This window comes from Geotrypetes seraphini, chromosome 11 (genome assembly GCF_902459505.1).
Source record: "Geotrypetes seraphini chromosome 11, aGeoSer1.1, whole genome shotgun sequence".
Lineage (NCBI taxonomy): Eukaryota > Metazoa > Chordata > Amphibia > Gymnophiona > Dermophiidae > Geotrypetes > Geotrypetes seraphini.
In genome coordinates, this window is record NC_047094.1 from 109882245 (window position 1) to 110014640 (window position 132396).

General features: G+C 42.7%; 1 protein-coding gene across 3 annotated transcripts; it reads right to left on the reverse strand.

Annotated features, from left to right (window-relative positions):
• Positions 1–5838: 5838 nt before the first annotated feature.
• Positions 5839–119131, reverse strand: SLC9A8 (solute carrier family 9 member A8). Of its 3 annotated transcripts, none has more exons than XM_033963310.1 (16): positions 119056–119131; positions 118429–118607; positions 114477–114557; positions 101110–101168; positions 98406–98489; positions 90506–90607; positions 86959–86993; positions 73366–73509; positions 66706–66844; positions 57408–57513; positions 28117–28233; positions 26759–26841; positions 20715–20826; positions 17599–17819; positions 14096–14242; positions 5839–8869 (listed from the first exon to the last, which is right to left on the reverse strand). In XM_033963310.1, the coding sequence occupies exons 1-16, from the start codon at positions 119070–119072 to the stop codon at positions 8762–8764; spliced, it is 1734 nt and encodes a 577-aa protein (XP_033819201.1). In that variant the 5' UTR covers positions 119073–119131; the 3' UTR covers positions 5839–8761. The 3 variants fall into 3 exon arrangements, with proteins under 3 accessions (XP_033819201.1, XP_033819202.1, XP_033819203.1); XM_033963311.1 differs by lacking the exon at positions 119056–119131 and adding an exon at positions 118709–118912; XM_033963312.1 differs by lacking the exons at positions 118429–118607; positions 119056–119131 and adding an exon at positions 116751–116792.
• Between the last annotated feature and the right edge of the window lie 13265 nt (positions 119132–132396).

A 132396-nucleotide genomic window follows, 5' to 3' on the forward strand; every position in this document is an offset into this window, starting at 1 on the left:
TATTTTTATTGGAGCAATAGAGGGTTTGGTGACTTGCCCAAGGTCACAAGGAGCCACAATGGGAATTGAACCCAGTTTTCCAGGTTTTCAGCCTACTGCTCTAACAATTAGCCTACTCCTCAGTAGGTTTGTTTAGGGTTAAGATGAAGAGGCAGTTTAGAAACATAGAAATAGACAGCAGATAAGGGCCACGGCCCATCTAGTCTGCCCACCCCAATGACCCTCTCCTACCTTTCTCTGTGAATAGATCCAACGTGTCTATCCCATTTGGCCTTAAAATCAGGCACGCTGCTGGCCTCAGTTTTTGCAAGTAATACACTTTAAGGGTGTGTTGGAAGTAGGGGGATCGAAAGATTGGATTCTTATCTTTGCTAATCTTCTTTCTTGTAAACCCACGCTCTATTCCTGGACAAGTTGGTTATGCATCCCATGTCACGAGACTGCTTGTAGGAAGCCTCATTTACATAATTTTTCAGACCTTCCCCTCTTACCTCACGACTGCCCTCAGGATTCCAGTTCGTGCAAAAGCAGGCAGTGACACCTGAAGAAGACATAGTCAAATGGCAGGGGTACAGGAACACTCCCTGACAAATAAGTCTAATTTGTTCATAACATGAAATTATATAACTATCAAAAACAACTGAAACATGTTTGCAAATAGTATAAACCTATAAAGAACTGTGCTATAAGGAGAGTCAGCTTGCACTAACAGGGGTGGTAGTGGTAGGGGGGGAGGCTACAGCTAGGGACCCCCAAGGCAAAGTGCATAACATGTTCGGATGGTACTCTCTTAGAAAGGCTGTCAAGAAACCATCCGTCCATCTTACCAATACTTAAGGCAGACAATCGGTGAATCAGCAACTCCCAGGGTGGGTTCCAGGAATAGACAGTGGATTTACAAGAAAGGAGATTAACAAAGGTAAGAACCTAATCTTTCATTCCTGTACAATCCCGCTCTATATCTACACAAGTGGGATGTTAACAGAGCAGTCCCATAGAGTCAAGGTGGGACTGATTTATTTATTTATTTTATTGATTCAATTTTCTATACCGTTCTCCTAGGAGATCTCAGAATGGTTTACATGAGTTTATTCAGGTACTCAAGCATTTTTTCCTGTCTGTCCCGGTGGGCTCACCATCTATCTAGTGTACCTGGGGCAATGGGGGGATTAAGTCACAAGGTACAGCGTGGGTTTGAACCCACAACCCCACTGCGCCACACTCCCATGAGCTGGCTGCCAAAACGGAAGAACCAATAGCAGCATCCTGCTTGGCTGCCACATTGATCCTGTAAAACTTTGAAAAAGTATGCAGAGGACCAGGTAGCGGCTCTGCAAATTCTTCCAAGGCGACTGCCAATGACTCTGCCCAAGAGGAAGAAGTGCCTCTCGTGGAATGATCCCTCACAGAAATAAAGAGCTTATTTCCTGCTGCAATGTAAGCAGATGAAATAGCCTTACAGATCCATCTCAAAATGGTGGTTTTCAAAGCCGGCCTGCCCCTATGGGCAGGACCCACCAGTATGAACAGGTTGTTGTAAACCCAAAACTAGTTTGTGACCTCCAAGTACTGCAACAAAAGTCTGCGCACATCCAGCGACAAAAACACTCAGTCCTGCTCTCTCAAACCAGAGGGAATAAAAGTAGGAAATCAGACCTCCTGGTTGATGTGGAAACTAGAGATCACCTTCAGAAGAACAGTGCACAGAAACACACTGGAATCTGTAATCCTAAGAAAAGGATCCCAGCAGGATAAAGCCCTTAAGCTCCCACTGTCTCACTTGTAGGAAAGCAACTGGAGTCCTGAGGGCAGTCCTGAGATTAAATGGAAAAGATCTGAAAAAATTATGCAAATGAGGCTTCCTACAAGTAGTCTTGTGACATGGGATGCATAACTAACGTGACCATTTATTTTTTCTCACAAAACAGGACCTGACCCTCCCCCGGATCCCATAATGCCCCCCCCCCCCCGCCCCTGGAACCCGTTAAATATAGTGCAAAATATAGACAGCAGATATAAATTCTCAAAACTGACACATTTTGATCACTAAATTGAAAATAAAATCATTTTTCCTAACTTTGTCATGAGTCTCTGGTTGCACTTCCTTCTGACTGTGCATCCTTTCTTTCTCTCTCCCTGCCCCCCACCCTCTGTCTTTCATTCTCTCTCCCAGCACTGCACTAACATCATCTTTGTGCACAAGCCTCCCCCCTCCCCCGATGTCAATTCTGACATCAGAGAGGAAGTTCTGAATTGACATGGGGGGGGGGGAGAAACTTGTGCAGTCGCTGCACGAAGATGATGTTAGTGTGGCGGTGGCTTGGACAAATAGGCGGCAGTGGCCCATTTTTAGCTTGCCTGTTTTGCTCCTTCTGAAAATGGGACATTTCAGCGTCCCGAAGCTGTACGTTGGGACAACGGGACAGGTGAGCTAAAAACGGGAGGTACGGTCACCTTATGCATAACCCACTTATCCAGAAATAGAGCAGGATCGGGAGCTGAAATGCCACACAATAGAGAGGACATTTAGTAACCTTTGAATTGTTACTGATAACCAAAACACCAGTCAGCCACTCCCTGGGGTTTGATGTGTGTGTGTGTGTATCAAGCAGGCTGGGTGGGTTTAGTGTACCTTGGCATCTGCTCTCTTGTTATACTACTCTATTTCCTTAGTAACATAGTATATGTTGGTACACAAAAACTGAAATGATCCTTCCCATCTGGCCATTAATGGGATTAAGAGTTTTAAGTCTGTTCCTTAAATTTACCTTCCCTCCGTGTCTTGTTTATGGTTGTAACAAGCTCTTCTGGATTCTCCTTGCTGCCCTTAAGGATCAGATTTATAAAATTTAGGTAAAGAAACTGGAAGAACAATGAGCTATTCACAGCCGTGAACAAAGTAATCCTTGTTACTAATATAAGTCATAATCCTCATGTTTTGTCAATGTAGCTGGTTAGAGATCTGTCACATTGAGCTCACGAGAGTGTGCTATGTTCTAAGGATCCCCGTCACATCCTCAGGTCTTGTGCCACAGGACCGGGAGGAGGAGATAGAAAGAAAAATGAAACTGGATTGCCGTTGATGCCAAAATGTTTCTGTTTCTTCATTCGGAGTGAATTCAGGTCCCACTTTGAATTTTTTTTTTCTCCCTCAGCAACTCCAACAGTTAAAGTAAGATTTTTCAGTTTGGATCAAACAGAAACCAGTGACCAGGCTATTGGTGGGTGATTTCTTTTTACAATTCATATTATTTTATTTTTCGATACAAACTGAAGATACCAACAGACCATGTACTATTGGTGTCTTTTGCCTTGCCATCATCAAACTTTCATCAATCACATCACATTATATCAAATAAGATTCTGTCCATTGGAAAGATTTGTGGTAGACAAGTTAGTGCAACCTTAAGACCATCACTGGCTATTAACAGAGCAATTTTGAAGTATCTGTGGCTAGTTTATCAGTTTCCCATTGAAAATTACTGAATATGAATAACGGGCAATGAACTTTAATGTAACAAAAGAAACAACATGAAATTAGAGATCATGTGTATATTTCAGCAGAATTTAGAACAGTAGAGCTTAAGATCATTTGTATTTTAATTTCAATCACTATTCGGCCAAATACAAATAATATATTCAGGGCCAAATCAAATACAAAATACAGTAAAACCTTGGATTGCAAGTGTTTTGCAAAACATTTTATTAAATTGTAACTTGATTTCTAAACAAGCAAAGTCTTGCAATATAAGTACATACAGTATTTTGTATTAAAGTTTTTTGGGTTGTGGAACTAATCGTTTGAGTTTCCATTATTTCTTATGGGAAAATTTGTCGTCCATCCACAGTAACCATTATCTCTTTCTCTTTCTGAGCAATCCCACGTGCCTATCCCAGGCCCTCTTGAATTCAGACACAGTCTCTGTCTCCACCACCTCTTCCGGGAGACTGTTCCACGTATCTACCACCCTTTCTGTAAAAAAGTATTTCCTCAGATTACTCCGGAGCTTATCACCTCTTAACGTCATCTTATGCCCTCTCATTGCAGAGTTTCCTTTCAAATGAAAGAGACTCGACTCAGGCACATTTATATTACGTAGGTATTTAAATGTCACTGTCATATCTCCTCTCTCCTGCCTTGTATGTATTTTTCTATGTAAGTTTGTAACCCACCCTGGGTAAGGGCGGGATATAAATAAAATTTAAAAAAGAAAACCATAAGAATTGCCATCAAGCCCAGCATCCTGTTTCCAACAGTGGCTAACCCAGGTCCCAAGTGCCTAGCTAGATCCCAAGTAGTAAAAACAGATTTTATGCTGCTTATCCTAGGAATAAGCCATGGATTTCTTCAAGCCATCTCAAAAATGACCTATGGATTTCTCTTTTAGGAAATTAACCAAACCTTTTTTAAACCCTGCTAATCTAATTGATTTTCACCACATTATCCGGCAACAAATTCCAAAGTTTAATTGCATATTGTGTGAAGAAATATTTTCTCCAGTTTGTTTTAAATCTACTACCTTAGTAGCTTCATCGCATGCCCCCTAGTTCTAGTATTTTTGGAAAGAGTAAACAAGTGATTCACATCTACCTTTTCCACTCCACTCAGTACTTTATAGATCATAAAAATCAGTGTGCTTAAAATTAAGCAATTCTTCATATACTGATTGTATTTATATGAAAAATAAGAAAGGTTTTCTAAAGGTATTTGCCTGGCTGAAAGTCATTCCCCTTTGCCCACCTAAAGTACATATGGGTTTCTCCAGTGTGTGCACTCTTATCAAGTTTAATAGGATGCATTATTGCAGAGGGGAGGGGGGGGGAAGATGAAATTTAGATCAAGGGAGGTAACAACATGAAAAGACTCATCTTTTCAATCATACATGCATAGTTTCACCTTCCATTAGTTGTATGTACAAACATCAGGTGCAAAATAAATGCATTTGTAACACACACACAATTTTCACACATGTATTAAAGTGCATCGCCATCTTGCAATTAGATGGGCTATTCAAAATGACCCCTCCCCATATTCTCAGTTGGTACTTCTTGCACATTTATTTCCATGCCTGTGATTTTGTAGAAATACCAGCAGAGGGCAGCAGATAGACATATAATAAAGTTAGCTCCCATGAACCAACCTCCCCTACATAACTAATGATAGTATTCTGTATTAGTGTGTTCACTATTTCACAAAAGCTCAACACTCGTTTACCAAATACAATTAAGTATTACTTGAAATATTACAATAGCATCTAATGGACAAAATGATACAGAGTACTGATAAAAATAGTAGACATTAAGACAGCTTCTTACAAGCTGTCAAATATGTAAATCCACAGCCCAAGGACCTAAACCTTTGCACCTATGAAAAAAGGGTCATTGAAAACTGGCAACGTGAATACTTTCTGGCAATTCAAGCTGCTAAATTTTACAAAGCCGTGAAGCAAGAGATAGAGGCAAGAGGTGGGATTCCAGTGTTTGTAAACACACACATGAGGCCATTCAAAAAGTATCAGACCTTAATTTTTCTTGCATAAACAAATAAAGCTAGGGAGGTGTGGTTTGGTGCACGTATGTAGGTGACCCTAATGTGCATGCTTGAATTTTTTCCCGCCTACAGAAGTTGTCAGTCGTTGGCAGACCGCCAATGAGTGAGGAAGTGTAAGTGAGCGCCGTCAGATTGACAAAATGACAGAAAAAGTTGAACAATGGTAATGCATTAAATTTTGTGTAAAGTTTGGCAATTCCCAAGTGGAAACAATCTGCAAGATTCAACAGGCCTTCGGGGACAAAACAATGGGCACCACACAGATAAAGGAGTGGTACAATCACTTCAGAGATGGCCACACATCAGTGGAGAGTGAAGCACATTCTTTTAGGCCCTCAACATCCAGAAATGACCAAGTGAGGACCCTGGTGATGCAGGATTGTCGAATCATGATCAGAGAACTTGCAGACGAGGCAAGCGTCAGCTTTGGATCCGTTCATTACATTTTGACTGAGGCTTTGGGCTTCAGGAGAATTTCAGCAATGTTTGTGCCAAAGCTGCTAACAATCGAGCAAAAGCAACTCCGTTTGGAGATCGCACAGGACATGCTGGAGACTGTGAACAGTGATCCCAACTTCCTCAGCACAGCGGGTACGACCCAGAAACCATGTTGATGTCATCACAATGGAAGCATTCAATATCCACGAGGCCAAAAAAAGGCAGGTCTGCAGCAATGCCAAAGTCATGCTGACCATCTTCTTTGCTGACTGTCTTCTTTTGCTCCAATGGCGTGGTTCATCACGAGTAAGCACCACATGGCACAACCATCACCAAAGGGTACTACCAAGAGGTTCTGCGTCGCCTTTGTAATACTGTGAGACGCAAATGATCGGACCTGTGGGCAGCGGGCAATTGGCAGCTCCATCACAATAAAGCACCTGGCCATTCTTCACATTTGATACGGAGTTTCCTGGCCAAACACAACACACCTGTGATTCCTCAGGCTCCCTACTCTCCTGACATGGCTCCGTGTGACTTTTGTCTTTTCCCCAAGCTGAAAATGCACCCTCCCTCCACCCCATCCAATAACTTCAAAATTGCAATAGCAAATGCAAGGTCCGTAAACAACAAAGACATTATTTTAAATGATCTCCTTGCAGACAATAACTGGGACATCCTTCCTAATTACCGAAACCTGGCTTAAAGATAATGACGAAACTACCTTGGGTATGCTTTGCCCACCAGGGTACCAAGCAATAGCTTGCTCACGAACTAACACTAGAGATGGAGGTGTAGCCGCCATCTTTAAATCCAGCCTCAATCCAAGACTGATCGACACCATCACACTAGATGAACTAGAGTGCCTTATCCTCTCAGTGGGTCACAACAGAGACCTCACCTTCGCTTTGATATACAGAGCACCGCAATCTCCAATGTCCATCTTAGATGACCCGCTATCCGTCCTTAGCAAGCTGGTCTTCACATACAACCAGGTCATACTTGGAGATTTTACACTTTGCAAACTACCCAAAAAAGACTGGATCCCCAGCAGACTTCATCATTTCATTATCAGACCTAGGCTTCCAGCAAATGGTCCCCTCGCCCTCAAACAAAATAAAATAAATAAATGTATTTTAGAGACAGATTATATGTATTATTCCGCTATCTTCAATGTATCCCCCCCTTTTTTGTATTACATTTGTTATTGGGGAACTGATAGTTTTCCTTCTTTGGTTTTGCTTAATTTATTTAAGAGAGATAAAACTGTCTGGAGCACTAGATTATCAAGCTGGGAAAGGAATGGTAATCTCACCTGTCCAGGTGTCCATCTAGTGCACCGAGATGATGTAGTTCCAACAAGCAGGGTTAAAGGAGAGAATAGGTAAATGAGGCAGCCTGGTTTTTAGTTCAGCTCTGGAAACAGATGCCTATCCCCCCCGAAAAGCTGATTTGGATGTTGCCAGGGTTGGCCGAGTTGTGCTCCCCATGAAAACTAAGGCTGTCATGGAAGAGCAGAAGGGGGCTTTGATGTTCTATTACACCACAAAAATAAAGAGATGGGAACAGAGCCCCCTAATAAGCAACAGATCAAAACCAAATCAGGGTCAAGTATACATGGGAGGAAAAAGGATCTCAGAAACCTGCCTCAGAAACTGACACAAAGGTAAACTTAGTCTGAAACTTATCAGTTCCAGATTTCAATCATTGATCCTAGAAGAAACCGCTCACTTATTTCAAAACACCTAAATTTCTGTGTCATACTCAAACACCACCTATTAAAAGTGTATAAATTTTAAACCATTTCACCTATTAAAACATTTGTAGTGTGAACATACTAACATTATTACTGACTGTATTCGCACGAGTTTGATTCTCTCAGGTACAACAGGGGTCAGGAGGATGGTGTGGCATAACTCCTCAGAAACAGCCATAAAAAGATGTTAAAAAAATTCAGTCTTCTGCAGACAGACATGCCTCTACATCTGACAGCAGAGAGGTCTTTCTTTGGCACATGGAGCAGTGACAGGGCAAGAAAAGATGATGCCACAGTTAGAGCAGTATAAGTTTGGACACTTGGGCAGATCGAGAGGGCCAAAGAGTCTTCATCCCTTATGCTCTTTTTTTCTGTAAAGCGTGTGTGAGGGGAAGGAGTTGCAGAAAAGCATAATCAATAAACAAAAAATGGTCATCCCATTTCCTTCAACGCCACAAGAAATGGATGAGCGATTCCTAGTGATCTGAAACGCTTCTGTTAATAAGGACAATTTCTGATGTTCACTACCAAAATCAAAGCTTTGAAAAACTACACCTAAACTGCTCTACAGTATTCTGAATCTGGCGTCTATTTCTAGCACAGTCAGAGGTGAAACAGAGAGATACCACTACAATTTATCAGGCCGACTGGGTTTCCATTTCACTTACTGATATAATTAATTTGCGGTCCCAAGAGCTGATCTTCACTTACTAACTTGCTAAAACAAAGAGAATTTTACCACCATTATCTTCTGATAACAGCTTCCAGTTATTTTGGAATCATAAAGACTGCAAGAGCCAGGAGGTAATCTGCTTGAAATTCAAAGAGCAGCTCTTTCTAAAAATAGTGCAAATCGTGGTCATTTCTTTACAGAATGCAGCCAACTAACCACACCACACAAGCTAGCCCAAAGCTGGAAGCTAGCACAACCTATGTGCTTCGGTCCTGTAAAGGGTTCAGTCCTCTTCAGATTCCCCAAAAGTGCTTTGTAAGAATGTCAGAATTGCTTTGTCCCATTAGAGCAGCTCCTGCTCGTCGTCTTCAGATCCAGACGGTCCCTGCCGCACCTCTTCGTACCACTTGTTTGTGAGGCTTTTCATCTGAATTCGACCATGGTGAAGGTCCTGAAGCAAAGGGAAAAAAGAAACAATGACATTTCAAGGTTGATTGCTGTCCTCTGCACACACAACCACTGCAGGCACATATATGCAACATACCTGTTAAGAGTTCACATACAAGACAATTTGTATAGCATTCACATTTTGATCATCCACATGTTCTGTACACCAATCTTATAAACAAGACAGCAGAAATGCAAATACACACCGATATAGGATCCCATATACACACACTTAATATTCCTGGCCCTCTCCTTCAGGGATAAGGTTTATTTATTAATTCAATTTTCTATACCGTTCTCCCAGGAGAGCTCAGAACAGTTTACATGAGATTATTCAGGTACTCAAGTATTTTTCCCTGTCTGTCCCGGTGGGCTCAAAATCCATTTAATGTACCTGGGGCAATGGGGGGGGGAGATTAAGTGACTTGCCCAAGGTCACAAGGAGCAGCGTGGGTTTGAACTCACAACCCCAGGGTGCTGAGGCATAGCTTTAACCACTGCGCCCATCTCCCTTTTAAAAGAAGGGTAGAGGTGCATTCCCGAGGTCTCCTTCCTTTGCTACTCCTTATCTCCCCCCCATGTTCTGAATTTCTTAGCTCAAATGTTAAGCAAAAAGCAATTAAAACAATTTAAAATCAGTCCAAACTACTATCTAGCAAAACCCTAATGAAAGAGTAGCTATTTAATATTCAACACAAAAACATTTTTCTGAATATACATAATGCACAGAACAAACATAAAAGTGGCTAAAAATAAATGCACACAGTCAGTTCTTTAGAACCTTGGGGACATCATAAACCATCTGTAAATCATTGATGTAGCACTTATCTCAAAATGCTGTCTACTGTTGCATAGCTCAATCATAAGAACATAAGAATAGCCTTACTGGGTCAGACCAATGGTCCGTCAAGCCCAGTAGCCCGTTCCCATGATGGCCAATCCAGGTCACTAGTGCCTGGCCAACACCCAAAGAGTAGCAACATTCCAGCATCTCAAAGAATAGCAAGATTCCGGAACCCCAATGAGAGCAACATTTCCAAGCTAAGATTGTGATGTCATAATGTCACATTCCACAGCGCTTCAGCGCCAACCTCATCAGTGATGTAACAATGGCTTAATTGTCCTATACTTGGTTCACGTAAGAACATAAGAATAGCCATACTGGGTCAGACCAATGGTCCCATCAAGCCTGGTAGCCCGTTCCCACAGTGGCCAATCCAAGTCACTAGTATTTGGACAAAACCCAAGGAGTAGCAATATTCCATGCCATTGATCCAGGGCAAGCAGTGGCTTCTCCCATGTCTCTCTCAATAACAGACTATGGACTTTCCCTCAAGGAACTTGACCAAATCTTTCTTCAAACCAGCTACGCTATCTGCTCTTACCACAACCTCTGGGCTAAGATGCGTCTAGTTCGACAGGAAACGGTGGCAATCTTCTAGTGTCTGTCTAGTTCTTTTTTTGGCGTCCGTCTGTCAGCATTTTTCTAGTGCTTTCTACTGAACAGGGCAGTAGCTCTATAAAGAAAATCATTGGGCGATAATAATTTAGCGCATGCTGCATTCCTTTATTTACCACAAATAAGACTGCTGCACATAATGCAGAAAAAGACATCCATCTGGCTGGCTTGGGCCAGATATGTGATCATCTGCTCTTATCATGCTGCCCATCAACGTAAACCAGAATGAAACCTGAGAAAAGTCTCCACTACGTAACGTTTAGGGAAACAAAACTTTAAACCACAGCTCTTCCTGCTGGGAATGAGAACAGTGTTACTGTTGTAGCACTTTCATTTATTTAGACACAAAAGCTTCAGAACACATTGTTTTGTTTGAGTTTCCAGGCTGTCTGTCTCAACACACCCAGACCCATATAAATAGCCAACATATTAGAGAATGACATGGTGACAAAATTCATCACCGTTCCCGTCCCCACGGATAACTGCGGGAAACCATCTTCATGTCATTCTTTAAGGAGAGAGGGAAGAATCAGAGTATGAATGGCCACAACCACTGACCCACAAGCTTTGCTTTGAAGAATGCTGGTGTAGAAGGACTGAGGTTGAAATAGACACTACAGAATGACAGTCTCTGGTATCCAGAGCAGATATTGTGATGTCATAATGCCTCATTCCACCAGTGCCTAAGAGCCAACCTCATCAGTGATGTCACAATCGCTTCATTATCCTATACTTGGCTCCCATAAGAATCAGAGTATGAATGGCCACAACCACTGACCCACAAGCTTTGCTTTGAAGAATGCTGGTGTAGAAGGACTGAGGTTGAAATAGACACTAGAAAATGACATGGGATTATTTCCCATGGTTATCCGCGGGGACGGGAACGGTGATGAATTTTGTCACCGTGTCATTCTCTACAATATATCTCAAACCCATAAAAAGGTCAGAAACAAGACATCAAATCGGCACAAAGACATATCTTTTCTACGTCATATTAGAGAACCAATAATTTGTTTTTTTAAAATTTAAAATTTACTATCCTGCCTTTAATTGTGATAGTAGAGCAAGGCAATACGCAATCTACAACTTAAATACTAGACAGGAACTATAAATGGTGATAGAATAGAACCAGCCGTACTAAGCACACACACATACCAACAACATAAACAGACAAAAGGAGGAAAGGGGAACTGAAACAAGGATTCCTGAAATCACAGCCGTCAGTTTCCATCTCATTAGTGTGTTCACTGCAATTCTGGAATTCTTCAGGGAAGACTCACTACGAATGGCTAAAGGTAAAGAATCAAAATATATTCAGAAAATCCCACTGTGCCAGAGGTTATCAAGACAATTTCTTAAAATTAACGGAGAAATGACCTCAGTTCTTTCCAGGGATAGTTGTCACCTGGAAAAACTCTATGTTAGCTATACAGCTACATAGGAAAAAGCATCCTTGGTCTACAAAAGATCCGTATAGCATTTAATTGTTCATAACTTTTATCTGTGCTTTATATAACAGATTTCTTTAGCAAATGATAAGAAACAAACACTTATCTTTAAATGTATTCTATCCTCTGGACGTGGTACAAATCTTAGCAGTTCACAATTTTCTTCTCCCGGTGTTGCTGTAACAATATCGCACCTATAGAATTCCCGACAGGCCCTGTTTCGCGTTTACTGCTGCATCAGGGGAAATTATTGAAAAAAAATGAGCTACCGCTTCAATGATCCTTTTTCCAGAATTCTTCGTCCAGAGGATAGAACACATGTAAAGATAAGTGTTTGTTTCTTATCATTTGCTAAAGAAATCTGTTATATAAAGCACGGATAAAAGTTATGAACAATTAAATACTAAACAAAGCTTTTGTAGACCAAGGATGTTTTTTCCTATGTAGCTGAACAGCTAACAGAGTTTTTCCAGGTGACAACTATCCCTGGAAAGAATTGAGGTCATTTCTCCGTTAATGGTAAGAAATTGTCTTGATAACCTCTGGCACAGTGGGTTTTTCTGAATATATTTTGTGTGGTTATGTGATTTTTGGATATTCAACTTGGATTTATTTATTTTTGTAAAGGTTATGAGTTCCATAATGCTGGAGTTGTGAAAAACAAAGCACTGCGTCGTGTGGATTCCAGATGAGCATATCAGGTAAGGATAAAATCTGCCAGGGATCATTTATGGACTGGAATGTATGAAATAGTGAAACAAGGAAGATATTTGGGTAAATCTTTATTCTCAGTTTATCCTCTTTCCTCACAATTGTTGTAGAAAAAAAAATCATATTTCAAATAGGAATCATCATAACATTACATTCTGACAAAGGCAATAAAGGAGCAGATATCGAATCTGTGGCAGTAGCCGCTCACAGCCGTGGACTGAACTAACCCTGAACCGGCTCCTGATACTGAATATTCATGTATGTGCACTGAGCCAGAAATTCCCTGGGCACTGGCCCATATTCAGACTTGTGCCTGACTAACTTGGCTCAAAGTTAGGACCCACTTTTTCCTGTCCTAACTTTATATGCTTATTTAGCCAATTATTGAACAGAGTATTACTGTCAGTTGGCTAAATTGTGGCTCCACCCAAACTCTGCCCCTAACCTAACCAGTTAGGGAATGGCTGGTTGACGGAGATGTTCATTGGTTAAGTGCCAATGAATATTGCATGCCGGGTCACTCAGTGGAGTTTAACTGGGTAGGAGCTTCTCATGCACAGTTAAACCTCTTCGAATATTGGGCCTAACACATAAAAAAATGCATTCTCTTTATTGTAAGAAAACTAACTTCCAAAACTACTTTGTGATCTCATCAGCTGTGCAACACATCAATCGATTAATTACAACAGCTTGAAAGAATGGTTTTTGCTTGCACTGTTAAGTCGAAGAAAAAATAAAGATGGTGGATTCTACTAAAAGCATCCAAGTCTACTCTTACAAGGACATTTCTTCTGCATCTGGAAAGGAAAAGAAGAGCGCTAAAAATTAGTAAATATCAAAGAATATTTAAGTAGATGAGTGTAAAGAACTCTCTCTTTTATTTATGCCAATTGGAAAGCATATATTTCCTTATTCCCAGAAGCATCAGTGATTTTCAAACAGTGTGAACATGTCCAGTTTACTGTAACAACACACCTGTTATGGAAAAAGAGTTATTTCCTGTTAGAATGATCCCAGATCTACTAGCTCCATAAAGGATAGAAATAAAATTGTGTTCTCTCCATTTTTAGGTTATTCTTCCTTGCCACAGGTTGCTCATCTCTTCAAACGACTTGAATAAAGTCAGACCAGCTCTTAGATTTAATTCTTAGCCCAGAATAAGATGGCTCATTTGTGTTAATTCTTCCCATTGTATGTGAAGAAAATAGTCTTCCCCCATCCAAACCTCAAAGATACCGATTTCCTAAGGACTCCCACATCACCATCCTGCTACCAAGCCACTTTTAATCCTTTCAACTTCAACATAATTGTATCCAGGAGTGTTCTGAGCCAGATTCGTGTACTGTGCGACATACCTCCTAGAGCCCCCAGCCCACCTACTTTGCACGGCCATTGCAGGGGACACAATGGAAGGAAAGCAATTTTTGCATCCTCAGTTCCCTTGCACCCTGTTCTTAGGATGGCCTGATTTTATTTTTGTTCCATTCCAAATCACATATTGCCCAACAAAATGATGATACAAACATACAACTGTGAATTAGCAAGTTCATTCTTTTTGGTTCTATTTTTCCCCTTGTTGCTGAAAATAAAGACTTATAGAAACATATAGTACCTCTTGAGTTAGTCTTCGAGTGAAAAAAGGGTTCAAATACTTGGCATCGAACCACAAAAAGCCTTTGAGATCCTGCCACTTAATGTAATGGGCTTCATACTCTTCCTCGGTGAGTTCGGACAAGTGCTCTGATTCAATAGTATTACCCTAAAAATAACAGAGAGAGGCATGTATGTTGATGTTTATATGTGAATACAAAGTGCTATAGAATCAATATTAATATTAATTTATGTTTAAGACCCAGTCTGAACAGGTTAAGGCAGTTTAAAAAATTAGTACGTATGTGTAAGCTTGAAAACTTTTGGATGCCCTCGGAGCTTTCTCGTATTCACACTGTGGCTCTTTACATGAAAAAGGTTGGAAACCACCGGTTTAAGGGTAATTTATAAAATCATTTTCATGTGCATGTAACATGACAAACACAGAGGATCCATATATAGCAGGATGGAATCAAAGCAAAACATAAATGTGTCTTCCATAATTCAAAAAAAGGCACAGATAGGGGTAACCTGCCCAGATGAAGTATATAATTCCAGACACATTACTGGACAGACTACTAGACGGATCAGACTGGTCTTTATCTGTTATCAACTGGTACAAAAGCAGGCTCCATATATGACATGATGATACATACTTCGCTAGTAGGCAGAGCATAGGTGGAGTTTGCAAGTATGATTGTTAAGTTATAAAATATGGCAATAATGTAGGCACAGACATTTAACATCTGTTAAAAAAGGTAGCTGCAACTTCTTCCACTTCCGCTGGTAATCTAGAAGGATACATAGTTGCCTAAGTGTCTTTATAAAATAGTCCTTAAGTGGGTGTCTCCTTGCCCTATTACACTAGACACCATATAATAAAATGACCCTCTTTGGGCTAGATTCAGTGCTAAGTGCTATTCTACTGTATAACGGGCAATCAAAGAGGAGCCAATTTCGGCATTCACTTTTGGGCACCAGGACATATGCCTGTTGAAACCAGGTATAATTCCCAGCACTCAATTCGGGCACACATCCCTGGTATTCTGCACTTCTTCGAAGGAATTAACAAATGGATGAAGGGGCCCCCATAGACATTGTATACTTGGATTTCCAAAAAGCCTTTGATAAGGTATCCCATGAACACCTACTATGGAAACTGAAGAACCATGGGGTGGAAGGAGATGTACACAGATGGATCAAAAATTGATTGGCAGATAGGAAGCAAAGGGTAGGAGTGAAGGGACACTACTCAGACTGGAGATGGGTCACGAGTGGTGTTCTGCAGGGGTCGGTACTGAGAGGAAGAGAGAAAATACGGTGAACTCTGGTATGAAGGAAAAATACACTCATTAAGTCCTTGTATGATACAGGTGAAGCACAGTAAGTCCTTTGGAGAATACTAAAGGTGAAGAAACCAGACATCAAAATGAGAAAAATCCCCTTTCTCTCCTTCTGCTCTAGCAATTCAATATATTAAGAAAATAAAAGACATTTCTGACTACATTTGCCAGATGTCACATACTGGTTGGGGAATAACCTACTGAGCTAAGCGAAACTTATGAAGAGGAACAAACAAGCAATGCTTAACTCTTTTGCATGGCAGCAGGGCCTCACACCTGTTATGATGAACAAATCTCATGATCAAGAATAGAATTCTCGAGAATTACATTTAGTAAGACGTGTCTTGTGATAAAAGGGCGGAGGGATGAGGCTCGGAAGTTGCTGATATGGTAGATTAAAGGGACACTTGCGGGAAAAGGTTAGGCCTTACAGTAAACTGGACATACGTATAGCGTGACACAAATGTATAAACCAATAAATGAATTTACAGATGTAATGACATGCAAGAAAATAACCAATAAAGATGTATCATGTGATTTAGACCAACGTGGTGCTGACCACTTAGAAATGTATAAAAACAGGCATTTAAGAGGAAGTAAACAGAACAGACATCAGAGGATCCTCAGGCCTGAAGATCACATTCTGTTACTCTATATGCTGAATGATTTATTCTTGTAAACTGTTACTGATTTGCTAATAAATATCCTTATTGATTGATACCAGTATTTAGAGTGTGAGGTCTCTATCTCAGTGTAGGTTCCGACAGCGGCCTATTTCAGTACTCGGACCACTGTTGTTCAATGTATTTATCAATGACCTAGAAACAGGGACAAAGTGCAAGGTTATAAAATTTGCAGATGACACAAAACTTTTTAGTGGGGTTAGGACTAAAGACGACTGTGAAGATTTACAAAGGGACCTGAACAAACTGGGAGAATGGGCGAATAAATGGCAGATGAACTTTAATGTAGAGAAATGTTAAAGTCTTGCATGTAGGAAACAGAAACTCGATGTACAGCTATACGATGGGAGGGCTGGTAATGGGTGAAAGTAGCCTAGAGAAGGACTTAGGGGTACTGGTTGATAAAACGATGAAGCCGTTGGCACAGTGCACAGTGGCCTCAAAGAAGGCGAACAGAATGCTAGGTATTATCAAGAAAGGTATTACAACCAGAACGAAGGATGTTATCCTGCCGTTATATCAGGCGATGGTGCGCCCGCATCTGGAGTACTGCATCCAATACTGGTCGCCGTACCTCAAGAAGGATATGGTGATACTCGAGAGGGTTCAGAAAAGAGCGACATGACTGATAAAGGGTATGGAAAACCTTTCATATGCTGAAAGATTAGAGAAACTGGGGCTCTTTTCCCTAAAAAAGCGGAGACTTAGAGGGGATATGATAGAGACTTACAAGATCATGAAGGGCATAGAGAAAGTGGAGAGGGACAGATTCTTCAAACTTTCAAAAACTTCAAGAACAAGAGGACATTCAGAAAAATTGAGAGGGGACAGATTCAGAACCAATGCTAGGAAGTTCTTCTTCACCCAAAGGGTGGTGGACACCTGGAATACACTTCCAGAGGGAGTGATAGAACAGAGTACGCTATTGGGTTTCAAGAAGGGATTAGAGATTTTCTGAAGGAAAAGGTGATTGAAGGGTATAGATAGAGAAATACTATACAGATCCTGGACATGATGGGCCGCCGCGTGAGCGGACTGCTGGGCACGATGGACCTCTGGTCTGACCCAGCAGAGGCATTGCTTATGTTCTTATTCCTGTATTCCATAGATATCAGTTTGGAATATTTCTTAGTCTAAATTCATATTCAGGCATATACCTTCTTCATGCCAGGCCTATTTGGAATCAACCGCTCCCTTTCCCTGGAATTTTCTTTCTCCGGCTTTGCATACAGAGCAATCTTTTATGAAATTTTGTTTGGCCCTCAAGACTCCTTTTTCTGAGAAAGTCTATGGTACTTGGACAGCTAACTAGAAAGCAAAGGACAGATTATCTTGTTCTACAATCATTTTTTTTTGTATTTTCTATCCTGCTTAAGAATTTGGCATTGCTTTCTTCATTTTTAAATATTGTTTTGTGTGTTATGTAAACCGTTCTGTTATTGTTCGACAGAAGTGTGGTATGGCAAGTTTAATAAACCATAAAACAAAATGAAACAAACCATTTTTTCTGTTTTGCTCAAATTAACATCTTTCTTGTTTCTCCTTCGCGCTTTTGAATCTTCGATGTCGATCAGTCTAATGAGTGGCATTGTCCCTCCTCCCAACAGCAAAATTGTGAACAAAACAATAATTATAGTTGTCGTCCCGATAAGCTGCCGTTTTTCTATTGGCTCCAAACCCAAATGAAGACTGAGAGCATATGGAATGGCCCCTCGTAAACCTATCCAAAGAGGCAAATGAAGAATACAATTAAATACTCTTCACAACTTTCTCTCTTCATAAAGGTGGTTAGCAAATCCAAATAAATAGTCAACACATTCATTATTCATTTCAAATTGCTTATTTTTTCTTAACCCAACATGTCAGTTTCAGTCAGATTCTGCTCAACTTACTCCATCATTCCTGCCATCCAAATGTCACTATAAAAGTTTTTGCCAAAAATTACAGATGCTCATAGCAAGATATGAAATTGTACATCTGTGAAAATATAATAAACTAGTCTTTAAGCCCGTTACATTATCAGGTGCTAGAATAGATGTGTGTATGTCTTTCTTTCTCTCTCTCTCATTGGCTGCTTTCTGTCTGTCTGTCTTTCTCTTCCTTTCTTTCTTTCTGTCTCTCTCTTTCCTCAGCTGTCCACCCCCCCTTGCCTGCTCCCCCTGTCCAGCAGTAGCCTTTCTCCCTTTCTTTTACCTTCCCCGTGTCCAGCAGCACCCCTTCCCTGCTCCCCCTTGTCCAGCAGTAGGCTTTCTCCCTTCCTTTTACCCCCCTCCACACCTGTCCAGCAGCATCTCTTCCCTGCTCCCCCTCCACTTCCCTGAGCATTTGAGAATGTTTACCAGCATGGGACATCTCACGACACCCTCCAGCCAATCCTCTAGGCATCAACTATCAGCAGTGAAACCGCCACCGCCACTCAAATGCCTGCAGTGCCAACAGCCGTCGCAAGCCACCGCACACGCCTCAAGCTGTCATGCGCCATAAATAGAATACGGTCATGGAAGGACACAGCACGCTGTCATGGATCACAAAACCCTAAGTGCGCATGCGTGCTTAGGGTTTTATTAGAGAGGATTTTCAGGAAAAAAGAGACATGAGAAACAGAGCTCTCTCCAGAGGCAATGAGGTCAGTATCTGAAAGTGAGGCTTCAGCTGTCCAAGTCAAATGCACCGACTGGTTAACTTCAGCTGTCCAGATCAAATGCACCGACTGGCTGATTTCAGCTGTCCAGGTCAAATGCACCGAGTGGCTAACTTCAGCTGTCCAGCTCAAATGCACCAAGTGGCTAACTTCAGTTGTCCAGGTCAAATGCATCGAGTGGCTAACTTCAGCTGTCCAGGTCAAATGCACCAAGTGGCTAACTTCAGCTGTCCAGGTCAAATGCACCAAGTGGCTAACTTCAGCTGTCCAGGTCAAATGCACCGGAGTGGCTAATTTCAGGACACTAAATTTCACCAGGTACCTATAACTAGCCAGTCAAATTTCTAAGAGAGCTGGCGAGAGAGGGTTGGGCAGGTGCTAGCCATCCAACTTGGCTGACCAAGTCCCATTTCCCTTTCTCTGAAGCTAGTCAGGCTGAGAGGCCCAAAGCCTTCATAGGATGCTGCTGGCTGCTTTAGGAGCCCCCTTTCTCCTAGCCAAAAGCAAACTGCAAATTGGTTTCTAGCAAAGTTGTGGTTCCACTATCCAATCCACCTTGCGCCTATTTGTGTTCTTGGGTCATGCGTTTGCTATACAGTGTTCCCCTGGTTGTTCGCGGTCGGCGGTTTGCGGTCCCGGTCATTCGCGGTATTTTCGGACTGCGAACCGCCGACAAGAAGAGGGCAGCGGGAGAGGCAGGAGAGAGCAGCCGGAGCGCTGCGAGTGCAGGAAATCACTCACGGTTCGTTCCAACCGCCTCTTCCTGCACGAAGTTGGGCCTTATCCAATCAGGAGCTGCTTTGACACGCAGCTCCTGATTGGATAATGCCCGACTTCGTGCAGGTAGAGGTGGTCGGAGAGAACTGCGAGTGATTTCCTGCACTCGCAGCGCTTCAGCTGCTCTCCTGCTGCCCTCTTAAGGCTCCCCCATGAAAAACCATATTCGCGGTTTTTCGAGATTTGCGGGGGTTCCTAGAACGGAACCCCCGCGAATCTCGGGGGGAGCTCTGTACTGCCTTTCTGTGGTTCTGCTACAATCCTCTCTCACAAACAGTTAAAAAGAAGCCCAAACAAGGTGGTGCTCTCCCCTTCTGCTCCCCGCCAAAAAGAGATGAGGATTTCAGTGGCGTAGCGAAGATGAGAGGCACCCGGGGTAGTGGCATCCCTCCACCGCCCTCATCTCTGCCCACCCCTATGCTCCTCCCCCGACTGCCCCGCACGCCACCCCCCTTCCTTTCCCCTTACCTCTGGTTGAAGTTGTTGCTCGCGGTGGTCAACATGCTCCTCGCAATCCAATCGACTCTCCCTCTGAAGTCACTTCCTATGCACGGTGCCCAGAAGTGACGTCAGCGGGAGCACCGACAGGGTCGTGAAGAGCATGTTGACCGCCGCGAGCAACAACTTCAACTAGAGTTATGGGGGAAAGGAAGGGGGGGCGTGCTTGTGTAGGGGAGGAATGGGAAGAGGCGGGGAGGGGGATAGAGAGGAGGAGGGGTGCCAGTGCCCCCACTAACATGGCACCCGGGGTGGACTGCCCCCCTTGTCCCACCCCCTTACGACGCCACTGCATGATTTTATTCTTCTGTCCCCGACTCCCTGCCAGTCCCTATAGAAGCCACTTAACCTTCCTCTGCCAAAATGCAACTTAGATGTCGCACACGAAACTTAAAAGTATCTGTAAGATAAAAAAAAAGTAATACAATTGAACAGGATAAAAATGGCCAATATGCGCTAAACCAACCCCCCCCCCCCCCCACACACACACACACACACCCCGTAGCTCTGCTTTTTGTAAATGATTCATCTGTTTTAACAAAACAGCTGGGGTAGCAGATTCAGCAAAGATCCCCCCAAAACAGGACCTCACATATTTCCCCCCTCCCCGCACCAAAGATTCTACAAAAAAAGAGACCTGACCAACATATTGTGATATTACATTTAAATTATAGTCCGCTATATTTCTATTATATTTACCACTGAACCACATGATGAACATCATTTTAGGAGTGATCTTATGATCCCGAAAGAAATTCAGGAGGAAGGAAAGTGGAAAAATATTCACCGCTCGGCCCAACAGAACAAGCACCTGTGAATGGAAACAAGTTCGCTAAATTAGCAAAATGAGGAGTTTAATCAATGCTTATTTTACTGTACTTCACCCTATTTCTGCTTAGTGGCTAGTGTGGCTAGATAAACTGGATGGGCCATTGGGTCTTTATCTGCCATCATGTTTTTCTTTTTCTAATTCTACTGTGATCTATTTATTTTACGGACTTATATCCTGCCTAAAACCCAATTGGTCTACTAAATAAACATACAATGTAATAACAGGACACAAATCTTGAAAATCAATGTGTCAACTTTCTGAGCATGGCAGCCAATGAAGAGATGTTAAATGATGTGAAATAAAAAGTCAATACAGCCAGTCAACAAACCAGTAGCATAGCTAGACAACCAATTTTGATCAGATCTCAGCCTAAAGGGGCAGGGCGGGCCCGCCCTGGAAGACTGCAACTGCACAAACATGCCATCCAGTCCTACCTGACCACCACCTCTGGAGCTGGGGTTGCAGGAGGCGGAGACTCATTCTTCCTTGGAGGCGGTGCACTGGGCTGTACGTGCAGTGCCGCTATGAGCGGGACCAGCACAGCAGACTGCCCCTGTTGCCATGCATGTTCACGCCATGAGAGAGACAGGGCGGACCAGAGCCAAAATTAGGCGGGCAAGGCCTGCCCATAGCTATGCCTCTGCAACCAACATGGGGCAGATTACGAAGGGTCCCACAAGATGCTGTATCACAAAATATAGTACAGTGCTCATATTCCACAATTTCCATCCCTGTGGTTCAATAGACATAGATTAAGAAAATAAAATTCAAAGTTATATTCTTCTTTGGGCCTTTTCTGGTGCCACTGTGTCTTTTTTGGGATCGAGAGGCCAGGGCTGAGCACAGTGCTTAAGGTGGGGTCGCGCCACTGAGCGATGCAGGGACATGGTGGCTCTGACGGAATCTAAGTCATGCAATAGAATTTTGAACGGATTGAAGGGGAGAGAGATGGTTGAGTGGAAGTCCTGAGAGAAGCAAGTTGCAGTAATCTAAGTGAGAGGTGATGAGAGTGTGGATAAGGGTTTTGGTAGTGTGGTAAGGGCTTTTGTAGTGTGTTCAGAAAGACAAGGTCAAATTTTGGTAATATTATAGAGGAAGAAGTGAGAGGCTTTAGTGGATTGGTGGATCTGAGAGGAGAAGGAGAAAGAGGAGTCAAAGATGACCCTTTGGTTGCGAGCTGACAAAACAGGGAAGAGGAGGGGCCTTAGGCGCCAGAGCCAACCGGAGTCTTAGACCTCCTTCCCAGCGCATTCTGCATCTGGCCTAAGACTCCGATTGGCCAGATACCTAAAGTCACTCCAATGGGCGTGGCCTTAGGGATCTGGCCAGGGGATATTGCCTGCCAGGGATTGTTTCGGAGTTTGTGGCAGGCGGGATTGGGCATCCCTCCTGCCACGGACAGTATGGGGGGGGGTGGTTTCGAGGGTGGTGGCGGGAGGGAGTGGACATCCTTCCTGCTGGCCAACTTGCTCCCTGCTGCAGCTGCTCAGTTGATCACGGCAGGGAGATTTCCTTGCCGCGATCAGTTCAGTAGCCGCATCTATTTGAAATGTAGGCCAGCATTTTAATGACCTACATTTCAGGTGCCTATTGCAGGCCTAGGGAAATGCCTAGGGCCACTTAAGCTCTTCTAAGGCCACATCTAGGCAAAACCAGGCCAAGCTTTGGGTGAGCTTAAGCTTCCCTAAGCGCCTCTCTGCACCTGCGACAAGACACCTACAGTGTAGGCAGCCTACTTCAGGTTTGTTTATTTTTTTTAGAAAACATCCTTCCTAATTGGCTATTTAGACATCGGTAGGACACCTACCACTACCTACAATCGGGACGCCGTTTATAGAATTTGGTCCATACTGTATATGCGGGAATTCTACAAATGGCACTCATAAATAGAATAGGGCTTAAGCCAATTCTCTGGGCACCAGATTTATGCTTGCTGAAACCCGGTGTAAATCCTGGCCCCCAAGTTGGGTGTGCTGACCTTTATTCTATAACGCTGTGCACAACTTTTTGGAATACTCCCGACCCGCCCATGCGTCCCCTTTTGGGTTGCACGCTACGGGATTTAGGTGCCCAGTGTTACAGAATAATGCGCAGCCAGATGCAAATTAACATTAGCATCCAACTATTGATGGTTAGCTGCTTGCTAAATGAGCGTACCCAAATGTAGGTACCATATATAGAATCCGGGGGAGACCTGCATATCAAATAGAAGCCAAGCTGATCCCTTGTTAATATTATTCTGCTATAAAATCAGCTCCCATCTATCCAAACCCCTTTATCTGCACTTAACCTGGAATAGAAGAACTCTTCCTCAAATTTCAGATTCATAAATAAACCAAACATGACTATATAAAGCTAACTCTAAAGCCAAAATCGAAGCCTAAACAGAGATGTGTATCAAGAACTCTACGAACCATTAGAAGAGATGGGAGACATTCAAAGCAAGCTCTCTATTTCCGTAGGGACAGTTAATGGCTATGTATCATGACTAACTCAGCTTGCTAACTCTTGGTTATCATTTTAAATCCAGAAAAGGCTGGCTGCAATCCAAAACCCCTCTATATAAAAGGCTTTGGTGGTCTTAGTGAAATGAGCTCGCTTCAGTTGAGTTTCCCAGTGTACCCCAGGAAAACCTCTTGCACTGTATTTTAAGGACGTGTGCAGGCAAAACAAAACTAATAGGTTCATTTTCACATTCATTTTAATAATAATTTTTCTGCACGTGCTATTTCAGAATATACTAATTTACTTACTGTGCACTAATTTGTTGGTTAGTGGGTATTAAATCAACGCAAACATTAAAAATTTTAAGGCATGTTAATGAACTGAATGCTCCCTAACAAATGCACATCCCCTACGAGATAGTAATTGGCCCCCTGGTGGCAATCAGAATGGAATAACGAAAGGTATGGAAGCAAAGTTCTTTCTCTGAAAAGGAGGCTTTTATAGCATACAGTACATCAAAAGTATGGGTAGGAAGTTTGTTCTGCTCTGAAGATTAAAAAAAAAAAAAAAAGAGTACTACTGACCAGCAGTTCTTCACAGTCATTCAATTTGAAAGAGGATGATGAATGGTGACATTACAGCTTCATAATACTCATTTCCCATCCATGAAATCGAACTCTGACAGCAAGATTTCTGGAAATGTGGTCTCCTGTAACCACTTCTATTATGTCCTCAAGGGATTTTGCACTCATTTATTTTCTTATCTCATATGTCTGCCATGTTTCTTTTTGTTGATAGTTGGTTTTATGTTGAACTTAGAAAGCAATCAAGTTTGTTGAACTTAGAAAAAGAAGTCCTACAGCACTTAGGGCTAGATTCACTAAGCAAACCGATTGGTTTACGACCTGATTTCCCTCTGATCCAATTCACTAACTTCTGTCCTGATCATTCACTGCTCCGATCCGATCCTCCCATGCAAATTAGTTAAAAAAAAACCCATGCAAGGGCTCAGATACCTCAGGCTCCTCCCCTGTGGGAGGGGCCTGAGGCGCTTGAGCCAATCAGGGTCTTAGGCCCCACCCCATGTATCACATGATGCACTGGGGTGGGGCCTAACGCTCGCATTCGCACGGAGGAGCCCTACAGAGCAGGAGGGACTGAGCATCCCTCCTGCTCCCAACGTTTTGAGTTACAGGGAAGGGAGAGGGAAGCTGGGGTCCAGGGTCAGTGGCAGGAGGGAGTGGGCATCCCTCCTGCCGGGTTTTTTTTCAGAGGGGGGAGGTATTTGCTGGCAGGAGGGAGTCGGCATCCCTCTTGCCGTTTTTTTGGGGGGTTTGGTGGGGAAGTCAGGCCATGGCAGGAGGAAGTGGACATCCCTCCTGCATTTTTCTTCGGGGGGTTTGGGGGTGCATTTGTTAGGGAAGGGGCTTTTTTTTTTTTTTTTTTAAATAAGTGGCCATGCAAAATATCTGGCCCATTAAAAAAAAAGAAAAAGAGCCGTTGACAGCAGTGACTGGAAGCTGCTTCTCCTGTCATTGCTGTAAGGGCTGCCCTGACTCAAATTGCTCACTGAGCGATTGAGTTGGGGAGTTTGCATGCAAATGATTTTATTCTATCGCTGTTTCAAAATTGGCCAGTAATTGGCCAACAGCGATTGAATCGCTACTTTTAGTGAATCTGGACCTTAGTGGCAATTAAACCACAGATACGATCTGCCTGTGAATAACTGGTACATGAAATCCATTTTACCATAAAGCTATACCTACTACTGGTTTAAGAAACTCCCTTTTAACATACACTGAAAGAACAGTATCAACAAAGATAAGCTCAAATTTATGTTTCTCTGTAAAGAATCCCTTCAAATGATAACCTCCTGTCTTTCCCACTGTATTTTTGTATAGCCGGGCAGTCCATGATCCAACCATTTTTCCACTTACCACATTTGCCTTTTGTTCTGGAAGATGTCTTTCAACTTCAAAATGTACACACTGCTTTATTTGGTGAGATCAATTTACTTTGGTGGCATGAGAAAGGAGAGTGGAAAGAAAACCAAATCTACCATAGGGAGGAACGCAACACCGTGCTTTCAAGGTACATCAGGTGTGATGTGAATGACAATTGCTAATATAAACCAGGATTCCCGATGATGAACTAGGGAAGGGAGTGGGGAGTTAGCAAGCCGTCTTAGGGCCTTAAGTCAAATTATTTGCCTCTTAATATGACATAAAGGGCTCTAATGCAGCTTGCTTTCTCTACTGCAGTGATGTTTAAGTCGCAGTAATGAGATGCAACACATGCACACCAGATGCATTATGGGCTTAAAACGGCAATAAAATGGCTGGGGTTATTTTACCATGCTGAGAGCATCAGTCCTCACAGCTGCAGCTTGATGCTCCCAGTCTGGATCCTAAAGGGTTGAGGATACTGTATTACTGATAACATTCTATAACAAACCCTTTGTGCCACTGGAAGCCAGTGCAGCTGTTTCAGCACAAGGGTCATATGCTCTCTACGTGAGATTCCCAAGATCTGCCTCACAATTGAATTCATCAGTTGCTGCAATGCCTTACATTTAATCTTAGTTAGCTCCAAGTAAAGCATATTACAGTAATCTAGACGTCAAAATCAATGCCTGTGCCACCGAGCGAAAATCGTATGGAAGAAGCTGTGAAGTCTCCGCAGCTGTGAATATCCACTCTGGACAACCCTGAGGACCTGTCTTCCCATTGAGAGAGTAAAGTCTAAACAGACACCTAAGATCGCCATCTCCCTTCTAACCTGCAAATTCATTCCTTGAACCTGGATTTAAGTTGGAAGTTCCTCCACATTAACCTCACTCACTATCATTACTTCTGATTTCCCAACATTCAGCTGCAACCCATGATCATCCATCCAATCATTTACCGTTTTCATATACTTATTCAAATCTTTCTCAACTTCCAAAATTCCACTCTCAATGGGGGGGAAACCCCAAGATATCATCTTAGTGAAATTACCAAGAGCTGACCTGGTGGTTTCAGATCAGCTGCCTAACAAGGGTAACATTCAGTCTTACCAGGAGTGGAGAATCACAGTTTTAGTCACTGGAGGTGAAAAGATATAACATTCTTAGAGAATGTCCTATATGAAGTCGGGACATCAAATTTATTGGTGTAGCTTGCTGTTTTGTTTCACTGATTAAGGGCTCCTTTTACTAGGGTGCGCTAGCGTTTTTAGCGCACGCTAGCCAAAAAATGAACACCTGCTTAAAAGGAGGTGGTAGCGGCTAGTGCACGTGGCAATTTAGCGCACGCTACTCCGCGCGTTAAGGCCCTAAACGCACCTTTGTAAAAGGAGCCCTAAGTCATGATAATTTATCAAAACTAGTAAAAAAAAAAAAGTCATACCAAACTCAGTTTAGTGAAACAAAAGGGAATATTGTAATCAGAAATAAAAGAATGCTTTAAATAGTTAAGAAAATACTCACAATGCACCAGATGACGAAAGAAATCTCAAATTTGTGAGGGAAGCTGAAAATCGATAGGCCAAGAAAAGCAAACACACAGGTCTCTGTGGAGATAAAGAAACCAAACAATATAATAAATGGCCTCTCTTTTGTTGTCCTTGTACCATATGCTGAGAAATGTAAAACATTTGAATCCTATAATAATTGCTGTTCCAATGGCAGATAGTATAATTCAGCTGAAATACAGCCAAATGGTTTGGTGCTATTGCAGGACATGTAGGAAATTCAGATATGATTCAGGAATTCAACTTCTGCTCTTACAGTTGGTGGTGGAGAGGGGAGAAGGGAAGAGGAGGAAAGTCACTTTTAGACAGTGACACCTACTATAGGTTTCAGCGCATTTACCATGGTTTTGTAAAAGGAACCCTAGAAGAGTAACCTGTAAAATTCCATTTTCCACATCCTATCGTCCCCAAATTTGAAATAAATAATTCCAACCCTTCCTGTATATTTCAGAGATTACTAATGAACATGCCCATAAATGGATTTGCTACATTTGTTGTGAATGATTTCCTTTTTAAAATAAATTCCCGAGGTCAATTAGAACATGTGCGTTCAGTTCTGGTCTCCTTATCTCAAAACAGATATAGCGGCACCAGGAAAGATTCAAAGAAGAGTGACCAAGATGATAAAGGGGATGGAACTCCTCTCATATGAGAAAATACGAAAGGGCTCTTCAGCTTGGAAAAGAGACGGCTGAGGGGAGACATGATTGGAGTTTACAAAATCCCGAGCAGTGTAGAACAGGTACAAGTGGTTCAATTTTTTACTGCATCAAGATTTACAAAGATTAGGGGGACACTCAAAGTTACAGAGTAATATTTTTAAAACCAAACGGAGGAAATATTTTTTCACTCAGAAAATAGTTAAGCTCTGGAACGCATTGCCAGAGGATATGGTAAGAGCGGTTAATGTAGCTGGTTTAAAAAAAAAAGGTTTGGACAAGTTCCTGGAGGAAAAGTTCAAAGTCTGCTGTTGAGACAAACATGGGACGGTAGCATAGAATGCTGATAATTTTGGAGTTTTTGCCATGTACTTGTGACTTAGATTGGCCTCCACGAAGATGGGATACTTGGCTAGATGGTCCATTGATCTGACCCAGTAAGACTATTCTTATGCCCTATACAAGATGTTTCCCTCACATTAATGTTCTTCTACTGGGTGCATGACTACCAAAATGGTTTTGGGATCCATCTTATCTCATTTTAGCACTCTACAGCATTTTTTGTACATTTTTTTTTTATTTTTAAAGCTTTAAAATGCATCTCACAAAATTCAAACTTTTGCGGATCTTAATAAAGATATTTTCAAATACATACCACACATAAAAGCAACAGTCCTCAATGTTTGTTGCATTAGGATCTGCGTAACTGGGGAGAGGTTATGATGTGTGTAGTGAGACATCACAATGCCTGAAAACAGGATTGCCATAATACCTATAGATTCAAGACAAGTCAAACTCAATCAATTACATGCAAAAAAACTAACAAAAAAAATCAGTCAATAAATGTCAAACACAAATACAGTAAAACCTTGGATTGCAAGTAACTTGGTATGCAAATGTTTTGCAAGACAAGCAAAACATTTTATTAAATTTTAACTTGATATACAAGCAAGGTCTTGCAATACAAGTACATACAGTATACACACATCACAACTGAGCCGATGGTTCTCTCTCTCTCTCTCTCTCTCTCTGATGCCGTAGGAGTGTAGTGACTGTTCTAAACAAGCAAGGTCTTGCAATACGAGTACATACAGTATTTTGTATTAATGTTTTGGGGTTGTGGAGTTTCCATTATTTCTTATGGGGAAATTCGCTTTGATATACGAGTGTTTTGGATTGCAAGCATGTTTTTGGAACAAATTATGCGCGCAAATCAAAGTTTTACTGTATTGTCAAAGCAAAAACAATGCCTTGAATAAAAAACAAAGTAAACAAGAAAACTATTTACTGAGAAATAACCTGCCATTCAAGTTATATGAGTGTAAAATGTAGTCAAAGCCAAATTCAAAGCTGCCCAACCCTGTCCTTACAAACCCCCGTTTGGATTTCAAGATTTCTACAAGGAACATACTGTGCATGAGACATCTGCATACACTGAAAACCCTGCAAATGAATTTCTCTCAAGAATTTTCCTCCATAAATTCAACAGCATTGTTTTCTTAAATACTAGAAAGTTGGCTTAAAGAGATTAAAAACTGGAGGAATATTTGGCACATGTTTAAATGATGGTTAAGGTACTACAATGCAGTCCTAAGTATTAAGATTGCAATCTTCATGCTTGTGTATTTATGTTTCTATGGAGTTTGATATTTAGCTTGCGTATTTGAGGATGTTTTATGTAAAGTTATCTAGATGTATTGGCTTATGTAAGTGACTTTTTTTTTAATGCTACTACCATATTTCCCCGAAAATAAGACAGTGTCTTATATTCATTTAGGGCCCAAAAAAGCATTAGGTCTTATTTTCAGGTAGGGCTTATTTTTTTCATGTACGTGATCTCCCCTTCACCCCAATTCTTCCTCTTTCCTTTCTCTTCCCCACAGGTGCAACATCTTTCCTCCCCTCTCACCCATCCTCTTGTTAAGTATCTTTCTATCCCCCCCCCTCCCATCACTTGTGCAGCAGAACCGTTGCAGCTTCCATCCCTCCCTTCCTCCCATCCCCCGATGTAGCTTCTTTCTATCTCCCTTACCCCGACCCATCTCTCCCTCCGACTGTGAGACAGAAAAGAAATGTAGCTTATAATAAACTGGCAGCAAGCTAGACAGGCTCCTTTTCGGCCTAAGCCTTTCCTCTGCCGTGTTGCTGATGACATCATCAGCGACGCAGCAGAGGAATGGCCCAAGCCGCGAAGGAGCTTGTCTAGCTTGCTGCCGGTTTGTTAAGCTACATTTTTTTCTGTCTCGCGGTCGGAAGGAGAGATGGGTCGGCGGGATGGGGGGAGCGGCAGGAGGGGGGAGCACTGCTGCCGGTGACTAGGGCTTATTTTCAGGGAAACATGGTATTACATTTAATGAGATTTGCTTGTTCTTGCTTTTTTTATACTTATTGTTTATTGAAAGTTTCTATACCTCTACTAATGAATGTATAGTCAATTTAGAGTGGTTTACATTAGCTTCAATTAGTTTCAGTAGTGGTGTTACTGTCTCCGGGAAACAGTTTATGAGCTTCTATAATGATGTTACAATACCTAAGCTTCAGTAATGGTGTTACAATACATGAGTAAATGATGTTACTATAGATGAGCTATGATTTAAGGGCTTTCACAATGGGGTTACAATACATTATCTTCACCCTATGTGTGTGTCTTTTAGATTACATTACATTAGAGATTTCTATTCTGCCATTGCCTTGCAGTTCAAGGCGGATTACAAAAGAATTACAAAAAACGTATTGCAAGAAGAAGATATCTGGTAATTTCTAGAGGAGATAAAGAGTAGATGAGGTTGCTTTGGGGAATCGGGAAGGTATTGGGAAGTGGGAAGGAGCTAGCGGTATTAAGTCGTTTGCAGGAATTTCTTGAAAAGTAGCGTCTTTATTTCTTTTCTGAATGTTTTGTAGTCTGGGGTCATAATCAGTAGATTGGAGATTTGGTTGTCGAGTTTTGATACATTTAAACCAAATAAAATGTATTTTAGATTATTATCTATACCCTATATCTACTTTTCCTACATATTTATACCACAATATATTCATTTTATGTATATACATTATACTTCTCTTGTCTGTGTTTTAATTATCATATATTTAGCATTTTTGAGTTTATCTGTTTTTTTGTTCTGTCGTGTTCCAGGTGGGGTTTTGACCATTATTTACTCCTCATTGCTATCTCCCCCCCCCTAATATTTATTTGTTAAAGTGGTCTGGTATCCTTTTTTAATTTTTAATTCCTGCGGAAGGGAGTTCCACCACATTGGAACCATCACTGAGAACATTCTTGTCCTGACACTTTTGTATTTGATGTCTCTGTAGGAGAGTATATCCTGGCTCAATCGCGCAGGATGAGTGTTGGAGTATGGTTGTGTAGTCTGGTTGCAAGGTATTGCGGTTCTGAAAGATGAATGATTTTGTGTGTCAGCAGCATGATTTTGAATTTAACTCTGCTTTCAATCGGGAGTTAATGTAACTCAGTAGTGGGGTGGCACTCGTCTGCTTTGATTTACCCAATAGAAATCTTGCTGCTGCGTTTTGTACTATTTGAATTAGAGAATGACATGGGGAAAAAAATCTGTCCACGTTACTGCCCCGTCCCCGGACCACCATCCCCTTCACCTCCCTGACCCTGCCATCCCCTTCACCGCCCCGTCTCCGCCCAGCCATCCCCTTCACTGCCCCGTCCCCGCAGCATCCATACAAGCACAAATTAAGCCATGATGTGTCAGGCTCACACGGGAAACACAGTGACATAGCAAAAGAATTGCATTTCTTAATAAAATATATACAAAAAAAAAAAAAAAAGCACAAAAAGAACGAACATGTTACCAGACACAGGTCCCAATTGGAATACTACACGGTGTCTAAGCTGAAAATCGTGCATTTTGATGACTCTTCTCAGGCCAAATTGGGGAGAGTTTCTGTTCCCCTACCAGGAAGTCTCTACTTTTCAGCTCTCCGGAAAAGGGGATCTCCTCGTGTGTGGCCTTAGCATCTAGAACAGCACCCCCCCCCCCCCCACGGAGCCCACAAACTCAGATCCTGCCTCACTTCCACAGCACGAGCAGTTTCCTGCCTCGTCCTCCGTCCTCCAGCGCTACGAGCGTGCCAGATGGTGGGGTTTCCGGGGATGAACGCGGGTACTTGACTCAGGGCGGCTTCTTCACGGCCGCTTTGTAGCAGTGTTGCCCCTCCCTGAAGTACAGAGCGGCGGAAGACCCGGCGACGAGGGAGACAAGCAACATAACCACATCCGCACCTCCGCACATTTGCCCAATCCCCTTAACTGCGGGGATAAGGCCATTCACCGCTCCATGGGGCGGTGAATGGCCTTGTCCCTGTAGCCACGTTGAACACAGTTTTTCCCCCACCGTTTTGGAGGGTTACCCACAGGCTAGCTGCGGGTAACAGCCACCGTGTCATTCTCTAATTTGAATCTGCCTTATCGCAGTAGTCAAAGATTGAGAGTACCAGGGATATCATAACATTGGACATCACTTGATGGGTTAGGTAAGGTTAGATAAGATTAGCTATTATGTCCTTGATGGGTTAGGTAAGGTGCCTGTCTCATTAAATCACACTAGTCATCATAACCTCTCCTATACAGTGACATTTAAGCAGATAGTGTTGCGGAATATTAGCGCCAACTTCCCTGGCACTAACCAGCATATAATACTGTCCTAACTATGCCCAGTATGCTATCTGGATGCAGCAATAAATATCAGCTGTAACTGGATAACTTCCAGACACTGACAAACAACCAAGCATTCAGTGTTAGGAGCAGGGCAAGTGTTGGCACCAGATACCTGGACCTAATTCAACCTGTAGTGGTCATTGATTACTAAAATGCTGGTGGTTGCATGCTGGAATTTCTTTTACCTCACTGTGAGCAACTCGGAAAACAACAAGAGATTAAGGGGTCTTTTTTTTTTTTCTCCTTTATTTATCATTTTAATACATCCCATTTACAAAGATGTTAGAGGAAATGCAAAAATATAAACTCACTTAGTTAAATAAACTAAGGAACAAAAATTAACAATGAAAACAATCATCTAATACAGTCCACAATCTGAGGAGAAGAGACAAAATAAATAAAGCCCCTCGGGAAAGGGGACATATACCAAAGAAAATAAAAAATTAGGGAATAGAGCAGTATTGAGATATTATCCTATCCATTAATTAATATCACATTAATAACCTGTTTCACTCGGACTGTGTAGAGATTCCTGGACATTTTATTACACTGCAGTATTTATTTTTTAGCACTGGGGGCATTTTGGGGGGAGAAGAGTGTGCATGGCTATGCTAATCAGTTAGCACATGGGCATTTCCATGTACTTATTAGTATAGGATTATCACGTGAGTCATTACCACCTACAAAATAGGTAGCAATAAAGTCTCACGTGCTAATGGCCATGCACTAATGGGGAAATTAGCACATGGCCATTATGGGGGGGGGAAATCTGCTTTTTGCCAGCAGCACTGAAAGCGGCCTCAGTGTGCTGGAAAGACCTGCGTTGGGGTTACCACAGGCCAATTTTAGCACTGCTTGGAAAAAGGGCTCCTAAGTGAAGTAGCTTAGCCATAACAGGGGTTCTCCAAGGATAACAGGCCCCTCAGGTGGAATAATGATTTCACGCACTTGTGAGAGTTGCTATCCTGCTTGTCCTTGAAGAACTAAATAAAAACCTTAAACCCCTATACACTAGAGTTTATACAGAGGATGTGTAAGCATAATGGACTTCACTTCCAGTAAAGGCTGCTGCTGTAGGATGTACTAATAGAACTGAAAAAAGAACTTGCAGATCTGTTGTTAGTAATTAGTAATTTATCTTTAAAATCCAGCTTCGTACCAGAAGACTGAAAGGTGGCCAATTTTTTCAGAGGTGATCCAGGAAATTATAGACCAATGAGTCTGATGTTGGTGCTGGGCAAAATGCTAAAGAACAAAACAACAGAGCATATACAGTACATAAGCATGGATTAATGAGATAAAGCCAACATGGATTTAGTCAAGTGAAATCTTGCCTCACCAATTTACTACATTTCTTCAAAGGGGTGAATAAACAAGGATAAAAGGCGAGTTGGTTGATATTGTGTATCTTGATTTCCAAAAGGCATTTGACAAAACTATCTCATGATAAGACTTCTGAGGAAATCAGAAAGTTTTGGGGTGGGAGGTAATGTCCTATTACGGATTAAAGAAACACAAAGAGTGGAGTCTCAACAGTACTTCAACCAGGGAAGTCAAGAGAGCAGAGAGTCATTGATTGGTGGAAGAAAGTCTTTATTGATACAAATCAAACTGACCCAACACGGTCTGTGTTTTGGCTCCACAGAGCCTGCATCAGGGATCCTGTCATCAACAAAATATATTAGTAGGATTACATGGTCAATATTCTCAATACAGAAGGGTAAATATTGGTGCTCCCCAGGGGTCTATGCTGGGACCACTGCTTTTTAACATATTTATCATTCATTAGTGATGGTAATAACTAGAGAAATAATTAAATTTGCTGATGACACAAAGTTGTTAAATCGCAAGAAGACTGAGACTGGGCATCAAAATGGCAGATTACATTTAGGGCTCCTTTTACAAAGCCATGCTAGGGCCTTAACGCGCGCTAGCCGCTACCGCCTCCTTTTGAGCAGGTGGTAGATTTTCAGCTAGCGTGCGCTAATCCGGTGCATGCGCTAAAACCCCTAGCGCGGCTTAGTAAAAGGAGCCCTTAATGTGAGCAAGTGCAAAGAGATGCATGTGGGGAAAAAGAGCCCAAATTATAGTTACATGCATGGTTCCACATCAGGCGTTACCACCCAGGAAAGGGATCTAGGCGTCATTAAGGATACACGGAAACCCTCAGTTCAATGTGTGGCGACAGCTAAGAAAACAAATAGAATGTTAGCAGTTACCAGAAAAGGAATGGAAAACAAAGATGAGAATGTTATGCCTTTGTATCACTCCATGGTGAAGCCACACCTGAAATACTGTGTACAGTTCTGCTCACTGCATCTCCAAAAAGATATAGCTGACAGAAAATGTACAGAGAAGAGGGCAAAGAAGATGCTAAAAGGGATGAGATGACTTCCCTATGAGGAGAGCGGTTAGGGCTCTTCAGCCTGGAGAAGAGATGGATGGGACCGCAGCACAGGAAACAGCGCCTACGCAGCGCAGAGATCGCTGACGTCGCGATCCTGCTGCGGCTGCTTCATAGGTGGTGCGGGGAGGCCAGGGGGGCGAGCGGTCCTTCGGGGTGGGTCGGGGCATCAGGCCTTCAGGGTGGGGCGGGCGGGCAGGCAGGCAGGCAGGCTTTCAAGGGTGAGGGGGGGACAGGCAGGCAGGCAGGCCTTCAAGGGGGGACAGGCCTTCAAGGGGGGGGGACAGGCCTTCGGGGGGGTGTGCAGACCTTCAAGGGGTGCAGGCCTTCAAGGGGAAGGGACAGGCCTTCAAGGGGGGGGCAGGCAGGCCTTCAAGGGGGGGGACAGGCCTACAAGGGGGGGACAGGCCTTCGGGGGAGGTGCAGGCCTTCGGGGGGGGTGCAGGCCTTTGGGGGGGTGCAGGCCTTCAAGGGGGGGGACAGGCCTTCAAGGGGGGAGAAAGGCAGGCAGGCCTACAAGGGGGGACAGGCCTACAAGGGGGTGGGACAGGCCTACAAGGGGGTGGGACAGGCCTTCAAGGGGGGGGACAGGCCTTCAAGGGGGGGTGCAGGCCTTCAAGGGGGGGTGCAGGCCTTCAAGGGGGGGTGCAGGCCTTCGGGGGGTGCAGACCTTCAAGGGGGGGGACAGGCCTTCGGGGGAGGTGTAAGCCTTCGGGGGGGGTGCAGGCCTTCGGGGGGATGCAGACCTTCAAGGGGGTGCAGGCCTTCAAGGGGGGGACAGGCCTTCAAGGGGGGACAGACCTACAAGGGGGAGGACAAGCTACAAGGGGGTGGGACAGGCCTTCAAGGGGGGGACAGGCCTTCGGGGGGGTGCAGGCCTTCGGGGGGGTGCAGATCTTCAAGGGGGGGGAAAGGCCTTCGGGGGGGGGGGGCAGGCCTTCGGGGGGTGCAGACCTTCAAGGGGGTGTAGGCCTTCAAGGGGGGGTGCAGGCCTTCAAGGCGGGGGACAGGCCTTCAAGGGGGGGAAAGGCAGGCAGGCCTACAAGGGGGGGACATGCCAACAAGGGGGTGGGACAGGCCTTCAAGGGAGGGGACAGGCCTTCGGGGGGGGCAGGCCTTCGGGGGGGTGCAGACCTTCAAGGGGGTGCAGGCCTTCAAGGGGGGGACAGGCCTTCGGGGGGGTGCAAGCCTTCGGGGGGGTGCAGGCCTTTGGGGGGATGCAGACCTTCAAGGGGGTGCAGGCCTTCAAGGGGGGACAGGCCTACAAGGGGGAGGACAAGCTACAAGGGGGTGAGACAGGCCTTCAAGGGGGGGACAGGCCTTCGGGGGGGGATAGGCCTTCGGGGGGGTGCAGACCTTCAAGGGGGGGGGACAGGCCTTCGGGGGGTGCAGGCCTTCGGGGGGGTGCAGACCTTCAAAGGTGCAGGCCTTCAAGAGGGGGACAGGCCTTCAAGGGGGGGACAGGCAGGCAGGCCTTCAAGGGGGGACAGGCCTTCAAGGGGGGGGGACAAGCTACAAGGGGGTGGGACAGGCCTTCAAGGGGGGACAGGCCTTCGGGGGGGGGGTACAGGCCTTCGGGGGGGGTGCAGACCTTCAAGGGGGTGCAGGCCTTCAAGGGGGGGGGGACAGGCTTTCAAGGGGGGGGACAGGCCTTCAAGGGGGGGGACAGGCCTACAAGGGGGTGGGACAGGCCTTCAAGGGGGGGACAGGCAGACCTTTAAGGGGGGACAGGCCTTTGGGGGGGACCCTGGTTTAGAAGTACACGGAGGGAAGGGGATGTTCAAAGAGACGTGCATATGCCAAACTTTGGGGGGGGAAGAAATAATGGGTCTGAAAATAGAGGAGAGGGAGAGAGATGATGGACCATGGGATTTAGGGAGGGAAGGAACAGAAAGGGAGAGAAATTGGACACAAGGGATGGTGTGGAGGAGGGATAGAGATACTGGATAGGAGGGTAATTAGGAAAAGAAAGGGAGAGATGGTGGACTCTGGAGTGGTGGGGAAGGAGGGAGAGATGCCGGATGAAAGGGTAGTTAAGAAAAGGTGGATCTGTGGAGGGAGATGAAAAAAAGGAAAGATACCAGACTTCCTGGGAAGGGAAGGGAAATGGAAAGGGAGGACAGAGTTGGCAGATGGATGGTTAGCATGCAGAAAGAAGGAGACCCTGGCAAGCAAGTTATCAGAAGAAAACCAGAGCCTTGGACCAACAAGATTTGAAATATAACCAGACAACAAAAGGTAGAAAAATTAATTTTATTTTCTGTTTTGTGATTATAATATGTCAGATTTGAAATGTGTATTCTGCCAGAGCTGGTGTTGGACTGCAAACGTGAGCTAGGATTTAACAGAGAGAGGAAAAGTCTTTTTTGTTTATTTTATTTACACCACAGCGCCAGTGTGGTTAGAAGAAGCCAAAGGGGGTGAAAAAGCTATAAAACCCACCAGGAGTTTTGAAAAAAATCACCCAACTGGGCAGGAAAATCGAATTGAAAAACCAATTCAATAGGCTGAATCGAATCGAAATTTTTTTTCCTGAATCTGGCAGCATTAGTTTGCGCTACTTCTTAGACTTTAGGACCTGGGATTGGGGAGAGATGGCATCCTCAGTACTTTATAATGCAAGTGAAACGAGGATTTGGTCAGACTTTTGAAGGGTCTGCAGAAAAAAAATATTGTATAGGCCGGGGACATGAGACAGCAAGAAATGGGAACTTTTCTTCCTTCTATTTTTGTGAATGGAAAGGCTGAGGATGTCAGAGAGTTCAGTTAAAATATGTGCTTTATAAGAAAATATAATAATGTGTTTTATAAAGTTTATAGCATAGCTGGCCTACCCAGTGAGGTGTTCCTAGTGGTGATGGTGGCAGCGTGTCAATGTGTTGAGAGGAAGAGGTGGTCTGGGAAATTCTGCTGAGCAAACTCCGGGCCCATTTCCACCCCCCAGTTAGTCCACTCCACTCAACTGGTTCACACACTGAGTGGGTCTTTGGGTGTTGTTTTGGGATCTCTTCCAGTGGTTTATCAATATCTCCTTCTGGTACAAGGAAGGAAACTTTGTTATCCTTAGCACTGACCTACAGAATATGTTTGTAACAGCGCTGCTTGTGTGGCATTAGGCTATGTAGTGATCGAAAGAAAAAAACAGACCTTTGCACATTTTTGCACTATATGGTGGGTGTATGAGGAGATTCACATTTCCTGCACAGCTAAGTCCATGTGAGGTTACCTTGTGCTGTATTTGACATCTAGCAAGGTCTCTGTTTGAAAGGAAAGATCTAAACTTAAAAATGAAGTGGCCAGAAGTTATGGTAAAAGCAGATAGTGTAGCTGGTTTTAAGAAAGATTTGGACAAATTCCTGGAGGAAAAGTCCATAATCTGTTATTAAGACATGGGAGAAGAGTCTGCTTGCCCTGGATCGGTAGCATGGAATGTTGCTACTCTTTGGGTTTTGACCAGGTATTAGTGTCCTGGATTGGCTACCATGAGAATGGGCTACTGGGCATGATGGACCATTGGTCTGACCCAGTTAGGCTATTCTTATGTTATGTTCTCATCTGTAGGGGCCTTTGTTTTCACTTCTTATTTTAATGTATTTTTTTTCTGGGAACTTATCAGTGTTTTTTATAATGGGAACAAAAATGGAAGAGAATTAATGTGTGTGGGATGAGGGGGTAACTAATTTCTTCAGCTAAATAATTCAATCCACTTCAAACAGACATAGGAGAACTCACGCACCATTCACACACCCTCCAACCAAAAACGTCATAAGAAAAAAAACTGTTCGACAACTTCCTAGCCATTCGAGCTGCAACACTCGACCCCCAACTCTACAACCAATTGACATCGACCACAGACTGCAAAACCTTCAAAAAGAAATAAAAACCCTTCTATTCAAAAAACACATAAAACCGAACTAACACAATCAGAACTGTCCCAAGCATCACCTGCAACTACTCCATATGTATTTCTGATGTCATGACAATTCAGACATAATTTATGTTATGTTATGTTTGGAATATAAGAAAATTTTCACTGCCTGTTTCTATTCTGACCATTTATTCCGTTTCATGGTCATTACAAAAAATATTTTTTTACATGGGGGGTGTCAAAAAATGATGGGCCCCGGGTGCCACATACCCTAGGTACGCCACTGGATAGAGGTCTATAAAATACTGAGTGGAGGTGGAATGGGTAGATGTGAATCACTTATTTACATTTTCCAACAACACTAGGACTAAGGGGCAAGCAATGAAACTATTAAAGTAGTAGATTTAAAATAGACTAGAGAAAATATCTCTTTTTTCTCAATCTGTAAATAAGCTCTGGCATTTGTTGCCAGAGAACGTGGTGAAAGTAGTTAGCTTAACAGGGTTTTAAAAAGGTTTGGATAATTTCATAAAAGTCCATAAGCCATTATTAAGATGGACTTGGAGACATCCACTGCTTATTCCTAGGATAAGCAGTATAAAAATCTGTTTTGTTCTTTGGGATCTTGACAGGTACTTGTGACCTGGGGAGGCCACAGTTGGAAAAAGGACCTTCAGCTTGTCCTAGAATGGCAACCCTTATGTTCTTACGAGAACCAGAAATGTGATAGTTGAAAACAAGCTTCAAAAACAGGAGCACAATTTGAATTATTAATCCTTTTGCATCACTTTTGGAAACTGCACAGAACACCGAGGAAGTCAGTGAACAAAAACCAAAGGATTAATGGAAAACTGATGATCTCACATATGCAGTCGGCATTCACTGTACTCACTGCATCAGCAAATCTATCCTTGAAGTACAGAGCTATACATAACCCAAAGGAAAAAATGCAATTAAATTATGTCAACTCTTTCAAATAAATATTAAATGTGACTGTCTCTGAGAAAAGATGACTTAATGTTTTAAGAAAGGAAAAAATGAGGTTTTAATGAATTTTGTTAGAGTAAACACTTCGTTATACAACTGTCTAAACTCCACCATCCTTTTATGTGAGAAAATAAAAAACAAAGTTACAGAAATTCAAACATTTACCCCCCCCCCTCCTTTTACGAAGCCGCGTTAGGCTTTTTTTTAATCTCTGGCTGCGGCAAAATTAGCTGACACATATAGAATTCCTATAAGTGTCTGAGCCGGTGATAAAAAAAAGCCTAACGAGGCTTTGTAAAAGTGGGGGGGGGGGGGAAGATAACTTTTTTTAATTGCTTATGGACCCACATCATGAAAAGTCAGCCAGTATCCATATTTTGAATCCGAGACTTTAGTCACCTTTTTCCAGAGATGGTCACAAATAATACAGAGAAAGGATTAAGCCCAAGTTCGCACCCATAAACCAGAATCTTCCAACACCTCTTTCTAGAGAGACTTGGCAGAAGGGCTGCGAGGTAAAATAACATTATTCGCCGATGACACCAAACTAAGTAATGTAGTGGGCAAAAGCACAAGACATAAATTCAATGTCCGACAACATGATGCACGACCTACTCCAACTGGAGCGCTGGTCTAGGTCCTGGCAACTCAGCTTCAATGCCAAAAAATGCAAAGTCATGCACCTGGGCAGCCAAAATCCATGCAAGACTTACACCCTTAATGGCGAGATCCTAACAAGAACTGAAGCAGAACGAGACTTAGGGGTGATCGTCAGTGAGAACATGAAGACTGCTAATCAAGTGGAGCAAGCTTCATCCAAGGCAAGGCAAATCATAGGTTGCATACGCAGGAATTTCGTCAGCTGTAAGCCTGAAGTCATTATGCTATTGTATAGATCCATGGTGAGGCCACACCTGGAATACTGTGTGCAATTCTGGAGGCCGCATTACCGTAATGATGTGCTGAGACTGAAGTCGGTCCAGAGAATGGCCACCCGGAGTCTCGGGACTCAAGGATCTCCCGTACGAGGAACGTTGCAGCTGTACTCACTCGAGAAATGCAGAGAGAGGGGTGACATGATCGAGACATGGGCCGCATCGAGGTGGAAGAAGATATCTTCTTTTTCAAGGGTCCCGCGGCAACAAGGAGGCATCCGTGGAAAATCAGGGGTAGGAAACTGCACGGGGACACCAGGAAATTCTTTTTCACTGAAAAGGTGGTTGATCGCTGGAATAGTCTTCCACTTCAGGTTATTGAGGCCAGCAGCGTGCCTGATTTTAAGGCCAAATGGGATAGACACGTGGGATCTATTCACAGAGAAAGGTAGGGGAGGGTCATTGGGGTGGGCAGATTAGATGGGCCGTGCCCTTATCTGCCGTCTATTTCTATGTTTACCTTTCTGGAAAAAATATAAAACCAAGATACGACCAAACTGCCCAGATCAGTTTCTCTCACCCCAGCCCTTAAGACAGACCCAGCTAGTCAGGTTTTCAGGATATCCATGAAAGATATTTGCATAACAAAGAGGCAGTTTTTGCAAACTCATCTCTAGAATATTCACTGTACAGGAAGGGGGGAGGGGACGAGGGCCTGGGTGCCGGCATCCCTCCTCTCCCCCCCCGCCTCTTCCCATTTCTCTCCTCCACATGCACCCCATACCTCTAGCTGAAGTTGTTGTTCACAGTGGTCAACAGCATGCTTCTCGCAATCCCATCGGCTCTCCCATTGACATCACTTCCGGGTGACACGCATAGGAAGTGATGTCAGAGGGTGAGGCAACGGGGTCGTGAGGAGCATGTTGTTGACCACCATGAGTAACAACTTCAACTAGAGGTAGGCGGGATCGGGGAAGAAGCGGGGGAGTGGAGACGAGGGCAGGGGAGGGGCGCCACTCACCCTCACTAGGCCACTGTGTGGATATCCTGAAAATCGACTGGCTAGTTGTGCCCCGAGGATTGGGTTGAGAAGCACTGGCTTGACGGAGGACCATAAGTAAATCAAGTAATAAATATGGAGGTTGAGTTCATCAAATTAAGCATTAGGCATCCTTTTAGATGCCCGACAGATCATCCAGGTAGGACAACCAAAATTGCGTATTACCCATTAACTTCTTGCAGATGCAATTAAAGGGGGAAGTTATCAATGTGGGCTACTATTAAGACAGATTATTTTACTACTGAGCCCACAGGAGACAAATACTTCTATGTAATATGTAAACCCCTTGGTTGTATCAGAATGGCTGTATATCAATGGATTGCCATTATCCTTACAAGGCTAATAACTCATCTAAACAGTAGCTCAAATTCATAACTACCTCCCTAATTTGCTGAAAACAATGTGTTGGATACAGGTCTACAGCTATCTGTATGTATTGAACCTCGGGTAGTAGTGGTTTTCTGCCAGATCACCGACCTGAAACAGTTTTTAAACTCGCTTCCTTTTGATGTAGAGCAGGGGTGTCAAAGTCCCTCCTCGAGGGCCGCAATCCAGTCGGGTTTTCAGGATTTCCCCAATGAATATGCATGAGATCTTTTTGCATGCACTGCTTTCACTGTATGCTAATACCGGTAGATCTTATGTATATTCATTGGGGAAATCCTGAAATCCCAACTGGATTGCAGCCCTCAAGGAGGGACTTTGACACCCCTGATGTGGAATGTGAAATTGTGACCTCGTACTTTCCCTTTAACAAGAACTAAAAAAAGTACCCCTGACCTAAAGCAGGCTTCTTTAATACAGGACTGGAATAGTCCTATTTATTCTGATCTAGCTGATACCCTTTCACTGATTGCTCAAGGTTAAGTGCAGACATAATAGGCATTTACCTTCAAAGAGGCATTAATAAATAGGTGAAATCCAGTTCACTAGCTCATTCTTTTAGCTTTTAATTATGCACAGTGGGAAGGAGGCAGGAAAGCAGACTGCTGCTTTCAGTGGCTGCCAGGATTCTTCTGATGACTTCCTCAACAGAGGTCACCGGATGGAAACTAGTCATTAACATCTTAGGCGGGGAAGATAGAAATGATTTGGTCAGAAATTCACTGGAGAATCTATCATCTTCCTAATCTGTGAGATTCTCACAAGAAAATGTTCAACAATCAACTCTCAAATGTGTGTGCAAGGCTGCGCATAAGGACACAGAGAGGTTTGGGATTTTGGAAGCTATTTATGCAATACATAGATTGCTCAGAATAGCATTTAACCTCTATTTGTTCTATTAAATCCTCAATTTTCAACTAATTCCTAGGTCTCCTTTTTGTTTTGCTCTGACATTTTATGATAATGGTTAACCCTCAAATCATTTAGAAGCCCTTTTACCAGCCTGCGGTAAGCAGTAACGAGTGCTTACTGCAGCATAAAATAATGTCCCGTGTTACTTTCAACATGTGTGCGCTACTGGCGTGCTAAAAAATTTACTGTATTTTTTTCTCCAAGGGGGCATGTCTGGCAGCTCTGCTAATCAGTGCAGTTACATTACCGGCAAGCTAACTGATTAGAACTGATTGGCCTTTACGCTTACAAAAAGGTAGAAGTAAAGGCCCATGCGCTAATTTTTATTAAATGCTGTATGCTAACAGCAACATTAGCGCATGGCCATTAAATTGTATAATGGAAAATCGGCTATTTTCTGGCTGTAGAAAAAGTGTCCTTAGCGTGCGGGAAAGACCCATATATGGGCATACTAAGGGCACCTTTTGCAGCAGCTTAGCTAAAGGACTCCTTAGCCAATAACGAGACTCTGGATGGCATCTGCTTTTGTAAATGTGTTTTTAGGCCCTTTAGTATTACTATTTCTTTTATATGTCAGTATTTATGATCTGATTTCTCCCCCAACACAAATTTTCAGCAGTATTTCTTCTACCCTATTGTTACTAGTTTTCTTTCTTTTGGGGGGGGGGGAGAGGCAGGGGTTTGGTACATTTTGTTGTTCTAAGCAGGTTCCCTTTTTATATGTTGGTGTTGTCTAATTGCTTTGCTGTGATTACCAGTACTATATAGCAGTGTTTTTCAACCGCTGTTCCGCGGCACACTAGTGTGCCGCAAGATGTTGCCTGGTGTGCCGTACGGTCAGGGCCGCCATCAGGGCAGTACCACCAGTCTAGGGAGAGGAGCGGTCCGCCCCACGTGGACAGGAGATTGCTGGACGGGGGACCCGCGGAGTTCAATACATCTCGAGCCGCGAGGCTTGTCTTCTGTTCCTGCCTGCCCTGCAGCTAACATATAGCCGATCGCAAGCGTTCCCCGATGTCAGCGCTGACGTCGGAGGGAGGGCTTAAGCAAAGCCTGCCCTCCGACGTCAGCGCTGACGTCGGAGAATACTTCCGTTCGGCTATTTATGCGCGGCAGGGCAGGCAGGAAGCAGAAGACAAGCCTCGCGGCTTGAGCTTCGTTTTGCTGAGAAAGTTGCAAAGATGGGCTGGGAGGCAAACACGGAACACAAAAGGGGGGAGGGAGTGCGTTTTGGACACAAGGCATGAACTTGGGAGAGAGGAAGGGAGGGAAAGAGATGCTGAGGTGGGGGAGGGAATGCGTTTTTGGACACAGAAGAAATGGACTTGGGAGAGAGGAAGGGAGGGAAACATAGTAACATAGTAGATGACGGCAGATAAAGACCCGAATGGTCCATCCAGTCTGCCCAACCTGATTCAATTTAAATTTTTTTTTTTTTCTTCTTCTTAGCTATTTCTGGGCAAGAATCCAAAGCTTTACCCGGTACTATGCTGGGGTTCCAACTGCCGAAATCTCTGTTAAGACTTACTCCAGCCCATCTACACCCTCCCAGTCATTTAAGCCCTCCCCTGCCCATCCTCCACCAAACGGCCATACACAGACACAGACCGTGCAAGTCTGCCCAGTAACTGGCCTAGTTCAATATTTAATATTATTTTCTGATTCTAAATCTTCTGTGTTCATCCCACGCTTCTTTGAACTCAGTCACAGTTTTACTCTCCACCACCTCTCTCGGGAGCGCATTCCAGGCATCCACCACCCTCTCCGTAAAGTAGAATTTCCTAACATTGCCCCTGAATCTACCACCCCTCAACCTCAAATTATGTCCTCTGGTTTTACCATTTTCCTTTCTCTGGAAAAGATTTTGTTCTACGTTAATACCCTTTAAGTATTTGAACGTCTGAATCATATCTCCCCTGTCTCTCCTTTCCTCTCTAGGGTATACATATTCAGGGCTTCCAGTCTCTCCTCATACGTCTTCTGGGGCAAGCCTCCTATCATTTTCATCGCCCTCCTCTGGACCGCCTCAAGAAAGAGATGCTGAAGTGGGGGAGGGAATGCGTTTTTGGACACAGAAGAAATGGACTTGGGAGAGAGGAAGGGAGGGAAAGAGATGCTGAGGTGGGGGAGGGAATGAGTGTTTGGACACAGAAGGCATGGACTTTGGAGAGAGGAAGGGAGGGAAAGAGATGATTGTGTACACGGGGAATAGAAGAAAGGAGAATTTTTGGTCATAGGGAGGGAGTGAGGTACAGATAGTGGCATACCAGGGTGGGGGGGGGGCGGTCTGCCCCACCCCGGGTTTACGTCCCAAGGGGGTGCACACCTGGCCACCCTCCAGTGTTGTCCCTAGGCCGGCAAACTGCGGCTCTTTAGCCACTTGAGTGCCACCGCCGCCAACGGTGTTGTTGGCGGTGGCAGCATTTTAAAATACTTTCTTTGTGTTTATTTGATTCCTATTCAAGAGAATTACTTTATATATAGTCAATATAGGCACAGAGTTAAATTTTTTAACATTTTCTAATGGTGGTGTGCCTCGTGATTTTTTTTATGAAACAAGTGTGCCTTTGTCCAAAAAAGGTTGAAAAATACTGCTATACAGCACTATGATGTTTTATTTATAATAGCAAGGTAAATAATTTTTTTAGTCAAACTGAATAGATAAATCTTAAATTTCATAGGCATAAAGGTAAATTTCTTTAAATAGGGCCATTAATGGGTATATCATCACTTATAAGACCTATCCAGAAAATAAGCCCTAGGATGATTTTTAAAGGTGCTCCTAATATAAGCCCTAGTTAAGATTGACCCCGAAGCCCCTCTGGAATGTCCCCGACAACACGTTGATGGTGGCAGGATCCACTAAGTGTTGCCTTTCACACAGAGTAAAAAGACTTTTTACCATACGATCCAGATCAATGGTTTTTAGAGATTTTATTTATGGGTACTATAAATTAAAAGTTTAGCCATTAAAAATAAAGATAAAGATAAAATAGGAAATGGTAGATGGTGGTTGGTACAAATGATTACAAAGACATACAAGACGGGGACTTGAAATGATATATACTGTATTTGTTGGGACCATAAGATGCACTTTTTCCACCACCAAAAAGGGGGTGGAAATAAGGGTGTGTCTTATGGAGCGAATACCCCACCCCAGTGGCCTTATCTCAATTCCACTGCCCTCCCTCACTGGACGTGGCTGCCTCCTCTTCTCTAGCAGCAGAGCGGTGCATGGGGCTGCCTGCCTGGTTGGCTGACGTGGCTACTTCCTCTTCTCTAGCGGCAGGAGCAGTGTGTGGGGCTGCCTGCCTGGTCCTGTGCTGCTTCCCGCAAGAACTGAGTTCTCGTGGAAGGTGGCGTGGGACAGGGCAGGCAGCCTCGCGCACCACTCCAGTGAAGGAGGGCAGTGGAATTGAGATAAGGTAACCGGGGCCGGGGCCTGCCAAATTAAAAATAGGTATGGGGGAATTAGGTACGGGGGGACACACGGGGCCTGCTGAATTAAAAATAGATACGGGGGGAGGGGGTGAGGCTGGGGCCTACCTGCCTGTGGGGGGGGGAGGCCTGCCTGCCTGCCCTGTCCTCACCTGCCTGCCTGCCAACCACTAGGCCTGTCTACCAGTCAGTAAGCCTGCCTGCCCTGTGCCCTGTCCCTACCAGCCTGCCAGCCACTAGACCACCAGAGAGGGGACAGGGTACAGAGCCTGGCAAGGAGTGTGGGGTTGGGTGCAGAGCTTGGCAGGGAGAATTTGGTTCAGAATGGGGGGGTTTCTTATTTTCCTCCTCTAAATCTAGGGTGCGTCTTATGGTCAGGTGCATCTTATGGTCCAAAAAATATGGTATATCATAAGAGGTTCTGAAGATTGACGTCTGTATAGTTATGATGTGCCTGCCACCGGTTTAATTACTCAAAAGGGGAAATAACAGGAGCACTAGTAAAACAAGTAGTAGAAATTGGTGTCAGAGCCTCTGAATTATTTTAACTGGCAACTGAATTATTCAAAAGCTTTGCTGCTGGTACTATTCTTTATGCTTATTAAAAACATTGTGTAACAAGTGGTTAGCTGCTGGCAATAAACAGCCATTACTAATTGTGAATTACTCTTTTAGTCTATCAACTTTCTTCCACATCTTGCAGTGTGCCAAAATGTTCAAAAGCCAACAGAGCACCGTGGATTTCAAGGTGTACTTCCACACTCCCACCCCACCCGATAGTTTTATTCACCTAATTTTATTTTTTGTTGTTTACTGAACTTGGGCTAGATTCACTAATGGCACGGATCCGATCCGATCCGTGCCCAGGGCGCTGATTCACGAATGCAAATGAGGGCAATCAGAATCATGCCCCCAACCGCCTGCCCAGATCGTTGTATAGCGATCCCAATGCATGCGCGGACCATCTGTAGATGGTCTGCACATGCGCTGGCCCTCCGTGCCCAGCAGAGCTAAATTTTACTTCTTAAAACTTTTTTTACTTTTTCGCTAGCCCGTGGTTTTAACTTGTTTTAAACCCACGGGTTAAAACCATGGGCTCGCACTGCGGGGAAGGCGATCGGAGCAGAGTGCTGGAAAGTCAGGGGGAGGGAGCAGAAGATCGGGGAAGATAGAGCTGGAAAGTTGGGAGCTGAGTGTAGGAGATCGGGGCAGACAGAGCTGGAAAGTCAGGGGCTGAGAGCAGGAGATGGGGACAGAGAGCAGAGCAGTTGTAAAGGACCAGAGTGACTGCTCCTCAGCAGTCGCTTATTTTTGGATCAGTCAGCCCAGTAGGTATCCCTCATTTTGTTTAGTAAATTGCTGCCTGCCTGCATTTGAATGCTGTTCCCCCTCATTTGCATGCGCGGATCAGAGGATGATCAGGACAGAGGTTAGTGGATCAGGTCAGAGGGAAATTGGGTTGCAAAGGGGTCACAAACCGATCAGTACACAATCGGTTTGCTTAGTGAATCTAGCCCTATGTAGGTCAACATGCCAGCAGCTACTTTGTTATCTGAAAAGGAAATTGTTGGTTACGATTTAACCCATTCAACAATCTTTAGCATTATAGGACCCACTTTATGGAATTTGTAACCCTTTGATATTAGAATAAAACATTAATAATCGGAATTCCGTTCAGTCTTTTCCTTTTCTCTTGGTATGGGGGCTCTGTCTGATGGATGGACAACATATTCTCAATAGAAAAATAATTATTTTATTTTCTTTCACTGCTTTTAACAAAATGGAGCTTCTTCTTTCAAAATTTTTTTTGTTGTAACTTAAACTTTGATTTGTATTGTAAACTGCTTGGATGGCTAAGGCCCTTGGGCGGTATATGAAATTTTAATAAAAATTTGAAGCACAAAGCTGATGCGACACTATTACACAGGACAAGACAGTCTGGAGCTTCAGCAGTTCTCAATTGGCTACACATTACTTATTCTCCCTTTGTGTCTTCCCAAGCCATAATTCATGGTAAGCCAGTTGCACAACACTTCTCTATTAACACAGAGATGTCCTCCTGCACAAGTAATGGATTCAAACAGTACTCTGATGCAATTTAAATTGGTTAATTGTTTAAAAAAAATGTGCTGCAAGTCTGGACTTATTTTACAGATGTCATGCACTCAATTCACCCTCTAAACCTAGGGAGTGTGGGTGTGGGAAAGAAAGAACAAAGGTAAATCAATAATGCACCATTTGCCACTGAGAGAAAGGCCCTGAGGCGCAAGAAGGACAACTTCTGTGCACACAATAATATTCTGGATTTCCCCAGTTCTGTTCAGAATGAATCTGGAATGACAATCCATTATTTATTTATTCAATTTTCTATACCGTTCTCCCAGGGGAGCTCAGAACAGTTTACACTTCCCCCTCCGTATTCGCAGAGGTTTGGGGCAGAGCCGGCCCGCGAATATTAAAAAACTGCGAATAATATTCAGGCCAATTCTGCCCCTAAACCCTGCTTCTCCTGGCTATTTTAAACCCTGAAAGCCCCCCCCCCCACTTAAGCCTTACCTAGTAGTCTAGCGGGTTTTCGGGGCTGGAGCGATCTTCCTATACTCCTGCCCCGTGCAGATCACTCACAGGAAATGGCTGCCTTGAGCTCCCGTAGGCTCTCGAGCCATTTCCTGTGAGCCAGCTGCACGGGGCAAGAGCGTAGGAAGATCACTCCTGCCCAAAAAACCCACCAGACCACCAGGTAAGGCTTAAGGAGGGGTTTACAGGACTTAAAATAGCCTGAAAAATGAAAATGTATTTTTTGATTTAAAACCGCGAATAAGTGAATCCATAGAGACGAAATTCACGAATACAGAAAGGGAAGTGTAGATGAATTTATTCAGGTACTCGAGCATTTTTTTCTCTGTCTGTCCCAATGGGCTCCCAATTTATCTTATGTACCTGGGGCAATGGGGGATTAAGTGACTTGCTCAGGGTCACAAGGAGCAGCATGGGTTTGAACCACCAACCTTAGGGTGCTGAGGCTGTAGCTTTAACCACTGCACCACACTGCTTTCATGAACCTGTCAAGATTAAATATAGTTAAGAATGAATATAATGGAGATATTTGTGGATCATTTTACTACAATTTCATTTTCTTTTTTTTTTGTATGAAGCTTATAAAGCTGATATTTCTGTTGAAATAATGTACTTTTTAGTTCAGTTATTTTGGGTTTTAAGTAGTAACATAGAAACATAGAATATGATGGCAGAAAAGGGCCATCGGCCCAACACGTCTGCCCACTCAAAGAACCCTCCCCCCCTAAGCACTTCCTCGAAGTGAACCCACATGTTTATCCCATTTTTTTCTTAAAAATCGAGCACGTTGCTGGCCTCAACTACCTGAAGTGGAAGATCATTCCAACGATCAACCTGATGTCACCGTGGAATCTCCCACCCTTGATTTTTAACGGATGCCCTCTCGTTGCCTTAGGTCCGTAAGGAAAAAGATATCTTCTTCCACATCAATAAGGCCAGTAACATATTTGAACGTCTCTATCATGTCTCCCCTCTTTCTGCGTTCCTCGAGAGAGTATAGCTGCAACTTACCTAGACGGTCTTCATATGGGAGATCCTTGCATCCTGTGACCATCCTAGTGGCCATTCACTGAACCGACTCCATTCTCAGCACATCCTTTTGATAATGTGGCCTCCAAAATTGAACACAATATTCCAGATGAGGTCTCACCATTGAACTGTACAGTGGCATTACAACTTCAGGCTTTCGGCTGACAAAACTTCTTCGGATGCAACCCAGCATTTGTCTAGCTTTGGATGAAGCTTTCTCCACCCGATTGGCAATTTTCATATCTTCACTAATGATTACTCCTAGGTCCCGTTCTGCCACATTTCTTGTTAAGGTCTCACCATTCAGGGTGTACGTTCTGCATGGGTTTCCACTGCCAAGGTGCATGATCTTACACTTTTTGGCATTAAAACTCAGTTGCCAAGTTGTGGACCATTGTTCCAGTAAAAGTAGGTCCTGCGTCATAGTGTCGGGCACGGTGCCCTTGCCCACTACATTGCACAGTTTAGCGTCATTGGCAAATAATGCAATTTTACCTCGAAGTCCCTTAGGCAGGTCCCGTACAAAGATATTAACTAGGACTGGACCCAAGACCGAGCCTTGCGGCACTCTGCTGATCACTTCCGACGTTTTGGAGGGAGTACCATTTACCACCACCCTTTGAAGTCTGCTACTGAGCCAGTCTTTAACCCATGCAGTCAATGTTTCTCCTAGTCCCAACGAACTCATCTTGTCCAGTAACCTACGGTGTGGGACACTATCAAAAGCCTTACTGAAGTCCAAATACACAACATCCAGGGACTCTCCCATATCTAGCTTTTTTGTTACCCAGTCAAAGAAGCTGATCAGATTGGACTGGCAGGACCTTCCCTTTGTAAAACCATGCTGGTGGGGATCCCTCAGTCTCTCATTGTTCAGGATCGTATCTAATTTGTGTTTAATCAACTTTTCCATAAGCTTACACACTATTGATGTGAGACTTACTGATCTGTAATTTGCGGTCTCCAACCTGCATCCTTTTTTGTGGAGAGGAATGACGTTAGCTGTTTTCCAGTCCAATGGGACAGTTATATCTGAAAGCTAAAGTGTTTCAGGCTAATAGAAATGAAAGTGAGCACTGAATTACAGTGTGTATTATGTATAATTTTCTTATTAAGCAACAAGACCATTCTGGGATTCCCAGATCTTGTAATCCACATCAACAAAGAATATATAAAGGGATAAATACCAGAAAATCATGTTGCTAAAGATGCATCTCTCAGCTATAAATAAAAGACCTCGAGGATGCAAGCTGAAATCTACTGATGCCCAGTGAGATCTCCGACAGTCCCATAATCTGCTTGGCTAACCACAATGTGTGTAATGATAATAATCACAGCTGTTCTTCCTCCTGTCATGCATTCCAGGCAAGAGATATGTACTGACAGGCTACACTTTCTTCGGACATCTGCCAATCAGCTGCAAAAGGCGATTATTACTGGAAAATGCTAATCATTGTGGAAGCAGCATCTACAACCCTTGACAGGGAATGCTAGCTGTCCTGCTTCATCAACACCTGTCAACCAGCTGTGGAATACACTTGTACCAGGCTTCAAAGGGAACCAAACTCCATGCATCTTGGCTACAACAGTTAGTGCAAGAGAAAGGGAAATCAATGTATGTTGGAGATGTGGCAAGGGTCAGGGATCTTTCTTTCACATTTGTTGGGAATGCACTGACACACAACTCTTTTGCTTATATGTTATTACTACTTTAACCACCTCAAGTTTGTCTTCTGGGCACTCATAACGTGAGCAGCTTTTTCCGGCAAACTAAATTGATTTGTATGAGCTTGGCAACTGCTAAATGTCTTATTGCGCAGAATTGGAAACGTGCAGTAGTACCAACAGGTGGAGAATGGAATCTTAACTTATGCAACCATCTTGCTGCTAAGCATTATGGACATTATGAACAACAAGAATGGACTTAGCATAAAATCTTTACTTTTCTTTGAACTTTTCTGAGGGTTGTTGATGGGGGGAGGGGTGGAGGAATGGTGGATGCACTGAGGCCCGGATTCTGCAAAGTGCGTCCTAATTGTAGGCAGCTGTAAGAACATAAGAAGTGCCATCCCCGGAACAGACCCTAGGTCCATCAAGTCCGGCGATCCGCACACGCGGAGGCCCCGCCAGGTGTACCCTGGCATAGTTTTAGTCCTCATATCACTCTGAGTTTCTCATAAGGAGAAGTGCATCTAGATTACCCTTACCCATGTCACTTTATGCCACTCATAAGGAGATGTACATCTAACTTATCCTTAAATCCTAGAACGATGGATTCCGCAATTACCTCTTCAGGGAGAGCATTCCAGGTGTCCACCACTCGTTTCGTGAAGCAGAACTTCCTAATATTTGTTCTGAACTTGTCCCCCCTTAGCTTCAGTCCATGTCCTCTTGTCCATGTCACATTGGACATTGTAAATAATGTTTTTTCCTGCTCTATTTTGTCGATTCCTTTCAGTATTTTGAAAGTCTCGATCATATCCCCTCGCAGTCTCCTCTTCTCAAGGGAGAACAATCCCAGCCTCTTAAGTCGTTCCTCATATTCCAAGTTCTCCATGCCCTTTATTAGCTTTGTTGCTCGTCTCTGCACCCTCTCGAGCATTTTTATATCCTTCTTTAGGTATGGAGACTAGAGAATGACACGGGGAAAATAACTGTCCCCGTCACCGCCCCATCCCTGGCTCACCGTCCCCTTCACCGCCCCGTCACCGCCATCCCCTTCACCGCCCCGTCACAGTCACTGCCATCCCATTCACCGCCCCGTCACCGTCCCCGCAGCATCCATATAAGCCTCAGTACTGAGAAACACCATGAAGACAGAAGAGAGTCCTGCCACTACTACTACTGCACTGAGAATCTGTTTCAGTGCCTCTGCCTTGTAGTAAAAACAGAACATAAAATAAATCAATTGACTTGTCCTCCCTTGCAATGACGTGTCCCCCATGTTCACCTATAGCTCGAATCAGGTCAATTGTGCACACTAAAAATGCCCACCTGAGCACATAATCATGCAGATGCTGCAGTACAATGAGCAACAGGAGGATCTGGAACGTTAGTGCAGGTAGGCAGTGATACAAAAACAGCAGCGTTCCGCCATCTCCCTCCCTCCATCTCACCTTAGATGTAGAGTATGCTGGCTTTCTTTTTCGCCCAGCCGCACGCACGGCTGCTCATTTGTTCAATATTCTCCTCTGATGCAACCGGAAACAGGAAGTTGCAGGAGAGAAGATTGATCAACTTGAGCAGCTGCGCGTGCACGGCTTTTTGAACGCGTGCGGCTGGGCGAAAAAGAAAGCCATCATACTCTACATCAGTGTTTTTCAACCTTTTTACACCCATGGACCGGCAGAAATAAAAGAATTATTTTGTGGACCGGCAAACTACTAGGACTAAAATTTAAAAACCCCGTTTCCGCCCCATCTCCGCAAGCTCGGTCACCTCAGTAACTATAGAAAAATAGACAAATATAGTGCAAAATATAGACAGCAGATATAAATTCTCAAAACTGACATGTTTTGATCACTAAATTGAAAATAAAATAATTTTTCCTACCTTTGCTGTCTGGTGATCGATTTCATGAGTCTCTGGTTGTGTTTCCTTCTGACTGTGTATCTTTTCTTTCATTTCTTTCTTTCTGCTCTCAGGTCCAAGAATTGTCCCTTTCTATTCCCTCCCTCTTTCCTTCCTATGTCCTTAGTGCCCCCGGTGCCTCCTTACCATGTCTTTAGTGCCCCCAGTGCCTCCTTCCCATATCCTTAGTGCTCCTTCCTGTCTTTAGTGCTCCCAGTGCCTCCTTCCCATGTCTTTAGTGCCCCCAGTGCCTCCTTCCCATGTCCTTAGTGCCCCTTCCTGTCTTTAGTGCCCCCAGTGCCTCCTTCCCATGTCTTTAGTGCCCCCACTGCCTCGTTCCCATATCCTTAGTGCCCCTTCCTGTCTTTAGTGCCCCCAGTGCCTCCTTCCCATGTCTTTAGTGCCCCCAGTGCCTCCTTCCCATGTCTTTAGTGCCCCCAGTGCCTCCTTCCCATATCCTTAGTGCCCCTTCCTGTCTTTAGTGCCTCCAGTGCATCCTTCCCATGTCTTTAGTGCCCCGTGCCTCCTTCCTATGTCCCTCTCACTGCCTTCCATACTTTGTCCCACCCCCACCCCTGAAGCCTGCCTGCCTGCCTGTCTACCTCTCTCCCTCCCTCCCTAGCCATAGCCAGCCTGCTGCCTCCCTGCCGCTCAAAAAAAAAGCCTCCCTCCTTCCTTTCCCCTGCTCTTACCGCCATGCTGCAGCTGCTAAAGCCGACAGGAAGTCTTTCCGACGTCAATTCTGACGTCGGAGAGGACGTTCTGGGCCAGCCAGGCAGCGATTGGCTGGCCCAGAACGTCCTCTCCGATGTCAGAATTGACGTCGTAAAGACTTCCTGTCGGCTTTAGCAACTGCAGCAGGGCGGTAAGAGCAGGGGAAAAGGAGGGAGGCTTTTTTTTTTTTTTTTTTGCGCCTGTCCCTTAATCTTGCCGGCCCTGCACAGACAGGCAGAAATTTCCTGCAACTGGCGGTTGAAGAACAGTGCTCTACATCTAAGGTGAGGTGGAGGGAGGGAGATGACGGAACGCTGCGATCGGGCGGGTGGGGACCGCGCGATCCTTGATTGTCTCACTGCGGAGACAAGTCCATTCGCCGCTCCACGGGGCGGTGAATGTACTTGTCCCCGTCCCTGCAGAGGCCACTATTTTTTCTTCCCCGTTTCGGCGGGTTACCTGCGGCTACTCGCGGGTAACAACCACAGTGTCATTCTCTAATGGAGACCAATGTTGGACTCAGTATTCCAAGTGTGGTCTGACCATCGCCCTATAAAGCGGCATTATTACTTTCTCCGATCTACTCGTGATTCCCTTCTTTATCATGCCTAGCATTTTATTTGCGTTCTTTGCTGCCGCCGCGCATTGCACCAATGGCTTCAGAGTCCTATCGATTAATACGCCAAGGTCCTTTTCCTGTTCGGGTTTTCCCAGAGTTGCACCTGACATACTATATTTGTGTTCCTTATTTTTTCTGTCTAAGTGCATCACTTTGCATTTTTCCACATTAAACTTCATTTGCCATTTATCTGCCCAATTCTCCAATCGGCAAGTCACTCTGGAGTTCCTCACTGTCCTTCTGCGATTTGATGGCCTGGCATAGCTTCGTGTCATCTGCAAACTTGATGTTCCATCCTCTAGGTCGTTGATGAAAATATTAAATAAGATGGGCCCTGGGGCACACCGCTAGTCACATTCTCCAAGTCTGAGAACTTCCCATTTATGCCCACTCTCTGCCTTCTGTTCTCCAGCCATTTGCTTATCCATCTTAGTATATCACCTTCTATTCCATGGCCTCCTACAGCTGTCCTACAGCTGTCTAATCAGCCAATTGTTAAACACAAGTAATTTATATAATATTTATATTACACTGGTTATATTGGTTACATTGAAAATGACTAAATGATGTATGGGACAATTCTCATTTAGACTTACGTCTGGTGCTGGTCACCTATGAGTTATTGCCCAAGCCCATAATCCCTCGCTTATTTTCGAAGGGCCCATTATTTAAAATATTTTTTTCTAGTTTATACATTCCCCCCAAGGGACGAAGAGTGTTAGCCAACTTCTATTCGGATTTGTTTGGACAGTATTGGCAACAATAATCCGAAGGGTTTTGTTTTTTGAGCTGATTTTGGTAAATACCTATGCGGCATAAATACGCAGGTGATTTCTTTCAATTGAAAGGAAACTCCAGAGTGAGAGGGCATGGGATGAAGTTAAGAAGCAACTACAAAGGAAGAAGCATGGGGAAACTCCCCAGAAAACATAAGCACGGTCTGTCTGTTCTGCAAGAGATAACATGACTTACAGATAGGTCCCTATGTGCACTAAGCACTATTCCGTAATAAACATAATAAACAGCCAACATAGCAACACAGAGAACAGTTAGAAACAATTTAGAACTAACTTGCTGTGTTCACCCACTGGAAACTTGCCATTGGAGCCATCGGCATAAGAGCAAAATTCCCCCACAGGGGACATCTATGAGCTGGAAGATACTTCAGATTATAAGGAGAAAAAAAAAATATGAGGCAGAAAAAGGCAGGTGATTCATAAAAACTGCGTATACTGAGAGAGCAGGTCATATAGAATCCTCCAGGGACTACCAGAAAGATTATCAAAGGTGGGAACCTAATCTTCCATTCTGGCATGTCCCTTCTAGATTCTATACACAAGGTGATGTACCAAAACAATGGAAACATGATGGCAGATAAAGGCCAAATGGCCCATCTAGTCTGCCCATCCACATTGTCTAGGGAGGGATAGAAGAGCCTACCCTTAACACCGAGGACCCAAAAAAACTGGCATCAAAAACTGCAAAAATAAACAATTTACAAAGATAAAAAATAGCATTTTGGGGAGGTGGGAGACCTGAACCTTACCCTCAGAAACCCTCAAAAAAGCAATTTACAGACTATCCCTCAAGCTCCCATAGGAAATAATGGAGGTGTACTCACATTCACTTAAGTACCTTGCCTGTCAGCTCTTTTTGCTGGAAGAAAAGTATTTTCTGCCTCAGAAATGCTCCAAAAGGACCCAGCTTCAAGATCTTCGGACTGTCAGGTGAAACCCGACCAAAACCTCTGCCCCCTCCATATGACCGGAGGTGGAATGGCAGCCTGTGCCCTGTGACCCTGAGGGCTATTACTCAGGATGCACTTAGCCTGCGCTTAAACCTCAGACAAGGTCAGAAGGCACGCTAGCTCCCAGGGGAATGGATCCCGAGCTCGAACAAGGTGGCACACAGCAAGCTGGCTCCACAGATCCACTGAAGTTTCTCTATAAAGCAATAATCCGGCTCCGCAGACTTCCTTTCCTCTTGCAGATGACCACCGCAAAGGGGCCTCATGGCATCCAAGCCACCGAAAATGAATAAGAAAAAGATGTAGAGCAGATCGCTTGCAGACATTGAAACTACAGGGGGCTCTGTCTCTCTCAGTAGTAGGAGGAGCACGGAGAAAAGTGTGGATTTCTGCAAGTCCTGGATTGCGGGAATGGAATGGATACCTTGCGTATAAAATTTTGTTGATTGTTATATGTTGTTGGCGTTGGTAGTATTTATGTGAGTTAATATTCTTTGTACTAATTATATGACATGATCTGTAAGCTGTTCCTCTGTTTGCTAACAATCATTTAAAAAAAATCTTTCAATCATTTGGATATAATGACAGCTGCATTTATGATTTGTGAGGAAATACTGAAGGAACATTCACCAACCCTTGCCAACAAAATAGATCCAGAAAAACCTAACAAATGCAATGACAGCTTTACCCTTAAATCCAGCATTTCCAATAAGGAAGCAAAACATAGGATCTGTATAGCATCACTTGTATCATATCATAGAATACTAGTGCAAAGCAGCCTTGGCACGCAAATATCTAGGCATAACCACTTACGTCATGTCAGTGGCAGGCATAAATTGTCACACTTAAGAGTGCGTGTTGCTTAGGCAACTCATAGCATCCTACAAGCTGCATGTATTGTGAACGCAAATGCTCCACCCACAGGTATGACCTACTTCCTGTTGCATGCTAATTACCATGTGCACCATATTTACAAACAGCACTTAGCACTTATGCATGTACTTGCCAATTGAGGGCACCAATCCTATGCATAGGTGATTGAGAGATAAACACTGAAATACATTTTCTACCTTACCTGACAATGAGATACCTTCGGAAAGTCCGTAAGGAAGATAAGCAAAGATAATCATCATGCCAAATTCCAAGGAGGGCGTTTTCCTTAAATCAATATGCTTCAATACATACAGATCAGTTGTTAAGGACAAAATTAGAAAATATGTAACTAGATCTTTATTTAGAAGAGTAAAAACTGTGAGGGGAAAGGGAATGAGATTTGAGATACCACGGTTTATGTATTATCTACAGGCACTTATTGTACTACCTTTGTTGAACTGTTTTTAAAATACTACTTATTTTAAATCTTTACTAACAGACTTTTCTGTATTTTAACTTATCAATACAATACAAAAGAGAAAAGCTACAGTTTAACAAATATTTTTAATTTGCAGAGTATAATTTTATAACAGGGTGCCTGTACTAAATGGTTACTAGGAAAGCTTCCACACAAAGTTTCACTTGCAGTGGAGTGAGGCAGGAGTAGCTTTGTGCATATGTGTGCTGATAAGAATAAGTACCTCTTATTCCAAGTGACAAATATCCGTTGTGATATACTTCCCCCTCCATATTTGCAAATTCCGTATCTACGGATTCGCTTATTCACGGTTTTAAACAAAAAAAATCACTTTCATTTTTCGGGCTATTTTAAGCCCTGTAAGCCCCCCCTTAAGCCTTACCTAGTGGTCTGCTTTTCAAAGCAGAAGTGGCTTGAGAGACTACAGGAGCACAAGGCAGCCATTTCCTGTGAGCGATCTGCATGGGGAAGGAGCGTAGGAAGATTGCTCCTGCCTGAAAACCCTCTAGACCACCAGATAAGGCTTAAGGGGGGGCTTTCAGGGCTTAAAATAGCCAGGGAAACGGGGGATAGGGGCAGAACCGGCCTGAATATTATTTGCGGCTTTTTCATATTCACGGGCCGGCTCTGCCCCAAACCCCCCCGAATACGGAGGGGGAAGTGTATATGATTCAACCACTCTTAATAGCTATAAATTTCATAACTTTACTGAAGCTTCGGACCTCAGAAATACCACTCATCGCTTAAATGTTTATCCTAGCGATAAGCTTGATGTGTTGTCTCCTCACTGGCCCACTTTTTTATCCTAATTGGATTTCAATATTTAAAGTGCAAAAGTTTCAAAGTGCTTAAAAAGAGCCTTAAAGTGCTACTAGTCAAATGCTTTTACATATGTACTAAAGGTTTATGACTTATCTCAGTATTTATGATCGGGAAAACTCGGATCCGACATGTTTCACGTATTCAACGCTTTATCAAGGATCGTTTACCCTAGAGAAGTAAAAAACATATTAGATTAAATATTGAAATCTATAAATATTGAAATCCAATTAGGATAAAAAAGTGGGCCAGTGGAGGAGACAACACGCCAAGCTTATCGCTATGATAAACATTTGAGCGACGAGTGGTGTTTCCGAGGTCCGAAGCTTCAGTAAACTTATGAAATTTATAGCTATTAAGAGTGGTTGAATCATATATCACAACGGATATTTATTACTTGGAATAAGAGGTATTTATGAGTTATATGCGATTCCAAGTTAGAGTACTATTGAAGAAATAACCATCTTAGTGGGACTGATAAGAATAAGTACACCAGTGCCAATTCTGTTTTGGGAATGCCAAGAAGTACAGTGGGTAACTCAGAACAGGTTGTATAAATTTAGGTGCTACATTGCTGTGCAGTTTGCTTGAATTTTGTTACAAAATAGTAGCATAACTTGGTATTTACTCACTAACATTTAGAAACAGCTACTTACACCATGTCAATGGCTGGTGTAAATGTCCATGGCTAAATGTTACCATTAAGCAAATTAACTGACATGATTCTAGAAGTTATGGGTCTAAAAACAGAGATGCTGGATGAAAGGGTAGTTGAGAAAAGGAGAGATGGTGGATCTGGGGATGGTGGGATCATTCGCTGCCGCTGCAGGGATGGAGACGAAAAAAAGGAAAGATGCCAGACCTCCGGGGCAGGGGAGGACAGAGATGGAAGAATGATGGTTAGCATGGAGAAAGAAGAAAATGACAAATGGGCAGGAGACCTTGGCAAGTGAGTTATCAAGAAGACATTTGTCCCAGAGCCTGGGACCAACATGATTTGAATAATGACCAGACAACAAAAAGCAGAAAAAATAATTTTATTTTCTGTTTTGTGATTACAATATGTCAGATTTGAAATGTGAATCCTGCCAGAGCTGGTCTTAGACCGCGAACATGAGCTAGGATTTAAAAGAGAGAGGAAAAGTCTTTCTTTTTAATCATTTCCAATAATTATACATACACAATGGTACAAGTAATACTGAAATACAAATCAATGTCAATAATAACTGACCAAAATATGAGTCCACAATCGAGAGAAGCAAGAAAATAAAATCCCCTGGGAATAGAAGAGTACCTTAAAGTTTGTTTATTTTGTTTACACCACAGCGCCCGTGTGGGTAGGAGAGGGCAAAGGGGGTGGGGTGGGTGAAGAGTCTATAAAATAAATCCACCAGGATGTTTGAAAAAAAAAAAAAAAAAACAACCCAATTGAGCAGGAAAATTAATCGATTCGATAGGCTGAATCGAATCGAAAATTTTTTTCCTGAATCGGACAGCACTAGCGTATACCCTGGCATTGAATATCCAGTTAGTTCAGCCTGCGAAGAGGAGCCGCTTACAAACCACATACTGCTGCAGGCTGAATATTATCTCCCATACCTTTACCTAGTCCCATTTAGTTTAATCCACCAAGTAAAAGGCTTGCTCTCGGGCTGGTGGGCTATAAATCACTGGCAACTAAGTAAATCATTAGAAAAGCAGGACAAGTAGCACATTTCTCAATTTAACAATGGACAATCTGTAAGGTTTTGAATAATACAGTGAAGGCATTATGAGCTTAAAAGCTTTGCATCCATTTGGCCTTCAAAATGCTGTGCAACTTATGAAAATCTGTTACGCGACAATTGGGGTTCTTATCTTGCTTTACAGTGCCATGCTCAGAGGAGATTAAACGTTCATGCCATAATTCTTAAATTAAAACAGGAAATAAGTCTGCACTGCAGCAAAACAGAGTACTCTATTCATTGAAAGCATCTGCAGCTTCTTCGGATGCAGACAGGTTAAGTCTAAGGGTGGATTTGGGTTCACCCCGGACAAGCCAGCAATTGTTTCTATTTTAAAACTGAAGGCGAGCTTTCAAAAGCAACAAAGGTGTCTGTAGTTTGAAACACAGCTGTTTTTCTCATACCGCTGGAAGCTCTCTGGCTGTTTAGCAACCACCACAAGCTGCTGTTACAAGGCAGAGATAAAAGTGAAATGTGCAAATGAGATGTATGCTAAAAATTGTATTCTTCTGGCCACATATCATAGAGGCTCCTATGAATTAAACCACGCTTGGTGTTTAGCACGGTTTTAAGGCGTGGTGTTAATGCTGATCTCTAAAAATTGTGCATGTTAATCACCTAACACAGATTTCATGTTGGGGAAGGGTGCACCTTTCAATTAATGCAGTTATTGGTAATGCATGCTATTATTAACACAGACAATAATGCGACACAATCGATAACGGCAGAGATGTGGTCAACTGCATTCTGGGTTAATGGCTTCACTGTTAATGTGCACACTGTCTGGTATGCCTTCCCCCAAGTGTTAGAACACCCACTACAATTGCCACGGCCAGATTTCAGGATTTCATTTTTCCTAGGGCTGGTAAAAGTGCATTTTATCTTAAATCATATATGAAAAAAGGCTGAATTAACAGAAGTCTGAAAGGATCTAATATAATGTATAGCATGAGCCAGACTGAAGACAATTTAAACAAATTATTAAAAAAAGAAAACCAATTGGAACCGTTTTATTTATTAGGATATTTCCCTTATTTTTTTTAAGGTTTTGAAATACACACCGAATATAGATACTGTGATTTTCTGGCTACACTAGATAGAGCAGTCAACAGGGACATCCAGAAGAGGGCAGAATTAGCGACAGCGAATAACTTCAAGAAAGGAGCATTCCGTGCTGTCAAGTCAGTCACAAGAAACCATTCAGAGAGAAATAAAATGGGTAACTACTGGTCTGGTCCTTCAGAGCTGCAAACCAGTCTTGTTTACTGGATATGCTCATAAGAAAGACCTAGGGCTCCTTTTACTAAGCCGCGTTAGGGCTTTAACGCATGGAATAGCGCGTGCTACATTGCCGCGTGCACTAGATCTTAATGCCAGCATTGAGCTGGCATTAGTTCTAGAAGCGTAGTGCGTGGTAATTTCCTGCGTGCGCTAAAAACACTAGCGCACCTTAGTAAAAGGAGCCCCTAGTGGTCCAACTACTCCATTAATACCATAAACTAACCCACTTTAAACATGTTATAATTCAACAAAGGTTAATTATCATCATCATCATCTCTATTTATTTGTTATTTTTTATTTATTTAATAGGGAAAAAAAAGCCTCAGAGTCAGAGCCAATTAACCTATATGGGTCACATAAGTGATGTTTCTCTCCGCTCACAATGCAGTCATTGGCAAAAACCCTTTTGTACTTTTTTACTGCTTAAATATTTAATGTGATCCAAACATCTATTTAAAATACCTATAATATTGAGAAAATAACATTCCATCAAGGGAACAGAAGTTCCATCTCTAACAGTCTCTAACATTAGAGAGGAAAAATATAACTTAGCTTTAGTCTTTGCTTTTCGTGATTCCTTAAGTTTATCTATGCATCTGTTTTAAGCCGCTAATCAGCAACCAACACGGCCTGCATTTCGTGGGTATTATTTCTTTCCCCACTGCATCAGGCCACTGCTGGCCAGTGTATTGTAAGCAGAGTGAAACATCATTTATGTGACCCGTATGGGTTAATTGGCTCTGACTTTTTTCCCCTATTAAATAAATAAAAAATAACAAGTAGAAAATGATGATGATAAATTAATTAAACTTTGTTGAGTTATAACATGTTTAAAGTGGGTTAGTTTATTGTTTACTGGATAGACACAATAAATATGCATGAGATATAGCCATATACAATAGCGCTACTGCATTCAAATGCTATCTATGATTTGCAATGGATATCTGGTAAACCAGACCTATTTTCAGCACCTGTAGACACCCACCTACAGGGTTGTCCTAAAGAGAGTTCAAAGGGCAGGCATAAGGTAAAATATCTACTGGGGAGCAGCCAAGCAGAAACAGTAACTGGTTAAAATTTATGATCCTGTGCAAATGAATGAGTCACAGGAAGAAAGCCGCCTTCATTCATATGACTCTTGCAGAACGTGAGTGTTTTTTCTCAGTCCCTGAGGAAAGACTGAAGTACTTTGTCAGACAGGGGATTTGTTTCACATCGATCTAAGTTTTTGGACTTCATTTAATGATATTGATATATGACCACTGGGTCACAATTGAATTTTGAATTTTAAAGCACACAATTGTTATGGCAGCGTCCATTTGAAATACAGTATAATTCTCGGGAAGTGGTCACACTACTTTATGTTTCATTTGAACACATTTTTCAAACACTACGGAGTGAAATATGATGTAAAGGGGTGTGTCCAGTGGTTTCTGTTATTATAGAGAGCCACAAGCGTCACCATGGGGATGAATCTGATCTGTATTGGCAGAAACCCTGATGAAACATTAGGTTTTTACCTTCGATAATCTTCTTTCTGTTAGTCCTTGTAGGATTACATTCAGTCCCAAACCGTAATCCAACACTTTTCTGAGCACATGCTCCTTCCCCTTAGACTGAGAGCTAGAGCCATATCCAGTTGAGCCCAAAGCCAAGCAACATACCTGAACAAATCCATGACAATGGGGGTACGGGGGAAGATCCCCAGCAACATAAACAATTTCTGAACCGGTCTGCTCTACAAAACATGAAACAAGTAATAAACAGGCACAAAGGCAATCTAGCAAAACACTGAGGAACAATGTAGAACTAGCCTGCTGTGTGCAACAAGCACCCACATGAGACAGCCTTCAGTGAAGCATACTCACAGAAATGGAAAACTCCCCACAGCCCCAAGTGGCTGGAAAGTCTTCAACTTAGCCTGCAAGAAGAATAATCGAGGCAGAAAGAAGCAGGCTATTCCAAGCAACTGAGCGTACACAGAGAGGGCAGGTCGTATAGAATCCTATAGGGACTAACAAAGAAGATTATCGAAAGTAAAAACCTAATTTTCCATTCTGTTACGTCTTTTTCCGATTCCATACGCCAGGTGACATACCAAAGCAATGGTAGCAGCTAGGGAGGGACAAAAGAGCCTGCCCTTAACACCAAAGTCCCAAAAACAGCATCTGAGCAAGCCGCCACATCAACTCGGTAAAACCGGGAAAGGTATTAAAAAGGACCAAGTAGCCACCTTGCAAATTTCATCTGGATGATTCATGCGAGCCTCCACCCATGACAAAGCAACACTTCTAGTTGAATGGGCCTTAAGAGAAACTGGTGGCTGCTTGCTGCAGGTGATGAAAGATGCGGAAAAAGGCCAGTCGAACCCATTGACCGAGCAAGGAATTGAACGCCGGCTGAACAAGGCGAGGCGCAGCAGTCAGAACAACTAAGCGATCAGACAGTTGGAAATCATTGCTCTAAATAATGGAACAAGACTCTCCTGACATCCAACTTGCACAAGATCTGATCCTGTTGCTCTGAACCTGAGGAAGGAAACGCAGGCAAACAAACCTCCTGGTTGATCTGGAAGGTGGAAACCACCATCGGCAGAAAGGAAGGCACAGTACAGAGAACAACTCCTGCATCCAGAATACAGAGAAAGGGTTCCCTGTGTGAAAGAGCCTGAAGCACTGAAATACACCGTGCCAAGACAATGGTGACCAGAAGGACAGAATTGCTCGTTAGATCCAGAAGAGTAGCTGCTATCAGTGGCTCAAAAGGGGCTTCCCAAAACCCTAAAGAACGATAAGATTCCAAGAAGGGAAAGGATGATGCAAAGGAGGACACAAACAGAAGAGCCCCTCTCATAAATCTGGGTACATCTAGATGAGCTGTAAGTGAACTAGAGCCTCTGCGTACTCAGATACATGAACAACCCGCACCCTGAACTTCAAGGGAGGCCACTGCTAAAACCTTCTCCAGGCCTGCTTGAAGAAAGGCCCGGACCAATGAAATGGGAGCCCTCTCAGGTTCCACCTGATCCTTAGCACACCGCTGTGAAAACCTTCCAGGCTGTGGCATAAGAAACCATAGTAGAGGGCGTCTTTAATCACAAAAGTGTTGAGATAACTACACTTGAAGAACTGCACCATATAAAGGCGGAGCGCTCAAAAGCCATTCTGGAAAAGTAAAGCGCCATGGATGCTCCATGGGCACCCAACCCAGATCGAGAAGGTAGCGATGAAGAGGGAGTTGGAGCCTCCTGTCCAGCTGAAGATGAGATCCACATACCATGGTTAATAAGGCCAGCCAGAAGTAACTAGAATCATGAGGTCGGGATATGTCACCATCCAGCAGATAACCCGACCACACAGAAACAAAGGAGGGAACACATAAAGGAGCTCTTGAGACATCCAGAGCTGAACCAAGGCATCCAACCCTAAGCCTTCACACTCTGTTCTGTGACTGAAGCAGTGCCTGACCTTTGTCTTCTGCTGAAGCCATAAAATCCAACTGAGCTACCTTCAATGCTGCACAAGCAGACGGAAGTGTGTCCGTGAGAGACACCCTGCTCCCGGAACTAGGACTCATCGACTGAGGAAGGCTGCCTGCACATTGTCGACTCTGGCCACATGGGCTGCCAATAGGGACAAAAGAAGGGATTCTGTCCAGCGAAACAGCATGGGAGCTTGCTGGCCCATGAGAGTGCTTCTTGCACCTCCTTGATTATTTACATACGCCGTGGCGTTGTTAGAGAATACTCACACCTCTATTCCTTCCAGAACGGGCTGGAGAGCAAATAACTGTAGCCAAATCGCCCAGCGCTCCAGATGAGTGATCAACAAATATTTTGGACAAAGATTCCATTGCCCCTGGAGTGGTCCCCGCACCTTAACCCGACAGGCTGGCAACAGTCATACTAGTCATATACTCTTAGAACCAAAGAAGCTTGCCCTAGGGGAGAGCCTCCCCCTGAAGCCACCAGCCCAAACTGCTGCGAGCTGGTACCATCCAGGGGAGCGGGAGCAGAAGGGGATGATGCTGTGGAGACCACCAAGAAAGGAGGGACTCCTGTAAAAGGTGTGCTGCGGCACACACTATATGGTCGCAGATCCGGCACCAATCCAGTACAACCAAGGTACACTTTCAACAGATTAGGGGCTGGGGAGTCCATCCCAACTGATTTTTTATCAAATCGAGGGGTTTTGAGGCAAAAATAAAACTTTAAAAAAGATTGTTTAAAATCTAAGATGGCTGCCACCAGCAAATTCATGCCAAAAACAGCAAAAATAAACAAAAACAAGAAACTGTGTAAAAGGACTTTTAAAACGTTTTATAAGCCACCCCCTAAGTTCCCATAGGAAATAATGGAGGGTTACTCACAGGCACTGAAGTGCCTTGCCTGTCAGTGTTTCACACAGCAGATGCATGAAGAAAAGGATTTTCTGCCTCAGAAGAGCTCCAAATAGACCAAGTTGAAGATCTTTGGACTGCCAGTCGACTGGACACCGACTGTAACCTCCACCCCCACAAATCCTCGTCACGCGATCAAGAAATGCAGCCTGCGCCCTGAAACCTGGAGGAGTTTTCCCTCCTGACATATGCAGCTTGCGCTTAAACCTGTGACAAGGTCAGTGGGCAAGCAACTACTAGGGGAAAGGACCCCGAATCCAAGTAGGGTGGCACACAGCAGGCTGACTCCATAGATCCAAAGTTTCTCTGTGAAGCAGCAGTCTGGCTCTGCGGAACTGCATCCTTTCCTCCAACAGGGGACCATCGGAAAGGGATCTCAAGGCACTGAAGCTACCAAAAAAGACAAACTTAAAGAGAAAAAATAAGAAAAAGCAGTAGAGCAATTCAAAAGACTTCTGAACTGATTGCATAAACTGAAACTGAATATAGTTCTAGCATGTGCTCAGAAAAGTGTTCGATTTCTGCAACTCCCAAATTGCGGGTTGGGACTGAACACCTAGGGTATGGAATCCGGAAGGGACATAACAAAATACTTAGTTCACTCCTCACACCATTTATGATTTTTTTTCAATGTTTATTTTGATGATAACATCACGCACATTATGTGTTCATAACGTTCTTTACTACTTCTTGACTTTTATAATGAGGATTTTTTCTTTCATAAAATTTATGATCACCATAGAAGAGGTGAGAATTCCAGTTTTCATAGATTTTTTTTTCATACCATGAAAAAAGGATATTAGAGCAGATATTAGGCCTGTTAGTGTTCCAAGAGCTGCAGAACCAAAGAACATCTTAAGGAAGTACCCGAGGGCTTGGAGAAAGGTTTGCCATCCATTTACATTTGACATACTGTCTCTGGTTAATCCTTCTGCTGTGCTGTGAATCAAAAATTAGGGAGAAATCAGTCCCATGCTCTAAACGTTCATCTTCAGTAGCATGAAAAAAATAACATCCTCCTTGTTACTACTTTTTTTTTTAATGGTTTTTAATGTGATATAATAAACAAAATATCACAAACTTGAATGTTATCTATTAGGAGAAACTATCTACCAGGTATACTAGGTATTTTTTTGTTCCTGAAGGGGACCTTTTACTAAGGTGTACTAACTGATTTAGCGCACAGTAAATGCTAAAATGCCCTTAGGAATATAATGAGCATCTTGGCATTTAGTAAAAGGACCCCTAAGTTTCTACATGAGGCAATGGATGATTAAGTGGCTTATCCAAGATTAATGGCTGTCTTTACTGAAGAGAAACTGCTGAGCACAACAGTGTTTCTCAACTCGGTCCTGGCGAACACCTTTACCAGTCATGTTTTCAAGATATCCACAATGTCCACAATGAATACGCATGACAGAAATTTGCATTGAATGGAGTTAGTATATGCAAATCAAGTTTATGCAAATTCAATGTGGATATCCTTAAAACCTGACTGGCAAGGGGGTACTCCAGGATCAAGCTGAGAAACACTGGAACACAAGGCTCATGAAGTTCTCAGTTCACATCAATATAGATCCATACATGAAATCATCTTCTATAAATAAAATAAATTAATAGTTCAAAACTCTAGTTACATCAATACTATAAGGCACATTTGTCCAAATACAGTCCTCAAGGACTATAAACAGGCCAGATTTTCAGGATATCCTTAAATTAAAATGCACAAGAGAGATTTGCATATAGTGGATGTAGGGGCACTGACATCCTTCTCATGCATTAGGGATATCCTGAAAATCTGGCCTGTTGTGCAACCCTTGAGGAATGAGTTTAGACAAACCTACCTTAAGATTTGATTTTGCCAAAATTGATTTTTTTGGGGCAACATTGGGGGGAGGGAGTAAGATGGATACCAGGCAGGTGATGAGAAATGCCAACCAGTGTCACACCAACAGTACAGGTAGGTTCCCACACAACTGCATTATTGGAGCAGGACCCCCTGATCCATACTGCTAAAGTGCTGAAAGACCTGGGGCTCCATTTAGCCTGGCAACACTATTTGATACAGTGTTGTTATAAGCACAATGTTTTTATAAATAAGAATTTATTTGTGAGGATCAGGCTGAGACTACAGGCAGTCCCCGTTTTACGAACATCTGACTTACGTGTCTCAACGTGCCCCTCTCCCTCCCTCCCAAGTTCCAACATGCCCCTCTCTCTCCCCCCTCCCTCCATTTTGTGCCCCAAGTACGTGCCTCCCTCCGGTGGGTGTTTACCTTCTTCTGGCCGGCTACCTCTTCCTTCCAGCCACAATCATTTCTCTGCACAAAGCCACGAGCGGCGGCTCCTACATGTGCCCTGCGGCCGAGCCGGAAGCCTTCCCTCTGAAGTTGGAGGAGCTTCCTCAGACATCAGAGGGAAGGCTTCCGGCTCAGCTGCGGGACATGCGTAGGAGCCGCTGCCCGCGGCTTTGTGCAGAGAAACAACTGCAGCTGGAAGGAGGAGGTAGCAGGGCAGAAGAAGGTAAACACTCGCCGGAGGGAAGCACGTACTTGGGGCACAGAATGGAGGGAGGGAGAGAGAGAGAGGGGAATGTTGGGACGCGGGAGGAAAGGAGCACAATCTTCGGACAAAGGACGGAAAGAAGGAGGGAGGGGGCATGAACTTGGGACACAGAATGGAGGGAGGGAAGGCAGCATGAGCTATAGGATGGAAGAATGGAGGGAGTGAGGGAAAGAGATGCTGAAGTGGGGGAGGGAATAGAAAGGGAGAATTGGATGTCTGAGTGAGAGGGAAAGAGAGATGGTGCACATGGGGAGATGAAGAAAGAGGAGAATTGTTAGGCATAGGGAGGGCGAGAGAATTATTGGACATGGTGGTAGGAGAGGAGTGAGGTAGAGATGAGAGGGAGTAATGTTGGATGTGGTGGTAGTTAGGGAACAGTGGGATGGATGGAAAGGAATGTAAGAGGAGCCTCAAGGAGGTGGAGAAGGTGGGAAGAATATTAGGATCCGAGTTACATACAAATTCAACTTAAGAACGGTTTAAAAAATGGAACCCATTCTTAACCCGGGGACTGCCTGTATAAAACTCTTCTTAGGAGGCACAAACATTCCTGTGAAAGGAGATCTTATCTATATAAAACATACCTCATTGTGTTTTCAGAGCCACAAAATATCACAGAGTACTCCAAACAGTTAAGTACAAGCTTCAAAGGTCACTCAGCTATTCAAACCATTTTGCTTATTTTTAAGTTAACCACACATTCTATTTTAAGAGCTGGAGCCAAAAAATAGGTATAGTTTTAATCACTTCTTGAAACCTGAGAGCTATAACCTAATTCTATTATTTAAGAATTGAATGCACAAAAAACTAGAAGTAAGCCACTAACATAAGCAGACACACAATAGAACTCAATAGGAAACTGTAAAATGTCTTTTCTGCAAGTACCTTCATGACTAGCGAGCTACTTTTAATTCTAATATTCTCTGTCAAAATTTCTGAAGAACAATGGTTCAAAGTTTTTTTTTAAACTGAGTAATGACCAATCACACAATGTACTGTACTTTAGCTGAATCACAATTAAACTCCAGCAGGGTAGACAGTTTTATTCCTACTAAAGAACCACCCCAGTACTTTTTTTTTCAATAGGCCAAACACCATTGTAGAACTAAAGCACAATTCCATTAAGTTCCCAGTAACCCCCACCAAGTTAAACATAACTCAAAGCTGTCAATTTTCTCTCTAATGACTATGTGGATTCCCTCTTCCCTTCCAACTGGCAACCTGGCTGAAGTGATCTGAACTGCAAAACATTTGCCATATGTGTATAGTGAATTAATGTTTAGTCCACTAGAGTGTGTAAAAAACTTTATTGTGGGTTGTCTGCATTAAATGGCTCAACTGCAGTTTTGATAGTTAATGCATAAAGGATCTGAATAATTATTCTCAAGGGCATAGAATACAAGCAGTTCCTTGTAAAATTAATCACTCCCTGATGCCCCGGCAGTAGCATTTCTGGAACAAAGTTCACATAGTTGAGCTACATATATTATCCATGTTTTCTCAGTGACACAAACTTCTGCAAACATCTGGCCTAATGTCACGAATTATGCTTTCAGAACAATAGCTCTTCTAAGTCTGAGAAGAATTTCATTACATGTAGAGCTCTTCTGTTGATTTGATAGCCCGGGCCAACACTTTAAGCAAAAACAAAAGCACAATCCAACAGATCTGCAGCAAAACACAATCAGAACAATCAAAGAAAAACGGCAGACAAAGTACAAGATGTAGGCTAGGTTTATTAAAACAATTATTTGTTGCGGTTAGTATCGTCGCCACCTTTATACAAACCAGACGACCCGACACGGTCCGTGTTTTGGTTAACACGCCTTCATCAGAGGTCCCTAATTTGTAATGGTATCATATAAAACCGCAACAGAAATAAGCGTAAGCCTGTGTCATACGACTTTAAAAAGCCAGAATGGTCTCTTCATAGAATTGCAGTTATGCAAATAATTGTTTTTAATAAATTTAGCCTGCATCTTGTACTCTTGTCTGCAGTTTTTCTTTGTTTGTTCCAACACTTTCAAGACCCAGAAAATTATGGAACTGGATGTATTATAAATTTGGGAGAACAAATTCTTATTGCAGTATTGTAAAGGTCTAAATCAGTGGTCTCAAACTCGCAGCCCGGAGGCCACATGCGGCCCGCCAGGTACTATTTTGAGGCCCTCGGTATGTTTATCATAATCACAAAAGTAAAATAAAAGTTTCTTGATCATATGTCTCTTTAGCTATAAATGACAATATTATTATTAAGACTTAGCCAAAAGGAAAGATTTATCAACTATAAAAAGTTTTACCTCATGCAAAATTGTCATTTCTTTAATAAGACATTAACTATTTTTTTCTGACGCCCTCCAAGGACCTACAAATCCAAAATGTGGCCCTGCAAAGAGTTTGAGTTTGAGACCACTGGTCTAAATGCATTCTGGATCACATTCCCATATTTTTCTGCCAAATATGCCCACACACTACTGCATCTTGTAGGCAGAAGGTTTAACATCAAGCAACAAAAAGGAATGACACCAAGAATCTGGACAACCAGTAGGAATTTGAACGTTTTTTTTCAGTTTAGAAACTGTACCCAACATGGCCACATTTCACCCAAGTAGGCTGCATCGAGGGTCATATAAACATCAGAATGGATACTGTTCACTCAAGTCACAGCAAGAAGACTTAAGGCAACTGCCACTTCCTAAGAGCAATGCTATCAAACTCCTTTTTCACAGACAGACTGTTACAGTGCTTATATGACAGCATGCAAAAGGCCTGTATAAGCACCTAGTAGCTAGGTCTCACTGCCTAAAATGGGACCTATGTTAAATCAGCAAAAGCTTTGGAAAAATAATCCCTTTAACAGTAGTCCACGTTGATAACCCTCCTTCCCCCCGTGTATTGATCACATCAATTTAAAGTCAAACTTTACAAATTCCTAACCACTCATCCTATTCCAACTTTTCACAAAATATGTATACAATCCAAATTCAAGAAATATCTAATTTGTGATATTTGTATGTTGTCTCAAGATAAGCTTTAAATACGGTACAGTCTCGATTATCTGAACTTCACTCATCTGACCTTCTGGCATATCCAACAGACCCTCTGGTGATGTCATCATATTGCTGTTAAGAAGTGCAGATTCTCTGGGAAGGAAATGACTTCATCAGCAAAGATGGTAGCCTGATCTAAGGACTTCATCTCAAGCCGCAAGAAAACCCTGTTTTCTGCCTCAATAAGCCCTCCAGCTGAGATATACACAGTGCTGAAAAGACAGCGAACACCAGAGGCTTGAGATGGCATAGAAAATAAAAGACTGGAATTGGAAAAGCTGGTGAGCCACGGTGCTGATAAGGCAGTGGGTTGAATGCCGTGTGATGTGGGAATGCATGTGGAGACTACCACAGAATGCATGGAGAATGCATGTGAAGGAAACCACAGAGAATCCCTCACAAAGGCGGATATGAGGGCCTGGATAGGGGAGGTCAGAATGGAGATCTTGGCAGTGGCCACCCAGGCGAGGAAGGCCATCCAAGAGTTAAAACAAGATCTAACAGATATGAGTTCAGATTCAATGCAGTGAAGACCCGCATGGACAGTTATGAAGATACAGTGGCAGGGGCCCAGTGGGGCATGGAGGATGTACACGTAGAGCTCCAGGAATTAGCTGATAAGATGAAGATGAAGAAACTTGAGAATCAAACTCGGCGCAGTACTTTACAAGGAGTTCCTGATAACAGAGCTTTTAAGGACCCACAGGAAGTGGTGACAAACCTGGTGTGGTGGATATTTGCAGAAGAATCTTTATTTGAGCATAGAGTGAGCACACCAGGCACTGGGGCCATGTTCAGTGGACAGGCCCAATGCCTGCCTGAAAATCTTTGTCCTAAAGGAGTGCATCTTTTGCAGGAGAGAGATGAGGGCCCCCCCCCCCCCCTCCACTGGAATGACTGTAGTGTGGAATTTTATCAAGATTTAGCTGCGAGCATGCTTCAGAAAAGGAGGCCTTTAGAGAAGTGACCCACACTCTTTCCAAGGCAAATATTCGATATCACAGGACTTTTCCATTTGGGCTCTTGATAACCATCAATGGAGTTCATAGAAGGGTTACCATGCTGGAAGATGCAACTGAGAATTGTTTGAAATATATTTTGGGTTTTCTACAATAAATTGTGCTTTACTACAGACGCCTCTAGCCTCAAAATCATCTGCTTGGTCTATTTACCTGTATCTGGCCCCAGGCTTGGCATCTGTCCTACCAACACCTGACCACAATTTGTAGAGGTATAAGATATAAATAAGTATGAATGGATGGATATAGGGTTATAGTATTCTTTATTGCTGAATCAGTCAAAGGAAAGATTAAGGTAAATGATTTGTGCATATATATGTATATTGGACATTTCAGAAACAATCTAATTCTGTATGTAACACCATTTCTAGGGTTGTTGGGTTTGTTTGTTTTTATCATAACTCCTGTAGTGTATTGTTACTCCTGGACTATAGTTCATATATTGTAGTTCGAGTATTGTACCATCATTACTGGAGTTAATGTTCATATTTCCATCATAGCTGCTCATGAAAACCGCTCTAAATTGACTTCATAGTCATTAGGAGCAGTATAGAAGCTTTAAATAAACATAGACAAAAATATAATTAGAAAACACACTTCTGAATTACATTCATTGCTCAGAAAAACTAAAAACTCCTACCAATTTTATTTTGATTTATATCACCCTTCCAAACAAGTCAACACATTCCCAAATTACTGGCACATTTTTTGCTGCATTATTATTCCATCATGTTTCTTTTTCTGTGATTGAATACTAAATTTTTCCAGTTCACATTTCTGTTTTAAGTTTTGCAATTTTGGTCAAACATTTTCTTTAAACACTTACTTTGTCAGTACAATAGAGACTGCGTCATTTAAAATACTTTCTCCAAAAACCAACATGTTCAGCACAGGATCCACGTTCAGGGCGTTAAAGATGGCAATTGTAGCCACTGGGTCAACAGCTGATATCAAGGAGCCAAATGCAAAACTGTGAAGAAAGCGCAGAATTGTTTCTCTTTATAGGTTGAAACGTCTGGCGGTCACACCCCCCCCCCCCCAATACACTCATAAAAAAAGTATGAAAATAATAAGTAAAGTAAGTATATCATGGGAATAATTTTGCAACAGGTTGCCTAACTATGCAGTATAAACCATATTAAGTTACCTTTATTTTTAAAAGAGAAAATATAGATACTGGTCTACGGAAAGGTCCTGCACATATTTTAACTGCTCTCAGACATGTACAAGGGCAAACATCTTGTCCAAAATCTAGCCCTAGGAGAACCTAGAGCCAGGTTGGATAAATGTGTGCATATGAACATACATTTAGGTATTTATATCCCAGACAATTTTATACAAGGTGATATTTGCTTGTAAAATGTTGTTTTACACGTAAAACTTCCTTAAAATTTTACAGTACAGTAAAATTACCCTCAATGGACAAAATTCTATATATGACGCTGGAAAAATTAGCTATTCTATAAGCTGTACCTAAAAAAGATAGGTGTGGTTTACAGAATGGCCCTGATTCTGCAAAGTGCATCCAGATTGTAGGCAGCTGTAGGCGTCCTACAGCTGTCTAATCAACCAATTGGGAGGCATGTTTTCTAAAAAAATGCTCCCCAGGCAGGCCGCCTATATTGAAGGCGCCTCCAGGAGCCTAGGGAGGTCCACAAGCCCGTCTAAGCTCGTCTAAGGCTAGGCAGTAACCTTAGGTGAACCTAGGCAGCCCTGTGCATCTCCCAAGCAGAGCGGGAGATGCTTACAATGTAGGCTAGCAAAATGCTGGCCTACATGGTAAGTAGACGCGGCCGCTATACTTTATCGTGGCAAAGGATCTCCCTGCCGCGATTAGTATAGCGGCCGCAGCTACAGCCGCCAGTCTCTCCCCCCCGATGTTCGCGGCAGGAGGGTGCCCAATCCCTCCTGCCGAAAGAACCCCCCCCCCCCAAAGATCGCCGGCAGGAGGGTACCCAACCCCTCCTGCTGGACTCCCCCCAACGACCCCCCCGAAACAAAATGCCCTAACCGCCCTCCCCGGACCCCCCCAATGGCCTCCCCGAAGATCACCGGCAGGAGGGTGCCCAACCCTTCCTGCTGGACCCTTCAACACCCCCCCGAAGATTGCCGGCAGGAGGGTGCCCAACCCCTCCTGCCGGACCCCCCCAATGAACCCCCCACCCTGGAACCCCCCTCAAGCTTACCGCCAAGTTAGCACTGTCCGGCCTGCAGGCCCGCCTCTGTCCAAATAAGGCGGGCCTGCCCCTCACCTGCCCAACCCACAGGATCCTAGGGCCTGATTGGCCCAAGCACCTAAGGCCCCTCCTATAGCAGGAGGAGCCTTAGGCGCGACTTTTCCCTAAACTTGCGTCTATCTCGTGTCTTTGTTCTGAGAACACCTATCTGACGCTTAACTCCGTCTCTAAGTCCCAATTAATGCTTGTTAAGACCCTTAAATCGCTCATGATTCACTTAAATCAGACATCTAAAGCACGCCTAAAGTTAGGCGCACTTTACAGAATCGGGGCCTAGGTGTTCAATTCCAACCCGCAATCCAGGAGTTGCCGAAATCTATAACTTTTCTGAGCACATGCTCCACCCCCTTAGCCTGAGAGCTAGTAAACATATTCAGTTAAGTCCCAAGTGTTACTATATTATGACGTCAGATGCCATTGGAACATTTGATAGAAGCTGAATATCAGAAACCTGAGTCATTAACCATAGTAAGTGTTGAAGACTAATATCTATTGCTTCTAACGTGCAAGTTTGTCTTTTACAGATCAGTGCACCCCTGACACAGCTAGAGCAAAACATAGTACTATATCAAGTGCTCATTTGTAAACGTTAAATACTCGATTATCTATTTGATATTCTAATTTGAAGATAAAAGAGAAGAAAGGATTTATAAATTAAGACTTAAAAATTCAATATTTAAAAACTGAAACTGGACTAATGTGGAATTAGGCGCTTGATTATACCACATTTTGTTGGACATTTATCTTCAAAAGTAACCATATTCTTACAGCCCACAAAAAGACTCACCGAGTATGAGAGGGGTTATATTCTGAATATTCTTTATATTATTACATGCCATGGATCACTCCACACACAAATCTTCTAAATGAAGTTTGATCTCTTTCAGCTTGATTTTGTACTTGATGATTCTTCCACATTAAAGGAAGACCCTTTAGAGTCATTCCTACAGCTTGAAACCACATATTCTGATTTTCTAATATAATAAAACCATTATACAGAACACTCAGTTCTGGCTTACTTTAGAGAAGCAGAAAAAAGTCCTCTAAGTTCAAATACAAGAAAGAAAGGTTGAAGGCAGCCCTTAATTAAATAAGATCACTATTTACGAATACTGGTGTATCTTTATATAACCAGCATTTCATTTCTGGAAAACAGGACCTACTATTATGGGAATCTAAATGTTGGTAATTTATAGGTAGGCAAATTTTCATAAACCATGATCACACTCTAATAAAGGTAAATGCATAACAGGCACTTTCTGTCTTGTAATGAAACTCAATAGATTTCTTTGGGGCTCTGTGAATGGCACAGAGTTGATTAAACTCTGTCTTTTTTGTGACTATATTCTAGGCTATAGCTTATTTTCTGAATGTCTAATGCAATCTCTCTCAACCTTTTTTTAGCTCTGGCACACTAAACGGAGCAGGTGTTTTTTGTGGCACACTAAAACGGAGCAAATGTTTTTCACGGCACATTATAATTGAAATTATAAAATTGCAAGACCGGATGGCAAAAGAAAAAGAGGGAGGAGAGAAAATAAGATGGCAACCTGATGCCTTCCCGAGGACACTATCGTACCTGCATTTGAAAAAGTTTCTGTTTACCCCATGGTAAAAAGAAAGTCAAAGCTCCAGGTGTTTCCGGGTGAAATTGTTCCACTGTCAGGCCCGATGGATGCCTTTGTGGAATGCAGCTCTGCAGCACAGAGTTAGGAGGTATCCACGGCTGGCGAGCCCGTGCGAACTGAGGTGCGAGATCTCTCCTTCGAGGGTGTCACTCTTTCCTCCGAAAAGCGCAGTCCGCCCAGCTGTCCTGGTGTGACGGGGTCTTTTTCAGACGTGCCGACCCGGGAGTCTTACTTGCTGGTCCCACAGAGCAGGAGGACCGACTCCAGAAGGGGGCAAAAGGAGAAAATATCAACTTTCCAGCGAGTGATGAGAACACAGCAAATTCAAGGAGACTTTTCTACAACTGAGGCGGCTCAGGGCATAGAGGGAGCTGCCGGAGCTCTGGAGCAGAAGCTGCTCCCTTACAGAGGCCTAAGGTCTTCACGATGGAATCTATTTGGGATGCTATTTCTGACATGCAAACTTCTCTTGGGAACAAATTCAGCAACTTTCCACAAAATGCACTACTGCACTTTCAGAAAATTTGGAACTTAAGACTAAGGTAACAAGTTTAGAGTTTTAAAACTAGTGACTTTGAGGTTAAGATAAAATCTTTGGAAGTACAAGCTCTAACTTGGGCTAAGGACAGTGCTAGTCTGCACTTTAAGCAAGAAATGATGGAAATTCTATCAGGAGATTTAATCTCTAGATTATTAATTTTCCTAAAGTACATCATATATCATCCTTAGCAATGTTCAAAAGATATATGAGTGAAATTCTGAAAGTGCCTGAGACCTCACACCCACCTCTCTCAAAAATATTTTATCTTCCTACAATTGTTAAACCTCAAAATCCTAACCAGCAAAATGTGTCTGCTGATAGTCTGGATCTGACTAATTTCCTTGAGAGGTCGGATTCTGAGGCCCAGGTTTCAACCACATTGATTGTACAGTTTGCTATTGATTCTGATAGGGAATGGATGCTTAAGATGTGTTTTTTAAAATATAAGGATATACATTTCCTGATGAACACTATAAGAATGTATCCAGATGTTTCTTGGTCTACCCAGAAGAGAAGGAAGCAATTTCTCATTTTGAGGCCTTGGGCAGTCCAGTTGGGGGCAACTTTTGTTCTAAGATACCCCTGCAAATGTGTGTTAATATATAAGGACTAGTCTTTAAGCCCATTACATTAACAGGTGCTAGAAAGCAGCCCCCTTTCCCTCTCCAGTTCCTCCCTAACTGTCTCTCCGTAGCCCCCCCTTATGTCTTCCCCCCTAAGCAAAATGATCTGCCTCCCAGCACACCCCTCCTCCTGAAGCAGCCCCCTTTCCCTCTACCCCTCCAATTCCTCCCTGACAGTGTCTCCGTGGTCCCCCTTCTGGCTCCCCTCCAAAGCAAAGCTGTCTGCCTCCCAGCACACCCCTCCCCCCCAAAGCAGACCCCTTTCCCTCTACTCCTCCAATTCCTCCCTGACTGTCTCTCCGTGGCCCCCCATTTTGTCTCCCCCCAAGCAAAGCTATCTACCTCCCAGCACACCCCTCCCCCAAAGCAGACAATCTGCGAATCAGCAAGCACAGAGCGGGTTCCCAGAATACAGTGTGGATTTACAAGAAAGAAGATTAGCAAAGGTAAGAACCTAATCTTTCATTCTTGTACAATCCCACTTTATTCCAGGATTAGTGGGACATAACAGAGCAGTTCCGAAGAATTAGGGAGGGGCTCATGAACTTGTTGCCAAAAGAGGCCCCAAAAGCAGCATCTTGCTGTGCCTCTACATCGATCTTGTAAAACTTGGTGAATGTATGCAAAGAGGTAGCAGCCCTGCAAATCTCTTCCAAAGAGACCACCGACGACTCTGACCAAGAGGACAAGATGCCTCTGGTAGAATGAGCCTGCATTGCCAGAGGCTTCTTGCCTGCTGCAATGTAAGATGAAGAAATGGCCATATGGATCCATCTGGAAATGGTGGCCATGGATGCAGGCAGGACCCGCCAGAACAAAAAGATGGTCAGAAAGACGAAAATCATTTGTAACCTCCAGTTTCTGCAACAGGAGATTGCACGTCCAATGACCGCAACACCCGGTTCTGCTCTCTCGACTGGAGAACGCAAAAACAGGAAGCCAGACTTCCTGATTAACGTGGAAAGCAGAAACCACTTTCAGAAGACACGCAGGAACCATGCCCAGTACCATACCGGAATCTGTAATATGCAGAAAAGGATTCCAGCAGGAAAGAGCCTGAAGCTCCGAAATCCTGCGGACTGAGGTAATGGCCACCAGAAAACCAGTCTTGATCGTGAGATCCATTAAGGAAGGATTCTCCAGAGGTTCATAAGGTGAATGAGCCAGAGAGCGGAGAACCAGATTAAGCTTCCAAGTCGGACAGGGGAGCAGGAACAGAGCACCCCGCAGAAAACGTATGACATCCAGATGAGCTGCCAAGGAGCTCCTCAGAAGCCACTCCTAGGCTTTTCTTCAGGCCGTCTTGCATGACCTCCAGAATACGAGGAATCGACAGAACAGATGGGTCCACCTGTCTCTGGACGCACCATGCCCGATAACATCTCCAAGCCTTTGCATAGGCCACGTGAACCACTGAGAGTGCCACTAAGTGTCTCTCTGTCCACATGAAGAGAAACTGAGCCTCCATGCTCAGGGAGGCACTCCTAGTGCCCCATTGCCACCATTGTGGCATTATCCAAGAAAACTTGGATACCTCGATGACAGAGATGGCCTTCAAAGTGAAGAAGAGCCAGGCAAACTGCCTGAAGCTCCAGGCGACAGATTGACTATCTGCGTACTGAGGGAGCCCACCGGTAGATACAGGAAAACAGCCCACTACTAGTCCCCAAATAAAGTGGGATTGTACAAGAAGCAAGCATTTCATCATCCATCAATCTGCAGTCATTCTCTTTTTTTAGATTTAATTTCTGTCAGAGCTGAACTGATTGCAGTTTGTTAACTGTGTAGCAGCTGTACAGGAGCTTCATGTTGCCTGTTTCTTTTTAATCTTAAGCCAAAGAATTTACATTATATGGTTTTCCATAAGTGAGACAATGAGCATCCCGGACCCCTGAGGAAGGAGTGTTTTTTGAAACACAGACCATGTTGGGTCCCATCTTCTTTTAAATGAGAACCATTTTTTGGACCAAAATTTTGTTGACACCAATAAAGTTCCTGTGATTTGTACATCATTTCTGCATCCTTTTACTAAACCGCCATTAGGCGTTCACCTGTGTCTACTGCAGCGAAAAAATGGCCTAATGTGGGACAACACTAGAGCAGTGGTCTTCACTATGTTTAAGTTGGGACTACTTCGCATACAACGATCTAAAGTAAGGGTGGCAACTCTTGTCCTCGCGGGCCGGAATCCAGTCGGGTTTTCAGGATTTCCCCAATGAATATGCATGAGATCTATTTCCAAGCACTGCTTTCAATGCATATTCATTGGGGAAATCCATTGGGAGAAGCCACTGCTTGCCCTGGATCAGTAGCATGGAATATTGCAACTCACTGGTTCTAGTGACTTGGTTCTAGTGACCTGGATTGGCCACGAGTGAATGGGCTACTGGGCTTGATGGACCATTGGTCTGACCCAATAAGGCTATTCTTATGTTTTTAGCTGCAGTGAATGGGGATCTGCACTCACACACTTCACCCCCCCTTCCCCCATCTATCAGGGCCGGTACACCTATGGCAAGAGAAGGTGGGTAGGAAGATATCTGATTTCACAGCCACCCTTGGAATAAATCTAGAGAGTGAGGGGTCTCATGGACCATCTAGACACATTATGTGCAGGGAGGAAAGCCGCAGAGACCATTGTCAGAGAAAGGATGAAAGCCCAAATCATAATGCAAATATAGTTGGAAAATTTAAATGCACAATTTTATCCAAGCCTCACAGATACCGAGACTGTGTTACGATCTAAATGTGCAATAAAAATGCTAAATCTTAGCAAAATATTCTTAATGAATTTCCTAAGTAAATACACAAGACAGTGCACTTGATCAGGAAATTAGAAGAGCCAGAATGTGAAGTCAAAACTAAGGGGGTTTTTTATGTTATAAGCCACAGGACCCATTTTATTGTATGGATCCTGCTACAGATAACATGAACTAATTTTTAGTAAAAGAATTCCTAAGCTACAACTATGTCAAGTGTCATTTATTTCTTTTTAAAAACTTTATAGCCCACATCAAACACAATTCTGCGTGATTATTAGTCAGCACATATTTAGGGCTAGATTCTATAAACGGCTTTGTTCGGTGCCATTGTCAATCAACAGCTAGGCGCCTTTTACAGAATCACGCCTTGCGGTACCTAAGCAAACTTATTAGTTGCTAGGCCAGCTTTTCACTTGCCTAATTTGGCAGTGCCTATGTTGGACACCTAACTCAACCATGCCTATTCTCCACTTATTCCATGCCTAATGTTTGAGATAAAAAGATATGCAGGGGTAACTCATTCAAATCAAAATTACTGTCAAGTGACTGAAGAAGTCAATAGAACAAAAATAAAGTCACTGCTAGTTCATCAATACACTTAAGGAACTTATTTTTTATTTAGAACTCTGCTCAGAGACATGAAGGCTGAAAACTTGGCCTCACCTACCAATCATTGCAGTGTTCAAAAAGGATTTTTAATTTAAAGTACCTTTTAATATGCTAGCTAAAAAGCTATGCTGAAAATATAAATGCTTCCATGAATTTTATAGTTATGAAAAAAGACTTAACTTTGAATAGTGACTGGTTCCGACGTGCACGTTTCGTGGCTGCGTCAGGGAGCCGACAATACAGCTGGATTTAGAGCTGGTAGTGAAGTCACATGCAATTAAAAAGCTAGATCTCTCAAAAAGACATTTCTTCTCTAATGTCTTAGTAGAAACGTCTTTTTGAGAGATCTAGCTTTTTAATTGCATGTGACTTCACTACCAGCTCTAAATCCAGCTGTATTGTCGGTTCCCTGACGCAGCCACGAAACGTGCACGTCGGAACCAGTCACTATTCAAAGTTAAGTCTTTTTTCATAACTATAAAATTCATGGAAGCATTTATATTTTCAGCATAGCTTTTTAGCTAGCATATTAAAAGGTACTTTAAATTAAAAATCCTTTTTGAACACTGCAATGATTGGTAGGTGAGGCCAAGTTTTCAGCCTTCATGTCTCTGAGCAGAGTTCTAAATAAAAAATAAGTTCCTTAAGTGTATTGATGAACTAGCAGTGACTTTATTTTTATTTTTGTTCTAATGTTTGAGATAGGCATCATTAGGTATCCTTAGGCGTGGGAGGGCACATTCACTTCACCATTACTAGGCATTCTAAGGGCTCCTTTTACAAAGCTGTGATAGCATTTTTAGCACACGCATTTTAGCATGCGCTAAACCCGCGCTACGCGGCTAGAACTAACGCCAGCTCAATGCTGGCATTAGCGTCTAGTTCGCGCGGCAACTTAGCGTGCGCTTAAACCCGCTATTGCAGCTTTGTAAAAGGAGCCCTAAGAGTTTAGGCCAAAACTCTTAAATTAATATTTGGGGGGGGGGGGATTGGAAGAGGCCAAGAAGGGACTCTGGAAGAAACTGAAGGAGAAGTTCAGCCAGAAAAACACTGAAGAAGAAGCAAATAGCTTGCCTAACACTGAGCACATTTTATATGCTCTGTATATTGCTTTCAGGATCTCATATTAAAAAAAGGAAAAATAAATAAAAGTTAGGCTCTGATCCTGAACTTAGGCATTGCTAGGCAGCTGCAATTAGGGCACTGTTTATAGAATTTCCCAGTTAATGCACACCTCAGTTACAAGTTGTACCTATGCGGGTGGGACTCCAAGTGCTTCTGAAAAGGAGCATATAATAAATCCTGACATCTGACCTATACTTATAAATATATTCGCACGCTAAAAGAAAAGGACCAAGTAGAACCAAAACAAGGAGGCCCTTTGTACAAGCTATTAGCTTCAACATCTGAAGTGTTTGCTTAACAACTAACACAAAGAGCCATGTTTTCAGACAATGAATTTCTTGTGCAGACAGTAACAAACATATAAGTGTCAAAACATGTTGCCTTGTCTAAACTGAAAGTAGTAACTATACAGCCAGCAGTTTTCACTTTATTAAACAGTAGAACACTTTAAACGACTGGCTCTGAAAGAGCTTTTACTGTGCATCTAATTCCTCAACTAGAATAGCACGCACAGTGGTATTTCTGACTCTAATAAGAAAAAAAAAAAAAAATACAAACAAAAAATTTTGGAATGTTGGAAAAGATGATTTGTTTTGCATCTTTAAAAGTTCCTGCATTTAAGTGTTATGAGACTGCCCCAAATTTTGTCCCATCTTTGCAAATCTTCCAAGCAGCACAGTACAATAAGGATGCTGCCTCCACTATGCTCCCACCTCCACCCTGAAGATCATCACTGCCTTGCACCTGCTCATTCAGATAAGATTTCAGCACCAACGCAGATGCCCTGCTGGCAGGGACAGATTTGGGAAGCTGCCTATTTTTAAACCTCCTCTGATAATGACCACTTTACTGGCAGTGTATGCGCAGCAGTTCCTGCAGCTGAGTCAAAAACGAAATCATCCCCTTGCTCAATTAAAATGCCTTTTACATACAATACCAGCCTCCCATATAGCACAGTTACTTACCATAACAGTTGTTACCCAGGGACAGCAGGCAGATATTCTCATATATCTGGGTGACATCATCCAAGGAGCCCGGTACTGAACTGTCACTTTAAGTTTTAAGAAACTTGGCGACTGCCCGCACCGCGCTTGCACGAGTGCCTTCCCGCCCGACGTAGGCTTGCAGTTCCTCAGTTCCATAAGTAAGCTAAGAAGCCAACTAGGGTAGGTGGGAGGGATGTGAGAATATCTGCCTGCTGTCCCCGGATAACACCTGTTATGGTAAGTAACTGTGCTTTATCCTAAGACAAGCTGGCATATGAGACTCCCTAGCTGAACATAAGGGAATGGAGGGAGAGTTGGTCATTGAGAGGAAAATTAATTCTGTAATGCTGATTGGCTGAAACGATCATCTCGTCTGGAATAGGATTACTGACAGTGGTGAGATGTGAATGTGTGAATTGAAGACCAAGTAACTGCTTTGCAAATTTCAACAATGGGAGTGAAACGTAAGAAAGCTACTAATGCTGCCATAGCTCAGACTTTGAGTGCTGTTATATGACCCTTGAGCTGCAGTCCAGCCTGAGCATAACAGAAAGAAATAAAAGGCACTAGCCATGTAGAACTAGTTCTTTTGGTTACAGGCTTGCCCAATCTGTTAGGATCAGAGATGAACAGTTGAGTTGAAGTCCTATGTGGCTTAGTTAGTTGTAAATTGTAAGCCAAGGTATGTTTACAGTCCAAGGTGTGAAGAGCTGTTCCTCCAGGATAAGCATGAGGCTCTGGGAAGAAAACTGGTAGCACAATGGATTGACCGAGATGAAATTCCATGACCACTTTCAGGAGGAATTTAGGATGAGTGCAGAGAACCATATCATGATGGAAAACTGTGAATGGTGGGGCCGATACCAATATTTGGAGCTCACTCACTTGACGGGCAGAAGTGAGAGAAATCAAGGAGTGAGAAACCTGAGGTGAGTGGAAGCCACTGGTTCAAAGGGTGGTTTTATCAGAGTGGCTAGGACCATATTAAGATCCCAGACAACTGGAGGCGGCTTTAGTGCAGGTTTGGAATTGAAAAGTCCCTTCATAAACATGGAACAAGCGGATAAGAGGCCAGAGATTTATTGTTGACAGGAACATGGAAAGCACTAATAGAACTGAGGTGAACTCTAACCGAAGTAGTTTTTAGACCAGAATTGGAAAGATGGAGAATCCAATACTGATGATAGAGATGAAGATGGAGCATCTTGGTGGCGGAGAGTATACCATATATTGAAAACATGTCCACTTCTGTTGATAACATTGTTGAGCAGAAGGTTTTCTGTAAGCAGCTATAATGGCTTGTACTATGTCAGAGAGATTAGGATCTGCTGAAATCAGGCCAAGAGGTACCAAGCTGTGAGGTGTAACGATTTCAGACTGGAATGCAAAAGAGATCCTTGACTCTGAGTGAGCAAAGATGGAAAGATCTGCAAAGGAATTGAATCCCTAGCATTCAGATGAAGTAGGAGTACCAAGGTTGTCTGGGCCACCGAGGTGCTATAAGGATCATGGTGGCTGACTCTCATTTGAATTCGACTAACATCTTGAGAATGAGAGGGATTGGTGGAAATGCATAGGAACATGTCTGTCCAATACAGAAGAAAAGCATCTGCTTCCAGACGTTGAGGAGAATACTGCCTTGAACAGTATTGAGGCGATTTGTGATTGTGGGGAGAGGCAAACAGATCTATCTCAGGAGTTCCCCATAGTAAGAAAATGTTTCATAACACTTTGGAGTTGAGAGTCCACTCGTGCAGTTGAAGAATCTGCTGAGTCTTGTCAGTTAGAGTGTTCTGTGACCCCTGCACAAATATGGACTTGAGAAATATGTTTTGAGCAATCACCCAGGTCCAAATGTACTCAGCCTCTTAACAGAAAGGAAGAGAGCCCATTCCTCCTTGCTACTTGATTGTTTGAACCAGGAGGACCTGATTGGAAAGACTGCTCTGAAAGGTATTTAGAACATTTTGAATTGCTCTCAGCTCCAATAGGTTGATGTGTAATGTTTTCTAGTGAGCAGACCAGCAACCCTGTGTACGAAGACCGTCCAGGTGTGCTCCCCAAGCATATATGAAAGCATCCGTGGTGAGTATTTTCTGATGTGGAGGAATGTGAAATAGTAGACCTCTGGAAAGATTAGTCAGATCCATCCAACATTGAAGAGATTAACGAAGAGATTAACAAAGAGGTGAGGTGACTGTAATTTTTTGAAAGAAAGGATTGAGACCATTGAGATGCTAGGGTCCATCAAGCTGTTCTGAGATGGAGCCTAGCAAAGGGAGTAACATGGACTGTGGATGCCATATGTCCCAAGAGCCGCATCATCTGACTGGCTGAAATGGTTTGTAGAAGAGAAACCTGCTTGCAAAGCGGAAGCAAAGTGTCTCGTCTTTGTTAAGGTAGGAAAGCCCTTAGATGAACTGTGTCGAGAAAGGCCCCTATGAATTGCAGTCTTTGGGATAGTTGAAGTTGAGACTTTGAAAAGTTGACTTTGAAACCTAGTTGTTAAAAGAAATGGTATTGTCAATTGTGTTGTGGAAAGCACATCTTGAGGCGAGGCAGCTTTCATCAGCCAATCGTCTAGATATGGAAATACTTGAAACCCGTGAATGCGCAGGGTTGCTGCCATGAGCACTAGGCACTTGATGAATACTCTTGAAGAAGCAGCTAGGCCGAATGGCAGAACTTTGTACTGGAAGTGTTGGTGAGCTACGCGAAAGTGCAGAAACTTCCTGTGAGCAGGGTGTATGGAGATGTGTGTAGGCCTCAGAGGTCTAGAGAATATAGCATCCTTGTTTTACTGTACTGCTTGGGGTGGGTGTTAAAGGAAGATTTGCAAAGTTGGGACAAAATTGGAGGCAGTCTCATAACACTTAAATGCAGGAACTTTTAAGATGCGAAACAAATAATATTTTCCAACATTCCAAAATATTTTGTTTGTGGTTTTTGTTGACCGCACTGAACTGAGAGGTTGTTGCAGTATATAAGTGAATTGTTATGTTATGTAAAGTCTAAATCCTTTGCACTGCCACAGTAGTAAGGTTCTCAGTCTGGTAACAGCTAGAATAATCAGCTGCAGAATTATTTCTGGTGAAATGTCCTAGCACATAAAGAAAGTCCATAAGCTTCACAGACACTTTAGTTCTTTCTTCAAAGAGGTGTGCATGGCAACCACAAATCTTCTCTGTCTTTCTTTTTCTTCCTTCTCTCACAGCCAAACCCAAAAAAGTTCTTGCTCAGCTTGATGTTGATTCTCTTCAGTCCTATCCCAGATGACAACATGGGACAATCAGGATTCATCCAGCAGGTTATGGTCAGTCATCCATAAGAAGGGTGAATAGAATTCTAGATGGACCCTCTTCCTCAAGGCTGATATAGAATGTCCCACCAAGATGATAAGAAAGCAAGACAGATAACATTGCAATGCAGGAGAAGCTCGCTCCTTCACACTTTCTCAGGCTAGTCTGAGGTGGCTGTAAGCAAACAGTTTGTTTCCAAGTGGCAGGCCAAGATCCATGATGTCTTTGTTCAGTAAAAGACGGTTCACGGCCTAGGAAGAACTCAAGCCTCCAAAAGGTGATGCAGAGATATCCCTAGAATATGCACATGATTTGACAATGAAACCACTTCATGTGTTTTCTGTTCCCCAACCAATTTCTGCCCAAGCTTATCCACATAAGGGGGCAATAAGATGCCACAGTAATCAAACTATTTTTCATGCATTTACCAAGAAAAAATTCTTGATTATTCTCTTATAATGCTTTCACTTAAAATTCAAAAAAATTAAGCCTTGGTATGAGGGAGAAACATAATACCCTTACTTTCCCATATAGACTACATCATGGATATGACTTTGAGTTTAGGAAAAAGTTAGCCAAAGAATGGCATTTTGTAACTGTCTTACTTACCTGTCTGTCATTGTAAGCTTATAAATTACTTCAGCCTATAAAGAAAAAATATACCAGAGTTAAAAGGAAGCATGCATTTCAGTTCAGTCCTGTTATAGTCTTTTTTTCTTCCTAAAGATATGAGATCTCAATATAAAGCCTAACACACAAGCATAAAACAATGTAATTTAATGACTGCTAAACTACAAACTAGAGGCAAGAGGACAGCAGCCCAGGGTGTGAAGCTTCTCGAGGATGGAAAAACAAATGACTATACACATAATTGTGGGATGGGAAAGAACCAAAAGCCAGGAAGAGTACTGCTTTCCTCAATTATCTAGGTTGGTAAAGGAAGAGAAAGTTGAAAAGCACAGAGGGAAAAAGGAGCGAGGGTGGGATGGACTGATATGCCTTGTACAGGTCTTTTATGCGCATTGTTATTTTTTAACATACTAATTGCAATTGTGCTATATATTTACAGCAATATCAGAATGACCCATCATAAACTTCTTTCTTCATAATCTCCTATACAGTTGATTTGTTACATGCTCTCCTCTAGGGTTGTCCCAGTTTGTAAAATGAAGACATGAGAAAAGAGTAACACTAGGTACATGAGCTGGTAGGGCAAAACAACAAATCTTCCTTCTGACTCAGCTTGGAGAGATTTGGGGGAGTGTTACATGAGAAGGGGTGAGATCGGGCAGAAGGCACAATTTTACAAATTGGGTAGAAAACAGGGGGACTGGAAAATGGGACTGCGGGCCCTAGCCACTGTATGTTTCACCTTCCCATGGCCTTCTGAACTCCATCAAATATCTGAAAAATTATATCACTACACCCTCTCTCTCCAATCAAGTAACTTGGAAAACACTGTTTTGGAGGGTTTGAATTGGAGAATGACATGGTGGTAGTTACCTGTGGCTAGCCGCAGGTAACCCGCCGAAACGGTGGGGGGGGAAATGCTCACTGAGGGCATGGGGACAAGGTCATCCACCGCCCCGTGGAGCGGTGAATGGCCTTGTCCCCGCAATTAAGGGAGGGAAGGCACGCAGTCACCGATCGCACGCGGCCCACTCCCTCCCTACCTACCTACGGCCAAATCTATCTCCCTCCCTCACCTTCACGCCGCTTTAGTAAAGAAACTTATTGAAGCCGGCAAAGCCTGCTTGTCTGCCTGCAGTCGCGTGTGTGTGGGCAGAAACGTCTCCTCTGACGCAACTTCCATAGAGATTTAAAGGGCTTCGGGGCTGTTGCTGCGTGGCTTTGTAAAAGAGGCCGTAAGTTTGGTTGTTTTTGTTTTAAGGTTCTATTTGGTTTAGCTCTTAAATATATAACTGAGCTTTTCTCTTTTGCAACCAACAGACATAAAAGCAGCTCACACTTGAATTTTGTTTTTCCACCTGTTAAAGGATGTAAACTGAAAAACATCATCAACATCTGTTTTCATATCAGACAGCATCATGGGACCAAGATCTAGAACAATTGTTTCGGCTTACTGATATTTATGGGGAATTTAGGAGACATCTAAAATCACATCTGTTCTTGAAGAACTTAGGTCGCTGATCTGTAAAATTTTTATTATGCAACAACCAGATCTTTTTAGGTTTTAATGATTGGCTTTTAACTTCTTTCCTCTTATTCAATTTGTTGTATTTTTAACTACTGTAAACCGCATAGAACATTATGGCCTTGCGGTATATAAATTGTTATCATTATTACGCAGATTACATACTGTACCTAAAATAATCATAAAAAACAAAAATTCACAAATTTACATCAAACCACAACATAAAAATAACATACTGCCTGATTCCATGCTATCATATACTTCTAGTCGAAGTCCTTATATTGGCTCTATATTATTTGCCCATAAGCTTTACAAAATAAAAATCCCTTCAAACGTTTCTTAAATTTAGTTGTCAATCAAATCTGCATAGGACCTGCAATAGAGAAGGCACTTTTCCCAAGTTCATCAAAATGTATTTTTAACAGGCAAAAGCTGTGTGCCTTCTGATCTAACTGAGCAATTTGTTGTACATATTTTAAATAACTCCTAACTCCTCTCACCTTGGGTTCTGCATCCCCAACCCTATATGAGAACAGAACAGCAAACACAACCAAAAAGGAGTCAGAGGTCCAACTGTCTGCAGTAAAAAATAATCCAAAACAAACAAAACAGAAGACTGCAGACCTAGTACACGATGCAGGCAGACTTTATTTGTAACAAGTAAAACATTAATTAAAAACCTCTTTCTAGGCAAGGGACCCAACACGGTCTGTGTTTCGTACAATCTTCATCAGGGGTCCGATGAGAGTGACACGCTGTGGAAACTAAAACGCTGGTGACACGCTGTGGAACCTGCGACCTTAGTGTCACTCGGCAGTCATTTCAGCGTGACACTAAGGTCGCAGGTTCCACAGCGTGTCACCAGCGTTTTAGTTTCCACAGCGTGTCACTCTCATCGGACCCCTGATGAAGATTGTACGAAACACGGACCGTGTTGGGTCCCTTGCCTAGAAAGAGGTTTTTAATTAATGTTTTACTTGTTACAAATAAAGTCTGCCTGCATCGTGTACTAGGTCTGCAGTCTTCTGTTTTGTTTGTTCCCCAACCCTATATGTCATGTCTGTCTGTCCAGGTTAGATTGTAAGCTCTTCCGAGCAGGGACAGTCTATAAATATCATAATGTACAGCGTTGTGTAAGCCTTTCAGCGCTATATAAATGATAAGTAGTAATAGTCGTAGTAAATAGTGTTGAAAGATAATAATCCAAGTGCTGGATGCATTTGTGAATGGTGGCGTTTTATTTTTCTTACAGCAAGATTGAATGGATTATCTGATGTGAACTCTTTTATTCCAACACAGACTTGCGAGACTCCTGAGGCAGGCCCCCTCGGGCCAAAACATGTACATGTCGAGTCGGTGAATGTTTTATTTAAGAAATAAAGGGTATTCATGAGATACATTGAGTTAACCAGTCTTCTTTGGATTTTTCCACTCCTTTACGTTTATAACTGTACAATACACTCCTAAACTTGCAACCAATGTTTTAAGACTGGAGTAATCGACTGAAAACAAGGACATCCGGATACAAGCCTAGCTGTGGCATTTTGTATGATCTGCCGTGTCATCCCAGCAATGTTCTAGAGACGACCACCGATTACTTTGCCTCCCACAACCACCCTCTTTATATTCTGTCCCTTGAACATTCAATTCAAAACCCTCTGACCCACTCTCATACCTTCTAGCTTGCTTATTGGTCTTAAGAACAGCAGCTTCAAAAGCTTTCTTGACATCCAGAGAGGCAATGTTTACTGGACGTCCTTGATCCCACACTTTGGTCATCTCATTAAAGAACCCAATCAAACAGGTCCAGCATACTCCTCCATTGCTTGATGTTCTCTATTTATTTCAAAGGGGAGCATAACCAATATGCACTACTAACTTTAGACTAACAAAGTAGTTCCCCACCACCTTGGTGTAGTTGATTACATCTGCTCTGTTAAAATCCCTTGGAATCGCCCCCACTGTCAAGGACAAATTAAATAGAATTCCAGCTTGACTTACCTGACCTAGAAAATAAATTCCACCTCCAACGATAAAAGCAGATATGGCTGTGCCAAACACAGCAAATAAAGTGATAGAACCTATGTTCTGAAAGAAATTACCCTAAAAAGAAAAAAAAAAAAAAAAGGCATAAAGAAATGTAATACCTCTACATATAGAGATACAAGCATGCATATATTTGGCGACGATTACCTACACAAAACAAATAGATTATTTTCTTGTTATTGGTTGTGGAATTATTTCTTTGACCACTGTCCATTATTTATATTTTTAAGCATTTAGCACACACTTTTCCAGTAGGAGTTTGAGGCAAATTACATTCAGGTAAATTAGGTATTTCCCTGTCACCAGAGAGCTTACTAAGGAGTGCCAGTTTTCATCCGTTAATGCTAGCATGTACCAAGCCTAGTGCACTTTAAAACACCAATAGCACTAAAAGTTAGGCACTAAGGGCCCGATTCTATATATGGCACCTAAAAATTAGGCACCAACTTGTGTGGCGCTAAGCACGATGCTATAAAAGTAAGGCACACTTTATAGAATAAAATTTACCATCACCTCAGCGGCCTTAGGTGTCGCTAGGCATTCTGTCTCTTATGTGAAAGTCGACTCCACTTAAGTAAACGCCCTTCGGACCGGGTCGCAGCGTATGCTTAAATGGAGTGTGCACTTAATAGGAGTACCACTTGTTAGTCATGAAAAATCACAGTACGCTGCAGTCAAATACAATAAAACTTTTATTCAAAGAAAAACACACCAAATACAATGTAATACGGTACAGTTATAGAAACGGTACTGTTCGGTATAATGTAATAAACCTTTTTTTAAACCAACATTCTACTGAAATAATCAGTCAATGTTTTCAGTATGCAGATTGCACGATTGAGGCTGTGAATCTGACTACTGATGCTGTAAAACTGTCCATAGTCGTGACAGTTTTACAGCATCAGTGTAAAACGCAGCGTGTGTAGGGACTTCAGCGCATCTGAGAAGGAAACAATCTCTGCAGGTGGTTCATTAGTTGTGATGACAGCAGCAGTATCTCCGTCATCATTAGACTCATCCATGTCAGAACGTGATTTCATTTAACAGGAGTGAACATAATGTGAGAGAATGAAGGCTGGACCTATAACATCAGTGCGCATAAGCGAATTGTGTGCTTATCAGAATTACAATTATCCAGAGTTTACGTCCGTTGACTTTAATGTAAAAAAAACAAACAAAAAAAAAACCGGGACCATGGCGGTCAGGTGCAGATAACCAAAGTGTGCGCTTAACTGACATGCACTTAGGTGGAGTCAACTGTACAGCGCTGCGTATGTCTAGTAGCACTATAGAAATGATTAGTAGTAGTAGACACACCCTATTTATAACAAAAAAATGAAAACAGAGTAAACCAATGCTCACTATACTCTTCTAGGGTTTACTAAATTGAAGAAAGACTCAAAAACTGAAAGAAAAAGATCTTAGAACTCCATGCCAAAGATCATTGCAATCTCAAAGGCTTATATGTGGATGGGGGTTTCATTCATCGATCCAAAAAACCTTCAGAGTAATTAAATAGCGTATTTAAATTGCTATCTTTAAAAAAATAAATTTAAATCAATTTATTACTCAAATTTTTCAGTGCTAATGTGTCCCCAAATGAAATACTAATGTTTTTTCAAAAATATAATCAAATGTGACAAAATATTCAATCGTGAAGGTCTGAGAGTAAATATGTCACACAATTGAGGAATCATGTCGTCAGCTTCAAAAGAATAAGAACAAAAATAGCACATGCTTTATTTGAGCTAAGTGCTTTTTGATTTGCTTTTCTTGCATTTAAATATTTTGCCACATTTGATTATATTTTTGAAAAAACATTATTATTTCATTTGGAGACTCATTAGTATTGAAAAGTTTGAGTACCATATATACTCGAATATAAACTGGGATTTTGGGCCCAAAAATTGGGGTCCCGGTTTATATTCGGGCCAACGTCCCCTCCCAGAATTTTTTAGGCCGCTGCCAGGCTCTACCCCCCTCCTCCTCCCTGCCCTATTATACCTCTGCCGAACCCCGGTGGAGGTGCAGCGGGCAGGAGCAAGCTTTCCAAATTCCAGCCCTGCTGCTAACCAGCTGCACAGATCCAGTTTCTTCAGCTGAGTGGCTTCCTTACTGGCTCCTGCAAATTCTTTCTTTAATTTAGCACATCCTATTTATGCCAAGGTTTTCTTGGCCAAAATGCATGCATCCTAAATTAGTTTCCTAAGTCCGAAACACACCCATGATTTGCCCTTAGCCACACCTACTTTTTGATAGGCACCTTGAACTAAACACCTCCCTCAAAGTGGTAAGCATCTACAAAGTTAGGCACCTAACATCCAATTAAGTACAATTTACCAAAATTACAAGGTGCTAATTGTCAATTATCAGCACCAATGAAGTCCATTAAACAATTAATTTAGGCACCTATATCAGCTAGGCGCACTTATACAGACACCTAATTTTAGGCAGCTATATACAATTTGCCTGTAAGGGCCTGATTCTATATATGTTGCCTAAAAAAAAAAACTGGTGCCAACTAGTGCGGCACTAAGCATAATTCTTTTTTTTTTATTGAAATTTCAATTACTTCACAAGAATCCTCTTGTTCAAGAAAAACAGAAAGAAATTACATCACTAATGTTAATTAAAATATTAATTTACAAACAAAATATATTTAATCTTTCTCAGACCACAACTTGGAGGGGGAGAATTCCATAGAGTAGAGAGACTCAAAAAGGAAAAAACAAATTAATGAAATGGAAACAGGCTTAACAGCTATAACACCATATTATAACTACTGTTCTGAAGTTTCTGATATTCCCCCTTTCGCCAGAGTCTTTAGATCCAAAAAGCACATAAGCATTGCCTCTACCGAGTCAGACCATAGGTCCATCATGCCCAGCAGTCCGCTCCCACGGCGGCCCCCCAGGTCAATGACCTGTAGTGATCTATTACTAAAGAGCATTTTGTCTTGTATAGTAACCCTCTAATTGTACCCCTGGATTCCCTTACCCTTCAGGAACTCGTCCAATCCCTTTTTGAAACCCAAAACCGTACTCTGCTCAACTACCCCCTCTGGAAGCGCATTCCAGGTGTCCACCACCCTCTGGGTGAAGAAGAACTTCCTAGCATTTGTTCTGAACCTATCTCCCTTCAAGGATCATAATTGTTCTGGTACAAAGAAGACATATTTGACTCCCAGGTATTTTATAAAACACTTGCAAGGGTATGCCAAGAGAAAAGTTCCACCAAGAGCTAATGTCTCCTTTCTCATTGCAAGAAACAATTTCCTGCGCTCCTGCGTAGATCTGGTGACGTCTGGGAAAATCCAAACTTTTTTTTCCATGAAACCTAGCTTGTGAATTCCGAAAACATAGTTTCATGATAGTGTTCAGGTCCTGTTCAAAAACAAATGAAATCAATAGGGTGGCCCTCTCAGGATTTTCTGATAAAGTGGTTTCCAACAGCTCGGTGATATTTAAAGAAGTATCTTGCTGAGTCTGTGATTCAGGCGTGTCTCCAGTAACTTTTTTCAGTTGGCAAATAGTAAATTCGATTAATTGGCGGTATATGGTCCGAAGAAATTTTTAATATTTCAATCAAAAATCTTTTAAACATATCGAATGGTGACACACCAAAAGCTTTAGGAAAATTCAACACACAAATATACTAAGCACAATTTTATAAACGTTAGGTGCTCATTAGAGAATCACACTTAGCACTGTTCTAACATTTTGGTGCACCCTATTTAGGTTAGGGTTTTCTTGGCCTAAATGCTTGTGCCTAAGTTAGGCGCCTAACGGCTCCTAATTCAAAAGCCATGTCCACGATCCGCCCCTAACCACCCCCATTTTAACTATGTGCTTTGCACTAGGCATCTGTTGAAGAATAACGCCTACCAAATTAACTCCACTTAGTGCCAATGTGTTGAGTGATGATTATTGGTGCCGATTTAGCCTATTACGCCATTAAGTTAGGCGCGCTGATATAGGCAATTAACTTTAGGCAAAATTAATCTTGAAACTTGTGCAATTAGAAGCAAAATTTAAGAGCTTCAAGTAGAAATAACCTTGTACTATAACTAATATAATATGGAACCGATCTCCATTTGGCTGTAGCACCACAAGCCTTCACTGTTAGCCACTCTGATTTGTGTTGAAAAGTGGTATATCAAGTCTGGAGTAAACTAAACTTGCTCAGCACCAACCAGCCCAGGTAGGTGGTGAATCTGGGGGATTCAGCTTGGGTCTTTCATACACCAGAAAATAGTACTGTTGCTAAATTATCAAGTCAGGCCTGTCAATCCCGCATTCTCTTTCATTTTGACTTGGCAGTTTCCTCCTGCTCTTTTTATACATCCAGCTCAACCAGGGTCACGATACTTCATTTTCAAATCCCTACGATATATCCTTCCAAACACTCCTCCTTTGGTTGCTGTGGTTAACAGTCCTCAGCTGCCAGCTAAGCATCAAAGCTCCTTCTTGAAGCCTGCAATCATGGGCCCTGAATGCAGCCATAGGTTATCACCCTTAAGCAATGATCAGAACTTTGCAGCTTCCCCCTTGCCCCCATCCAAAAGCTGCCTCAGTCATTGAGGGGAGCGGAAGCTGAAATAGTAATATACTATACTGAATGTCATGGCACAGCCGCTGAGGTGGCCCTCGATTCTACAATCAAAGTAAAACATAGATCTTGAAGCAAAATATATTTAGGCATCAAATCCAAATTCCAACTAGTGTTTATGTGAAAACGTCTCAGGTGTTTCAGAGCTTGTGTTTTTCAGGGTCCCTTATTTTACAATCTACAAAGCCTAATGGAGTTTCCAAACTGAGGCAAAAAAAAAAAAAAGCTTTCAAACGCTGAAAGTAGAACATCACTAGATGAATGCTAAATATTATCATCAGCTGCCTTACAGCCTTTGAACTCCCAAAAGGCCTCGGAACAAGCCGTGGTTCATCCAATTCCAATGCAACGTTGAATGAGGTAATAAGAGCTTCCAAACAGGGTCGCAAAACCCACATTTGGGTTTGTGACCTGGATGGGTGCTCCACAGGACATCACTGTCCTGCGCGCCTTGGGGGGGGGGGTGGATTGATTTCTACAGCCATGCAAATTGGGGTTGCAGCCTACTGAAAAACTGGTGAATGTGGCTGAAGATTGCTCAGACTACACTTCTCCCTCCGTATTTGCGGTTTCAGCATTTGTGGTTTCGATTATTCACGGTTTTTAGCTTGCTGGCTCCTCCCCCCAAATTACATCAGCTTGCATAGAGAAATCGCTGATTCCAAGCGTTTACAGAGAAAATCGCTGATTCCCAGCACTTTGTTCACCGTGTTTTGCCTCTCCTTCAGGAATAGGCCGGGTCTCCCACCGTGTTATTCACAGTTTCACTATGTTCACGATGGTTTTTAATAGAAAACAGCAAAAAACATATGAAAAGTTATTCACGGTTTTTCTGTATTTGTGGTTCTGTTAATCCCCTATCACAGCATATACGGAGGGAGAAGTGTATAGCAACGTGGACATCTGGATGATTCTACTGGACTCTACAGACCTAGATTTTCACTTGTGAATGCTGGAAACTACAGACATATTTTCCCATAGCCAGGCCCAGCCTGTGTACCTTGCTACAGCTGCAGTCTTTGCAATGCCAGCAATGATGTTCTTGTTTTCATTCCCTGCTGGGAGTCTATCTCTTCAAGGCCCTGCTGGACTCTTATCACTGCTGTATGACTTCATATGCCAGACACCCTAAAAAGCCATAAACTATTTATAATGAGCAAGGAGCTCTGCTCATGTGGGTGTAACAAGATGAAAGATCTTGGTACCAAACCATGGACTCTCTGTCTCTGAACCAAGCTAGGGAACCAGACAGCTGGATTGTGGAAAGGCCATCTCGTTGCCAACTTTTCATCTTATAAGGACACCAACTCGAATATGCATAGAATTGTAAAACCTCTAATTAGTAGATGCAAGTCTCCGTGCTGAAAGATGAGAGTTCAGCAACAGTTCTCCGTTTCTGAAAGGCCCCCCTTTTACTGGGGGGGGGTGTGGAGGTGAGAGAGAGGCGTGGACGATAGGGAAGAGTTAGCTGTACATTATTTTTATGTACCAATAGGGAAGTACATAACTAGAATTCGGGGGATGGCCTTTTTTGGAACAAAGGAAGAATTTCTCTGTATAAAAAACACGTGCATTCTAAGAAAAGCCAGAGAAAGATTCACTTACTTATGCTACGGGGAACTGCTAGCCCCCTGCTAAGCATATGGGTGCAAATTCTTCTCTCCATTGCATATTCTGAACTGACAATATATATATTTTTCTGATATGCCTGTGCTGCTGTACAATTGTAAGTTCTTATACTACCAATAAACTAATATTGTCTGTTTTGGAAGATACAATGCCGTCTTGTAGTTATTCCAATGAGGTCAGCAAAGCAGCCTTTTTATCTCAATTTATTAAATTTGAACTAGCAAAATACTCTTTTTTTTTAAAAAAAAATATTTATTCATTTTATATTTTACATCGTGCACAGAAAGTGACAACATTTTAACTTAATATATCACTTGAAATTCCACAAATTTTCTCATCTTCCTGCAGTTTGACATATCAGCCGCATTTGATTCATTGATCAGGAGCTCCTTCTAAATACAGTAAACTTAATGAACTAGGTATTACTGGAACTGTTCTTAATTGGTTCAAAGAGTTCCTCATGAACAGAGAATACTGTGTTTGGAAAGATGACACCTTCCCCCGAAGTTGGAGAGCAGTATGTGGAGTACCTCAAGGGTTGCCACTTTCACCTGTGCTCTTCAACATATTTATGAGCTTCCTGGGAAACCTCAACTTCTCAGAAGGTGAATGTCTGCTATCCTATGCAGATGACATCTTCCTCTTGATCCCACGCAACACGGATGATAAGGATCTCACTAAAATAGTTTTCAAAAACAGAGAAAAATATCTACTCTTGGGCTCTAACCAATAAACTAAAGTTAGACACCACAAAAATCAAATTACTCTGGTTCCATTGTGAAACACAATCTGTCCCTACTGTTTCCCGTTGCCGGTGGGTATTTCTTAGCAGCGGGAGAGATTAGCATCTCTCCCGCTGCCAAGGGGGGCTATAATACACGCACTCAAGAAGAGTACTTTTACTACTCCCACAAAAAAAAAGACAATTTATGATTCTTCCTGTAACTTTATTTTTTTTTTTTTAATTAGCCACAGTCAAAGCACATGCCAGAAGATGCACTTTTAACAGTGCTGTCACTAAACCCCCGGGCCAGTCACTGATTTTTGTCGCTCCTTGAGAATGACTCGGAAATTTTTAAGAATCCACCAGAGTGCTCGTTTCAATAGTCAAGAGTTCATTTGCATGGCAGTGTCGGAAACTGCTAGAAAGCTCGCTAAAGACTGCGATAAGGCGTTTTGATAATCTGCCGCTAGAATGCATGCAGGCTAAACCGTCTGCAACCAGTTTAGTGACCGCATTAAAGTTTTGAGAATCTGGCCCAGAGAGGGAAATTAATTTAAGTACCCGATTAGATTTTTGGCTATTGTAGAAGTTTAGTTTTTGTTTTCTTGTAAACCGCTTCAAAGTCAGTCTGATGATTTAGCGGTATATAAACTCTATATTAAATTAAATATTGAGATTACAAGTCCATAACAAGCACTTAAATTCAAGTCCTGCCACAAATATAATGTGTACTGGGATGAGATATCAACATTTGTGAACATGTGTGATTTCAAGACAAGAAATTCACCACTGTATCACTAAGTATGTCTAAAAGCTTCTGTAATGAGTTCTTCTAAGGGAAACAGCAACCTCAGCTTAAAACCACTAGCCTGACCATATTTTGTCATGCCTTACCTTGTGCAATGAATAGCCAGACTCAAATATAATGGGAGGGAGCAAAAGAAGAAAAAACATATTTGGACGAAACATTTCTTCCTCCTGTAAAACCAAATAAAACAAAAATCAAAATGAATTTAATGTAAGAAATTCTATAACTAAGATCAGTAACACCTAAGCCTACAAAAACGAATCTAAAGAGATACAAGAACGATTATTATTGCATGTGATCAAACCTAGTGAAAAATACGCAAAACTTCAAACCTTTAGGTGGTTGACATTTGATTTATGAAATTCCTAAAGAGGCAGCAAGTGTAATATTTGGAACAACAACTCAAAGGGTGAGATGTGAAAAGGAGAGCAGAAGAAAAAGCTGGTGGTAGAAAAGAGAGTTTAGTTCGCTTTCTATGGGCACCCATCCAGCCGCATCCACCACATGGCGCCCATAGAAAGCGCACTTTTTCAGCTTCTTTGAAGCGCTCAATGAATGCATTAAAAACCCATACAAAATGCCATACAAAAAATGGTGGCCTCAAGAATTTTTTATGCTCCTTTTATTTCTTACGTCTGTTATTTTATTTTTTTTAATTTCTACCAGCTCACCAGCTGTATCAGGCGAGCAGACCACATTGGAACTCTAAACTGTAGTCTGTGTCTAACAGGTGGCCAGGCATACAGTTGAGGCTCTTCTAAATTCAGAAAAACCTGGGGAGGTGGGGGGAAATGGAGGGGAGAGGGATGTGACCCTTCCAAATGTGGCACCCCCGAGGTCACTAGGACTCCCAAGAGGGTCCCCCAAGCTCTGTCTGGACAGCAAAAGGGACAAGAAAGATTCACTAAATCAGATCCAACATGCCCAAACAAACTTTAGCACAGACTGCACAATCTTACCACTCTACCTATTTTTTAAATTCATCAGCCCCCATTAAAAGACATCAGCCTCTACTTGGGACCTGCTATCTATGTAGTGCTGAAGCTGGGAATGCACAATACTCTCTACTGTAGCACATCCCAAAAAATATTTGCCACAGGATTCATGCAATGAATCTGTGAATCCCATGATAAGTGCTCCTGCTATAAAACGGTACAAAAATGTGCTAATTTTACCACAGGTTAGTAAATCGGGGCTTTAGTTTATAGTACTCTGTTCAAATGTTAAACAACCTTTACATAACATCTCAGTCTAGTCAATTATCTCAAAATGTTCCCATTGCTCTTACCTGGAACTGGATGTTCAAATGACAGAGCAAACATGCTCAGGTATAAGGACAGATTATGCGTTTGGGGCTTAGGGAGGGGAACTATTTTTCTGAGTTGCTGGTTTGGGAAGGAACAATGCTATACTGGTATGTTGACTTTTGTTGTTTATGCTCTGGATTTAAAACAGTTTTTAAAAAATGCTTTCATCTTGGATAAATCACTGGTTTAGTACTGTGATAGTTAGAAACAGTGCATATTTGGTTTTAGAAATTGCATATGCAATTCCCTAAAATACAGACTATAACTTGTTCTTGAAAGGTATTTAGTCCTTTAACTATTCCAGTGACTCTATGAACCCTGCAGGACATCTTTAAGCAGGTGCAAAAGGTGCAACAACACTAGGCCATGCAGCAGGGGTTCTCCCATAGGCTTAAGATTATCCTACAGCGAGTGCTATCAATTCAAGGAGGAATCTGGGTCAAGTACATAAACCCCACAGTAGAGAATGACACGGGGACAAATTTGACCCCGTCTCGTCCCTGTGAGTTTTGTCACTGTCCCTGTCCCCTTCCTGTAAGCTCTGCCTTAACCACACAAGCCTCGAATACTTATGATTTTAAAGTGTTTGAGGCTTGTGCAGATGAGGACGGAGCTTTCAGGGATGGGACAGGAAAATGAGTTCCCGTAGAGACGGGGAAAAATTTGTCCCAGTGTTATTCTCTACTCTACAGCTCTTCCATACACCTAGTTCTCCCACAAAATGTGTCTGGTGAAGGGACAGAAGAAAATCTGGAGGTGGAGGAACTGGTTGTTAAGCACCTAGTCTATGTGGAATAGATGCATATGTTGTATCCCCAATAGCTTGCATTGAGTCATGTGCCGATGCCTTAGGAGACAGCTTCGTAACACAAGCATCATACTCAATTTTTTGCTCACTAATGCAGTAAACAAATTATATGCAAATAGGACCTGTATAAAATTTGAGCACTGTGCTAAGGGCAGATGGTTCTGTGAGCATGTCCGAGTAGAAAAATGTATGGACACATTTGCGCAGGTGTGGAAACGCTATTCTGTGAATAATGTCTTTGCAATGCTTAGATTTATGCAAATAGCACTGCAGCAGATGCAAAGATTTGTGCTAGTACAATTTGTTTCTGCTACATGTGTGCAAATGCAGGTGTCCTTAGTGTAGAACTATCACCGCCTGAGTTCTGTCTTTTTGTTACCCATGCTTCATGGACACCAAGAAAAAAAGATGGCGGATCCATATGCTTTGAGCATCCGTGAGAAGTGTGAGCATGTTCAGAGCAGGAAGGAAACAGCGGCGAGCAGTGGCACTGTAGTTATTTGGCTGGCGAGGCTCGGCATCCCTGTCAGCAAGGTAAAAGGGAATTCTGGAATTCTAGAGAGGGCCCGAGCCCAAAGTGGGAGGGGGGCTAAGCCCCAGCTGCCCCCCTCCCCATGGTTATGCCCCTAGTCCTCACAATCACGCAAATAAATTAAAACAAACAAAACCACGTACCTTCCAATTCGCTAGCTTTTGGGATTCGATGATTTTTATTACTGCTCCCATTAGGATTCCTATGGGTGGAAACAAAAAAACAAAACTTATTAACCATCCCTTCTTTAAAAATAATTGGGACAAGAAGAGCAACCATATTTTCAGTACAAGCACCCCAACTGTGGAATAATTTACCAATTTATCTACGTAGCGAACCATCACTGGTCAAATTTAAACGCGGTTTGAAAAGCATTCTTTATAAAGATGCATTCAATACATAGAGAAATAATTTTAATAAACACAGTACCTATTCTTTAAAGAATCAAATGAGTAGGACATCAACATGGAAACTATAAGTGCCTTTTCAATTTTAATTTTAATCTTAATCTTCTTTTTTCTCTTCATTCAAAAGATCATTAATAATAATTTGGATCTTTATTTATTCTTAATATTAAAACTATCTACTTTTAAACAAATTAATTATTCCTAACATTACCTCTTTCCATGAATCATTTTAAAATAACTGAAGCTCTTTCTATCAATTAATTTTCTTCATAATTTTTTTTCTTTTTTCTAAATTGGCCCTGCCCTTATGTACAAACCTTAAATGTTTTTTATATTTATTTTTTTTTTCCTTTTTATTCTTTTTTAATTAATTTTATAAATTGTATAAATTGTATTTCTCCCTTTTACCTACTTGTTTCAGTTTGTATTAATAGAATATAATGATTAGTCTGTATAATAGTCTTATTTGTATTTGTCATCCCTGGCTTTTACAATTATGTAATACGCATTGAAATATTGGATATTGCGTAAAATCAAAATTTAATAAACTTGAAACTTGAAGGAAAAGACTCTTCCGATAAACAGTATTTTCAGGTTTTATTAGACAGTCATTTGATTCCCCGATTCCATTATTTTTTGCCACATTAGTTAACATAAGAATATTTGTGTCTCAGTGCAAGACAGTTAACTTTTAAAAAGATTTATAAACACAGTCTCTAAGCTCAGCTGGGTGTTATAGGCCTATTCAATGCGATGAAGGTAGATATTAAAGGCTTTTGTATTCTTGTTCTATTTAGTTAAACAATAGAAAGCAGATGGTTTGTTCATGCATTTTTCCAAAAGTACACACATAATACACTAACCCCACCCAGGACTGCCTCCATTCAGCCTGGATAAATTTAACACATGTACCCAGAACATGCAAATGAGTTTACCTGCACATCATATGAACAATTTTTTTTAAAAAGCATAAATCGTTGTTTATAGAGTTTCTTGTCTCCCTACAATCAATGAATTATTGAATTGTTTCAGAAGTAATGAACCAATAATACAGTACTTAAGAACATAAGAAACGCCTTCACCGGATCAGATGTAGGTCCATCTAGTCCGGCGACCCGCACACGCGGAGGCCAAGCTAGGTGCTCCCTGATGGAGACCTTGATTACCCATATCCCTCAATGTGATTTGCAAGAAGGTGTGCATCCAACTTGCGCTTGAATCCCAGAATGGTAGTCTCCGTCACAACCTCCTCCAGGAGAGCATTCCAAGCGTCCACCACTCGCTGTGCGAAACAGAACTTCCTGACATTTGTCCTGGACCTGCCGCCCCTCAGTTTCAGTCCATGACCTCTTGTTCGTGTCACATTTGACAATGTGAATAATGATGTTTCTTGCTCTATTTTGTCGTATCCTTTATTATTTTAAAAGACTCTATTATATCCCCTCGCAGTCTCCTCTTTTCGAGGGTGAACAGTCCCAGTTTTCCGAGGCATTCTTTGTAGCTCAAATTTTCCATTCCTTTTACTAGTTTCATGGCTCACCTCTGCACCCTCTCCAGCAGGGTTATATCCTTCTTTAGGTATGGAGACCAGTGTTGGATACAGTATTCCAAGTGTGGTTTGATCATTGCTCTGTAAAGCGGCATAGGGTGCCCGCTGATCTACTCATAATCCCCTTCTTTATCATGCCCAACATCCTGTTTGCTTTCTTTGTCGCCACCACACATTGAGCCGACAGCTTCAGGGTCCTGTCTATCAGTACCCCCAGGTCCCTTTCTTGTTTGCTTTTGCCCAATGTTACATCTAACATTTTATATTCATGTTCCTTGTTTTTTCCTACCCAGGTGCATCACTTTGCATTTTTCTATGTTAAACTTCATCTGCCACTTTTCCGCCCATTTCTCCAGCTGGTTCAGATCCTTCTGGAGATCCTCGCTGTCCTTTTGTGACCCAACTGCCCGACATAGTTTTGTGTCATCTGCAAACTTGATTATATTACTTGTTGTTTCCTCTTCCAGGTCATTTATGAAGATATTGAATAAGATGGGCCCATGATCCGAGCCCTGGGGCACGCCGCTTGTCACCTTCTCCCAGTCCGAGAAATTCCCATTTATGCTTACCCTCTGAAATCTATTCTCTAGCCATTTGCCTATCCATCTGAGTACATCCCCTTCTATTCCGTGGCTTAGTAGTTTCTTCATAAGCCTTGCGTGCAGGACCTTGTCGAACGCTTTCTGGAAATCCAAGTAAATTATATCCACCAGGTCTCCGTTATCGATTTGTGTGTTCACCTTCTCAAAAAATTGAAGTAAATTCGTCAAACATGACTTCCCCTTCCTGAAGCCGTGTTGACTTGCTCTCATCAGGTCGTGATTTTCCAGGTGTTGCACTATGCTATCCTTGATTAGTGCTTCAACCATCTTCCCAGGAACCGATGTAAGACTCACAGGTCTATAATTGCCCGGTTCTCCTCTCGATCTTTTTTTGAAGATTGGGATGACATTCGCTATCTTCCAGTCGTCTGGTATTTGCCCGGTTCTAATTGACATGTTAGCTAGGGTTTGTAATAGTTCTCCAATTTCAACCTTAAGCTCCTTTAATACTCTTGGGTGAATTCCATCCGGTCCAGGGGATTTGTCACTTTTTAGTTTGTCAATCTGATAGTATATTTTGTCCAAATCCACATTCACTGTGATGAGGCTTTCCTCTATGTCTCCCTCGAATACCCTCCCTGTTTCTGGTATTGTTGTAGTGTCCTCATTGGTAAAGACAGAGGCAAAGAATGAGTTTAGCCTATCTGCAATCTGTTTGTCTTCTTTGATGCACCCTTTTCTTCCTTGGTCATCAAGAGGGCTTACTGCCTCTCTTGCTGGTTTTTTCCCTTTTATATATCTAAAAAAGGGCTTGAAGTTTTTGGTTTCTTGCGCTATCTTTTCCTCGTAGACCTTTTTGGCGTCTCTTACCGCCTTATGACACTTCTTCTGGTCGACCTTGTGACAGTTCCAGGCCTCCACTCTAATTTTTCTAATAATCCATCTTAGAATCTGAGAAATAATGACACTTTTCGGTATCCAGTCATTAAGAATATAAGATACAATAGATCTTTTAACTCCACATAGTCATATCAATCAGCAAAACTTTGGAAAACTTTACCGACTAATATTAACCAGCAATCTAATTTTAAGATTTTCAAAAGGGACCTAAGATATATCTATTTCAATAATTTATTAATAATTCTTAAATATTGTAATACTATTTAGTAGTTTGTATCTTCATAATTATTTATGCAAACTGCTGTGAACTTCATGGAGGTACTGGCAGGATTGTATTGTATGGTATTATCAGGGCTTGTAAGAAACTGCATAAGAATGTATATTCTGACCATATGTAAAAAAACATTTGCACGAGTCTAATGATGATATTAAGAAACATTTAGAGCCAGATTCTACAAATTGTGCTCAAACATCTGCACCAAAAAAGATCATTGCTTTGTATGATTCCATAAAGAGTGCATGCCTTTTATAGAATCACACTTAATGCAGATCTTTTCTGTGACCCAACTTTGGGTGGCAGACTTATGCCTACTGAAACCGAGTGTAAACACTGGGGTCCAACCTGACACAGAGACCCAGTATTCTGTAACAATCCATGTAATTTTTTTTGGAACATGCCTGCCCATGCCCTCCCATGGTCAAGCCCCTTCTGAAGTTGTGTGTAATAGATTTGGGCGCCATGCATTACAGAATAGCGCATAGCCAGATATCTGCACAAATCCTAATTAGTGCTAACATAAATTGGTTGCTAGTGGTTAATTGTTAATTCTTTTAACAGCTTGTAAGTTAATTAAATTGTGCATGCATCTTGGGATCATGTTCAAATTTAGGCATCCAAATCTGGGCACCATATCTAGAATCCGGGGATTAGTAAGTGGGAATTGCATGTTATGCACTCCTTACACAGCGGGTAGGAACTTGAGATCTTTAAATAAGCAACTACTTATAAAACATCAGAACATAAGAATAGCCTTACTGGGTCAGACCAATGGTCCATCAAGCCCAGTAGCCCGTTCTCACGGTGGCCAATCCAGGTCTCTAGTATAATCCTATTGTACAAATATATTGTACACGAGCATGTCAGAGATGCAACTTTTACGGTAAACGGTCCTAAATGTTGGAACTCATTACCATTGACATTAAAAACTATAACTTCAGTGGATAGGCTAGATTCTGTAATTGGCACCTAAAGTTAGGCGCCTTTTGCATGTCAATTGCACTTAAATTACATTATACTTACTTACCTACATTATAGGTGCATAAGTCCTTTAGAGAATCATGCCTAGCAGCGTCTAAGTCTTTCTCCACCCTTATACATGCCTACTTTGGTGTTAGGCGCTGCTAGGCACCATGCAATAGGCGCTTATCTTTTGCAGAATCAAGCCTAAGAAAGTTAGGCGCTTATCTCCCAATTAAATTTTAGGTTTTCAATTATGGGTGTCGGGGGCATTACGTGGCAGTGGGAGGGAGTGGGCATCTCTCCTGCTGCTGGGGGGAGGGGATATCAGGGGGGCATTGCTTGGTGGAAGGAGGGAGTGGGCATCTCTCCTGCTGCCAAGGGGTTGTCAAATGGGGGGTTGCTCGACAGCGGCAGAAGGAAAGAGGGGGCAGTCTCCTGCTGCCGGGTGGGGGGATGTCAGGGGATGTTGCTTGGTGGCGAGAGGGAGTGGGCATCTTTCCCGCTGCCAAGGGGGTTGCTTGACTTCGGCACCAGGAAGGAATGGGTATGCCTCCTACCAATCTTCGATTTGGGTGGGGGAGGGGGTTTGTGTGTTTATTCCACGATGTGCCAGTCATCACCAGTGATGAACACATGCAAATTTAGCAAACCTTCGCTACTCTCTGCCAACTTCATTTGCATGTGCATTTTTTTAAGAATGACTCGCCTTTTTGAAATTGCTACAATAATGGCTGCGAGAGAAGCCCATCGGTTTTTACTGCAGTTTTGAGATTCTAGCACTTATTTCGCTCTGAAATAAAAATATATGAAAATCTATGGGACTAACAATTGGTTTTCTAGTCTTGAAAATCTAATGAAAACATCTAAAGCAATTTAGGACAATCTCTTCTAATCTTACTGTTATTCTTCCTTTACCACTGTACTTGTCCTCCTGCTTTGCTCTAGCCTCAGGGGCCCCAGAGTTATTATAAGGGGGGGGGGGGAGAGAGAGCATCTATCAATCCAGGTGAAATTTCTTAGAATTTCTCCAAGACAAAAAAAAGGGAACAGGGAATAAGGATTAATTGGATATCGTATCTGGCCTTATAGGACTTGCAGTGAACACACCCTAATCTAATAAGAGCAAAAACACTATTTATTAGCTATTTAATTTATATGTTACCTTTCACAGACTTTTTGATACGCAGGAATTATGGCCCCAGAAACAGGTAGCATGCAGCTGCAAACAGGTTTCTTTAGCAAAGGGAGTGTAAAGTGCATTGTAATAAAAAATCAAATTAAAATCATTAAATTTTCAGCACACTACAGAGCAAATATGAGCTAATGAGTCAAGTATGAACCATGCACTTAAAAGCTAAACTATTAATGTGTTACTAATGTCAACTTACCTGCCATCATTGTAAATGTATCTACGCACATTAATGAAGTAACATCAATCTAAAAAGGTAGCCTGTTCACAAGCTGAAAGCAGCCTAAGAATTGGGAGAAAACTGTGTTCTAGAATGATACCATTTTAAGAAAGGAACAAAGAAGGGGAAAGAGGAAAGGAATTTGATTTGCTATCTTTCTCTGGTTACAATCAAAGCAGTTTACATATTATATACAGGCATCTTTTCTATCCCAAGCAGGTTCACAATTCTATACAATAGATTTACAAAGGCCATTCAATATAATTTATCTACCTCCGTAGGCAAGAGTTTACAAAGTTTTGTTTATTTAATATACTGTATTTTTCACTCTATAAGACGCACTTTTTTCCCCCAAAAAATGGGTGGAGAAAAGGGTGCGTCCTTTAGAGCGAATAACCAACCCAAACCCCCCCACATTACCTTATTTAGACCATTGCCCGCCCCTCGCCCGCTGCTGCTATTAGTCGCTTTGCAGGAGATCATGATCTATAGCGTCAAAGGCTGCAGAGTTATCGAACTGGAAATGAATTGCTTGGTGTCCTTTGCTTAGAGAGTGCTTGGTAACGGTCGTGAGGGCTAGGAGTAGGAGTTCTGTGCTGTGTTGAGCTCTGAATCCATATTGTGTTGGGTGGAGACAAGAATGTTGTTCAATGTATGCCTTGAGTTGTTTGCAGACTAGGGTTTCTATCAATTTGATTAGTATGGGAATGCCTGCAATTAAGTCTGTAATTGGACGGTTGAGAAAGATCTGTGTCTTGGGCTTTGGGTATATGGGTCAGGGCTATGCGGCCCATTTGAAATGGTAAGTGACCACAGCGAAGTATGAGGTTGAGAAAGGCTGTGAGCCAGTGAGTAATTGCTACAGGACTTTTCACACAGTTCATGGTGGTCAGAGTGGCTCACTGGTGGTAGCCCCTCAGAATCATATTAATTAAAATTATTAAGACACTTCAAATGAACAAGTTTACTATAAAAAAAAAATTTAAAAAGTACTCAAGGCAAGATATTCAATGCTGAAAAACAAATAGAGAATTTAATGAACTGCACTAATGCGGTCAACACGCTATTAGCAAACAGGTCCCACTACATAAAAAGGGGCCTGTAGTAAACAGCACGCTAATGCATGCGAAAGCAATAGCACATTTTAATAAATCGCTGATGTCTTCATTCTGTGTTCTGTCTAAGCTATACCTGGCTATTCAGTCTTGTGTTCTATCAATGCACACTTCAGCAGGAGAGAAGCGCATCAATAAAAATCAACATAGTTCTCCTTGTTAATACTGCTTTATGCAATCCAACCACAAAGCTTCAAGCAGAGGCTTTGAATCCAGTGACATACTGCTGCAACTTGTGTATCAGAAATAAACCCTTTTTCCTTCACTTGATTAAATCAAGACTCCAAAGCTTGTATAACAAAAGGCAACTAAAGCATTCAAACAGTTGCAAATTTTCACAGAAAAGGTAAAATACAGATATCTGCTGTACTTTTTAACTCCACCTAATTTCTTCATTGCATGCAATGCTAACATGCAAAGTAGAATTATCAGCAATAGTATATAATATAATAAAAATCTTGGAATTATATACCGGGTCATCTCCCCAAAAGGAGCTTGACTCAGTTCACATAAAAATTGATAATCAAAGTGAAAGTAGTTAGAGAGAAAATAACTTATTAATGAAGATGCTCATCCGACATCCTAAAGAGAAGAAAACTCATTTTCCTGAGAACAATTTTCTAAGAACTTTTGAAGAAACAGTGTTTTCATAGATTTAGGAAAATCTGGAAGGAGAAAAGAGTTCTAGCACAAGAGGGAATCCCATTCCAAATCATTGTTAAAGTATATGAGAAAGATAAAGTAATATTACCAATAGATTTTATTCTTTTTAAAGATGGAAAGGACAGTTTAAATTTCTGAGAGTTTCTTGAATCAGAAGATCTCTGATTATTCAAAGATGGAGCAATCAAAGACGTAAATAGCCCATACATGATTTTAAAAACCATAGAAGTGCATTTAAACTGTACTCTAAGATAGACAGGGAGCCAGTGAAGATTTCTCAAAAGAGGAGACCCATGATCAAATTTTCTCTTACCAAATATTAGCTTTGCTGCTGTATTCTGGATTAGTTGTAACTGTTTTAGATTCCCCTTACTCAGGCCTAAATAGATTGAATTACAGTAATCTAATTATGATAGGATAATAGTTTGCACCAATACTGCAAAATGTTGCTGATGAAACAAATGTCTAACTTTCCTTAACATTCATATCCAAAGTACAATGACATTAGCCAAAATGTTTTGGAGAACACCATCCTCCACCTAGAATAGGCTGTGGACATAAAAAGAATACATATGGCTGAAAGAAAAGCAATGGAAGCCCCAAAAGCCCCAACAGAGGCATAGAGAACTTTAAAAAAGAAACTCAAGATGGGAAAGAGGAAGAGGTGCTCTGTGCAGTGTCTGTGCCTCATGCCTCAGGTACTACAGACTCAGCTTGTCAAGTCCTCCAGGGATAAAAATACCTATTGAACCTGAATGTAATTCCAATTGAGCTATATTGAAAAAGGTGATAGCTAAATCTAAATTTTTTTTAAAACCCATTATAGAATTCATTGTAAAACGGTGGCTAAAACCAGAATAAAAGATGAACAATACAATTCTCTACCTGCTTCACAACCTAACTACAAGAGGTGGGCAGCTAGATCCAACAGTTTGAAATCTAACCTTAGAGAGCAACTAAATATAGCTGCCTAATTTTGCTATCAAAGCAGAGAATCCTGGAGACACGGACAAACTGGTTGGCTAACACAAATGTTCAGTACTAGAATCTGTATTTAGATTACAGCTGAACATTAGCTTAAATGTAGCCCCAGTGCAGCATCCCTCTCAAGAATGATGATCTCAGTCTTCAAAGAAATTTGCCATTCATTCTCTTTTGGTGCACAAACTTTGTATCGCCAAGTCAGACCTAAGAAACTCACCCATGATGACTATTTCTTCTTACCTCTCTGCTTTAATTGACAAGATTTCATCTAGTCTGCTTAACAATATTGTGAGCTGTTCCATCACCTGCAGAGTAGATAATGACATGGGAACAGATTTGTCCCCATCCCTGCAGGAACTCAATTTCCCCGACCCAGCGAGTTTTTTCCCTGTCCCTGTCCTTGACCCATTCCTGCAAGCTCTGCCTTAATTGCACAAGCCTCAAACAGGTGACTTTATTACGGCTAATTCAAAGTAACCTCTCTGCCTCATCCATCCTCCTTATCAAGCAGACCTTACAGTCCACTGGCAGTCTCCTCCCCCTAGCTAATCCCTGATCCACTTAGATCAGTGGTCTGAAACTCGCAGCCCGGGGGCCACTTGAGGCCCACCAGGTACTATTTTGAGGTCCTCGGTATGTTTATTATAATCACAAAAGTAAAATAAAACAGTTTCTTGATCATATGTCTCTTTAGCTATAAATTACAATATTATTATTAAGACTTAGCCAAAAGGAAAGATTAAGAACATAAGAAGTGCCATCCCCGGAACAGACCCTAGGTCCATCAAGTCCGGCGATCTGCACACGCGGAGGCCCTGCCAGGTGTACCCTGGCATAGTTTTAGTCCCCATATCACTCTGAGCTTCTCATAAGGAGAAGTGCATCTAGATTACCCTTACCCATGTCACTTTATGCCACTCATAAGGAGATGCTATAAACTCATTTTCGTCCTGTGCCATCATTACCATAGAATGTAAACTCTAGCACTCAAATAATCCAATTTGCAAATGAAGATATGAACAAATATCTAATTTAGCTGGAAGAAGTTATCAAACAGCCTTAGTTAACTTCATTTAATAAACTTTTGATATATATTCACTGGTCCTCAGCGGGCCACCACACACTCAAATATATTCATAGTGAATGGCTTTACGCTCCCACTCGTCATTGGAACCAGCCCGATTTTATATTAAATTTGACTTGCATTAATAACGGTGATATATAAATACTAAAAGTACTTAGCTTCTAGTAGTATGCTGTGCAGGGAGAATGTGTTCTCCCGCTGAGGACCAGCTGGCCCGCTGAGGACCAGTGAATATATATCAAAAGTTTATTAAATGAAGTTAACTAAGGCTGTTTGATAACTCATAAGGAGATGTACATCTAACTTATCCTTAAATCCTAGAACGGTGGATTCCGCAATTACCTCTTCAGGGAGAGCATTCCAGGTGTCCACCACTCGTTGCGTGAAGCAGAACTTCCTAATATTTGTCCTGAACTTGTCTCCCCTTAGCTTCAGTCCATGTCCTCTTCTCCGTGTCACATTGCACATTGTAAATAATGTTTTTTCCTGCTCTATTTTGTCGATTCCTTTCAGTATTTTGAAAGTCTCGATCATATCCCCTCGCAGTCTCCTCTTCTCAAGGGAGAACAATCCCAGTCTCTTAAGTCGTTCCTCATATTTCAAGTTCTCCATGCCCTTTATTAGCTTTGTTGCTCGTCTCTGCACCCTCTCGAGCATTTATATCCTTCTTTAGGTATGGAGACCAATGTTGGACGCAGTATTCCAAGTGTGGTCTGACCATGGCCCTATAACGCGGCATTATTACTTTCTCCGATCTACTCGTGATTCCCTTCTTTATCATGCCTAGCATTTTATTTGCGTTCTTTGCTGCCGCCGCGCATTGCGCCAATGGCTTCAGAGTCCTATCGATTAATATGCCCAGGTCCTTTTCCTGTTCGGTTTTTCCCAGAGTTGCACCTGACATACTATACTTGTGTTCCTTATTTTTTCTGCCTAAGTGCATCACTTTGCATTTTTCCACATTAAACTTCATCTGCCATTTATCTGCCCAATTCTCCAATCGGCTCAAGTCACTCTGGAGTTCCTCACTGTCCTTCTGCGATTTGATGGCCCGGCATAGCTTTGTGTCATCTGCAAACTTGATGATCTCACTGGATGTTCCATCCTCTAGGTCATTGATGAAAATATTAAATATCAACTATGAAGAGTTTTCATTCATGCAAAATTCTCATTTCTTTAATAAGACATTAACTATTTTTTCTGAGGCCCTCCAAGTACCTACAAATCCAAAATGTGGCCCTGCACCCTTTCCTAGTCTATGGCTCTATTACACCTTCTTTTCTTGTTATTGACCTTACGCAATCTGCCCCTCCACCCCAAACCACTACAATTCTCAAGCCCACATTACCTTCTTTTTGAATTCACCACGCCTTCTATCACCCACCTTTTTCACAGCTCTAAGACTTCAACAGTTTCTCCCTCTCATTCAACCCTCCCCATTCTGTCTAACTGCATCGACATTATCGTACCTCTCCTGCTCTGCTCCGTACTCTTTACTCCTCCTTTTGCTCACTGCTGGGGATATCAACCCAATCCTAACCTTCCTAGTCATTTCTCACCCTACTCATACAGATCACACAACTTCTTTAACCTTATTTCTGTCCCCCCTCCTCTCACCTTCTTCTCTTTCTCATGTGCCCTGTGGACTGCCCGCTCTATCTCCAACAGATCATTTACGTCCATGACCTGTTCATCTCTTATTCTTTCCACTTGCTTGCACCAACTGAAACCTGGCTCTATCCCAAAGACTCTGTTTCACTCGCTGCCCTATGCCATGGAGGTTACCAATGGTAAGCCGTGGAGGAGGGGTTGGCCTGCTACTCTTACCCTCCTGTAGATTTCAACCTCTTCATCTACCTCAGTCTCACTGCTTTTTCTCCTTCAAAGTCCACCCTATCCGTCTACTTGCTCCCTTCCTCTCTGAATAGTTTTAGTTTCAAGTTTTATTAAATTTTGTTATGTACGTAATGTCAAATGCTTCAATGCATGTAACATTTTAAAAAATGGGGGGCGAAACAAAACTCTTTTATACAATTACATTCAAATTCTATACATTCTAATACATGACTGGTACGGAAGGTGAAGCAGATGAACTACGATCTGCCTTCCTTTCTCACTAACCTTGGAAATAGGATTTAAGAGGTAGGGAACCCTATCTCTAGCCCCAGCACCCAAAAATGTCTCTTTTAAGTAACCCTCCAATTTTCTCTCATAGGCTGTCACTGTTCTATGCTTGTGCTGGGAGCTGCCTAGGCTGGAACTGCAGCCAGAGAAATGGGAGAACTTCTGCTCAAATAAGTCTAGAAACTGGACCGCTTGCTTCTTCTGACCACCTCTCGAACCATCGACTGGCTGGAGACCTTAACCCCCACATGCACAGTAGAAAGGAGGAAATGCAGTCAGCCTGCACACACCACAAAGCCACTGAGCCTGCACTCTAGCTCTTGGTGGACAGAACCTGAGACGAGCCTATCTCCCAAGGGTCCCTGAGCTCCCAAACTGTTAGTACAGTCTGCCCCTTGGCTACAGACATCTGACCTCAAGTCCGAGCTCTCCCACAGCCAGAGATGTCCTGAAGCTGGGAGGCACTGCAGCATCGAAAAGCCTCACGATTGGATTAAAAATCCTGAATTAAAGGAAAAATAAACACAAGCAAAACAAGATAGACAGCCCAGAGGGATTGGAGGCAGAACAAAAAAAGGCTAACGAGGCTCTCTACATAGAATCTTGCAAGAAGGGATTGATTACCCAAGAGTTCAGGAATGATGTGCCTATTGCACTAGAAGTTTCAAATGCTACAAGATAACTACTACTACTTAACAAATGAAGAAAACCTTCATCACCACCTCTGGACTACTTCCACATGCAACAGATATATCACTTCCACTTACATCTAGAGATCAGCTACAGCATCTGTCTTCTATGAAAACTAACAACCCTTCCACAGCATAGAGAATGCAGCAGAAGCAGACAGTTCTGGGAAAAGAAGTATTTTCTTTAACAAGGTGCATGAGAATCAGGATTTCCTCAACTCAAATTAGTTAACACTTATTATACTTAAATCACACTGGGGAACTCCTTAATGGCTCTACAGCTTGCATTTCAAGGACCACAGAGATCAATTATATTAAAACATACACTAACATGAATTTTAAAGCAGTAGCATCTATTCACATCAGAATCCGATTATTTTCTTATACTTGATGCCATCAAGAATAAAGTTAGCAAATAAATCTTCTTTCAGGGTATCAATAGTCACTCTTGATGCTGTGAATAGTTTATGTATGAAAATGACTATCTCAACAAGGCAGTGAAAACAACAAAAAGCAATGAAAATGACCCAAGTTTCCACAGAAAAATGGCAATCCAAACAAAGACAAAAGATGTGGAAACTAACAATGTTCAAAAACTTCATTTTATTTCCTCAAAGAGAGCTAAAAACACTATCCACATTTGTGTTTCATGGACTGAAACACAAATGTAGATAGTGTTTTTAGCTCTCTTTGAAGAAATAAAACAAAGTTTTTGAACATTGCTAGTTTCCACATCTTTTGTTTTTTTTATCTCAACAAGGCAAACATATTGCCTTCAATTAAATGGTGAGATAAGCAACTTACCTAAAGAAACAACAGCCACACTTTCTGGCAGGAAATGAAGTCTGTATTTTATCAGTAAGTGCACCAATATGATGCATATAGCTGAATAAAAAAAAAAAAACCACAGTTAAAACCTGTGCTAAATAGTATAAAGGCCAGCTTTAGTAATGTGCACTGCTACATCAGAAAATAACAAAAACTCCCAAATCTTCAAACTGAACACCAGGCCTATAGTAATATAATGCAGTACACTTAGAATGCAAATGAAAGAAAAAGCCTCAGTTTAAATGGTGAGGGAAAACCACTCTACCTACCACACATCATAGACATAAAAAACTTTTCTTGCAGACCATTGTTTAAAGTACGTATATTGCTAAGAAAAAACGTGAAGAAAATATAGCAGTCCAAGGGGTCCTTTTTTAACGCGCGTTAAACCGCCTGCCGCGCTAGCCGCTAGCGCCTGCATTGAGCAGGCGTTAGTTTTTTAGCCGGCTGCGGGGTTTGGTGCCTGATAAAATATCCGACGCGCTAACCCCGTTAGTGTGGCTTGATAAAAGGACCCCCAAGTGTGCAAACGAATACTGTTAGTTTTGAAACAAACTATGTGCAGCCAGCCATAATTTGAACTACTATATTTTCTTCACATTTTTTCTTAGCAATATACTTTACACAATGGTCTGCAACAAAAGTTTTTTATGCCTATTATATGTGGTAGGTAGAGTGGTTTTCCCTCACCATTTAAACTGAGGCTTTTTCTTTCGTTTGCATTCTAAGTGTATTGCATTATATTGCTATAGGATTGGTGTTCAGTTTGAAGATTGGGGAGTTTTTGTTATTTTTGTTATGTTACCCCCATTCTTCCTTTTCTAGTTTGTTATATACTCTGCTACATCAGCACACAATAACACATATTAACACACATTGTTTATTACAAGCCCCATTTCATTCAATGGGTCCTATTTATTAATAGTAGAATCAACTGTTAGCATGCACTGGTATGAAAGCATACTTTCGCAATCTTAGCCCTATTCTTGTTCAAAATATCAGCAAACATAAACAAGGCCATCTTGTCTAGGAAACTGAAATAAAGCAATTTTTGTCTTGTAAATTCTTTTTACTAAAATTTAGAAATGCAAACATCATAATCAGGATAAATAATTTTAAACTAGAATAGAACATATGTTAAATCAGAAAATTACAGATATATAGTACACAGCATAATCAGAGACCAATTATTGCACATGTAAACCATGTCGAGCTCCATTCTCATGGAGATGATGCGGTATATAAACTTAAGGTTTAGATTAGATTAGATTAGATATAGCATAGAAATGAAAAGACAAGTACATATATATACTGGAATTTAAAATCTCTGAAGAATTATTATAACAACTACTGTGTAACTGCCCTCTGGAAGCAACTGAGAGAAGCAAGGAGCATTTTCAGGGCTAGTGGGATGTTAGATGAGGAAGGAATAGCCAGAGTTTGGTTTGCATTTTGTTACTAGTGAACATGCTACTGTATTTTTTTATTGTTATTCTTGCTGTTACTCTAGGTCCCATCTGGAGGATAATGGTGTATTCTGTACATGTAATGTCAATTCAAAGCAGAAAATATGGAATATTGATATACACCCATTTGTTAGTTTTCATATGCATTGCCCGAGCATTATTTTTGTTACATTATTAAAGATAAAATGATCAAAAACTGTAACAACATAAGAATTGCTGCTGCTGGGTCAGACCAGTGGTCCATCGTGCCCAGCAGTCTGCTCACGCGGCGGCCCTTAGGTCAAAGACCAGTGCCCTAACTGAGTCTAGCCTTACCTGTGCACGTTCTGGTTCAGCAGGAACGTGTCTAACTTTGTCTTGAATCCCTGGAGGGTGTTTTCCCCTATAACATCCTCCAGAAGAGCGTTCCGGATTTCTACCACTCTCTGGGTAAAGAACTTCCTTACATTTGTACGGAATCTATCCCCTTTTAACTTTAGAGAGTGTCCTCTCGTTCTCTCTACCTTGGAGAGGGTGAATAACCTGTCTTTATCTACTAAGTCTATTCCCTTCATTATCTTGAATGTTTCGATCATGTCCCCTTTCAGTCTTCTCTTTTCAAGGGAGAAGAGGCCCAGTTTCTCTAATCTCTCACTGTACGGCTATCACTCAAAGGGATTAGTAGAGTTTAACAATGCAAATTCTACAAACCGGAGAAGAAATATCAATTTCTAAAAAGTAATATTCCAGTGGAGGGGATTAAAAGAAGTTTGAACTATTTAAAAAACATTCTGTCACAACTTACAATGGCTGGCATGTCTTTAAAAGCTAAGGCAACATACTAAGGGCTGGATGGCTTGTGAATCCTATTGCACTCTTCTCACTGACTTAAGAAAAAGAGAAAAGCACCTCAGCAAATACTTTGTTTCCATAAAGTGGGTCAATCACCTTAATTAGTATATTAATAAATAATCAAGAGGTCCACAAATTCCCAGTATTTAATGACCTGCTGTAAAAGCAAATACAGTATTAATAACTGTGACTTTTCAGCAAGATACCTATCATCACCTCAATGGTACACTGGCCCATGTCAAATTAAGGATTTCATCATATACTCATTATTTAATTTAATAAGGTAGTTTTCAAAAGTTAGACAAGGAACTGAGGTCCACAAAGACCTTTATCAGAGCCACAGTATGATTTTACAGCATCTAATATTATGACCACGACTAGTCAACTTTGTGAAAATAAAATATAAAACAAATCATGGAAATTCACAGTATGTTCTACATCAGGGATCTCAAAGTCCCTCCTTGAGGGCCGCAATCCAGTCAGGTTTTCAGGATTTCCCCAATGAATATGCATTGAAAGCAGTGCATGCACATAGATCTCATGCATATTCATTGGGGAAATCCTGAACACCCAACTGGATTGCGGCCCTCAAGGAGGGACTTTGAGACCCCTGTTCTACATCAATGATTCCAAAACCTGTACAACACAGACCAATAGTCCATCAAACTCAGGATCCTGTTTCCTAGTCTAACCCCCTTCGCCTTCGTCCTATGCCCCCTCATTCCAAAGCTTCCTGTGCATTTATGCCAGTGAGATACTTAAATGTCTCCATCATATCTCCTTAAGTATATGTTTTGAGATTTTTAAGTCTGTCTCCAAATGCTTTATGATGAAAACCACTGACCACTTCGGTAGCCACCCTCTAGAGCAGGGGTGTCCAACCTGCAGCCCCGTGAAGTATTTTGTGCTGCCCCGGTCGAGGGCAATGCAGTGTTTTCCTCTGCTGCCCCTGGGTGTTTACCATCTTGCTGGCTCCCTCCTCTGTCTTGCTGCAGCATTTGCGTGGCCCCAGAAACATTTTTTTTTGTCAATGCGGCCCAGGGAAGCCAAAAGGTTGGACACTCCTGCTCTAGAGTCTAGACTGACTCCATCCCGTTTATATATCTTTTTGAAGGTGTAGTCTCCAGAACTGTGCACGGATTCCCAATCAGGTCTCACCAGAGCCTTATATAGAGGCATTATCATCTCCTATTCTTCTCACTATGCATCCATCTGGTTTTAGCTGTTGCCTTTTCTACCTATTTGGCCAGTTAAGTTCATCAGATATGATCATCCACAAGTCCTGTTCTTTCTTCCTGTACTTCAACTTTATAGGATACCACACTCCCCTAGGTTTTTGGCAGCATGGGTCAACAAAAGGCACCTGGCTTGTGAATAAGTTTGAGAAATCACTGTCCATGCCTTGAGATAGAAACTGCCCATGTATTAACATCACAACTAGAGGAAGAGTGATGCATACATAACACTGGAGGAACAGTGAGCAGCTGCATACATAACAAATTTGCACATGATCCTGAAACCAGAACCGGCTAGAGCTCTGCAGAACTGAATATGGTCTGGATACATAATACCATAAAAACACACTTGCGCTAAAATTTCCACAATGCACAAGGGGAATTTTTTTTTTTTACCTATAACAAGCAGGCTAAAAAATATAGACATGCCACTAGATTGCTCCTCTTGCTGAGCCTGAACTCCAGTCTGCACCGGAAGGATGGGCTTTCCAGGGGTGGAGGGCACGAGTTTTGTGGCCACGGGGAGGATGGTGTGCAGGGTGAAATTAGCGTCTCCATGAGTGGCATTTGGAAACCTGGGGGGGAAAAAAAACATGACATGATAAATACTGAATGAGGATCTCCCAAAATGACAGCAGCACAGGCCACAAGAATCAAATGGAAAAACCCTACTAACGCATTCATAGCCACTGATTTCGGAACAGGGCGAGCCCCGTGCCCACCAACTCTTCCCAGCTGTCCCGAAAAGCTGACAAGCAGAGGCGGCCCCGCAGGCAACTCTACTCCGAGGTTGAGCTGCGAACCCGAGACGCCCAGAACCGCGTGAGGCTGCAGCAGCAGGGCCACGCGAACGCTTCCCCCCAAAAAAAAAACAAAACCACACAAAACTTAAGACTCTTTTGTTTTTTCACCCCACTACCCTCCAGTCCCCCCCCCCTCCCCATACGCTTCCGCATTCAGCAACTCTTCCGCGCGCTGACGTCACCCTGGAAACGTCATAACTCTGCGCCGGAGTAGAGTTACCGCTTCTGCGCTGCCATTACGCAAGCATGTCTAAGTCGTTCTCTGTCGGCTACTTCGCTTCTTGTTTTGCATGCTCTTTAGAGACGTTTCCCGGACAAAGGTATTGGATTTGTAGTGACAAGCAGTGGTATGAGGTCTTCAAGGGAGGACTGAAGAGACGCCTATTTCTCCTGCTGGTGTGATATGTGTGCTGTAGGCTAGTACAGTTGTGGCTATCAAAATGTAGTGGCCTCTCCAACAGTAGCCAGTCCAGGTCACAAGTACCTGGTAGGATCCCAAAAACTAGATTGCATTCTTCTTTCTGTCATAAGAACATGATAACCTTACTGGATCAGACCAATGGTCCATCTAGCCCAGTATCCCGATTTCATGGAAGCCAATCCAGGTCACAAGTACTGGCAAAACCCCAAATAGTAGCAACATTCCAAGCCACCGATCCAGGGCAAGTAGTGGCTTCTCCCATGTCAGTCTCAACAGCAATTTATGGACTTTTCCTCCAGGAACTTGTCCAAACCTTTTTTTTTTTTTTTAACTAGATACATTAACCGCTCTTACCATATCCTCTGGCAACTGCATTCCAGAGCTTAACTATTCTCTGAGTGAAAAAATATTTAGGTTTTAAAAGAATTACTCTGTAACTTGATCGAATGTCTGTGTAAATCTTGATGCAGTTAAAAAAAAAAATCGATCCACTTGTACCTGTTCTACACCACTCATGATTTTGTAGACATCATCATATCTCTTTTCCAAGCTGAAAAGCCCTACCTTAATACTATTATTTGCAAAGTTGATGCAGACACACCTACTATCTCTACATCCATGCTAATTGCAGATAATCTTAACATAACCTTAGAGAACATTTCTATGGTAACTGTATTGAGACTAATAGAATATTCTATGGGCATAGAAGAATTTTCCTGTTCATCTGAATTTTTAAGATCTTTATGGGGTTAGTCTAAACTTCCTAAGCTGTACAAGTATAAAACTTCCAAGCTAACAGTTTGTATTTTATTCTGTGCTATTTAAACAGTTTTCAATACCATTTTCATATTCCTGTAATATTCTTTGCTGATCTTTTCTCATTAATTTATGCACCTTTCTAAAGATGAAGAGAGTTTTTCCAGTGTTACTCAGTTTTCCTTTAAGGAAGGCTTTCTTAAAACATCTATCAAGAGGGTAATTTCACATTAACTAGTCCATTTTCAAGGAGGGTCCACACTAGAGACATCTTAAAAATAACCAGATTTTCAAAGCCACAACCTGCACAGGTCCTGGCTTTGAATGTCCAAAAATAACACCATTGAGATGAGCAAAACAGTCACTGTTGAATATTGGACCCAACATTTATTTATTTGCTTGGATTTTTGAGCCTAATTTATGAACCTAGTGCTGAAAATGCTAAGCTCCTAATTTATTTTCCCAGCCCTAAATCTGCCTTGTTAACACCCACTCTATATGCTCTTAAATTTAAGAGTTTAGTGAAATTTTAGTAAGAATTTATGCACCTAGTAATTTTTAAAGAGGCAAAATTGTGAGCATGATTCTCAAAGGGAGTCCTTTTACTAACCCCCTGTTTTACGAAGCCCTTTAAATCTCTATGGGCTTCGGGGCTGTTACCACAGCGCAGCCACTAGCGTGGCTTCATAAAACAGGCCCTAAGTTGTGGTAAAAGTGGCCTCACTGTGCCCTTACATGGGTCTTTCCCCTTCTCTATACTAAGGCCATTTTACTGCAGTCAGAAAATGCTCAATTTTCCTACTTTTTAAATTAATGCCATGCACTAACTTTGCTATTAGTGCATGGCCATTAAAAGTATTAGTGGAGTCATTCCACCCTAACTGTACAAATTTTCAGAATGATCTCCACCATTTCCAATTTCAATGAAACTTGGTGGTGTATTCTTTCATAGTTCAGCTTGAATATTTGAAGAACCCTCCAATGACAAATACAATTAATACTTTTAAATAGTTAATTACGCTGCTGTGGCTGTCAGAATTCAATTGCAAATTTCTTCCCTATACAAAAAAACACCCTCCTGAAAATTTGATATCTGGTAGAGAAAAAGTTGCCCTATCCAATGCTTTTTGAACCAAAATGATTGCTGGTGTCAAAACTGAAAAACAAGGCTTCAAAAATGGATAAAATTTGTTAATAATATTTTTGCTGCTCTGTTTGACTTGCAGTATCTTTGCAAATAAACAAAAGCAGGCCTTGAAATTTTCAGAGATGGCAAGGTATGCCAAGTGAGAAGAAACCAATTAAATTTGTTACAACTCTATGGCACCCCAAAGATGAAGCCAAAAATTATCAAATTGAGTTTTTTTTGCCAACTTTGGCATTGAGGCACTAGAAGAGCACTTAGCCTAGACTTTTGAAACCCTAAAAGCTTATTAAATACAAAAAGTTGCACCAGTAGACTAAGGCCCTCTTTTACTAAGGTGCACTAAGCGTTTTAGCATGTGTTTAGCGCATGCTAAATCAACTCGTGCACTAATCACTAATGCGTCCATAGGATAACATGCACTCATAGCGTGCACTAAAAAGCATAGCGCACATTAATAAAAGAGGGGGTAAATTTCAGGGTGATCTTAGCAATACTCTGTGTACAGGAGGCCCTTGAAGTTGCCCATTTGTTTCGTATGACACACACAAAAATGTTAAGGCCTTTAGGGGTTGAAACTTTGCATGGCTTAGTGCCATAAGTTAGGGTACCTACATGCCAAGTTTCATTAAAATTGAAGTTGGTAAGGTGGGGACCACTTGTACAGTTGACATGGACTGACCCAGTGTGTAAGCTTTCCTAACACTTATTTTGTAGGCAGTAAGGCCTGGATTCTCTAAACGGTACCAGTAGGTACCCAAACTCAGTAAAAAAAATACCATTGAAACAATGTTTTTAACTAGACCCTGCCCAAAAAATTGGTGCCAGAATCGCGCCTCCAAAGGTGTTATAGGCCACCTAACGCCATAAATAGCATTAGGCAGCCTAAAGCACCTATGGAAGCATGATTCACATCATAGGTAGGCACCAGAAATGTAGGCCAGGAAAACCCCGTCCTATGTTTCTGGTGCCTACCTTTGCCAGAGGCATAATTCTGTACCTGGCACCATCGCATGATTGACAAGTGATCAGTGACCACTTTTAAGGTGACCACTGACAATAGTGCTGGTTATAGAATTCGGGCTTAAGGGCTTGCACGCTAATCCAGTGGAAAATCATTGCATAGTAATGTAAATGTGCTAACTGATTAGTGAAGTAACACTCAAGTTCAACACTATTTTGATGGCCGAGAACGGCTCCCGGCCGTCCAAATAGCACATAGCCAGCTATCCACCAATATTTAGTGAGGATAGCCAGCTATCTTATGCTGAATATCTGGCTTAACAGATTGGAAGGTGACCCGCCAGTCACCGCCAATATTCAGTGGCTTGCCAGCTACGGTAAGTTCAGCAGCCAAAGACAACTGCTTTAAAGGGTGGTATGATCTCCTGCATTCTGAATATGAGCCTGTCACTGTCTGCCCCCAGACCTGCCCTCTCTGAGATAAAAATATTTTTAGTGTGCGTTTTGCACATGCAGAATTGAAAATTACCACAGGATGCCTGAGCATGTCTCATGGCAAGCTATTTGAAGCTTCCCAAGCATGTTAGCACTAACTACAAGTGCAATGTGCGGCGGCGGCAAAAAGGGCGAACAGAATGCTAGGAATGATAAAGAAGGGGATCATGAACAGAAGGTTATCATGCCACTGTACCGAGCCATGGTACTGAGTACAGCACTGGTCACTGTACATTAAGGACACGGTACTACTCGAAAGGATCCAGAGAAGAGCGACTAAGATGGTTAAGGAGCAGGAGAAGTTGCCGTATAGTGAAAGATTAGAGAAACTGGACCTTTTCTCCCTAGAACAGAGGAGATTGAGAGGGGACATGATCGAAACATTCAAGGTACTGAAGGGAATAGACTTAGTAGATAAGGACAGGTTGTTCACCCTCTCCAAGGTAGAGAGAACTCTCTAAAGTTGAAAGGGGATAGATTCCGTATGAATGTAAGAAAGTTCTTCTTCACTCAGAGCAGGGGTAGGGATCTCCTGTCCTCGAGAGCCGTATTCCAGTCGGGTTTTTCAGGATTTCCCCAATGAATATGCATGAGATCTATTTGCATGCACTGCTTTCAATGCATATTCATTGGGGAAATCCTGAAAACCCAACTGGAATATGGCTCTCGAGGCCCGGAGTTCCCTACCTGACTCAGAGAGTGGTAGAAAACTGGAACGCTCTTCCGGAGTCTGTCGTGGAGGAAAACACCCTCCAGGGATTCAAGACAAAGTTAGAGAAGTTCCTGCTGAACCAGAACGTAAGCAGGTAGGGCTAGTCTCAGGGCGCTGGTCTTTGACCAAGGGCTGCCGTGTGTGCGGACTTCTGGGCACGATGGACCACTGGTCTGACCCAACAGTGGCAATTCTTATGTTCTTAGTAAAAGGACCCTAGAGTTAAGAGCGTAAATCCTTTGAAAATATTGGGCACATATAAAATAAAATCAATAAATATTCCTTAAAAATGCACAAGATAATACAAATTTACTCCTCCCCATAATGGGTATATATCCCAACACAGGGGAGAAAGGGGGTGCCCTGATGACGACACACAGAAGGGAAATGTAGAAGAGTGAGGTTTTGTTTTAGTATGTCTGTCTGCTTTAATGTATAGGTCTTTACTATTATTATTGGTGTTCAATTCTTAAGTATTTTTTTATAAACTACCTATATCCTGGCTGGACTAGGCAGTATATCCAATTCAAGATAAACTGTAAACTATATCATATAAATACAGAATATACATCAAATATTCTCACCTTAAGTGCTGCTGAAATAGCTGGGTTTTAAACAGCGTCAAAAGCTCATGGAATCCTCTTCTACTCTCATCTTCATCGGGAGGATGTTCCAGTGGCACAGAGCACTATAATGGCTTTACCATAGAAGTTCTTGTGCACAAATTCTTTAGGAGAATAACAAGTTATGTTTGCCAATGTCTGTGGTCTGATTATCTGACAAAAGTACGTAACTACTGATGACAATATAGGGAGGTGCTAACCTATTATTTTAACAGTAAAGAATTGGGTCTTTCTGGTAGGTTACTGAAAGGCTATACAGATCTACTGATTGGTTTCTCATAAAATGTGGTGTCGGACAAGGATGCATCTGAAGTAGGCCGCCATCTAGGCCTGCACTGAGATAGAGACCTCACACTCTATATACTGGTATCAGTCAATAAGTATATTTATTATCAAATCAGTCAATAAGTATATTTATTATCAAATCAGTAACAGCTTACAAGAATAAATCATTCAGCATATAGAGTAACAGAATGTGATCTTCAGGCCTGAGGATCCTCTGATGTCTGTTCTGTTCACTTCCGCTTACAGGCTTAAGAACATAAGAACATAAGCAGTGCCTCTGCCGGGTCAGACCAGAGGTCCATCCTGCCCAGCAGTCCGCCCCCGCGGCGGCCCAACAGGTCATGACCTGCCTTAATCACCAGAAGGGGCCCCTTGCCCCCTAGGTTTCTCATCGAAGTCCTATCTTCCCATCAATGTCCTAACCCTCCGGCCTTGCACCTGCACGACCTGGTGAGCTGTCTATACTTATGCAACACCCCAGCACCTCCCTCAGTACCCCACGATCCCCTTTTCCCTCAGGAATCTGTCCAATCCCTGTTTGAATCCCTGTACTGTACTCTGCCGGATCACTTCCTCCGGGAGCGCATTCCATTTGTCCACGACCCTTTGGGTGAAGAAAAACTTCCTTGCATTTGATTTGAACCTATCTCCCTTCAGTTTCTCTGAGTGCCCCCTCGTACCTGTCGTCCCTTTTAGTCTGAAGAACCTGTCCCTGTCCACCCTCTCTATGCCCCTAAGTATTTTGAAGGTCTCTATCATATCCCCCCTGAGCCTCCTCTTTTCCAGAGAGAAGAGCCCCAGTTTATCCAGCCTCTCAGCATATGGGAAGTTTTCCAGCCCTCTTACCAGTTTCGTTGCCCTCCTTTGGACTCTCTCAAGAACTGCCATGTCCTTCTTGAGGTGCGGCGACCAATATTGAATGCAGTATTCCAGATGTGGGCGCACCATCGCTCGATACAGCGGCATGATGACTTCCCGCGTCCTGGTTGATATGCCCCTCTTGATGATGCCCAGCATCCTGTTGGCTTTCTTCGAGGCTGCTGCACACTGTGTGGATGGTTTCATGGATGGATCCACTAGCACACCCAAGTCTCTCTCAAGTCCGGTGTCTTCCAGCAATCTCCCCCCCATTTTATACACTTCTTGGTGGTCAAACCACGTTGGTCTAAGTTACATGATAAATCATTATTGGTTCTCTTCTTACACGTCATTACATAAGTAAATTCATTTATTGGTTTATACATTTGTGTCACACTATACGTCTGTTCAGTTTACCGTAAGGTCTATCCTTTTCCCGCAAATGTCCCTTTCATTTACCATATAAGCAATTCCGAGCCTCACCCCCCCCCCCCCCTGCTTCGTTATCACAAGACACGTCTTACTAAATGATATTCTCGAGAATTCTATTTCTGACCATGAGATGTGTTCATCTTTTCATAATATCCTGGCAGGGTGCAGCCCTATTGCCATGCAAAAGAGTTAAGGCTTGCTTGCTTGTTCCTTCTCATAAGTTTTGCTTAGCCTAGCAGTTAGCTCAGCAGGGTATTTCCCAATCAGTATATGACAGCTGGCAAATGTAGCAAGAACTGTCTTTTAGGTTGTTAATATACTGATTCATTAGAGCAGGAGAAGAAGGGGGGGTTTCTTCTTTGAGGTCTGGTTTCTTCACCTTTAATGTTATCCAAAGGACTTAGTATGCTTCACCTTTATCATACAAGGACTTTATAAGTGTATTTTCCTTTATACCAGAGTTTTCCGTGATTTTCCTCTTCCTGTGGCTTTGACATCCGGGCAGAAGGTAGACTGTGTCAGTGGTTGTGAAGTGTGAAGCACAGGCATAGGGCCAAGTACTCAAAATCGTGTATGGTAGAAATCAAAAGAACAAATGCCCACCCATAGACTATACTAACCCGGAACAGAACAGCATAACGTATCACAATAAGTATAAGGATTGACATAAAAAAATATTAATACAATGTTATAATATGCGATCGGTGATTAATGTGCGAAGAAAGGCCAGGCAAGCACTTAGGGTATGAATGAAGTGCTTATACTGGTGTGTTATGAACATCAGAGTAGATTATCCCAGGACAAGCAGGCAGCATATTCTTGACTGATGGGGTGACGGCACCGACGGAGCCCCGGTACGGACACTTTTAGAGTGATTGCACTCTAAGAACTTGGAAAGTTCTAGAGACCGCACCGCGCATGCGCGAGTGCCCTCCCGCCCGACCCCGACGCGCAGTCCCTCAGTTTCTTAGTTTCCGCGGAGCTAAGAAGTCGCATTTTCAACAGCTGTTGAAAAATTTTTTCATTCGCCTTCCTGCTCGCATAAACTTTTTCGGGTTTTTTTGCCCTTCCTTTTTTCTTTCTTTTGTAAAAAAAAAAAAAAAAAATCTCTTATTTTTTTCGAGTTTTCTTGATTTGCCCCGGCGGGGCCTACTGCCATCATCGAGGCCTCGGCCTTCGATTTGGCAGAAGCCGTTTTTCCGTTCATGCCCCCTCAGCCCGGGTTCAAGAAGTGCCAGCGGTGTGCACGGCCTATTTCCCTTACAGACCCACACAACTGGTGCCTTCAGTGTCTGGGTCCGGAACATCAGGCCTCTACCTGCACCCGCTGTGCCACTTTGAAAAAGCGGACTCTCAAAAATCGAGAAATACAGCAGAGACTGCTTTTCGGCACCGACATGTCCGACCCCACGTCTTCGGCGCCGGTCTCGGTGCCTGTTTCGTCGGCACCCACCTCATCGACGCCACGCGATACCGCGTCGGTGTCGCAGCATGCAGGTAAGCCGGCTAAGAAGCCTTCCCCGCTGGAACGTCCTCCGGTCTCCATTGCAGAGAGTCCAATCCTGCCGACCGTGAGGCGCCAGCGGAAGCGCTCCGCCCCTATTGAGGTGAGTCCCTCGACATCGGGCTCCTCATCTCCGGGGCGTAGAGCGGCACCGCAGGTACTGCAGAAGAAAAAAGCGGTACCGGTGCCCTCCCTCGATGATCGCATTGCGGCCATCTTACAGGTGCAGCTAAAGGAACAGCTCAAACAACTCCTTCCAGCTCTCCTGACACCGAGCCCTCCGGTGTCGGTCCCCACTGGGCAACCGGTACCGATTGTGGAACAGTCTGTATTGTTACCATCCACTCCTTCGGTACCGGTACACTTGGCCTCATCGGCATCGATGCCTGTCCTCGCACCGGAGCCCAGGTCTCATCACCAATCGGTACAGACTTCGGCTCCGGTGCAACCGATAACATCACCAGGTACCGCGTCGATGAGGTCGGGTAAGTCGGTACAGAAGTCCCGACACCGGGAACCATCCACCCCTGAGTCTCGGGACCGTGGTCCCCATATTCGAGACCCTGATCTGTGGGGCGACTCTGAAGAACCTTTTCTGTCAGAAGGGGAGTGTTCGTCAGAGGAGGACGAGCCTGTTCTTCAGGATACTTCCTCCAAGCCTGATTCCACCTCTTTCTCTTCTTTTTTAAGAGATATGTGTGAATCTCTTTCCATTCCTTTGGAGGCTGAGTCTAAAAAGTCTAAAGCTTTTCTAGACGCTCTTGATTTTGACCAGCCTCCAAAGGAATTCTTGAAACTCCCTTTACATGACATCCTGAGGGAGACCTTTTACAAGAATTTAGAGACTCCTCTTACTGTCCCGGGAGCTCCCCGCAAATTGGATTCCCTATATAAAGTGATCCCTATTCCTGGGTTCGATAAACCACAGCTCCCTCATGAGTCTCTTCTTGTAGAATCCACCCTCAAGAAGTCCTTAGGAGCTAGTGTCTATGCCTCTGTTCCTCCTGGCAGAGAGGGAAAAGCCATGGACAAATTTGGTAAGCGACTTTACCAGAATGCGATGCTTGCTAATCGTTCTGGTAACTATGCTTTTCATTTTTCTTTTTACTTAAAGCATCTCCTTACCACCATGGCTTCCTTTGAGCAGTACCTTCCTGTGGGGAATCGTGAGGCTTTCCATCAATGCTCCTCGTCTCTCTTCCAGCTCAGAAAATTCATGGTAAGGTCTATATATGACACCTTTGAGCTTACCTCTAGAGCAACAGCCATGTCTGTAGCCATGTGACGTTTGGCCTGGCTCAGAGTCTCCGAGCTTGATGTTAATCATCAAGACCGGTTGGCTAATGCCCCATGTTTAGGGGATGAGCTGTTCGGAGAATCTATGGACTCGACGACTCAGAAGCTCTCGGCTCATGAAACCCGCTGGGATACCCTTCTTAAGACCAAGAAGAAACCCCCACTTCCACGGCCATTTAGACAGCAATCGGCCTATCAGCGGCGTTTTGTGGCTCGCCCCTTGCAGCCGTCCACTCAGCAATCTCGGAGGCAGCGTCAACAACAGAGGCAAACGCCTAGATCTCAGCAGCAGCAACCAGCCAAGCAGCCTCCTCAGCAAAAATCGACTCAGCCCTTTTGACTTAGTCCTCGAGGGCATAGCCAGCGTTCACACATCTCCTCTCCTCCCTCAACCGATAGGAGGACGACTCTCTTTCTTTCTCAGCCGGTGGGAAGTTATCACTTCGGACCAATGGGTCCTCAACATCATCCGCCACGGCTACTCTCTCAACTTTCACACCCTTCCAGGCCAAAGTCTACCAAAAGAGTCTGCTTTGCACACTCCTCAATCTGCCCTTCTTCGTCAGGAGGTTCAATCCCTCCTCCTTCTGAACGCCATAGAGGAAGTTCCTCTAGATCAAAGGGGGCAGGGATTCTACTCCCATTATTTTCTAGTTCCCAAAAAAACAGGGGACCTCAGACCAATTCTAGATCTGCGAGACCTCAACAAATGCTTGGTCAAAGAAAAATTCAAGATGCTATCTTTAGCAACACTTTATCCTCTCCTCGATCACAACGACTGGCTATGCTCTCTCGATCTCAAAGAGGCCTACACTCACATTCCAATCAACCCGGCCTCCAGACAGTACCTTCGCTTCATGATCAATCACTGTCATTACCAATACAGAGTGCTCCCCTTCGGTCTTGCCTCCTCTCCAAGAGTGTTCACAAAATGTCTGGTGGTGGTGGCAGCGTTCCTGCGCTCCCACCACCTTCAGGTTTTTCCCTACCTGGACGACTGGTTGATCAAGGCCATTTCATCTCAAGCTGTTCTTCTGGCCACCAACCAGACCATCTTTTTTCTACAACTTCTAGGGTTCGAAATCAATGTACCCAAGTCTCACCTTCTTCCTACACAGAGACTTCAATTCATTGGAGCGGTGCTGGACACTGTCCAGATGAGAGCCTTCTTACCGGACAACCGTCTTCACAACCTCCAATCGCTCTGTCAGCAGCTGCTGCCCCAGCACTCCATTTCTGCAAAGCAGATGATGATTCTCTTGGGTCACATGGCCTCCACAGTTCATGTAACACCTCTGGCTCGTCTTCACCTGCGCACTCCTCAATGGACCCTGGCTCTACAGTGGTCTCAGGCGACAGACTCTTGCTCACGACACATATCTGTGACATCGTCTCTTCGTCAGTCTCTACAATGGTGGTTGACATCCTCAAATCTCTCCAGGGGCCTTCTGTTCCATCTGCCTCCTCATCAACTGGTCATAACCACCAATGCCTCCCCTTATGCATGGGGAGCCCATTTGAACGAGTATCAAACTCAAGGCGTTTGGACTCCTCAGGAAAAGAAGCATCACATCAATTTCCTAGAACTCAGGGCAATGTTCTATGCCCTCAAGACCTTCCAACACCTTCTGTTTCCTCAAGTCCTTCTACTCTGCACAGACAATCAGGTAGCCATGTACTACATCAACAAACAGGGTGGCACAGGCTCTCGCCTCTTATGCCAGGAAGCTCAGAGAATCTGGTCCTGGGCGACCACTCGCCGCTTATTCCTGAAGGCGATTTATATTCAAGGAGAACAGAATTACTTAGCGGACAAGCTCAGCAGAGTTCTCCAACCCCACGAATGGACTCTCGACCCATCGACTCTACAGTCCATCTTTGCCCAATGGGGCACTCCTCAGGTGGACCTCTTTGCAGCTCCTCACAATCATCAGTTGCCCCAATTCTGCTCCAGACTTTACTCTCCCCACCGTCTAGCAGCGGATGCTTTTCTTCTGGATTGGTCCAATCTGTTCCTCTATGCTTTCCCTCCTCTACCTCTCATGCTTCGGACCTTGTTCAAACTAAAGAGGGAACGGGCCACCATGATCCTGATTGCTCCACGGTGGCCCAGGCAGCATTGGTTCTCCCTTCTACTTCAACTCAGTTCCAGGGATCCATTTCTACTTCCACTGTTTCCTTCTCTGCTTACACAGAATCAGGAAACCCTTCTCCATCCCAACCTGCAGTCCCTACACCTGACAGCTTGGTATCTCTCGGGCTGACTTCGACTGATCTTATTCTATCTCAGCCTGTTCGCTCCATTCTGGACGCCTCCAGGAAACCAGCCACTCTACAGTGTTACCATCAAAAGTGGACGAGGTTTTCTTCTTGGTGTCTCCTTCATCATCATGACCCCAAGTCTCTTGCAGTGGAGACTCTTTTGGATTATCTGCTGTCTCTGTCTAACTCTGGTCTTAAATCTACTTCCGTCAGAGTCCATCTCAGTGCCATTATGGCCTTTCATGAGCCGGTCCAGGGGAAACTCCTTTCAGCTCATCCCCTAGTCTCCAGATTCATGCGAGGTCTTTTCAATATGAAACCACCTCTCAGAGCACCTCCTGTGATCTGGGATCTGAACGTGGTTCTCTCCACCTTGATGAAGCCTCCATTTGAACCCTTGGCTACTGCCTCTTTCAAATTTCTCACTTGGAAGGTACTTTTTCTTATTGCTCTCACCTCTGCCAGGAGGGTCAGTGAGCTCCATGCACTAGTTTCTGACCCACCTTTCACAGTCTTTCATCATGACAAGGTGGTTCTACGTACACATCCAAAGTTTCTCCCTAAGGTTGTCTCTGAGTTCCATCTCAACCAATCTATTGTACTGCCTGTTTTTTTTTCCCAAACCTCACTCCCATTCCGGAGAACAGGCTCTTCATACTTTGGACTGTAAGCGGGCTTTAGCTTACTATTTAGACCGTACTAAGCCCCACAGATCATCTCCCCAACTTTTTCTGTCCTTTGATCCGAATAAATTGGGACGTCCTGTTTCTAAGCGTACGCTATCTAATTGGCTTGCGGCTTGCATTTCATTCTGCTATGCTCAGTCGGGACTGACACTGGAAGGTTCTGTCACGGCCCATAGAGTTAGAGCTATGGCAGCATCTGTAGCTTTCCTCCGTTCCACGCCTATTGAGGAAATCTGCAAAGCTGCTACGTGGTCCTCAGTCCATACTTTTACATCTCATTATTGTCTGGATGCTTTCTCCAGACGGGATGGACATTTCGGCCAATCTGTTTTGCAAAATTTGTTTTCCTAATGGCCAACCTTCCCTCCATCCCTCTTTTTGTTAGCTTGGAGGTCACCCATCAGTCAAGAATATGCTGCCTGCTTGTCCTGGGATAAAGCACAGTTACTTACCGTAACAGGTGTTATCCAGGGACAGCAGGCAGATATTCTTGCATCCCACCCACCTCCCCGGGTTGGCTTCTTAGCTGGCTTATCTTAACTGAGGGACCGCGCGTCGGGGTCGGGCGGGAGGGCACTCGCGCATGCGCGGTGCGGTCTCTAGAACTTTCCAAGTTCTTAGAGTGCAATCACTCTAAAAGTGTCCGTACCGGGGCTCCGTCGGTGCCATCACCCCATCAGTCAAGAATATCTGCCTGCTGTCCCTGGATAACACCTGTTACGGTAAGTAACTGTGCTTCACTGAAGTGGTGGTGATCGGTGGTGGCTCATGGGAAGGGAAATCAGCTGCTGGTGGTTCATGGGGAGGGAGGTCAAGGTCAGCGAAAATATTGTGTAGGGGTCTGTGTAGGGGTCTCATAGTTTGATATCCTGCATCTGCAGTTTGTGGGGTGAGATGACAATATATATGGGCAGCCAGCATTTGGCGTGACACATGTGCAGTGGTAGTGCGTACCAGATTGATGCAGCAAGGAAGACAGCAGGGAACGAGCAAGAAAATAAGACAAAGAATACCCAAGAAGATCAGAATAGGACGCAGAGCGCCAATGTTAGGGAACCAGGAGGTGAACCAATCAGGTTGAATTCCATTCCAAGTTTGCACTGGAACATGTGCGACTTCCCTCA

Bases quoted from the DNA above. Each gene is read 5' to 3' on its own strand.
- SLC9A8 (XM_033963310.1), bottom strand. The intron at 114,558-118,428 runs GTAAAAAAAAAA...TTTTTTATTCAG, and splicing joins TTTTAGCCTGCTTGTTATAG to CTATATGCATCATATTGGTG. The intron at 20,827-26,758 runs GTGAGTATTTTC...TTCCATTCACAG, and splicing joins CTTTCGTCATCTGGTGCATT to GTGCTTGTTCTGTTGGGCCG.